This window comes from Neodiprion pinetum, chromosome 1 (assembly GCF_021155775.2).
Source record: "Neodiprion pinetum isolate iyNeoPine1 chromosome 1, iyNeoPine1.2, whole genome shotgun sequence".
In the NCBI taxonomy this organism is placed as follows: Eukaryota; Metazoa; Arthropoda; class Insecta; order Hymenoptera; family Diprionidae; genus Neodiprion; species Neodiprion pinetum.
In genome coordinates this window covers 2,756,004-2,896,635 of record NC_060232.1, presented here as the reverse complement: position 1 = coordinate 2,896,635, position 140,632 = coordinate 2,756,004, and the positions used below count along the sequence as shown (strand labels likewise).

The 140,632-nt window shown below is 45.3% G+C and overlaps 3 long non-coding RNA genes across 5 annotated transcripts; 2 read left to right on the top strand and 1 right to left on the bottom strand.

Annotated features, from left to right (window-relative positions):
- Window positions 1–42,634: 42,634 nt before the first annotated feature.
- Window positions 42,635–87,787, bottom strand: LOC124214024 (uncharacterized). Its single transcript, XR_006882049.2, has 3 exons — window positions 87,656–87,787; window positions 82,272–82,310; window positions 42,635–42,766 (listed from the first exon to the last, which is right to left on the bottom strand). It is a non-coding gene; the product is annotated as an uncharacterized lncRNA (long non-coding RNA).
- A 962-nt stretch (window positions 87,788–88,749) lies between these two features.
- LOC124222285 (uncharacterized) lies at window positions 88,750–93,101 on the top strand. 3 transcript variants are annotated; one of them, XR_006883992.2, is made up of 7 exons: window positions 88,750–89,321; window positions 89,474–89,689; window positions 89,885–90,259; window positions 90,692–90,890; window positions 91,108–91,969; window positions 92,187–92,510; window positions 92,891–93,101. It is a non-coding gene; the product is annotated as an uncharacterized lncRNA (long non-coding RNA). The 3 variants fall into 3 exon arrangements; XR_006883993.2 differs by having other exon boundaries at window positions 90,692–91,046; XR_011176582.1 differs by lacking the exon at window positions 92,187–92,510.
- An 8,596-nt stretch (window positions 93,102–101,697) lies between these two features.
- On the top strand, window positions 101,698–117,231 carry LOC124215524 (uncharacterized). Its single transcript, XR_006882379.2, has 3 exons — window positions 101,698–102,259; window positions 108,225–108,400; window positions 117,049–117,231. It is a non-coding gene; the product is annotated as an uncharacterized lncRNA (long non-coding RNA).
- The last annotated feature ends 23,401 nt before the right edge of the window (window positions 117,232–140,632 follow it).

The window sequence follows — 140,632 nt, the reverse complement described above, 5'->3', positions numbered from 1 at the left end:
TATACAAATCACTTTATGGTGTACGGAATATATTCAGGCGAGAGGATAATGCACGTATTAAATTATAATCTAACTACTCACCAACCGGGATCCGGAGGCTTATCGCACCTGAAACAGAGAAGATGCGTTAAGCTATGTGCCCCCTTTTAATTCTGTACATGCGTACGTGAAATTATCGCATTGCTAGTGTTTTTTATGTTTATAGTGTCAAATGAACGTGAAGAGCTCTCTTCGTCGCTATAACAGGCCGCGTGACGACGGTGATGACGATGATGATGATGATGATTCTCGATTCGACACCCCATCCCCCCTTTGCACCCGCTAGGCACCTGTTTCGGGCGGAGAGATACACGAGCCGCAAAGGGCAGGCGTGGCACAGGTAGATATATATAGAGACCCTGAACGCAAGGCTGAAGGACTCTGTCGAGTAGAAAACGGGCTGAAGGGTACCACACAAGTCTAATCTATGGAGATGAATGTCGGACCCTGCCATATCCCACCCACTTGAAACCACCTGATCTTTTTGAGAGGCCGCCCGTTAGATGATATTCAATATGGCCTCGGATGGAGGAGAGAACGAAACGGTGGAATAGATGATGGTAGGAATAAAGAAGAGAAAGAAAGAAAAGAAAAAAAAAATGATTGAAAAAAATAACGAGAGAAACAGAAAGCGAGAGAATGGAGAAAAATGTCTGCAGCCCTTTGTCGAGTCCGCGCGAGTTAATCTTTCTCTTGGACAGGAGGTCTCTCTCTCTCTCTCTCCTTATTTCTCTCTTGGAAAAGAGAGCAAGCGAGCGAGAGCGAGAGCGAGAGCGAGAGAGAGAGAGAGAGAGAGAGAGGCCCTATACAGCGGTAGGATGAAAAAAATTCAAATGATCTTTTTCTTCCTCTCCTTTTTATTTTACTTAAGATTTGTGACGAAGTAAATGGGACTCGATAAGAGTTAAGAGGGTCATTTTTCTCTTAAATATATGTATATCTACCTGTTATAACGCCTCTCCGGGTTATACATGGATTAACGAAGCTAGATGAGGATCCGTGATTTTGCGCTGGATTATGTATTACATGCATGTATATATATATATATATATATATATATATACATATATATGTATATGTATATATATATATATATATATATACATACATATTTATATTCCTTTAATTTATCGTCGTTGAATGACATATGTAACTATACGCGCGGATAAAAGGGGACCGGGATTCTCCCAGACTCATAAATTTACCCACTGGCTCGAATACTGTATTCGTCTATGGTAGTTTTGATTTTTCAGCAATATACTGTGTGAACTCGTTGGTAGAGAAATTTTCACGCTAGTTGCGTCGAGCCTGAGTAACGAAACACGCGACGCGATTTAATTGCCCATTTTTGTACGACCAACCACGGTATTTATGTCTAAATTTACGAAACATTATTACTCGCTTCCTTTATTCATCCATATTTCTGCGCAATGGTTGTTAAAATGAACGAGCGTAAAATTACGGGGAATAAACAATCGGGTACAACATCGATCTCTCGGATAGGTTCGAAGTTTCATCAGCTCTGATGTAAACCTATTATATTGTTTTTATTTTCACTTATTTTTTCCTTTATCGTTCCAGCAACAACCGCTCTGTAATACAAGTTGCGACACTGTTAAAATACTCGCTGCTTACAAGCATCCGTTCGCATATCGAAAAACGATAAAGGTTACCTCATTTTATACACACACGCGACTGGAAAAGAAGACGGAAACCCGTTTTGAACATGAAATATTTATGTATTTAAGCAGTTACGCTTCGGTAATAAACTTGCCGCGATTTTTCGATGATGCATGGAAGCAGAGAATGTAGCGAGAGGAACCTACAAGCCGATAGTCGAACAAAAATTACGTATTACTAACGTTAATTCTCGCCTTAGCAATTCAAATTGAAAAATGCAAACGCACCAATCGACTAGTTTTTATATTTTACCGCATTCCATCATTCAGGATTTAACAGAGCTGTCGCTATTTCTCTCTGACATTTGACCTTCCAGCAATAAGACTTTGTAACATGATAATTCGTAGCCACGAATACGCAAAACCATATAAAATACATCTAATCGAAACGTAAACGGTCAATCTCTGAACCGAAATTCCAGCCAATTCCGTAACTTAAATCCAAGTGTGTTGAAACTGTGGTCAGACAGCGAGTGCAGTGTCCCTTGATTATACGTTGACAGATACCTACCGAAAGCCTCGAGATCGAATAAAACGTCTCGGAACTATTGCGACAGCGAATGGTCGACGCTTCGCGAAGAAGCCACCCATGTCGGCTGTCACCAGGAATCGCTAACCTACGTGACACGTCGCCTCAAACTGATCAATGAGCCATTCGTCGTCTCACCGCAAATTCTCGACACGTATTAAGCTACGGCTATACTTAGACCCGATGCTGGTGTGAAAATGAACTGATATTAGCATACGGATTCCGTACTGAACAGGTAGGCAGATACTAGCGCCTCGTAAGGCGATCGATAGGGTATTCGGTTTCAAATCTACGAACAAGAGAAATTGCTCAGACGTAGTTCTGGTCATTTCGATGAGTACGGTTTAGACCTGAGAATGGAAAAGTACCCGCCACAGCTGACAGCTTCACATTTTTTGATTTTTCAGATCACATACAAATTTGAGAACATCGATACTAAGTATGAAAAAACTGGATTCCTGTTTACAAGCAGTCAACGGAGATGGTCGGTACATTGGTACGGTATTTATCTTAAAACGGTTTGTCATGAATACAGTGAAGAGAATACTGAGATGATGTGACTGATATTTCTATTTCACAACACGGATAGGTACGTACCTACTTGCGAGATAAGGAATCAAAGTTATCGTTGAAAAAAAATTTGAGTAACGACTCGCCGCGTGTTTCAAAAACTGTTGTCATTAATTCGTGAATGAAATTCAAGCACATACAAAGTATCCACCGGCTGTACATATCCATAAAAAGTAAGATTAAGCGTCGTAGAAGGTGTAAATTGTGACGGTGCGCGTTAACAAAGCGGACTGCGACTAGATACACGACGATAAGGACGATCTCGGACGTGTTCCATGTCCGAGGATTCCGATCCGAGGAAGGGCTGCCCAAAGTCCGTCTCTTTGTTCCATCTCCTTCTTTTCTCGGTCTTTCCTCCTCTTTCCACTTCGAACCGAAGGTGTACGCCGGTGAGACAGACGCATGGAAGGAGACGCAAGCAAGGAGTGAAAGGAAATGGGCGGCGTCATTGTCAGCCCAGCCGATGGTGGTTAGAGATTCGAATCCGATCGTTGGACCATCGCCGAGAGAAGACGCCCCAGAGATCGTACGTGGCACCTAGCGCACCATCTACGGGGAGATAAAGCTAAACCTAAGAACCGTAAGGCAACCCTTGACGCCTTACGGCCCGGACTGAACCTTCCGACAAAACTGAGAGTGGAAAAGCTCGAACGAAAAAAAACCGTGAACGCCGCTGTTCTTGATAGTCTGCAATAAATGAATGATCGGAGCTGGGGTCACAGGTGCAAAAGGGTCGTTTTCTCGTTCGAGAGACGAAACCACGCTCGTTCCATTTTCAATTGAGATGGTTTCCTCGGTAAACTGCACTTGTCAACTATGCATATACACTGCTGGTATTTCAACGTCCCGCATTTCAGAAACCTACTATCGTTTTGAGCTGTAGCGAAGCTACGCTTCTGTATGTGCGTGTGAAATGATTTCAAATTCTTATCTATTTTTGCTCTCACGTTTCATTCGAATAATATCGACACAAATATCGGTCTTGAACGTGATTTTCACCGCGGTAATACGGTATCTGCGCCATTAACAGTGTGTCAATCTCGCGATGAGCTAGAAAGATCATTTTTTTCAGCTAATCGGATTATTTCTACGTGCAATTCACCCACTTTCGTTGGACCGAAACGTTGTTTCAATCTATACCAATGTGGAAGTAATTTAGAACGATGAAATAAGAATCGATATCGTCGAAGGATTCACTGAACACTCGAGTCTATTCCTTTTGCTGTGGTCATTAAAAACTGGACACTTTATTTTCAAATTTTTCATGATCGTGAGGGGGCTACGATCGCTTTGGAAAAGGTAAAACAGAACCCCTCCCTTACCAACAGCCTTCGTGACGCTCAGACGAAACCTGGGCTTCGTGTACCTGAGGAGTTTTCCTAATTTTCTCAGCTAGTGGATGGATATCTTACCGACCGCGAAGCTGCTCGCAACTTGTGAAACGCGTCTGTACCTGGATCACAAAATGTATCAAAAATTCATACTCGACTGGCTTCATCCTTAGCCCCTAGAGATTTCTAGGCTGTCTGTGAAAAGTGTGACCATTGAATATTGCAAGAGAATTTCAACAAGCTGAAAAGTTAGTTTGCAAATTCATTTCATTAAAAGTGGCAGAGAATCTGTATAATTCAGTGGGACAACTTCGATATAAGATAATATCTTGAACAAATTTCAGTCGCAGCAAAGTAGCTGCGGAATGTTCAAACTTTCAATAAACGTACAAACTCTCGCGGGGCGATCGTAAAGCGGGGAAATTACCCTCGACATGTGCGGCGGACCAGATAAATTACCCCTTCATCCATATCCGCGATGAAGATTACTTGAAACGTTTTCCATCAAACTGGCACATTCTGGGTCGGATCATCGGCTGCTCATTCCTCTCTACAAATTATCCTGAAGTACGACTGCGGCTATAGAGGCGATATTTTCAATTAACCGTCCAATCAAGATGACATTCAATAACATCAACTGTAATCAACAACTTAATGAAACTTGTCTGTAAAAATAATTTCATCCCTCCACAGGGACAGGCTCCTCCTCTTCCATAACTCAATGATGTCTCCGAAAATTATCCAGCCAACCGTATCACCAAAATCGAACGCCAGCTTCGAATTAAGGGGTTCACCGTAGACCGCAGTTTGCATTTCCCTTATTTGAGTTACTCTGCGTACTGAGATAGTTAAAAAAAAAAAAAAAAAACTATTTCATGGGAGTTTCGTGAGGATGGAATGAGAATCGCAAGGTATCGGTGTGAGGGGCAAATCCAGCATGGCGGGGTGGTTCGTTGAAACGATTTTTCACCCCTTGCCAGTGAGTTGGAATTAAATCCGTATAGCTGATTAGTCGCGGGTCGTTAATTAACGATAGAAAAGAGAGCAGCACGCGGAATGAAAACGAAAATAAACGATAATGAAAACGGCCGCTTTTCAACGTTGGGTAAAAGCGATGCGGAATGGCAATAAAAATTGATTCCCTCGTCGACGGCTCGGGCAGAAACCAGTTGACATCACGCTCCCGGAGATGGCCTCTCGAGGACGCGGCGGTAGAAGGAGGGATGCGAAAAGCTGGGGTCGGTGTGTAGCAGTTCTCCCGATGTGGGCGATCCGTCGTCGGACGTCGACGTGGCACAGATAAGCTCTCATCTCTCGCGACGTGTCCCTCCGTCCTGCGTTTCCCTTCCAAAATTTCGTTTCCCTTTCGCGAATTCTCGCGTGCTGTTCGCTGTCCGTGACGTGCGATCTCTAAGCTCCGAATCCTTGACCCACGGTGTGCATCCCTCGCGTATGTGAAACGGAAGCGAAGGAGAAATAAGAAGAGGAAGAGAAAGAGAAAGAGAAAGAGAAAGAGAAAGAGAGGAGAAGACCCGACTTCCCGGGAAAGAAGAGTTTTCAGGTACGTGTCGCACCCTAAAACCCCTCAAGTTCTCCCTGCGGACGATTCGAGGTGAACCCTTGTCGCCCTACGTCATCGACGACCAACCGGCGCCGCAGTCGCCAACGAAATGCGCAGGAACTAGCTTGCGGTATCGAGTAAGTCCCTGCATCACACTGACTTTTCAAAACTACGTCACTCTCTTCGCTAGAAAAAATAACAGAATCGTCAGCCTATTTTTACAATCAATGAAATCTTATTCACGTTTACCATAAAAATGTTTCGCAAGCCACGTAATCGCCTGTACAATTGATATTTCGGTGTTATCGATTAGTACATTTTTTTTCTCATTTCATATATATATATACTTCAAGTTTCACTCAAAATTTTTTTGTTATCAGATACGAACACTCGTGACATTTGCAACCAACCAATAATCACCCCGGAAGTTTAGTCGTTCTGAAGTGAAAGTATTCTTCATTCTTCAAACATTATCTTAACAATAACTTCGAGATTCATACTGAATTATTATATTTATCTTTATCCCGTGAACTTTATACTTTCTACAGAAAAGCTTGACACAAAATTGTTAGAACGAGAATCATGAGTAGCACAAAATTATCCGTCCATAACTTGTACCGGTACCCCTAACAGGAATTTTATATCTACGGTATAGATCTGTGACTGGCAGAGCTGAATTCTACTATTTTTCACGTATTTCATGGTTTTATTGTTGTTGTTGTTGTTATTGTTATATATTTATTTTTTTAATTACAAGCGTGATACCGGCGTGCAACAGAAGCGCGTGTTACACGCCAGTGTTTGAACGCGCTCGTCTCCCTGCAGGTGAGAAAATTTTGACCGTAGGCGATGCGTGCGTAGAGAAACACGCTGTCGACGGGCACGTGACTGCACGATGTGTGACGTAAGCAAGCAACTGACAGTCCTGCGAACCACTTAACGACATCAGCTGAGCGGACTTGTGACTCAATGCGTTTTACTGCTACTTTACGACGCTTTACTGCGCCATCAAAACATAAAATACCGGCGGGAGCGCGCACGCGCTCTTCCTCTCCCGCTTCTCGCACCCTCGGTTCCTCCGTATCGCTCTCTCTCTCTCTCTCTTACTTCAACTTTCTTTCTTTCTTTCTTTCTTTCGGTATTTTTTGCCTCCTCGTTTCTCCGCTCTCCTTCCCTCTTTCGTGAATCGCCCCAAGAATCTGTTACGTGTCACTGTAAATGTTTTTGGAAAACCAGAAGTCGATGATAATATGGTGAACTGGCCAATTCCATTAGGCAGCATCCCGGCCGGGAGGAGCATCGAATAAAGCTTTTCAAGCGTCTCGCGTTCATTATTTTTATGGATTTTTTCCCCTTAACAGAAAAATGTAAAAGATCGAAATTGCTGAATATGAATTTCTATACAACCAGGAACAACGCATGATCGGACGATTTCCATGCTTTTCGAACACGTATGATTAAACTCGGATAAAATCAGGTACGAAAAGCTCGAGGAGAAAAGGACTGCTAGGAAATTCGGCGTGGCGTAAAAGGGGGTGGTTTTGTCGGGGGCGTGCTCGGGGGTGAAACCACCGAGGCAGAGTCAGAAGCATCGTGAGAAGGGAAGAGGAAAGGGGAATGAGGGAAGAGGGAAGAGGGAAGAGAGAGAGACGCGGCCAGGGGCGGGAAGCTGCGCTTTCCCGCGCGGAAATCAATAACCCCGTAGCCAGAAATGGTCCCTCGTTCGCCGCTACTTCCGAATATTCCGAACCAGTTTCTGAATTAAATAATTACGCCCAGCTCAGAAAGTAAATCTCACACCCCCTCACCCTCACCCTCACCTCCGATGGCCAGACCCTACTTTAATATTCCCGACTGTAGCTTCGCTTCCGACGGATCTCGCATAATTCAAACTACGACGTTCAGTATCCTCACTCTCAAACATTACGTACACGGCGGTGGCCGCTAGCTTCCATTACATGAACGAAAATCAAAAGCTGTTTAAGTTAACCACCCCTAAGTCTAAGTGATGTAATGTCGGGGTAATTATTAAATTTTATTAAATTAATTAAATTTTAGCACGATTGGTTTACGAACAAAGGAAGAAGAAAAAAAAAACTAATCAAAAACACGTGCCGGTAGTTTTGTATTAGCTGTAGCGGAGGGAGTCTAAATTTATTTCCTGGGTTTTTCAACTCGCTAAGGCTCGAGTGGTCGCGGTGAAATTAAGTTATTCGTCAAATGTATGGTCGGAGTTTACCAAGTTTTCAGACATTAACGGTAGGTGTAACTACGTAATCAGAGCTAGAATCGTCGCCGTGTAAATTACACGCACGATATCCCGACACGCAAAAGCTGGCAAACACACGGTGCTCCGTGTATAATTATATACCGGCTACACACGTAACTATATTGCGACCAAGTATAGATACCTGTTAATTAAGCTTGTCAAGTCAAGAGTTTGGTTACTGAGTTGATTCTTAAATGCTTTTATCTCAATTCCGAGGGAAAACAAAAAATAAAAAAAACCTTGAACTTCGAAGGTCAGTCTTCTTCACATCTCATTCGTCTTTTTTTTTTTTTTTGCACCTCGGAAATTCCCCTTGGAAGCCTATTTTACCTGAGGCAAAAATTCGCTCCGCAGAGTCGATCGACCGGGGTAGAAATTTTTGGCTAGGGTGTACAGTGGCGTCATCCCTCTCGGGGTGGGCCAACAACTTCCGTTGCGCTGTCGGGCACGTCGCGATCACATCCCTGCAAGACCGACCGACCGACGAAGGAGAGAGTAAAGGTTTCAGACGATTGGCAAGACCCTCCCTTACCTCGCACCCCGTAGCGACGCAAAGAGGGTAGCAAACCCAGGGAGCATCGTCCGCAAATGCAATCAGTTCCCAAAACCGACACCAGGGTCGTACCCTAACGGGAATTTAAAAAACCGGTGGGTTCGAAACCGCGAACCACAACAAGATCCCGCATTTCACAGGATTCGTCCCTGCGTATCTTTCTCAAGCCAAAGAAAATCGAAATGCCGTATTTCCGGATCGAACAACGATCGTTTAATTCGGTATTAACGGAAGATGACTGTTTTCGGATTGTCGGATATTTCCGCCAAATTTGGAGCTTTCTTGATCCAATCTACGAACGATGAGGGTTCGATCGACGGGGGTTGGAACGCGTATTTCATCCCCGTCTATGACGTGGGTTGAAAAATGAAAGGGTTATCGAAGTTCGGAGGGTTCGAGACACTCGCCGACATCTCCCGTTGGGTGGCCGAAACGCGGAGTCGGACACCTCTGCTTAGTCAACAATACAGAGCGCGTGCGGTAGCCGCCGACACAATCATAAAACTGTAATTGCCTAATAAAAACGTTATGACCCATTATCACACGGACGAGCACTACACCGCCGGGCCGAGAGTCTGAGGTGATATTTTATATACGTTCTTACATCTCGACCCGACAACCGAGAGCCGCTCTGTATATTCAAATTATTTCAGACAACTGGGTAATGGGAAATGACACAAAAGTAGGGGGTCCCGTTAATTTCCGTCTTCTCTTCTATCTTTCATTTTCAAACGCAATCCGCGGACTAATTAACTGACGGACATTTTTGCAAGCTCAAACGTAGTAAATCCGTTGCGCAAATATTTCTGCTTAATGTGTAGCGCAGAACAGCACGCGTTTTGTCCTTATTTCTGAAATTTTCTCATTTCAGTTCTCTGTACAAGAAGTCAAGTGATCGTCAGGAACTTCGAGCGGTCGGTCCGTTACTAAATATGCTCCGGGTGCGTGATGCTTTAGCAATACATATGTATGGTACTTAAATAAAGAAGATATACAACCACCAGTTTGTATTAGTCAGAGAAAGGTCGTAGACCTTTAATCTTCACTGAGTGCGTTTTGAATAACGTTTTGACCAACTTGTCGTTGGTGAGGAGTAACACAAGAAAAAAGAATAAATAAATAACAGATAAAGGATATCGTTCAAAAGTCGCTGAACGATAGCGAAGACTTTTATGGCTTGGCACTGCGATTGTTCTATGAACGACTACCAAGCGTCGGCTTCCTCTAGTTAAAATACTCTATCGCGGACTTTGCGTGGTCTCATCGCGTGTACGTACAATATAAGTATACCGGAAAGAGTGCTAGAAAACAATTTAATCCCAAGGTTTGAGAAAACGTTCCTTCAGCTTGCGAACCTTCGACAGTGATTCGTTCTTCCGATGTCCCACAGTCTCGAAGACGAAGAACCGAACCCGCATTTTGTTTTACGTCGGAAATAATACCCGATCTCAAGGAAAGCCGAACGACTTTGGAAAATCAACCGATCTTGTTGCCCGGAGTGAGCGACCCGAGACGACGTGACGGGTGGACTGATTGGTATGTGTTTGCTGTTGTTTATCTCCAGCTGGGCTAGACTTCTTATCTTCGAAACGAGCTGTTAAAAGGTCGTAAAGTCAGGAGATTTTGGACTAGGTTGAAAAAAAAAAAAAAAAAACGACCGAAACAGGAACAAAGGGGCTTCCGAGATTTAATTCCCTACTGAAATTTATTACAGCATACATAAAATCGATACGGCTTACCCGTAATTAAGCGTCGTTTCTCGGAATAAAAGACTTGCACTAAATTTCGATATTCAAAATTTCACGATACCTACAATGTATCCATAACTCTGTATGAATGTACCGCAATCGCAAAGCTCTTGAATTTCTTTGTACAAATTGCGTACCAGAGGTGACGAATCGTTCATCACGAGACTGTGACGAACAAATAACTGAACAAGAAGTGCCATTTATTATCCGCAACACTTCCACGAATTCAAAATCAGTTCTATGATTTGAAGAAGGGGCAAAAATCGTGCTGGAACGGAAAACCATCGGCACGAAATAGCGGTGACACGGCATATGCAACGACTCGTTTAGAAAAAGGCTGAATCTGCGGAGTAGGTAGGTAAACGGCAAACCGTCCTCTCGACGACGGAACGGTCAATACGGTGATCGCCAAGAAAAACCCCGTAGTTGCCAACACATACATATACCCATGCCTTAGACCTATCGTAGATGGAATCGCATCAAAGTATTCTGCGCTTTTTCGCTCGGCGACTCGAAGGCCGCGACGGTGATACTAAAAAGACAAGTTTAGCTGGGAGGACAAGCGTGCAGGAGAAGGGTTGGGGTCCGTTGGCCTTGGAGGGCCATTTGCACCAGAGCTCTGTGGTCGTTGGTTCGTTCCTTCCTCTCGCAGTCCTTCTGCGATCCCTCCTCCCTCGGCTGGATTCTCATTGTGGAATGCAGCCACCGGGACTCGGATAGGATATGGGTACCCGTACTGCACGCCAAGGTTTGACTTGACCCGAGTGTACGGAGGTGGCTTTACGGTGTACGAGCCAACGTGCGCTGATTCCGCACGGTGAGCTTTGCCGCTGCATCCTGTCCGCGTCAAATTCGGCTGATATTAAACGCGAACTGATTAGCATTGCTCCGTGACCACACTACAAAACGGCTGAACAACGCCCAGCAACAACCTTCGTCGAGGCTCTTCAGGGGCGCAACGTTCATCGGTGTAATCGAATCATCGCGTTTCGATCAGCTATTCAAAATCGATGACTGAATATCCAAAGACGACGAACACTCGTTGCCGGCTTCTTCAGACGACCTGACATCAACTTTTATTACTCCTAGACAAGGATCCATTAACGTGATGAGATTGCGAAGCGTTTCTTCCGGTTTGGAAGACAATTTTTCCGTCTACTCGATATTTCATGAAGTGGTAAAACTAATAACACACACGTCGCACGATTCGAGGTATAAATTATTTTTGAAAAGAGAGAGAAGAGAGTTGATTCACATGCCGCGATGTTTGTGCGAGAAACTTTTTCAGATCGTATAATTCACGCATCGAGCTTTTTTTCTGTGCTTACCAACAATAATAATAAAACCTCGATATCGTTTCGAGTTTGCGGCTGCAGTATATGAATAAACCAGTTCTCCACAAGGTCTCCTCAATCATCCGGAGGATGGCTTGCAGCAGCGAGTGAAGGCCCCGCGGTATCATGTTTCACTGAATTACATCCAACTCCATGATCGTTTCGATTGTTCGGATAACAATCGCCGGTCTGAGCCCGCAAAGCGTCCGCGTGACAGACGAAGTACCGGTGAACACACGACAGGAGTACACAAGCGGAGCTTGCAAGATCGGAGGGTTGAAAACGCGGGGCGGTTGAGAGCCACGGAAATTTACGAGGCAGGGTGGAGGATGATTGCTTGTGATTGGCGCATAATGGACGGCCTTGCCTCGTAAAGTCCGGATCCCAGTGACGTAGCGGAGACGGTTACGTCGCGGTTATGGTCCGATGTGTGTATGTACATAGGAGATGCGTGCGTAAGTCGTATACGCAGAGCGAGAGAGACGGATAGAGCACGTGCGTGTATCCACAAAGTTACAGAGGCGGAGAGGTGAAGAGGAGGAGGGTCTCAAGACGGGAAATTGTGCTCTCCGGGCCGTCTGCGACGCGACGTTGGCGGTACGTGGGGGGCGGGAAACAGATCCTTGTTTACAGTCCATCAAACCCCGAGGTGAAACGGCGAAGCTGCCGGGGCGACCCGCGGAGGATCCGTCGAGGTCCTTTGAAGGTTCGTCTACACCGCGTAACGGATGAGTTGATGCCATGCCGGCACCGTCGCAAGCCACCGTAGTCGACAATTTAAACCAACCACGGGTCCCATTATCACCACGTAATTCGCTGAGCTGCAGCTCTAGTTGTAGACGTCCGGGTTTATGGACATCGGGAATTATGAACATCCACTCGAGCATCGAAACTGTTTTGCAAAGGATGAGGCAGGTCAGCTACGCCGCGGTAAAAAAACCCATTCGGAAAGCTCAGAAGCCATTCCAGAGGCGCAACGAGCTCGCTCCGGGAATCAGATTTAGATGAAGACGGGTTTAGGTGTCGTTAGTGCACTTTGTTTCCACATTCGACTCTTGCTTAACTTTCGATAAAATCGTACCATCGCTCGCAGCGCAAGTCATTCGATGAATTTTCTCACCAAAGTGAGGCAATACTTGGACAAGGCTGAGCGAGCGTCAACTTGGGTTAATTTGTGGGCCTGAATAACGCGGATGCTAATTTCCAAAGGTCGTAAAACGACAAATTTGGACACTTCGAGGTTGAGGAATTTTCATTCCGAGTTCTGTAGTCGTGTCGTACGATGTAAAAGTGATCGTCTGATTAACGACTGTACGCGTACTTAATATTTTCTCCCCAGAAACAGCGAGCTGGTCAACGAAACTCGATGAGACAAACACATACGGTCCGAGGTACAGCTCTCGAAAATCGTTTTCCACTAAATCCTGACGGTGCGTGTACGAACACATGTACATACGTATACCGAAACGCGTAGGGTACATTAAATCGGGGGAAAACAAATTGAGCTCTCCCTCTATTCCCGTGTTTCCCTGAGAAGGAAAAAAATCCCGCGAAGCGTCCGTTTGATCGTATTAAGGAAGCGCGGCGAAACGGCGAATACGTACCATCGAGGTGGAGGGAAAGGAGGAAAAGAAGCCCCGAGATCGGGCATTGGCTTAATTCCTGCTAGATATTGCGGCCGTCGAGGAAAGAGATTCGACCTCCGGCTGGACGGCCCTGGACCAGATCCGACCCCCTTCCTTTCCGCCCCCCTTTCCCCCCTCCGCGAAGCCCCGTGCAGTTCTAAAAGGGGACGTAAAAACGTAATATATGATAATGTTTGGGGAAAATGGGGGTGGCTCTGTTCGGGGGTTGCGATCGCTAGCTGGGGGTTGGGCGTGGTAGGAACCCCAACCGTTGGTCGATATTCCGAGACCGCGTGCCTGACAGCGAGACGCGACGCTCTGCGACCGTCATGGCTGCCTCCTAGTCCTCCGCCACCCCGTGAACAAAAACTTTGCCGGCTGCATTTCCGTCGAATTTCGCCTGAGGTGAGTGGATATCGCTTCATTATTTTACCACCGACGTTTCGGTGGATCCGAGCTATGCGTCGAGGCCGCGTAATCGTTATTTTTAACGCTGATAACCTGTGAAATATTCCACGAGACTGCACGGATCGACTAATTGATCGACGGATCCAATTTTTTCGACGATAAATTTACATGCGGAGTAAAAAGGTACGTTGATGGTTTTTCTTTTTTTTTTTCTTTTTTGTTTATCGATTTCTCCCAAATTTTGATCCTCTTTTTCTTCCATCGATTATTTCGTGACGTTGGAGACGTGTTGTCCAAGTTTTGGGAGATTATTTATAGAGAGTTTAAGTGGTCAGGTCGAATACTGCATCAATTTTGTTTTACTTCATATTGCTTTTAACAATTCCTCTTTTTCTTCTTCTTTATTATTCCTTACAAAAAGTTGATATTTTAACTATGCGAGACGCCGGACTAATATTCAGACAGACAGGTAAGAATCTTGTCGAAACTTTTATCTCCAAAAACGCGGTAAATTGAATCTGACATTTTGATGAGCGAATCAGTATTTCAACCGATTCGCTAGAAACTCCAACAGCGATGGTAAACATTGTGTAATATAATAAGCAGCCAGTCAAACGAAACTTCATATTTTTTAAACCACCACAACCGTGACTTTAAGTGTCTAGCGAATAAATTAAATTACGAAATTTCATTTCATTCGTCCCACATGTTCGACGTATATGTACTACTTTGGCGTCTCAGATAGCGTGCGTACTTTGCCACCTTGGCCACGTGGCGGTAAAAATACTTTGAAGAGGAAAAAAAATATATGGACATTTATTTGCGGAGAGAGAAAAAAAAAGTGTTACCACGTGGAATTATCGTTCAAACACTCGTTATTGTATCATCGCACATGTCTCATCAATAACTGGAACACTCCAGAAGTTGATGCGAATTGCTTGGAAACGTGTGAATTGCCGTAACAATTATAATCGCGCGAGACATCGACTCGATGTATTCAACTAATTGTCTAGAATCCGCGAAGCGAATCAACGTCCGTGACATCAATTTCACTGAAGTTTCAATTGTACGAAGCGTAAAAGAGTTATATACGCCGGAGGGTTAATTAAGTCCGAGAAATTGGCACTGTGCTGCAGGGGTAAAATATTGGGTTTAATATTTGACTTTACGATATAAGAGGCAGCGAGTGAAGCGTGGTAGAAAATTCAATCTCAAGAATAAAAAAAAAAAAAAAAAAAACGAACGATTAGCTCAGGTGAGTTGTAATTGGCTCTAGGGTCACTCGCTAATTTACCTCACGATTTCCACGATGCGAACGAACATGACAAACAGCTTTTGCGTACGCATCAGCTGCTTTAAAGTCAGCCAGTCTAGCTCCTGGTGCTGTGGGCCGGTCGCGAAATACGCGAAGGAGTCAAGTTGTTTATTTGATGGGATCATAAAAGACCTGTTTATGTCTATCTCCCATTTAAAACGCTCACATAAAACTCGCGACTGCACACACAAACCATCAAACGAACGTAAATCATCCGGTGAAACGGACTTGGCTTGCGTCGGGTCGCGAGCGTCGCGACGCCGGCGATACACGGCGGCGTTCCTTCGCAGCCGGATTTGCAAGAATTTTATCAAGATTGCATTTCTTCTCTCCGTCTCCGCAGACGGGCACGATTGTTTTGGCGAAGAGAGACTGAACGAAAAAACTCGGCACTTGTACCGGCGGACGCAAAAAAACGCGATTAGTTGCGTGGTTTGCTCAGGTAGCACGACAGGACGAAAATCCAAACAGCCTTGTCCAAGCGACCTTGTCAAAATAACAACCCTTTGAAAGAAAGAATACAAGCCTATCCTTCCCGGGTCTCCGAGTAGCCAATAAAATTCTACTCACCCTACCGTAAAAAAACCATGGGTTCCACCTTCGAAGTCAGGGTTATAGGTAATATAGTTAGTTAGGTGCAGAGGGACGAGTCGTAATGTTTTTTGAACCTGCCCCACTGGAATAGAGGTGCCAATAATTCCTGCTTGTTGCGATTCGTTTTCGTCTTCTTTCCTTCTCGATTTTCGTCCAGGCGTTGACGGACAGCCGCAGCGGGATTTAAAAACTCGTAAAAATAATTTGAATAACCTGTTAATCACGTTTAGAGCCCCGGCACGGTTACGGGCAGCAGAAGTTAATTGCTATAACTAAGCTGAGCGATTCGAATTAGCCGACACTCGAAAGATCCCGTACCTACATAGCTACACGTACCGGAATGATCTACAGAGCACGACGTGTTAGACGGGCTGAAAAATTCTTCGATCTCCGACCGGCGGCACGGCGTAAGGTCAGAGCTCTGTTATCTCTACGAGACGGTCAGCATCACCGTGACGCGACAGTTTGAACCTCGAATTCCGCCGTGCCGTCCGAACCGCGGCAACCGCAGTTTAAAAAACGAAAAAGGCCGCGCCAAGGACGCGCAAGGATAGTAAAAAAGGGGACCGTGAGAAAAGGGTTGTTTTGTGCGGTTTATGGCAGGGCCCGAGCAACCCTTGCCAGTGTCGCTCCTTCCGATTCCGCAAAGAGTCAAGGCGCGTTGGCCTTGGACTAACCGCTGTCGCGAAGGGTTAACTGCCCGCCGGTGCGTTTTCGAATTATACGACATACTTGTCTCCGTCTTCGAGCTGCTCCCCTGCGCTTCGTATTTTCCCCGTTTTTACTGGGCCGAATCTTTTTTTCAGGTAGTAAAGAAACGGCCGAGAACGAGCGGGCTCTGACTTTTTATGGGGGATGGCGCACTGGGGCAACCAGCCATGGGGAATGCAGCGTAACAGGCTCTCGAGGCCTTCGCTGGCGGGTCGTAAAGGGGTAATCAGTGCCTCGCCTCCCCCGTTCCCCGAAAGCCGGAAGACCTTGGCTCTGCCCGCATTGTCACCCCTGCGTAAACTCTTTTTCTTTTTTATTATTTTTCAACTCTAGGTATATCCGTTACGACCGCGAGGTCCGTAACCTGCGGGGTGAGCGACGCTTCCGCCTCACTTTCGGACCAAATTTTGTGACCGATGCAAGTTCCCGCGCCGGAGTCTCGGAGCTGCCTGGAAGTCTTTCGATCGTTCGTTGATGCGGATGAGAGGGCGGAAGGTGAAAGAAAGTTTTCAAAAAGGAAAAAAAATCGTCCCGCCGGATATGTGACTGTGCGCGGGGTTTCTCTGCCTGTACTAAAAGACGAACGATACGTGATGCGCGAGTGTATGTGTTTTGTTTTTTTCAATATATAAATTTTACGTCCAATTTTATTACCCGTGTAATCAGTGCCTGTGTTCAAATCTATCCAATACGTACGTGCAACGCGTTTCAGATACAAAGTGGTGTAACATCGACGCGGTCGAAAGTCTGTTTCTCCTTCAATGTACCATGTGAAACTGGCCCGGTCCAAGATTATACGCGTCCCACAGTTGGTTAAAGGCGCGTGTATATACCGATTTTAATACCATTTTTACTGCCATTTTACGACTCTAACTATCTGTCCATTATGCATTTATACCCGAGTGTGATATCGGGAGTAAAAATAACGTGCATACGACTTCTAATTATAAACACATGCGTCGTTGTGTATTGTGGTGCTTTGACCTCGTCACCGCGACGCGTGCGACTGTCGGAATTTTTCGTTGATGAGTACCAGAGTCGTGCAGAGGGTGAAAATGGTTTGAAAAAAGTTCAACGTGTACGATACCTGGTGTAGGTAGGTATACAAAGTCGTCGAAACGTTTTCAGAGTTTCTTTAAATCGCCGATCAGCGATCTTGTCCGCTGACTTGTAAAATAAGAGACTCTCTCGCGATTCTAACTTAGGAGAAATAAGCGCCCGCGGGAAGTTGACGACATTTATGAATGCCCATCGATTGCCGATCGAAGGATAACAAGTATAGTTGCGGATGTACATCGGCTGGCAATTAGCGGGCCTGCGTTTCTTATAATTTACAATTATCAGCTGTCTCAGCCGATCACTCGAGGTAATTGGTGCTTCCGTCTGTGCGCTTATACTACGTGTATTCGAGCAGACGTATGCAGTCGATAATCTATTGGTATCCGAAGAAGCAATGTAGTTGCATAACGACACCGTTTACAAATGAATTATCGCTGCCCACTCGCTATTCCTCTCTCTCTCTCTTATACTCTCAGCTCATGGTTTAAGGCGGTGCTTATACACGCCGCAATACGGTACGAAGCTCTGTACTGTAGACCAGTCGAGTTCCATAACAATGGCCAATTTACAATAAGTGCGATCGTTTACAGGTTGGGCCTCGCGTCGCAGCAAACTTTGTTTATGACCGGCCGCGTACCTAGACTTGGACCACGTCTCAAAATAACTATTGTTAACCACCAGTTACGGCGTTCGTTATACGGAAGCGAAATTCTCCTCTCTTATCCAGCACGTGCAGCTGCCAGCCTGACCCAATAACTGGTAAGGTAAGCCCGGTATCAACGTGCCTACCAAAATTTCCCCGAGCACAGAAAAACATCAAACTTCCTTCCAGCGCGCGTTCTTGCGCAAAGCTTCATACGATCTGTCAGTCGTTAGAAATGAACGTACCACTATTTTCTTTCGATTCGAACCTCCGTCTGTGAGCGTAAACTGAAATTATCAAAGAGCCTAGATCACCCTTGATAAAAAAAAAAAAACCCTTCTCACCAATAAACTGAAACAAGCTTCGGTAGCTTGGAACCTTTTTCATGGAATCATTTCCCCTGTATTTATCAGACCAAGATTATATAATTCTAGTCCCCTTAACGACAAGGTCAACAGTTACCCGACGTCGATAATTCGCTGTTCATTGCTCGAGGGCGATTAGACTTAATTCCGTCTAACACAAGCCGGTTATATTTAACCCACATGAGTGTCTACGATAAAACAATATCTGTGACACGCTCGGCACTCGAATGTAATATACATGCGACGAACGCGATAGTTAAGTAGAGTTTTCATCCGATTCGGTTCGATCCAAACCCGGAGTTTAATCGATGCGAAAGAGACAGTCCTCGCGGTTATAAAACAGGCTAGATTTCGTTCCGGAAACGTCACTTGTTGGACGCCATGTTTCCGAGGCTGAACTCACCCACATGGCGCCCTAGACGGGGAGCGAAATGACCTGGGGCCGTGAAAATCTGAGGGATGAAAGACGGGGAGGTCCGTAATCCCGTTCACTCCCGTCGAGTCCAGGTGACAATCCATCCGTCTCCCCATTTGCGAGTCGACTAACCGGTCCTGCGAGCAGGCGTTAACCCAGGCTCTGTGGATCTTCACTTGTTGGACGCCATCTTCCCCTCTCTTCTCAACGCCGCGAGCCTCGAGGATACTCACATGGCGCCGATGGAATGCCGCACGTACGTTCCCCACACGCACAGTGGCCATGATAGTTTCACGCACACGCGTTGCTTGTGGCTCAGGTCCAGCTCGCAGTGCACAGAATGTTGATGAGGGTAAAGGCAACGGACGAAAGAGCGAAAGAACGGGTGGGCAAACCGTCGTGTAACTCAAATGCATCGTTGCGCCGCGATTCTACTCGTCTACATTTTTATTCGCTTCGTTCGCCTCGTTTTTCGTTTTTCCTTGTCTTTGCGGCGCGTGTTTCATTCGCCTCCTTTTTTTATCTCATTCATTTTTACCGCCGGTTTCAATATCATATCTACTCCGTGTATTTCATGCCACGGCCACGCGTATACACATATACGTGCATATGGCGACGTAGCTCTCTTCGAGTGAAATGGCCGTGCACCCTGATTCTGCGAGCCCGTTGGTCCCGATTAGTACCCCACAATTACCAGAACGATATCGTTCCACGAATATTTATCAAGCCTTATCTTCGACGTTCAGATCCCGCAATGATTGCACCCTTCGTCTACCCCCGTCATTTTTAGCTCCCTAGATCTAGGTATATACCTACTTCGCTACGTTTCTTCTTTTTTCTAGTCAAAATTTAGTTTACGCCTATCGATTCCATACAGAGCTGAGAGGCACAGATACCTATTGATTGGGTATAGCTAATTGTAGAATGAGAATTTAAATAAGACAAACTTCACTCAGAGTTGTGAGAGAATAAACGCTGCTCTCCTAATTCAAACGTAACTTGAACATTTACTTAAATTTTTTCGTTCGAGACTACAGCTCGAAAGTCGTCTTGTTTCGTCAGTCACAAACGTGAACATCGTTCGACAAATTTCAATAACGTCCGAATAACCCAATAAATAACCAATTTTCGTTACCGACATAAATACCGTTTGACGTCGACGTCTGTCGCGACGGAGGGTGGATAATGTGGATATAATTCGGCTAGAAATAGCTGGGCAAGGAGGCATTTCGCCGTTGGTGACAAAGGCACGCGTGTGCGCCAACTTGCACACCCGTACAGAGGTTAACCGCATCCCAGCTCTAGCTAGGCTGAGAAGGAGGCGTTCAGCGTCGCGACGGGCAAAACACGGCGGCGCACCGAAGCGTCGTAAATAACGGGGTAGCAATTAGCACTGGAAGGGTGTGTACGAAGCGAGGCTATGGCTGAGAGGCGAGGCGAGATGAGGCGAGGCGCAGCCGGCGATTTATCCCTTTCGCAAATCCTACATGCAAGGCTCAAGGATCAACGGAATCCTGTATATATATATATATATATATATATATATATATATATATATATATATATATATATTCTTGGTTCGTTGAGCCGAGCCAAGGATCCACTTACAGATCCTGCAAATGGCGATGATAGATTCTGCAGACTTGTCGACTCGTGCATACGTACATCGAGATTTGTAAAGAAATGTTCAACTTTTAGACGCGAATCTACTTCCGCCTTGCAGCTGCATTTTCTTGAGTCCTTACGCGTTACATTCCTCGGACCGAATCTGCCGTTCGCGTGCTTTGTAACGATGCTCGTCTCGTTATTGCGCAGGGTGTGAATATAAACTGTGCGGAAAGTACGTAACCTGTAATACGGTATAATACCCAGTATATTATACGTACAACACTGCTCAATTAAGTACGGCATAATTAGGGCACGCGAATTTAGCCTTCGTGCACGATACCTACACAGCATAGTCGTGTACAATAGGGGTAAGTTAGAATAGGTTAAGCTGTGTGGGGGTTGGGGGGAGGCTTCGTGCAGTGAGAAGGGGTGTTCGCCGCAATAAAAGCCGAAGGAGTTGAGAAGGATCATGTTCGGAATAGCCCTCAAAGTCATGCGCGTAAAACAGGGGCGTGATCAGCGATCGCTCAGCTGCGAGTCGTAAGTATGCGGAGTGTTGGACTGGATGTGATGAAAATTTATACATTGGTACCCCGTAGCTACGTATAGTCGGAGCGTAAACGCCGATTAGATAGCGTGAAAGAAAAAGAAATAGTAATAGAGAGACGAGGGAAGGAAGAAGGGTTGAGGAAGAAGGGGAGGATAAAAAATGAAAAATTAGTTTTGATCCGAGCGTTCGCATGCCGTTAAAATAATAATCAACTCTCCTCTGATTCGACCACTCGGCCCCGTTTCAACACACATATATAATATATATAGATATATTTACCTCAAGTTTATACTCTATGAGCTTACCAAATATTTAAAATTTCGATGGGCCGTACCTATTTTCGTTATCTCTATAATCGCCGTATCAACCGGGTATAGTATAGGTATACATATACGTATACCCAGGCATACGCTCGTAGCTCGCAACACGTCCCGATCTTACACGCGGCCGGCTAATGGAATCAGATCTTAACATTGGCCCCATCAAAATCGTCTACCGATCCCGGATGAAATGGATTCGAGATAGTAGAATTGAATATCGACAAGGAAACGAAAACATCGTCGGGAATTGATCGCGGTTAATGGAAATCGCACTTATCGGATATATTTCGTCAGTATCGTATTATACGTTTGACGTACCGCCGAATTCACTTAGCGCGGAACCGTTATATTAAACACCAAAGGCGTGCGTTTAAAACGGGAAACTGTTTTTCGAACTTTCAAAAATACCAAGATCTCAAAAATAGAAATGCAGCTGGTGAAATACCGGCCACAAGTTTAATTTGAAAGAGGAAATAAAGGAAAAAAAAAAGAAAAAAAACCAACGACGTACGGAATTCGTAACTTTTTCAAAGCGTGTATTACGCGTACGAAACACAAGTTGGGGCCAGAAACAGGTTAACGATAGGTGTATGTGGTACATCACAGAAATACATACATAACTATGGTACCTACGTCCTATAGGTTAAGGCGCGCGGGTGTCGCGTGGTTAAGTTGACTTATACAACCCTCTCAGGTAATGACGAGCCTAATTTAAATAAAGAACCCTAATCTCCACCTGAGATTACTTCCGGAACAAGCTCTTCGCTCTCTCTCTCTCTCTCACTCTCTCGTTCTCTCTCGCCGGGCTTCCAGCTCGGCCTCTGAAAGCCACGGCGCTTTTTCTTCGCGGATCTATTCACCCCCCTCCGGCCATCGCGTCGTCCCCCGCGGGGAAAACGTACCTACTCCTCGTTTCGCGTTCGCGAAAGGAAAATTGCCTTGAACGCGAAGGAGGCGACGGTGAACAACGGGTAAATTATCCCGATGTTATAGAGGCCGGATAACGGCCTCGGGTGTATATAAGGCAGGTATACAAGGCGTCTGCAGTCGAATAAAACTACGTCGGGCAAGTAAGAGCAAGACTAACAACAAACGGTGTATAGAGTCCGAATAACCGGTAATTTTGTTGTATACCGGGTAGATGTAGGTATACATATAATTAACGCATGACGGTACCTGCAGCAGCGAGGTGTTTCTCATCCGGTATAATTATATCCCGGATCGGGCTGCCTGTCTCTGCAAATAACGCTGCGCCTAGAGCCGGTGCAATATTAAAAGACCCCACATGTAGTAGACTGTGCAGTCGAGTCTGATTGTGAGATAGAAAATTTCGAGTTGAACGAAGCGTAAAATGGCATAAGATACGCGATATTCTCGTGCGAAAATGGCGCGGGGTGTACGACGAAAGCGTTCCTCCTCCTCCTCCTCCTCCTCCTCCTCTTCGTCGTCGTCGTCGTCGTCGCGGCAATGCGAAACAGAAAGAGAGAGGTCTGCCAGAGGGTTAGTCCGATACGGAGAGATGCGAGAGAGCAAAAGTTTGAGTCGTAAAGCGAATGGAAGCAAAAAAGGAAAATTACATTAAGAAACTCGGAAAGCAGAGAGGAGCGACGCCGGGTAAAGGGAAAAGGAGCAGGGGGGGGGGGGGGGGGGGGCTGAGTGAGCTTGGCACCGTTTTCTCCACGTACCTATATACCCGTATATGTATGCAAATACATATAATACACCTACATATATACACATGCACATGCATTATATACAGTCATATCCCTGGTACCGAGTGGTTTCAACGTGGAATATAGATATAATATATACCTGCGCAGTATCGCGATTATACATAAACGCAGGCTTCTCCTCCTCCTCCTCTTCGCTGTTATACGTAGGTACAGTGTTAAATGCGATAGGGTAGGTTAAACTCGCCCCTCGTCAAGGTACAAAACCGTCTAGTACGACTGCCGCGGCAAGGAAGCAAGGAAGGAAAGGGGCGGCGGGGGGTGGTGGCGGCGAAAACGAGCAGCCCGCGATCTCTGTGTGTGCGGAGACTCGCGAGATTAAACAAAGGAACAAAGTTCCGAAGGGCGGTGTGATGAAGGAGGGGATGGATAGGGGATGGAAAGGTGTGCTCGCGAGAAGCCTTCGGGCTGCACGCGGTGGAACAACACTCACCTTCTTGCTCGAGTAGGTATACACTTAGAAATACATATCCCGCTCGCCTCTTCCTTTTCGCCCTCCTCCGGGAGAATCAAGGAAGAAGAAGAGGAAGAAGAAAAAGGAGAAGGCAGACGGGGAGCTCGGGGCCATTGGGGTACGCGCTATATGTCTGTATAACATATAATATCTGGTGTACGTACACCGTGCTGCTGCTGTACACACGTACACGGGTGCATGTGCTTGCTGGTTCTGAAGGGGGAGGGGGGAGGGGGAGGGTGCGGAGGGTTGCAGACCGGCATATAAAGTGGATTCGAAATGAAGCCGTGGGGAGGCGAGGGGGATACCTGGTAAAAATTATGTCCACGCGGCTGGAGACAGGACGGAACAATGGAGCTGCATCAGCTACCTGATGTCTCCGGGGGCAGGAAAAGCGATCGATGAAAAAAGAAACAAAAAAAAAATAAAAAAAAAAAATCTCCAACTTCCGTTTGACTGGTACCTATATTCATTTATATGATCGGTGCCCGGACTCGTGTATATCTCGTTGTTCGATGCAGGGAAATTTCAGAAGGATTAACGTTGCACGATTTGCAGCGTAACTGCATGGCTTGACGGTACAAAGTGCAGTACGCGTGGAATACTCATCCACTGCTGCGAATCATGGGGTGCCATGTTGTTGCAACGATCGCGCTGCAGGAACAGGGTGCGAAAAACGGTTTCTATTAAACTCGAGATCCGCAAGCGGCGGCAGCGTCACGGATTAGTCGAGACGTGTGAAGTTGAAAAAAAAAAAAAGAAAAGATAAAATCTCCGTTGGATCGTAGTCGGATTAAAGTTTGAAAATGGAAGCAAAGCCGTGCGATGCCTCTCGACACTTTGCCCGCGTTTACCGATCTTATTGGAATTCCAATATCAGCTAGCTGCTAATTCGGGTTATAAGTTTGCCCTCGCGAAAATACGTTTCGTGCGTTGCACGGAAAGTTTTCTAAGACCCAGTTCTGCGGGGTATATTTACTACCGGTAAGAGAGAGAGAGAGAGAGAGAGAGAGAGAGAGAGAGAGAGAGAGAGAGAGAGAGAGAGAGAGAGAGAGAGAGAGAGAGAGAGAGAGAGAGAGAGAGAGAGAGAGAGAGAGAGAGAGAGAGAGAGAGAGAGAGAGAGAGAGAGAGAGAGAAGAGAGGTCGAGGAGCGAGAAAATTCGTAGTAACGGACGGAGTACGCCGACCATGTACGGCGGCGTTTCTTTGTACGAAAAAAATTTAATTAAAAACTGTGATCGAGAGAAGAACGACGCTGCGGAAAAAGGGAAGAGAATAGAATAGGGAATAAAAAAGTATGTTGTAAGAGATAAATAAAAATCCAGGCTTCCTTCCACGACTCGATTAGAGAAATTACGGACCAGCCTTACAGGCGTCGGCGATATTGGTTCCACCGAATGGCGTTGGATTCGAAGACGAACCGCGTCGAAGGCCCCGAATTCGATGAACTATAATCGATCCCGGTTCTCGAGAGCCGGGCTCGTTCGAGGCGAACTGTTCGAGAACTTTCAGGACACGCGATAATTTACGCACGCAAAATCGGAGAAATCTCAAGGAGGCGCGGTCCTTTCTGATCTATAAAGCTGGGCGAGGAGGAGTCGCTCGGAAAGGCACAAGGCGCCCGCACCTATCCCGAGCTGCTCCCACGGGAGGGACACATCCTGTGAAGGCAGGTAGCAAAGTCAAAGAGTTTATAAGGCGTTTCACAAATATATTATCCCGAGGTCGCACCTCGGGAGTTCCTAGCTGGCCGGATCACGTTATTCAGCAGCGAGTTGTGTTGGTACACGGACGGTTTATTTTTATTTCCGTGCAAGTCGGCGCGCCTCTCCTCTCCTCTCCTCTCCTCTCCTCTCCTTTCCTCTCCTCTCCTCTCTTCTCCGTTTTTCTTTCTTCCGTTGCAGCGACAAGCGCGGAATAGCAGACTGCAAGCGGGCAGATGCACCCGCAGGATAACGGGTAAGGGACACGGATACGAAAAATAGAGGAGGAAAGAGAGGCACGAGGGAATCTTACACGTGGTCCAGAGTCGGAGGAGCTCTGACGGACGCCGAGAGCTGATACAGCGAAGTGGTCGTAAAACGGCTATCAGAGGCAGCGATAACGGGCGATGTACGTCGACGCGACGGCGATCCGTCGAGGATTCGTCGAAAGGAAAATTGAATTCGTAAAACGCCGAGCTCTCTCGGCCCGCTACTACTTTCCGTTTCGCACGGAATAAACGCTCGCGGCAGCTGCAACTGGCCTTAAAATTATTCTAAAATAACTCGAGTGATCGCCCATGCAGCGTACGACTTATGCATGGTATAGAGAGCAAGCGCGGAGAACGGTCACGGAAGCTTCTGCTAGTCTGATAAAAAGCGATTTCAGGTATACACCTAAACCACTCATTGAATGTGTGAGAAATCATGCGCGCAGTAATGAGAAAACTTTTTCATTTTTAACGAACTGAATTTCCAGACAAACCAAACAATTTTTTCAAACAACACGGTATATTTCGTTGCAAATACATGTAAAAGTCGATTAAATAATTAATCTCAGATTGCAAAACACAACATTTTTTACTTGCGATCGATTTGTAGCTACTTTACGGAACTAATTAGCACCTTGGGAATTCGAAAAATACAGGCAAGACGGCGCAGAATCAACCGCTGCGAAAATTGAACGAATTGTCAAAAAATTTGAGCTATAATCTTCGATTTCATACGCTACATTCTTGAAATCATTTCGAAATTTTTACAACATATATTTTACTGTCCATATCTAATCTCGCAATCGAAACAGAATCTTTGGTATTATGCTGGTATACCAAAATTCTTCCCAAAATATACTAGAAAAAAATTTTATACCCGGTGCAAAATGTTTGAATAATTTTTTTCCAGTTGCGTCGATAGAACGTTCAGCGAGTTGTATAATATTGATGCTAAAACTTACTCAAGCGGTAACACAATCTTGGTTGTAAGGACCGAACATTCCTCCGAGTGCGGATAAAACGCCGGTTGAAAATTGCTCAATTGCTCAATTGCCGAACGATCGGAATTACAGTACAGATTTTGCCATAGCTTCGGGTGAAAATACCTAGGCTGCCGTTCGGTTCCGCCACGATTCTGTGTAATTTTTACGTCTTAAAAGTCCGGGCAAATTTACTCTATCTAGCTATATTTACTCGGTGGCCGCCCCCTTCGTGTGTTTAAACGCTTACGCGCAGGTATAAGGGAGTATATGTATAAGGTGTTCGGTCTGGATTAATTAAAGGAATGGTTAAGTGAAAACGTTACCTGTTAAAGCACCACACTGCTAATGAACTAACGATTCAAATGAAGTTTCAAACTTTATTATGCCACGGTTCGCGTCCTGCTTATTACATGTACGAAATGCTTAACCTCGTTTGTAAAATTCTTCCACACGCATGACGTTGGCATGTTTGGTTATCCTTCAAGCGTCAATCATGCGGCACGAATACAGGCTGTATCTGGAGCGATTTCGAAAACGATCTCCGCCGATAAATAACCAGAGAGATAAATAACTAGGAGAGAGAAGAGATGAAAAAAAAAAAATCGGCACAGCATTTCGCGGCTCGGAATATTCGTAATTCATCTATAATCCGAGAGTGAATATTTCGACGAAGGAATACGGTGTGATCTACGATAACCGGTGTATTATGACAAAAGTCGTAACTTAACCATCCGATCGTAAATAGTGAATTATGAATTCTTACGACCGTGTATTAATGCCGGTATATGTCCGGCGCGGTATGCATAAAACAGTCAAACCAAGGGGATCGAGGGGATTAAAATAACAGGTTAGAATTACACCGATATACTAACCAACAACGTATAAACGAGATCCGCGGAGTCGTTTAAAGTTCGCAAGCTCGTTGCCTCTCGAGTGAAACGGCGAACAGTTTAATTGGGGGGAAAAAAGGGGGGCGCAAACCGCCCACCCTGCGGAATACTACACCTTAATTGCAATTTAACGAAGTATATTTTTAGTATGCAAGTCTCGCGAACTCGTTCCCGCCGTGGATCACAGCGGTCTGGATACCTCGACTTCTTTGTTCTCTATTTTTCCACTCCGGTACAAGATTTTCCAAAACAAAATTACACTCGATTCATCTATCGTCCGCTGCAGGATAACGCGCAGCTTTCCGCAAGGACTGAGAAGATCCTGAATTGATAGCACAGGACGTGGAATTATTAACGAAAAAAGCTCACACGTCTTGCCGCAGCTCTTTTTGCTACGCGGAGCCTTGGCGAATCGAAGTGCAGAAGAAAACTTGCAGCAGGCATAGCGAATGGTATTTTTCCGTAACGCTCGTTATCTCTCTCGGGCGAACGGCTCTGAGTGTGCACTTACAGGCGCAAAATGAGAATTTTAAACAACGATCCTCCCAATTTGTAGAAAAAAGAAATTGCCTTTTCTTACCTACGTTTGTTGTAATTTTCTCAGCCTCGAGGGGTTTCGTAAATTTTCTTTCGCGGTTATTTCCTTTCCGCGGTATATACTTCGCTACCTCGGAACGTGTAGCTTAAAAGTAAAGGAAAAAGTTTGCGGATTGTTCAGACGGTAGCAGGGCGAGAAACGTGAGAAATATGTAAATTGGCTAAATTCGCGGGCCAATTTGCGGCCTGAAATGATCGGGGAGAACATATAAAAAAGGCTTTTCGCCGGGAAGTTACACAGGCACGATGCAGGTCTCTTAGCTGGTACTCGTACACAGGTGCGATTGTATACAACGCACACACACACACACACACACTCGGGCAAACCCGGAGAACAGAAGTTACGATAATATACAAGACGCAGTTACGACGAGACTTGTTGTTTGTTGGCCTAATGACGATGATGCGATTCGATCGATTATACTCACGTTGTCACGTATCGACTACCGCATAATAAACGGATTAATCAACCCCCCCGTTTCGAGCGTTTCTCCGTCGTCATTCCCAAGCCAAGCCAAGTCTTTCCTGTTCCCTTGTCGCCCCATCGAATCACCATCGCCATACCAAATCTGTCTACCCAGAAACATAACCACACGATAATAACGCTAGAATCAGCGTCCGTATCGTGCGGGAACAAAACCAGTGACTACGCTTCAGCAGCCGAAGTTCAGGCCCTAAACTACAGGCCGTTGTTCATTCATCAGGCGCAATTTGTCGGAGATCGAAACATGGAATACCTATAGCAAAGAAAATACCCCAACGCCCTGTTCGAATTCCGGCCGTCTTTCTTGTCCTCGTTTTAATTAAAACCGGAGGTCGAATCGCCCCGATCAGGTGAGGTGAGGCAGCTGAACTTCGGTAGAGCTAATCAGCCCATTAAACGGACTCTCGGAAACGTGAGAGGCTTGTCATCCAAGGAGTTGATTCGAATTAAATGTCACGCCTCGAAATAGGCACGGAGTAATACCGGCCGTAGTTTTTCCAAACGACCCTAAGTGCTTCCAGCATCGGCGGCCTCGCCAGATCTTGGTTCTAAACACAGCGCGACCAGTTTGTTTCCAAATTTTCATTTCTCCCGGCTCTCCCTCAATCTGGATACGATCAAGATCGGAAGGTACCGTGAACGATTGCTACGATTGTCGAGGAGTTATTATTAGAGCAATGCGAGACTTTCCTTGAGCGTGAAAACGGGAAATCGTTTCAGAGTACCTTGAAGTACTTCGTGAGTGGGTTGCACGCACGGAGAATTAATAGGTTCACCATGTTTCAGCATAAAACTCAATGAACCCGCGACTATAAAATTGTTTTTCTTCTTTGTAAGCGAGATACCGTAAAGCCAGTCGGTCTAATAAACCAGATCTAACGGTTACCCGAGCAATTTGAACAAACGTCTATTGTACAACATCACCGTCGGAAATCACGAAAGTTTCAACCAGTTTACTGTCGGCTCCCAGCTCTTACTTCTGAAAAGTTCACGAGTTGCAGCGGCGCGTGAGAATAGCCGGAAAACATCCCGATCGAAACGATCGGGTCGATGCATCGACCGTTGAAAAAGAGGCGGCTCGATCCGCATAGATTGCGACAATCCCCGAGGAACGAGCGGAGAGTATAAATACCACCCAACTTTCTGGCGTGAGAATTAAATGGGTCGGGCGAAACGATGCGGACGGACAGTCGGTCGACGTTGTATCGCGGATCGTTTGACCCTCGCATCCCGTGAAACGTAGTGCAGTCCAGGGGGTGTAGTATACACCGTCCGGGGGAAAATATCCGCGCCGCCAACTCTGGGGGTCAAAGTAAGTGAGTGGAGGGCGAGGCGGTGGTTTCCAAGGAATCGGCGAGGTCTCTAAGTGGAAGAGCGTGTGAAGATGGTAGAGACGCGGCGCCCGCAGGGATGGGGCGTAAAGTCAGGGGTGGAAAACGGAGCGTCGAGGGGGGCGCAGGCCCGGAGATTGGTTCGGGGATTAAAGGAGGAGCGCGGGGTGGTTGGGGGGGGAATAAAAATAAGGAGCTGCGGATAGGGCCGAGCTACCTGTATCGCGGTAGCCTATCTCCGACCCTACGTGATATCCCTACATGGTGTCTTAATAACCGTATATTGGTAGATAGACGCGGGCGTCGATGATTAGCTGCAGGCGAAATTAAAGGCTGCTTATTGCGTCGGGCGGTGGTCCATGGCTTTCCAATTAGCCATTGTACCGTTATTGTTGTATATTCCCGAGTAGGGACGTAATTTATACATATACACACACACACACACACACACTCACGTGGTACGTCAGTCGTAACCAGATAATTGATACCATTTAAAATTATTCCAGCTTCTCGTATTTACCGAATTGAAAAGAGGAAAGGAAATCGCGTGGGTCGTACAATGATCGCGAGTTTTTTACATCCGCCGAAGGGTGCAGCGAGAAGAAAAGGATATCTTAATGTCCCGCGTGTGCGATTCCGCGATGCGAAGTGAATAATTTGCGAATATCCTGTTACACCGTAATCCCTCTGATCCTCGGCCCACGCGCGTTTCATTTGCTCGATTGTAACGCGCGAAGGTAATTCGAGTCTCGAATCTGACGATAAATATTCGTAGGCGACGTCCGCGATTCACCGAGCTGTAAAATCATAGACACGTTGTGCGGTCGAATTTAACCCCTCGTCCTCGCCTCTCGGCTGTGCCTTTATGATATCCTTCTCGGAGCTAGGAGACTCCTAGACGCTATTTTACGCCGCATTTTCTCTAGCCCTGCGTCCCGCGGCGCCGCTCCGCGTGTCCCAACTCTTATCTTCGACTATAAATATTATGTTGATCTCCCGATTACGCTGGTCTAATTAAGGCATTACGCGATTAAGCTGCCGAGAGAGGGAACGAGGAAGGGAGAAGGAGGACCGTTACGTACGCGGAGAGAGATAACGAGATACACTCGTTTCACGTAGATTAATTCATTTTCCTCGTGTAACAAAAGCTCGACCCTGTAACTAGGTGGCGAATTAACAAAGTTGAAATTTTTCTTTCCTTTAATCTCCTTCCTTCCACTATCGATGTCCGTGCTGTTCCTAGCTCAGTCAAGGCATACAGCTTCGTCAATTTTCTAGACTTCAAATAAATCGTTGCAGTGCGACTATCGGCATTACACGCACCAAGAATTAATAACCGTATATGTATACGCAACATGTACACGGACTCAGCGAGTGAAGAAGGGGGAATTTTTGACGTGTAGCGTAAACCTCGATCGCGACAAGCGCTCTTATTTTATTCAGATATATCGCATCACGCACGCGGTAGTACAAAATTCCGCAAAGATATGCAATCGAGATGGAATCGAGACTCGACTGCACGTCTGCGCCCCGAGTAACAAACAATCTATATTCATATCGTCCCTGTATCCATATTCGCTGGTGTATGTATAATACACGATGTAACCAAGACCATCGCGTCCCGACTGCAGGTAGATACGTACATAAAGTGCCTGCGGGACGCGAAAGGGTGAAGAGGGTAAAAATAAAAAGGAGAGCTGATGAAAAAAGAATGCAGCGTATGAAAAATTCGGAATATGCACGTGCGTAGAGCTGCAGCAATGTCGGCATGTGCAAGCGGGAGGCGATCATCTCTATGCTACGTGTGCCGAGAGGAGTTCGATAGCAAATTTTTGCCTATCTCCCCGTGAAATGAAACTGCGGCTGGCCGGTTATCCGCCGGGATATTTTCCCCCTTCGACGCTCTTCCAGGGTCTCTCTCTCTCTCTTTCTCAGTCTTCCCGTTTCCCCTTCGCCCTCGGCATCGCCCTTTCTCTCTCCTTTCCTCTCAGGCATCAACCCCTCCCCACCATCCCGCTTCCACCTCGGGCAGAATACATATTTTACAGGCATTCATGATGGCCGCCGTTCCCTGCCGCCTGGTCGACCGACCGCGTGGGCCATGGTGCTCTGCTGGTGCCGGTGCTGCTGCGCTGGGTGGCGGCCATGCCCATGATGGTTGGGCCGGGAGCGGGTGGGAGGGAGAAAAAGAACAGAGGGAAAGGACAGTGAGAACGAGAGAGAGAGAGAGAGAGAGGCGGACGCTTATCCCAGCGTATAATGCGACCGAAATTACTCGAGTAATTGCGTAATAAGCCCTCTTCTTCTTGCGGCGCGCTCGCAACCTATCGGCGAAAAAGCTCCCCCATCGGATGCTCGAATCTTGCGGTTTCCTCGTCGCGGATAGATATACGTAGGTATACGTACGTATGTATGTACTCGTACGTATAACGTATACCTAATGCTCGTATTGCAAGGAAGTTACGCGCAGAGTGTGATATGCGTTATTGAGATGATATTCCGCAATTGCTGCGATTCGGTTTACTCCCTATCTCGTGCATTAAGAAACGCGTATGACAGTCTCGGCGCTGCCAAACCCATACGATCGTTTGATATCCGAGCTGCACCGTACGTATATCTCCGATCGGTTATTACACGCGGAATCCTCGAAACCTGTTATGCAAACTTATAACGCTCCGGCATGGACCACCTGAGATACCGCCTACTTTACGCGCTGCAGCATCCCGGATCTCGTGCAGCGTTTCGATCGCTCTGTGAAATCACTTTCTGCTGCATGTTGACTTCGAACCTATTTCCTCATCGTAGAAATCTGGTAAAACGATTGCCGAAGCACAGACTACAGTGTTTCCGTACGTTTCTCCTATTATTTGCATTTTCCTTTCCTTTTGTTATTGTTGTTTTTCTTTTTTGACCCACTCTCCAGGGATAGGTACAAAAATCCGGCTGTATCTATCTGTGCGAATCGCCCTTACTCGACCATGATGAAATTGAAGATATACGTAATATTATATGCCTCGTATGCATGATGGGTCAGACTCTGATCTCGTATTGATAGAATTTTCCTCGAGTATATACAGTTATGCATGTACTGTACACGTATATATATACTTATGCGTGTACATGCTGCTCCATCGATGATACTAACATCATCCCTCGTCGATGGGGCGAGGTTGACAATAATTCTCTAGGTAACGTCAAGGCTTAGCGGTGGGGGAAGGGGAATGATATCGATTAAGCCCGTGGTAAAGGCGGCGGATGGATTTAAGCAGACATGATACATCGACCCTCTGATATAATAATGCAAGGATGACTAATATACGGTATCGTGTACGGATTATTGCAGCGTATTAATACGAAGTATGTCCGACAACCTGAATCATAATACGACTGTCCGTTGTGAGTTAAGGTTATACCAGTTATCGATACGCTTAGACCCGATTATTGACCCTTTCATTTTACAAAATTATAAATTGACGACACAAACGTTGCATTTCTGGATGATTAAAAACAATTTCTAGAGGGTTATATATTACAAATTTATTAAACGGATATAAACGAAAAAGTTCAATAATTGGGACAAGACCGATTACCTTACAAAAACGGTGTGAATTGGACTCCGAAGACCGAGACTACTTAGTTGCAGCTGTAAAAAATAAGGTATAACATTTCTCAAACTTCCCCAAGACAGTTACGAAAATTCAACTATTCTTTCTCCTAAAAGATATTTATATACTGGAACATTTTCATCTCTTTCACAATTTTCAACTATCACGTCTGTCTAGATACATCTTCATATTTTTTTCCTCAGGATACCCGCTCGGCATGCAATAAGAAACCTACAAACGGACGGAGAGAAGGGTTTTACGGCTCGGCAAATTATTTTACAGTATTCTGAATCCACGCGTACAGTGCAAACTGTGAGGAATCGTTCGGTGACATCGTGGATATGTATCTACGTTCGTTAACAACGTGTATTACGGTAAGCCCTTGATTTTTACCAGCTATAGTTGTCTATTTATACCTCACCCTGATTATCCACCTAAGGCCAAAAACTTTTATCCCTGCTGTAATACTTAACAACATAAAATTCTATTACCAAACAATACGCACAGGTATACAGAGGCATGGAGTTATAAATGCTCGGTTTGAAATCTTCTTTAAAAAGTGGCAACAAACCGTTAAACCCTCTACTTAGGAGGGTTATAAAATACCCATCGAAGTTCACTGTCGCATTGCGGGTTAAAAGTATACGAGCCAAAGGTAAAACCGAACGTTTTCGTCTCATCTTTTTTCGTTTTTTTTTTTTTTTTTCTTCTTTTTCTCCTGAGATGTTTATTTTCTCGACAAGGTACATCTACTCCGAACGATTGGCAGTAGTATAAAAAATACGTCGGTCACGTTCAGTCGTAAAGAAACACCATTAGAAAATCGTTACCGAGTCAAGTTTAAGTGCATATATACATATATATACACACATGTGTAGTAACGCGTGTGTCTATACTTTTCTTACAGACAACAAGATTTCAGTAGCAAAAAAAAAAAAAAAAAATCAAAACTCTGACAACAAACATACCACTGACTGTTTCGCGCGAATTGTATCGATATAAATAGTCCAGCATTGGACTGAACGCATATTTGTCGTTTGAAAATAGAGGAGATATTGTTAATACAAAAGTTTCAAAGAAGAAAAAAAAATAAATAAAAAACCACACACACACACAATGCGCAAAGAAACAAGCTTTGCGAGTAGGGTGTAATGAACGATGAAAAAAAAAAAAAAGAGATAAGTGATAAAACGGTAACGTTTGATCAATCGTTGAGATAAAAAGTTTGACTGCACCTTAAATAGTAGCGGTCCGAGGGGTAACTATGTAATGTATTGGGTGAATGTATATCTCGACTGATTATTCAGCGATTGAAGAATTTCGGAAATTTCTGACCCGTAGAAGTACATCGGTAATAAAATAGCCGTTATAAGGCTATTGGCGGCGCACTTCTTTCGTTTGAAAACGATAACGACGGGCCGACGGACCGACGCACATACACGAACGAATTACAGTCGTCGTGATTTCAAGTTTTCATTGGCCATACGCGGAGCTGGAATGCGTCCACGTGCGTTACGCCCGTCGGCGACGGTAGCTGGAGGATAGGATATGTACGGAAATTTCTCCTTCGAAAATTACTCGGATAACGAGCGACAGGGGAGCGGCCAGTCGTTCGGGCAGACCGCAACACTTTAACACTATGTTTGTCCAGGGTGCCAGCCGACGCTCCTCGACTTCTCCAAGGTTCCGAGTTCCCTCGACAGATGGCAGCATGACACGAGACGAGCTTTTTCTACACGCCTTAAGACCGTCACGGACGGGAAGGCGGTGGAGGGATTGGAAAAAAATATTTAGGTGAGCCTCGGTCAGAGTGTTGATCTTACGGTCGGAGAAGCGAACGAGCTTTTCAGAGCTTGCGGTAATTTATTGGGCCTCTTGATACAATATTGATTTTTTTGTTTTTTAAATCTTTTAGCTAACCTCTCGTTTTTCCGAATTTAAAAATGGAAAAAAAAAAAAATTGTACTTTTCATTCAGAGTCGATATCATCCTTAGTCGATTCATCTTTCTTACCCGTCTTCTACGTAACTTGCTTCAGAATTAGTTCTGGGCAATTTATGAAAGCTCTTATCCACGCGACCCGTTTTAACTTAATACTGCACGATTTATCAGCCAATGCCTAAAAGTGTAATATCACGAGCCCCTTCGTACCTATGCCGCTATACTTTCACAGAAATCTATTATTAACGTCCGGAATCTCACTACTTCCGAAGGGGAGGGGATTCAGAGCCTCTTCTCAAAATCTGACGCATATATTACCTTACGTGGGGTGTTAAATATTCATTCCAATCTTGACGCCTGAATTTTTATACATACCACACCCCCGAATAATGCTCGTGGGCGTCGAATCGTCGGAAATTGTGCAGATGTAGGTATCCGGAAAACTGATAAGATTGACGAGGTTAAATTATTGAGATTCCGTATCGGTCTGAGAGAGGAAAAAAAAAAAAAACGGTCAAAAAAATTTCGCGATTATTTTCAAACGAGTATAATCACTCGCCCCGGATCGCGTATACACATACACACCTATACACCTGTATAAAATCGTGGAGCATAAGATTTTCCGTTTAATTTCCGCAGGTACCTGTAAAATTAACGTTACATCCGGGTTCGAAAAACGGAAATACGTAACGACGGCGTAAGCTTCCTGCGACTCGGGTGTTAAAAACGCCCCGAAGTCCGTGTCTTCGTACCCGAAGCAGTTTCGCGGATCGTGCACCCGATGGCGCCACGGACCGCCAAGAGAGCCGAATATCCTCAACGGGGTTGAAATCCGTCCCTTGTGCATGCAGTTCGGCGCGCGCATCGCACGCGTCCGTGAATCAAACCCTCCGCGCACGAAACCCCCGGATTCAGACACACGCGCGCACAAGGATGCGAAAGGAGACGACGAGGGCGTCGAGAAGGGTGGAAGGGAAGCTGGACGGACCGCCGGCCGGAGAAGGCTCGCGGTAGGGGCTGCGCGACCCTGCGCGTTGTTATCAGCCTTCCCCACCCCCACCCCCCGAAACGAACCGAGCCGCATCCCCCCGACGGCGGCGCCGAGTTCCCCGCACAATCCCTGCGTCCGCGCGCGAGTAACCCTGGCAGCCACCGCGGCAGCGATCGGAGAACCAGAAGCGATGTAACCGCGGCGGAGATCCGAGGGGCCGCATGGCGTCGGCGTCGGCGTCGACGTCCTTAGTAATCTTATACACAAACTCGTACCGTATACAACGAGCGTCCGTAGAAGTTTCCACCCGATAATATCGTACGTAGGGATACGCGTAACGACGAGTTCTCGGTTTGTTTTCTCTTGGAATAATTTTACTCTTTACTTTTTACGATTTGCTTTTCTTTGTTTCGCGTCGATTCTTTTCTTTATTTTTATTTATTTTTTTTTTTCACATTTATTCTCTGGATTATTTATTTATTTGTTTGTTTTATTTTGTTTTTTTTTTTCCTTCTTCTTCCTCTTTACCGCACTTGTTATTCCTCTTCTTCTTTTATCTACGCGACGTGGTGCGTCGAAGCAGCGCCGCGGCGGCGGACGTCGCCAGTTGGACGCGGGCCGCGAACCTGGAACGTTGCTCACAACCGACACACGAACCCGCGCTCAGTCACCCTTATAACCTCGAGGAAATTTGTAACCCGGCTGTCACCCGCTACGCGACACGAAACTACTACACGCACCTGTCACCCGGCAAGGTGGGGATGTCAGGGATAAACGATACGGAGCTACGCGGAGAGAAGTCGTCGAGTCGACGCAGCGACCCTCGATCGTCGGGTGTTTTCTATTATTTTTATTTTATTTTATTTGTTTCATTTATTTATTTATTTATTCTTATTTTTTTCCAAAAAGTGTCGCTAATTCGCATCTACTCACATCTTTCATCGAGCATCTACCTAATGAAAACGTAATATTTTCAGAACGTGTCGCCGACTCCGATGGATGACGTGATCGATATTACCGAGGTCCCAAAGCTCCGGCAGTGCACGAGGAAGTCGTAAAGGACCTCTACGTCCATTCGTCGAGGATCATCGTAAGGTCAGTAGTGGCAATATTAACTGGCAATGAAGAGGGGTAGAAAAAAAAAAATAAGAAAATCCTACGGACAACAAAAATCGGATAAAAAAATTTTGTACAATCTTCGTGTTACAGAGGTGTTTTTTTCTTCTTTTTTTTTTGTTTTTGGAATCACGGACCCGTTTACTCCGGGGGATAGGCAACTGGTCAAACCTGGGAGTACAGCGGATGCACAAGTCTCATGGGGCGCCAGGCGGAACTCCCGCAAGTGTGTTACAAGTCCCACGATGGCCGCACTTCGTAATCGGATTGTGTTGTTTTTTTTTATTTTTTTATTACTCGCGACGCGAAAGTTCGGCGGCAGCCCTCGCAGATCGCGAGTATCGTCATCCCCCGTCCGAAATTGTTAATCTCGATTTTTCCTCTACCGCCCGTTTCATCCCTCTCCCTCCCCCCCCCCCCCCCCCCCCCCCCCGACCACCGCCGTTTTATCGAGCCCGTTTCTCCCCTCGACGAACGCATGTTCACGGACCACACGTATCGCATGCACGTACCGATATCCGTACATATACGCGCACCGCGAAGAGCGCGCATAAACCGAGAGCCGTTGGTAATTCTAGTTTGATTTATGTTCACAGGGTGCAGATGCGGTTCTCCAGTTAACCAAGAAAGGCCAGACTCGAGAGAGAGAGAGAGAGAGAGAGAGAGAATGGCGTGGGCTTGCATAAATGAATATACGGAGAGCAAGGAAAACAGGACTGGGAAAATTTTTCTACTCAACGAGTCTCTCTGGTCGCGGAGGATAAGGAGGATAAGGACGATAAGGAGGAGGCATCGACTCGTTCGAGGTACCGAGGAATATCGAACCGGGAGGCTACTTGAATTTGGATAAGAGAGAGCGGGTCGTCGGGAGCACGGTGATAGGCAGTCCTTGGAAATTTATGCGTAAAGGACTTCTGCACGCAGTGCCGGACGACCTTTCGGTTTCTGCTTCTACGCCAGCTGCGATTCGTAAATTCGTGAAATAATTTCCACCCTGTTTCAACGCTTCGATGGTCTCGTTGAGGAATGTGAAACCCCCTGTACGTATACTGAATGTATCCTGAGTGTATTCCTGTCCGGTATACCTTCAGTATACGTAACAGGAGGCCACACCGATCTACGATGAAATCTCGTCTTCTTCGGTGGATCTCGTCTTCTCCGTCACGGTTAGGACCTCAACGACTACGATGTATCATCATTTTTATCAGTAGCTCGACTGGTACTGGTATTACCTTTAGGATGACTATTTGTAACGATCGGATATTTAAGTAGTGTGTGTATGGAGTATTTATATTATTATATACATATAGCCTTGGGGATAAAGTCGGATCAAGACACTAGAGATAGTGCATTTATAGTAAAGAAACAAGACTGAATAATTGTAACCGTATCATTCGATGTGAAAAGAAAATAAGACTCACGTACTTGCCAATGAATTGAATAAACGAATATTTCTTGAATAATATTAATTTCGAATTCTGTTGCTTTGTCACACGTTGTACGTTCTATTCGAATGAGGCAACTGCAGCACACAAATCGTTTCAAGAGAGCCTCCGATCGTGAATCACGATCCTTTCAACGTTATAGAGTTAAAATTAGACAGTAGAAAATTATGCCGCTAGGTAAAGCTTATGAATCTCTGATGAGGAAAGGAGCTGGAGCTGTGCTGATGGGAAATTTTTAGTGTAAGAACCAGCGCGATCGTAAAGTCTCGCTGGAAGACGGCCAGAAGGAATGTCCGTAAAACTTTCTTTTAGAGGGGGAGGGGGAGTTCTTGAAGGGAATGTTGACGTTCGTAAAAAAAAAAAAATAAAAAAAGGGTTAGAAAGAAAAAATCCGAGGTGAGGTGGAGGGCCAGGAAAGAGGGGGAGGCGGGGTGGCGATTGGTAAAAGGGTTTTCGAAAGTGCAGACGCGAACAATAAGAGTGTAATAAAAATTAGAAAGCGGTGAAAAGGGTTGCGTAAAGTCAACCCTTCGGCTCGTGGGGAAGGGGAAAGAAAAATTTCACTTTTTTCAAACCGTCCCGAGCGTAAATGGTTCAGTTTTTTTTCTACTCTCAAACGCGAACCAGCTCCAGCTCTCTTCGCCAAAGTTCGAATAGTGCTTCTCGAACACTCGTTACTCTCCGAGGTAAGAGATAAGTCGATTACTTTATAGCCGGTAGTAAAATATATTACGGTTAATCTCCGGGTTATCACAACGTTCCAACATTCCGGCTCGTAAATGAAAATTTATACACACCTTCTCGGGGCTTTCCTTGATACTTGGCATCCGCGTACTGTCGGTACATATCCTTAGAATCGTCTCCTCGAGATCCTCGATCTATGATACGTTGCCCTATTTTTATCCAAGACCTAGCTGGGAGCGTCCAGGTGACAGCTGATGGCTAATTTGAAAATATCAGTGTCCGATTAATTAATTAAAACAATTTTATCGTCCCATTGGATCTCTGTTATATTTTAATCTTCTCATCCTGTGAAAATATACGATAATATATTTGTGGCTTGAATTTGAATGGTGTATTATGAATTGGACGTTGTACAACCAGTTTATCGGTAACAGTGAATATCCATCAGCAGCACGCACTCGGTTCCTAAATATGTAATTCTCGCGGTATAATCATCGCCAAATTGACCGTGAAAATTAATTAAAAAGTAATTTGCATTAACTGTCGAGCTTACTGATTTAAGTAATCAATTGACAAGTCGTGTATAACTGTCGGATAATGATATACGTTTATTGTGGCAGAATCTGTATCCGTTAAAAAATATTACAAATCGATAAAAACCGTGGGTGAAATTATACCGAGAGAAATCGTAAATTATGTACACCTTTTACGCAGAAATTACTTCAGGTCCGATCGAATCGAGGTCGCTAAAATAAGCTGCGGGCGAAATCGTTCAATTTCGCGATTGCACTCTCAGGGCCGTAGCTCGTGCCTTGAATTAGGTACCATGCAAATTTCCATACGTGAGTTTAAGAAGACGTGCGTCGGTAAATATATTGCGAAAGGACGATCAAAGGGGATCGAGGAGCATCGTGAAGGGCCGATATCCAAATCAGCGCATAAAAAAATCCTTTCAAGAAAAAATCCCGCGAGTAATACCTGTTCGTTATCACGACGTTGGCCGGTCCCCTAGATGGCTCTGAGGCGGTGCGTCAATGACACGAGAGCGAGAGAGAGGCGGACAGAGAGCGAAGGAGAGGGAACGACGAGCTTGCGAGGTGAATCGAAAAAGGTCGTGGTGAAAAAGAAAGAGAAAAACGGAGAGCGAAAGAGATATATATGTAGAGAGAGAGAGAAAGAGAAAGAGAGAGTGAGGGAGCAGACATCCAGCCAATGACTGGCGAGATGCCTTCGGGTGGCCCAACCCTCGTCAAAGATGGCCGCGAGGTGGCAAAGGGAGCTTAAATATAGGGGTTAGACCGGGTGAGGCTAGGCTTACTCCCTGAGGAACGATGCTCCGGGCGTCCGAGAGAGAGAGAGAGAGAGAGAGAGAGGGAAGGACCGACGGAGAGAGAAAGCCGCGCAGGCGGCGGCGGCGGCCATCATGGGATGCTGCGGGAAGTGCAATCCGAGGAGAGAGAGAATGGCGTCTCCGTCGCGAGCGAGATAAGACTGCGGTGCGTATACATGCCGAGATTATCGCACCTTGCGCCTCCGAATCGTTAATAAGTATATACACGTATGTATGTGTATATAATGTAAAGTAACATCTCCGTCGTGATATAACGCTTACGCAGATTTTTCCACAACCGCGCACGCGTGACCGTAGATCGTAAAATAAATACGTATAAGGCCGGATGATGTGGAACGGGAGAGTGAACAGAGACGAATAGCGATCTTGAGCACAGGTAACTGGATATATATACATATATATATACATATACATATATATCTTTCCCATTTTTTACCCCCATTCTAAATACCCCTCGATTTATAAGCCCGTTAGATATTTCGAGAATTCACTCGTCTCGCACCCTCTAATTGCACGATTATTACCTACCGCTACGCTGGGAAATTCTTCGCGACTATTTTATATCACCGAACAGCTTGTCAGACACTTGGAATTTTGAATCGCCGCATTCTCGCGTTTCCACGATGGTTTCTACGACGCATACCGACGGTATCTCGCCTCTGCGGGTTTTCCTCTTGTGGGAAACTATCGACGGGACTAGACGTGGACCTCAAGCATCGCTTCCACGTTGCACCGAAGAGGTAAAAATTTGGAGAGTTTAAACCTAATCGTGGCATTATTCAATTGGAGGAGAAATTCGTTCTTACTGCAGATCCGTGTCCAAAAGAATCTCGATTCTCTTCGGCTTTCTCTATCTCTCCGTATGACAAAGTGCACGGAAAGAGTTGCGTTTCCGACTTGGAAGACCGTGTACCGGTGTTACGTTATATCGCAGGTTTAATACAAACTTTTTGAGAGTCGTAAGAAACCAGCAGGTTTTAATTAAACAAAGCCCCGGGTAATTAATTTGAAATTTAACGCCCAGGTGCGGATGAAAATGTATAATTAAATTATAATCCTAGTGTTTCTTATAGAATATTCAAGACGCGTGTAGGAAAAAAAAAGGGAGCGAAGGATGTATATATGTATACGTATATATATATATATATATATATGTATAAACGCCTACGATATAGATTTACACCTGCAAGCGGATGCTGGTTATAAATTTTTCTTCGTTTACGCTCTTCGACAATTTTCAATAAATCGCTCGAGTAAATTTAACTTGCACCACGTCAGGCCGCGATAAGATTTAACGGTTGAATCGATCGTCGATTTCTCGTTACATAAGTGATTCGAAACAAACCCTCGAAGTTTTCCAATGATGTAGATGAACGCGGAAAAAGAAATATTATATATTTTCATTGCGAGAATTTTACTTTGTGAGTTTAGTTTGTGCGTGTCAAGCGAAAGTTAGGCCGCTGGTGTTTTATACCTACGTGGCTTCCTCGATCGTCGGAAGTGTTAATCAACTAGGTATTTTTACTCTCTTCGGTAAACCCCGTCGTAAATTCTTCACAAAAATAAGCATTTCTTCCCCCAGCTAACGTCAACAATTTTTACTTCTTTCTCCCTAATGTATTGTACTTACCACCTGTTGCACGGTAAAAGAATTTCGCATACCAATACAACCGTGCTACCAGTTATTATAGGAGAAGTAATTTTTCGCTACTGTACGTAAATACGATCGTATAGATCGTACGCAATTATCCCAGAATATTCAAAGTCGGAATGAACGATTTTTTACGGATTTTGGATACGCGGGTGATGATCGGGTTGAAAAAACAAATCAAAGCATCTGAAAACCTCCACCATCGGAGTTAAAGCATCTGTATATGTATATACATTTTCATGTCATAATTATTTTTATATCGACTCACCTCTGCAAGGGATTGCGAAATCGGCGACCCGCGCTTGTGCTATTAATCTGAAACAGAGTGAAAAAAAAAAACATCAGAAATTAATACCGTGGTTTTTGACAGCGTTTATAAGAATTTCTACAGGTGAAAGTTTCTTTTTTGCGCAGGGTTTCCGAAAAAGAGAAAACGCAACGGTTGTACATCGCACAGCTAGCTGCAGCGAAATGCGATAAAAATGAAAGGGCTGAAGCGCCGGACAAGCTCGGAGAAATACAAATATATATATATATATATATCAAAACACGGTAAAAAGGATGGAAAGAAAAACGTCCGAACGGCACGCTGTACACTCGACGGGGCGGTTGTAAAAAGGGTTGGGAGAAAGTCTCTTATTTATTGCTCGCCGTAAAAGAAACTAGAAGAGGTTCGCCGAGTCGAAGCTTCTATAAACTCTTTCGAGATACGGATATGCAGGGTATCTATATATATGTATATATATATATATATATCTGAATCTGATCTCTTCGCCGAGGATTATTCGTCGTCAATTTCCTTCTTGGGGATTCTCATCCTCAGTTTGTACACTTATTTAAAGCTGCAAAAATATTCCCACCGTTACTTCCGATGAGTAAAAATTCTCAGGTCGCGTGAACTTTGAACATAATTGACGGCTTTGAGCTCGCGCATCGAACGAGAAATAATCAGCAAGTTTTCGGCTGCCAATTTTACCCTCGGCATATACATATATGTAAGCATGAGTTAGAAGACAGTCGGTAGACCTCGGTAACTTCCTGGCACTTACTGTCAATCGTACGAAGAGATGCTTGTCGGAGGCGTGCGAGTCGCTTAGTTATACACACATGACTGTTAACGATCATAATGCGCGTAACGCGCGGCCTCGCGTGGGGACATAAAACAGCTAGACAGCGACTAGACCGTAGGCATGATAGAGAAAATGACAAAGGTTTATATATTTTGTGAGCCATTCGGAGGGCGATGATTATGTCATCAGTCCGCGACGCGGCGTAAATAAGTCGGGGAAAAAGTGAGAGAGGAGCGTCGGAGAATTGCGGGTCGTGAAAAAGTTGGCGGTTGAAATTTTTTTTTACGTCTATTTTCCAATCTCGCGCGATCGTTTATTTTTTTCGTCTTTTTTACTAGACGAGGTCAAAGAAATTTGCATACTTATGCCGAGGCCAGAATACTTATGCTGGCGGGAAAAAGAAAATTACCAGGCTCAAGGAGAGAAAAGAAACGCTCCGTCGCTTGTCGTAACTACGACGTGTAAGTGCGCGGACACGTGTCAAGCTAAATTACGTCACGTCTCGCATCATGGGGGACAAATTTTTTTAACCGCGAAAAAAAAAAATATATATATATATATATATATATATATACATATTATCAGCGATTGTCAGAGCGGAGGGTGAAACTCCGCGGGCGTGATGAGTAATTGCTCGAGTCGTTTCGCTAAACTTTGCGACCCCCGGTATTATATCTGTACATTAACATATACCTACATCGAGGAAGAATAGAGTAGGGAAGAAAGGAGAGCAGCAGACTGTCACGAAGGGTATTTAAGCTTCTTCCCGCAGCGTCGGTTAGAAAAACGTACCGGAAATTATTTCGAGTCAATTACCCGAACGAAATGAACTCTTCGAGTAGAGCAGAGCAGGCCGAAACGGTTGGTCGGAGTGATCGGTGTAGGCAGAGCTTCTTATTTGCAGCAATAACAATTTAGGGGTGATGAAATTTAAGAAAGGTTAAGAAAAAAACGAAGAAAAAGAGAAACAGAGAGGAGCGAGGATAAGAAGAAGCAAAGAAAGAAAATAACGGAGAAGCATGAAGAGTAAGACAACACAGCAGCGTCAGCAGCAAGAGCTCACCTCAATCCCATCGAAATACTCAGGCTAATTGCGTAGGATCGAATCTAGCTTCGTCGACCCTGCTGCAGCGCAGCACTAAAAGAAGATCGTTCGAGGAGCGGATTTCCCCATAATTTATTACGCTCGTTCGGAGAGCACTTCGTTCCAACGAAAAAGTAACCAGCCAGAAATAAAATAAGGTGAAACAGGGAAGCACAACGGCAGCGTTGTTGACTATTTCGAACACTTCGTTATCGAAGTAAATTATCGCGAGTCCGCCGCCGCGGCGATGCGAAGGATTAATAAAAAGTGCGTAACCTGGATAATGGGCCGGAGTCTGAAGCTCGCGATTACCAAAAGTGCGCGGAATAAAGCCGGTGGAAAAAACCTAAGCCGAATAAATTACACCGGGTGGGGCTTTCGGCGGCAATTAGCCATAGAACGGAGGCTGCGAGGCCGGCTATGCTCCAGATTCGAATTATATCGGGGTGGTAAAAGGGCCCTCTTGCATATATCCGGGCGTGCAGTCGCGGACTCGGAACGCGCCTCGATCCTCTCGTACAAGATTGCGTAGGCTGAAGTATAAGGTACTCGTGAAAATTTATGCGGCCAGATTATACGAGGCAGTTAAAATAAATTAAACTCGTTTTATCGCGGTTCGTATAATTCATTTGAGTCCCTCCCAACCGTGTGTGTACATAAACACATATGGGGCCTGCGGTCTGTCCTCCGTCCACCCCGCGTATACCTCGGTTCCAACACACTCGCGTGCACGGCGATGATCCACCTTAGACCCAACTTCCTTGTCATCCTCAACAACAGGAGCTCAGACTTTGACAAATTCATGGGTAAAATTATACCCGCAGCGACGTTCAACGATACATGTGGCAGTTAATCCGTTTGTGGAGAAGAAGATTCTTCAGTCCCGTGACAAAGAATTACCCATTCGGTGTCGGTTCAGTGACCACCGGCAGTTACAAGCGTCAAAAGCACCATTACGTGCGTAAGTCAAATACGCATCGAACCATCCACGTGTAGTGATGCAGGTAAATTCCGTGTTCAGACAATGGTAAAGCATTCTCCTTTGAACCAAGTTTGATCGAATCATAACCATGGACTTGAAACCGCTGATCGTCTGTGAAAAACGTTAGGATAGCTCACTTTGGTGTGATCGAGTCTGGGTCCTTTCTTACATCAAGAGAAACTGGCGCATCAAGAGAAACTCTCGAAAACGAAATGGAAATCCAGTCTCACCCTAGGCTAACCCAATACTGGTTACCCAGACGTTGGTACCTACGTATGCCGCGTATGCGGTCGACGGTACAAGCGAAGCGAGTTGTGCGGGGGTAAGTGAAGGTAATGGGGCTTATCAGGGTGGGTTAGGTAACGTGGCGGTAAGCGGTGGTAAGCGGCCATTTCCTAGCCATTCGACCGCCTCGGGGTGCCGTACACGAACACGTGTATGCTTGGAACACCATGACGGAGGGCACCATACCATGGCGTATACGGGGTACGCATGGCTCGCCGTATCCTGCCTACCGCCTGGTACGTTCTCGAGACCCGATTTACGCGCCTACGGCATTGTTTACGTCTAGCCGAGAGTGACGGTAGGCGATGTACGAGGTCTATGTATCTGTGTATTATATGCCTCTGCTTACAACACTCCTTATCCCTCGTAATACCTAGGTCATGACCCGCTTCTGCTCCAATCACTGGGATACGTGTAACGCAGAGATCTTCGAGCGAACTTGCAGACTCCCTCAATCTATTTGCCCTTGCGTCGCAACGATTCGCGCATGTTCATCCAGCGTCCACGGACCATTTCACCTCGGCGATTATTCTACCCTAAAAACGATTCGGATGATAAAACTGTTCTTGTTTCGGTGAATTGAGTGAATTGGTACTGTGCACTTGCTTTAGTATAATCTGCAGGAAAGTGTTAATTCTAGACGCAAGACTAAATTGTCGTTTCTTGCTTTCGATACTGAATATTTATTGCAAAAACCGTTTTTCAAACTCAAGTTCTATCTTTGCAAGCGGGGTAGTAGTGTACAAAAATTCTTGTAAATATAAGCTGGGACCGTAACATTAATCCCAAATTTCCGGAATACTCTACCTTAGTTCACGATTAAGTAATTTCTCCGCGTAGGCTTTAAGATTTCAGTTTCTTACCAAGGTACCCATGCTGAAATTAATTCTGAGACGAGTAATTTTTCTCCTCAGCGAGTTACCTTGGCAGTGGAGAAAGAATTAGCTGTCTCAAAATCAATTTCCGCATGTCTACGTGCAGGACAAGAAGAATCATAAGTCATCTTGACTGTATAATATATTGCCTTTTTTTTCTATCCACTTCGCTTCTCTTGGGTTTTTAATATCGATACATATGCATGCGAGCATCACGGAAGCGAATAAATCGTCTCGGGATATCCTTAGGTTGGACAGAGAGAAAGTGAACCTCGGAAGGAAACGGAAATAAAAAAGAAGCACGATGCACCCCGCGTACCTCTCTGCACACAGATACGTTTTAATAAATTCTCGAACGGAACATGTCATTTTCATCTCTTTTTTTCTGACCAAAGCTTTTTTCTTTTATTTATTTATTTTTTTTTCTCTCTTTTTTCCTTCCCCGAGTAATCTATGCACAGGGTTCGTAAGCAAGTCTTCTCGAAGGTTTTTCCATTCGCTACTCTTTCGGCATTCCTCGATCAGTGAATATAGGTAAAAAAAAAATCGCGTATAAAGTTCAGTATAAATGTCGGAGAAAAAGAATTAGGGGTTGCTTTACGCACCGCAACAGTCCATTCATCCCCTCTGGCGTTATGTCAATAGCATCGACATTCACCCACTACGTTATGACGATTCTGACGAAGTACCCTAAAGGTCATCGCTAAATACCCGCGAGTGTCGAAGAACGAAAATAGCCGTGGGGACCAACCCTGCAGCAATTCAGAGGTGATCAGGGTAATGACGCAGGGCTACTCAGCCTCGACTTATAACGCGTCGTACAGGTGCGGAATGGCGGGTCGTACGCGCGGACCTGAAGAGACCCTGGCAATTTGGGGGACCATCTACGTGTTTACATAATCAGGACGGCGAGGGCGGCGGTCCCCGAAGAGGAGGACGAGGAGGGGGGCGGACGAGGAACGCGCGGAACGTAATATCGTGGGTTTAACCGAGGCCAAGGCGGCGGGCTGATCGGCCATGTTCCCTGCCCCCAACCCTCAGTCACCCCAGCCGCGCAACCCCCGGGACTCGGTATCCCTGGAATAATCCAGCGTATAAATTGGATTGTCGGAGGGACATGGCCGAGACCGAGGAGCTGAGGAGGGCGCAATAAAGGAGAATAAGAGAGAGGGGCGGGGGTGGGGGAAATGGATCGTTCCCGTCGCACATGTTCCTCGTCTGGAGCAGGATGTGCATCGAAATGCATGCTCATTTCAGACGCGGACCGTGCGCAACAATTCATAGCTAGTCTGGATCATTTCGATGAAAATTTGCACGGATTTTACCACTGAATTTCTTCAAGAATCCTGCGATCTCGTATGCGTTTGCAGAGGTATTTTTACACCGCTTTATCTGACATCGCGCGTCGCGGGTGCTTTCAGCCCTTGATACGTAATCGGTGTGGGTTAATCAATCTCGATTCTTTCCACACTTCCACGATAATTCTCACAGCTCTGGGAACCGGTCCAACAATCGTAGACGTGTTTTTGAATACCATGTAAACGGCTGCTGAAGGACTAGAATGTCGAACGAACGTTGCGGCTCAATCTTGAAACCCGTTTCTTTCCAGAAAGAATTTTTTCGACACTACCGTTAGACGGTGGTTAGACACGGAAGGATTTCAAACCTTTGGTATCCAGTCCGTACTTTTGTAGGACTCGTCTGATTTTTGTAGACTGTGATTCTAAACTCGGATAAAGATTGATATGTTGAAGAAGAGAAAAAAAAAAAATTAGAATCGATTACGCCGTAATTTTATTTGTAGGCAAAAGTTACTACATTACTGAAAAAGTTTCGTGTTTCCAAATCAACGGACGACCGAGCGTGTTTTCTCTCGATATAAATTAAGGAATAATGAAAATAGACACAGAGTCGGATACATCGAGCAAGAGGGTGCCCAGAGATCGTGTGGATTCTAGAGGCGAGAACGAGTTTGCGGGCGGAGTGTGGGGAGATCTGCAGGGTCTAGGGTACACAGAAATGGAAGGAGGGAAAAAGAGCCGAGTCGCTCCTGCGGGATATAAGACGGGCAAGACCCGCTCACTCAAATCTCATTACTACGGAACAAACATGCAATATGTGACAATCGTCGCGTAAACATGCCGGTCTATTGGCCCGGTATTCTCGCCAGGGTGCGAGATGAAGGAAGGAAAGAGGAGGAGTTCCGTGAGGAAAAAAACACGGCGGGTAACTCGCCGAGAATTTCCTCCTACACGGACACGCACGTCCTGGTATATATAGGTATTATTTTCTTGCCGGTCCTGCGGGATTAGGGGGACGGGGATCGGATCGGCTTCGCCCACGCCTGTGCAACTTGCTCTCTCAATTTTTTCTTCGCACTATCTTCCTTCTCTCTGTATCTCTCTCTCTCTCTCTCCCCCCCTTTCGGGTTACCAGTACCTTGTATCAAGACGGAGCCTCCTCGAAGCCACACCATCGACGAAGGTCCGCACACGGCTCACCTTTCGGGAATTCACCTTCTCCTCGTCGCGGCTCACGCATCCGCCTCAATTTCCCACTCGCGTTGTTTATTCACGAGCAAAATGTCAACTTCTTTTATTCATGCGTCAATTTCGACCCGGACCATCCACGTGCCTCCTCCGCGATACCTGCTATTTTTTTTTTTTTTTTTTCTCTCTTATAAAGTATGAGCAATTTCATACAGGGCTCAAGTTTCCGCCGGGTTACAAGGCGGCCATGGATGGTGGGTGTAGCCGTGTCACCATTACTGGGTGGAAAGCGGGGGTGAAATTGAACGATGGAGGATAAATCGCCAGCGTTTAAAATAATGCGGTAAATTTCACCGCGGTATAAATATTATACCCCTACCTCCCGATATACCTACAGGACCGAGGTGTGAGAATCGAGGAATTAAAGCACAAGGGTATAATATTCTTCCTGTAAAGAGAAACCCCGAGCCATACTTGTTCGATGAGATATTTTTAGTACAAGAAACCACGAACATCGATAATGTCGTTGTGAAACCCCGGTACTGCCTCTGCCGAATAAACGTAATATGCAAACGCAGAACGTCACGAGGAGAATGAGAGCCGCGATAAAAATGAAAGAAACTAATAAAAATATTTCTTTTATCTCCCCCCCCCCCCCCCCCCCCCCCCCACTTTCCGGCAGTTTCGCACTGATAAATTATTCCCGATTCGCTTCTCTCCCTTCGATACATCTTTGCTTATAGAGCAAAACAACGCTCGAGTTCAGCCGATATATGGGTCGAAGTGCCTTCCCCAGTTCGCGGGGTCCACAAATAGACACTAAACCGAGCGAGTTGTTCGTTCACCAAAATATCTTAGATTCCCGATAATATCGGAAAAGTTTACTGTTATCGTTATACCCGCAGACATCCGAATCGCCTAATTGCTACCCCGATCGATCTGTCGATCGATCGATCGAACCGAGCCCAAATAAGTTGCAAAGAAAGCAACACCGCAGCCAAAAATAAACCCGCTAAATAATACCCCTGCGCTTCCGGTTTCCGGCGAAATAAAATAAGCCCAACCTGCAGCAGCAGCAGCAGCAGCATCGGGACGGGGAACGAGGCGAGGTAACAAGATTGCCTCGCCAGACGGTGAAATGGTAAAAGTTCCTCCGAAGGGGTATAAGCGAGAAGCCCGAGGTCGAAGGCACAGGTCGCTGCGATCACCCCCGCCGGTTGATGCAGCCACAGCTGTGCCTCGCGTGCCCTTTCCCTCTCCCATTGCGAGACGCCTTTCATCCCCCTGCATTCCCATTTCGCCAGTCGTGTACGCGTGTCTGTGGATCCACACCCGCATGGGAAAATAAACGTCCACGTTTACCCGTGCGTATGGTGTTCGCGTCGTGTGCCTACCTACCTACCTTATACGTATTGGGCTGGGTAGAGAAATAAGGGAAGAGGTCTCGACGGCACCGAAATGGCATCGAAACTTTTCAGGGCTGTGTTCGAGCGGTCTGTGAGGGCCAGCTTGGCCTGTGTTTGTGAAACCGTGCGCTGCCCGATTCGATGCTGAAATTCGCCGACCGCCTGGTTCGCTCCGTGGCATCCCCATGGATCGATACTGCTGCCTCCGAGCTCGCACCCTCTGTGGTCGAGACACTCCCTTCGTTCTATTCTGCCTGCACTCGCGCCATCGATGCTGCAACCCCCGACTCTACGTGTCTGCTCGCCAGTGTTTTTCATAATTTTTTTCTTTGTCTGAGGTTTTTTTTTGTTTTTTTGTCTTCTACTTTTCGAAAAATCACGCTAACTATCGAGCAGCTCGATAGCATATATATCTTATACGCGATGCGTCTGTGTCTAGCAGTAGCGAAATTGGAACTAAGATTGAAGCAAACGAACTTATCTCGAGACTTTCTTCGTCTAACTAGAAATGAAGAAGTTAAAAAAAAAAAAATTGCGAACACAGCAAGGATTTCGGATAAGTTTCGTTGCACGGTCTTTGACTAAATGACTGAAACAAAAAAATTATAGCTCCATAAGAGAATTGTACGTTATTAAATCTCTCATTCAGTGGCAGAGAAATCAACGTATGATGTTATCTGCAGCAGAGCATGAAGAACTCTCAAGTCCGTTTTGTTTTTTCTTATTTTTCTGTCAGATGAAATAACCATTCGAGAAGAAGAAGAATGAAAATAGTCAGAACATCAAGACGATAAGAAGAAGGGAGCAGGAAAATTTTTGGGGTGAAACAATATCGTTGTTTTAATTAGTTCGACGTTCAATTCGTCGGCAATTTACGTCTAGCCGAAGGGACCGCGAAGCGAGCTTTCCCTGCGAACTGAGATAGGTGCGTAAGACATTCCGGAATATAGTGAGCCTGGTGTATAGGTGTATAGGTGTAGGCGGCGCGTGTTCTCAACTAATTAGACTTCCTGAGAGTACCACCACCACCACCATCCAGCCGCCACAGTTATAAGGTCTTGTTCCATCCCTTATACACGTTGCGCTGCTGCCGGTGAATGAACGAAGAAGAAGGGTTGCGAGAATACCGAAAGCCCGACGCTCTCTGATAGGCGCAGGGATTTTGCGAGGCACCGGCGATATCCGGCAGCCAATTTTCTCGGCTCTCTTATACGATGACAAAGAGACAACCCCTAACCTTCTTCCGGGTTTCGGCGATAAAAATATGCCCCTCGTGCCGCCGCGAGTTTTTACTTCTTTTAGTCATGTTGCTTCTACGGGGGTTGTTAAAGTATACGGCATACAATTGCGCTAGACTTCATCTTTTTCTTACTTCAGTTATATTATATCAATGAAAGATAGTATTATCATCTAACCTTGATTCGCAACGCATGGATCGTAATTAAATATTTCGATTTTGTTCTATGTCGCAGGTGAAATTCGGATGCTGTGCCAGTACAGGGTGACTCAGAGGAAGGGTTAAGAGGAAGAGGGAATGAAATAGAGCCGTACTAGGAGGACTCGAAGTGAGCGAGCGAGTGAGTGAGTGGGCGCGTGCGAGAGAAAGAACGAAAGAACTTCCAAATCGACTCGTTTGTTTACCTGAATATACGAGGGCTCGCTTTTCCCTCTCTGTGGGGGACATGCCAAGCAAACATCGCCTGTAACGCTCCACCGCCTATGGATACCAAGGCCCGAGTACGCGTATCCACGTGCGAACCACAGCTTATCTACCAGATGAAGGTTCCCGGAGTGTATTTCTTCCTCATGCAGTTTTGATCCTTTACTCACTCAGCCGACATTGCGTACCCCCGTCGTTTTGTCTCGGTGAAAATGTAATGAGTGACTGGATGCAAAGGAGAGAAAACGAGGACAGGATTTAAGCTACATGAAAACCGCCGTAAGAACCTATGAAAAATATTATCCCAGCCCTATTTATGTCTGCATTATAACCAAACTACGTTAACAATTAGACTTGGACGATGCTTAAGGGACTCGGTAATGCGACGACATTTTCCACCCAATAATCCTAAACGGTCATTCAACAATTACCTACATATGGACGGGTTAAAACCCACTGGGCAGGACTCGGTCAACCGTCCAAAGATCAGGCCAGAGATATGTCGTTAGGAAAAGCAGAGACCCCGGTATTTCCTGCGTCGGGTAACCCAGCGTGAGTAGCGTACCTCGTAGGTGGTAGGTACATGCGTAAATTATACACGTACGTTGTCGGGTGGAATTAAACGCGATGCAGAGTGGCTAATAAAGTCATCAAAACGAAGCGTCAACACCGCTTGCGACAAAATTGAATCCCCAAATGTCGATGGTCAGGAACCACGCGTTACGCCGAGGAACTTCTCGTCGTACGCATAAGCATTCGTATCGAGCATCGCCGTTTTGCGTTACTAAACGACCCCACATCGATGTCGGATTACTTGGAAGTGCAGCGGTTAATATTCGCGACGCAAGATCAGAACAGACGAAGTCATTGTGCATGCTGCTCAAACTTTGTTCAACTCGCGAATTATAAACGCTCCCGGGTGGCCGAGCGACTCTCTGCGGGACTCGGCTTCACCTCCAACGATGCATTCACTCGCCCCTAGAATTCTCTCGCGGGATTATATATCTGGGTGTAGGTAGCGTATACACCTACACTGCCATCCAACTACGCGGGGCTTTTGTAAATTAGCTCTTTTCTCAGACATGGCGGGGAACTGGAGGTACGAGAAAATTCAGAGCGCGACCCAGAAAGCAAATTCGACGTTTTCCAACTGGATATATCAAATCCAAGCAATTCATTCTCTTCTTCGTATCAAAATTTCTATGGCAGATTGTCGAAAACTCGGTGGATAACAATTTCTTATTAAAGTTACTGTAATTCATTCGACGCAAGTTTGAACGCTTCTGCAGACACACATTTGAAATGCCAGAATGTAGAATTCATTCGGTCCAGCTTCTCGCTCAGCTCAAATGAACGAACAGGTATTATGAGTTACTTGTAAGTTTCTGTTATGTGTAAAGTGTTTGCGGGGGGGGGGGGGGGGGGGGGGGGGGGGGGATTGATTGGGTAACACTTACCAAGCTTTCGAGGCGTTCCCAAGATCGTTGTGCAATGGACGACGGCTGAACGTCAACGGTTTGTAAATGCGCTCCCGAGAGTACCGATCCGATATCGTTATCTGAACCACTGGAAGTAAGTGCTCGAGTTGGGCAACGCATTCCACCAATCACGAATAGAGAATTTTCATTGCACACTCACGCGTCTCATGCCCGGAAATCAATTAACCCGAATAGTAATCAACGCGGCAGTTCCAACGCCGGCTGCATTCACCGATTAGAATATACGAGTGAGAAAAAAATTTTAATCGTGTTTAACGTCTCTTTCTTTCTACTTCTTTCAATTGATCTCGATCAGCATCATAGGGCGGCTCCTTTCGTTGATATGTTTATTTATTTTTTTTTTTGTTTTTTTATGCTCTTTCTTTTTCATCCTATTTAAAAATTGTGTTTCCTAATTGATAGTAACGAAAACGCAGATTGCCCGGCGTAGTAAGTCCACTTGAGATGCGATCGGTTAAAAGGATCTATGAGTCGAGTGTTGTTGAGTGGCTTACGACTGGTTGAGCGCGGGCGTTTGATTTATGACGGTTTAATGCATCGGCTAGGTGTCTTTACAGCCTCGTAAATAGGATCAGTCGTTCGTTGTCCGACGGAATTTCGCGAGGATTCGCGATGCGTGCAATGCTGGGGGTCCGTAAGTAGGATCGTTAATCCGCGTATACCTGCTTAATCGTGTATAACCGCAGATGTAGAACAGGAATACAGCGAGTCCCTGATCGAATGTCAATTTTTAACGACCCGATCCGATCACCGGATGATCGTTCGATTACGTCAAGCTTACACGAATGAACAAGCGGTAATTCCGAATGAGTAAATAATAATTAATTACAGAGAAACGAACTAAACATCATTCCGTGTTTTCGACAGGCGATTGAGCGACTCCCCGGAGGATCGACGACCTTAATATCCTTGGGTTGTCACTAACGAGGAGATAAACGGAGGAGCATCGTTGAACCGAGCGTTTTGGAGGGACGACAACTCGTTTGACAAATTTATTAGTCCCTACCCCGTAATACCGATGCAGTCAACCCGTCGTCTGGTCGTCAGAGTCGACCCGAAAGCCGCCGCCTCGTTTCGTCACTTTGGCAATCCCGTTGGAAAACGATGAAACGAACGTACAAGAGAGAATTTTCTCGCCCTCCTCCTCGTCGCGTCTATTTCCCTCGCCAATAAGAAGAGTAAAATAAACATCGACGATAATTTCCGCCAACTTATTCACCGCGGAGTTGAATATTTTTCGTGCGAAAAAAAAAAAACAAAAAAAAGGAAGAATAAGGGATTAATTGTGTAACTCGTTAATTAGACAATTGATGATATTGACGTTGAAAAATAATTACGCACGTAGCTGCACCCTGTCATTGGTAATAAGATAAAAATTCTATATGCACCTTACAACCAGCTTCGGGATCAAAGTGCGCTGCGGTGCTGCGTGTTTTCGGTCGACAGTTTTACAGTTAATTCATTAAAACGTTATATTACGCGCGAGGCTTGGAGAGTTTACCCTGCGTGGAAAAATATTTTTGTAATATGGTCAGTGCGTATATGCTCATGGCGAGAGGGAAAGAGATAAGGAGAGGATAAAATACGGGGTAAGGTGGCGTGTACGGTGTGCAAAAGGAACGGCCTGCTTGCGGACAGTAAACATTCGTTTTTACGGTCAATTAAGTACCTACGTACATACTCTCTGAAACCCGGTGAAAAGAGACGAAGCAGAATTTCGTTTTTTATTTATTCATTTTATTTATTTATTTGTTTATTTATTTATTTTTTTAATGTTTTTTGACAATATAGCCAATGAGGATCAGAGCCATTCCAATTCGAGGCCGAAAATATCACGTTACGCGACCATCGAGATTCTCCATAATCGCACACAATTTTCAGCAAGAACGCGCGAACACGATTTTTACTGGTAAAAAAATCACATTCAATTACCGTGAAAACTGAAACTATACCCGCATCGGGATATACTTGTAAAATCCGTGTGGATTAATGCCGGTAATATTTTTAACTTTATCGCTACGCTGGCGCCGCGATTACGCCTAAAAATTACTCCAAGGTTTGCATAATTCAGACCCGATTAGGCGGCCACTTATTGTTCTCGACCTTGTCATCACGTATGATGTATAATCGCGTGGGTTTGGTATTCAGCTTGTTTCATTTATACCTACGTTATAGGTGAAACGGGCGCGCGTAATTCTCAACGCCAAACAAAACGAGAAATTACATCTTTAGCACTGTAATCATCAATTTAGAAGCAATAGCGTAACATATTACGACGCGGCAAAACGACAACGTGGCGTTCGTGTCTGGCATAAATATGTATACTGCAATTTGCCTGGAGAGTCTTGTGTCGCTCTAATCACAGCATAACGTTGCGATTACACAATACAGATGTATACTTTACGTCTGTATGAAAATGCAGGAAATACCGTTTCGAAATGTCGGTAATTCGATCACGAAACAAGGCAACAGAAATTGTAAATATGTATAGTATAAGTCTATAAATACTGTGAATTGTAAATTAATAAAGATAAGTATGTGTGTTTGTCTTTTCCTGTGGTACTGATCATTCATTGACATTCCTCCGGGTTAATGATAGTCGGATAAAAATCAAAATCAGTTTATCTCACATGTAAATTGCTGGTGTAATTCTACCCAACCAACGATGTAAATGCAGCATCGAAGCCAGTGAAACTTTGCCAACGCAAAGATCTGTGAGTAAGGTCAGTACTTGTAGATGATATATCAGCTGGTGCAGAAGCATAACCGTCACGTGCAGACCGAGTCAATCACCGTTGAACTGTATGTGTGTCAGAATAACTGTATGTCAGATTTATAAGTTATAATGTGAGTTTGAACCGAATCGCGGTTGATATAAAAATTTTATTACATGTAATATATCACGTCGTAATATTTCTATTCGTACATTTATCATGCTCCAAAGGTTAAACGAAGTTTAACAACATCCGCCTCGCTCCAAGATAATGACTCAATGCACACACCAACGTCTAATATCATGCTCATGACGAACCGCTCGAGCTAAAACGTATATAACATATATAGATTTTGTCTCAGGGTTTTAATAGATCAGTTTAATTCGAAACAAGTGTGAAAGAACAGAGAGAATCTGAATATTTCATCGATTTATCGTACAAGCATATTTTTCCATTTTTCGTCTAGAACGATGAGAAATAGAAGCTTCAGTCTTGGAATAAAAGTTCTGATATCGAAATTCAGCTGTGCATATAATCTGTTCGACGAGTATTAAGCTCGAGTCTCTAAAAGTAGACGAGAAAAAAATGACATCATGTATGGCAGGGTTTTCTTGGGGGATCGAGAATTCCGTGTAAACGACTTGGTCGTTGGCCTCCTCCAGGGACTTTCTGACCCGTCGGTCAGAGGGCAAAATGAGATGTGAATTAGAAGTGGAGAAAGGGGTGGGCATCGCGAATTCCTAGGCCCCGGAAGACCGCCTGTCGACATCAGCGTGATACTTGCGTTGCAAAATTTTCAGGTAGGTACTCTTACCGTACAAGTGTTTCATTCGTGGCGGTGGAAATAAAATCGAGGAACGCGTTTCGGCGTCGTAAAGCCACGGAAGTAATTACCGTTGGGAGCATTTTAAGCCAAGTCCAGACCACCCCTGGCATCACCGAGTATCCCAGGCCACGCGGTTAGTCTAGTCGTCGTGTTTTTAAGGGGGTTCGACCGCGTTTGGATCACCCGCAGCATCTAGCGGGCAGCCGGTGAGTCGCAGAGTTCGTCAATCCGCCACGAGATGGCGCCCCGAGTCACGACAAAGATGGCCGACCCTTCGGCCTTCCCGATTGGCCAGGAGAGAGGCGGCCATTATGGATTCCTAGAATAGTTTGCATAATGATCGCCACCATGGCTGGCGCTGCGACCAATTACGTCACTCCGAGGAGGAGTTCGACCCTACGGCCAACGGCCCCGAGATACGCCCCTTTCCAACCAGACTCCACATCGCCATGCTTCGCTCCGAAATGTAGTAATATGAGCTTTCAGTTGTATGCTGCTTGTACATCGAGCTTTTGTAATCCCGATACGAAAAAGAAATATTGAATAATTGATGTTGTAAAATGAACCGATCGATCTACGCATGTATTTTTATTGCTGTTCATTTCCAATTTCTGTGCGATGACTTCTGAAAAAATGTTACGTGATACGTATTGCAGATTCGACAAAAGTAAAATAAATAAAAAATAAATAAAACTGCAATTCCGGTTTCGGATCCTGTTTTGCAATTATTCGCGTCGCTCGTCACACGCGATCGTCTCACGATACCTACTTCCATTTGTATGTATCTCGAATTGATCTGTGAAGGAATGTGTAGACGATGACGAATCGTGAAAAAAATCACTAACTATCCCTTACGTCCGGAAACGATACCTTTAACGGGTTGCAATATAATCGAATAACTTGATCGGTACGTGCGAAACAAGAAAAGGGTACATCGGAGTTGACTGACTGGAGGACAGTGAACGGTACCGGGGAATAATATCTCCTCGTAAAAGATTTTATGATGAAAGCGGTAATAAAATTGCGTCATTTAAGTGGACCGTAAGGTTGAGCGAGTCGACGTGTGAGGCAACTTGACGGCACGAGGCGGAAGTCTCGGTCACTCTCACTCTCCGTTGCTTCTCTTTTTTACCTCCAGACTGGACTAGGTATCACAACTGCCCCGCGAACGGGCCGAACTGATATATGTGTACAGGAGACCTTGAAAAGGTGGAAGAGGATGAACGATGAACGATGGTTTACGAGACTCTTGATGGTCCGTTCGGTCTTACAGGTAACGTGCGGTTGTAGTCTTCGGTAGCTGAACGGATGTGGATATAGGCGCAGAAAACAACCGGCCAACACCACCGCCCATCCACCCACGCTCGCATACCCACAACAAACCGCTTCACCGCCAAGACACCAGTCGCGGCATCGACTCTCCACGTGTAAAAAAGACACTCTAACCACCAGCTACGCGTACGCCGGTTAGGTATAGGTGCGGCAGTGCCGTTGCGCTCATAAAAATGTAACGAGCCTGTAAACGGTCGTTTATATTGCCTCGCTTTTACACCCGCTTTTGCTCGCATTGAGACAGGTCGTGGTCCCCTTGGATCCGCTCGCACGTCACGTCATCACCGGTAGCCAATTTCTTCGCGGTCCTTGTTCGACGTTTCCAACATTCACACCTAAACGTCGTCCTGAAGAGTAACGTTGTGCACTGTACATGTAGCAATTATTGTAGCATCGATCGACAACTGAAATAACGACGTAATTTCTCAGTACGATCGAATCTTCACACGACGATCGTGGACCGCGGTCAACGGTCCAAATTATAAGACGCAATCTCTGGGTCCACTCGTCGTTGATGAAAAGGTCCGAATGGTGGACCTGAAGCTAATATGATCACCTACGCGGTAAAGCGTTCCCGATTCGTTGTCGAAGGGTAGACCCTAGCTGGCCTTGACACTGACCTACAATAACCTGTACGGTGGCTTGACCCACTGCCGTAATACGTATGTGCAGAGCGTGTACATAAACGTGAGAGGGACTATCCTACTCGTGTTTTATGTACATCGCGTAACCCGAACGACCAACCGCTACTATACCTACCTCGTTTCATTCACTCTAAAAAGTTTATTGGCGGTCATAAAAGGCGAGAGAGCGTTTAGCTTTACTTAAAGAGAGTCAGCCGGGTGTATACGCGTTGGTATTATATATCCTCGCGCCGTAGGTATATAACAACCCACAACAACTAGGTATCGTCGTCTTCGGTGTGCTCATTCATCCCTGTCTTCATCCCCTGCAGCATCCGGAATGAATTTAAAGTGGATCACGACGGTTGTGAATTCCCCATTTTTACATTCCGCCCACTTGATGATCCGTCAAGGTTGGAAAGGGACCGTGTCACTTTGTTTTTTTTTTTTTATTTTTCTTTCAGAAATAGATCACATAAAGGGAACTGGCCTGTACTATTTTCAATGGTCAGTCACCTTCGAATTGTTAGAGCAGATTAATCGATCGCGATAAGTCCCAAGCACCGAATGTTCAGACTTCTCGACACGATGTAAAAATTGGCGATCCCTCTGAAAAAATTACAACAATATCACTGTTGTTCGGGGTGTAGGAGCGAAGCCGGAATGAAATTGCGAGGCAGCATGGCCAACGAATTCCGAGTAACCGATCAGCGGCGGTCCCGAGTCAAGATCGGTAAAGATAACGTGTAGACTGCAGCGCATGATCCGGGGCAAGTAATGTGAAACGGAAGATTGCCACTTACTCCGAAATCCCGATGAATATCGGAGCCGGTGGGGAAGAAGGCGAGCTAAAAAGGGAATCGAGTGAGACGAACAAATGGAAAAGTTAGGTAAGTACGTGGGGGACGCTTTTGTCGGTCGGGGAATATAAGGTGTTAAAATCGGCGCGGTCCCTCGACTCTCGGCATTGTGATTCCAAGACGCGTTTATTTTTCCCGATAAACTGGATTTGAAAAACCCGGAGCCAGCTACGGCTTTGATCAAGCCTTAAAATACCCGGGTTTAAAAAACAGATATCGCCTTTTTAGCCGTCTGAAAAGTTTCATCCGAAAGTCACGGTAACGAAGAAGAATCGGAGACGTATATTCGTTTCGACTGGAAAACGTGTCTCTCGATGCCAGCGTTTCAAAGCGTCTGATTCCTTCCTCCTCCTCCTCCCCTTAAATTCCCGTCCGCAAGAGTCACGTTCGCGGTAAATCTCGCTCTTGCACGTATACACGCACAACGAAGGACTGGTTTAAATATTTACTCGCTTTACTCGTTTAAACAAACATCTCGAGCTTGGCCGAAGGGTAGGTGTGCCTGGTGAACAACGCCAAGGATCACGATTCGAGCCACTTGCAGCGCTCGCTCAAGCTTACTTCGTACTCGAGTATAAGTGTTTGATGGAGTCCAATATGGCCGCCAGTCGAGAAACCCGTTCCCGTGTCTAAAGTTTAATTACACAGGCACAGGCACGCGTGACTGTGCGGGTAGATATACGATCGCTGCTAGAGAGAGAGAGAGAGAGGGAGAGAGATAAAGAGAGATAGCGAGAAAGAGAATTTTTTTTTGTTGTTTTTATTCATATTTTTACCGCTCGATCGTAAATAATAGATTTATTATAATTCCTCACGCGTCTCTAGCGGTATATACATATGCTAAACGGAGGAACGATCGAACCGATTATTATACACCGAGCGGAAGCCGCGGTTATATAGCTTGCTGAAAATAATTACCGCGCAATTATAATCTAATAAAATATTCCTCCGACGTACAACTCTGACCGCGTGTTTGTTAAACTGTAGACGTTATACCAGTCAAAGATCAATAGCGTAAGAACCAATTTGCTGCAACTTTGTACTGTTACGTGTAAAGATATCATTGAAGATTGATGAAAAAATGTATACGTACATCGTAATTACCGACCATGAAAAACATCGCAAGAAACTTCAAGGCAAGAGACGATAGGTACTAGGTTAGTTGTTATTTGCTTCGGTACTTCAGTGTGTAAGCGTTGCGTGAACAGGCCAAGAAGCGAACATACAAAACGAGCAAATTACAACTTCTGGCTGATTAGTCACCAGAGTTGTCTGGTTGCACCCAAAGCTCAAAACTCTTCAGGCGCTTCTATTATAACCGAACTGCGGCCAGACGCTGGAAGGCTCAGCACGGTCTGAGTCGTCTGTTCATAAATATTCCTCGAAGTTAAACCCATAAAGAATAGCCGCAGGCAGGACCGAAGGGTTAATTTTTTGTTCAAGACATGCATATATATATACATATATATATATAAAAGGAGAAAAAGAAGAAATGGTAGAAGACAGAACAGAATAAAGCTGCATGCTCGACTCCGCGTCAGAGTCCGAAAAAAACATGAACCAAAAAGATAAAACACCGCAGTCACGTATAAGTTCGAAGAGATAAGCTGATATGCAACTTCCACAGAGACTGGAAATCGATAACTTCCACGGTTAGATTTCACTCGACGCCAAATAGTTCAGGCTATAACATCACGTATCCAGTGTTTAGTATGATGTTGCGCCACCTTATGGAGTGTCCAGTTTTACGCGAATAGCTATAATGACACCGTGCACGGCGGTGAGACAGACCGCGATAGAAGGACGCGAAGCGCAAGATGGAAAGGGTTGAGCCGACCTGCAGCTCCCGTCGGTTTTACGAGCGTTTAAACGAGACTTTACGGTCGCTCAGGGGTTGTGCTCGCTTTTCTACTCACTGGGAGTTGCTTGTGTAAAGGGCACGTGACTGCAAAACAGGACCACAGCGATTCTTCGTTGACCAACACATTCGAAACACTTTTCTCGTCCCTGTTGTACCGAACGACCAGAGTTGCCAACGAAATGCCGCGAAGTTCGTTCGTTCGAGTTGCTCACGTGCAAATGAACTTCTGCACTTAAAGCTTGTACCGTGTCTGAATCGCGGAGGGATGGATTCGGAGCAGGTATCAGTGATGGTGTACGAATGCAAGAGAGGTGGTGGGCGTCTTTTCTTCTTTTCAAAAATAAAAAAAACACTTGACGCGCATCGCGTACAAGCCAAGCGAAGTGAGGAGTAAGCCCGAAGAAGGCAATCGATGCGAGGAATTCCGGAAGGACGTTTTGGTATGCGACACGAAGGCTACAGGACCTGATGGGTAAGACGCGGGTGTCCGTGAGGTAAATGACATTTTTCAGGAGTTTGCCTGCCGAAAGAAAGAAAAAAAGTGAGCGTAGAAGAGGAGTTGAAATAAAATAAAAACAAGGGAAAAAACGGGAGACATGGGACTAAAGGGTTGAAAGGAATACGACCGCTGGTAGGCCAGGTACGCGGACCGACCAGTGACAAAAATTGAAGGGTTAGACTATCCACGTGTAAAAAATCTGCGACCTTCGAGGATACTTCCCGCAACAAAACTCATTTCGAAAATTAGTACGAAGGTTGAGGAAACGCGCGACGATTCTCATTCGAAAATTGTCACGCTCGGCGTTTTTCTTTTCATATTTCTCTCGGTTTCATAGCTACACTGAACTGCGGTAATATGGAGGAACCGTTTCGATTGATCGGAGACTTTTGATAAGCAATATCAACGCGGTGTATTTCGGATGCTATGAAATTGATTTAAACCGTTCGTCATACCGGAACTCCGTGCAGGTCACCGTGAGTCACGAGCTCCCGTAATATCTACGAGGAAACCAAAATAGGTATTTCGAACGTGGAAGTAACCTCGAATTGGGGCATTAATCCAAAATTGATGATATGCGATTTTCCACCAGTTTGTTAAACAACTTTTACCTGTATTACAATTCACAAGGACATTTCGGAAATATCATTGTAATATCGGTCAAAGTACTTTGTGAAAATTTGGAAAGATCGGGTACCAATGTATGCCACGTTTTTTTCCCACTTTTAGAATCTACTTGGTAAGAAGAATAAAAAAAAAAATAAATAAAAATAAAACGAGCTTTCTCGACTTTACGCAAACATCGATAAATCGCGAAGGCGATTAAACGCCGATTCCAACGATGAAATAAATTATTCTTCTTCGATTCCGCCGCCCTCGCATCGAGAGAATCAATACGCCTCCTCGAATTCGATACAAGCCGTAACCGATAGGAAACGATGAGAGATTTTTCAATGCATGTATAACGTAACGAATTTCGGTCGATGTTGTAACGACGCCTCACAGCTCCGGAGGCCAACGTACTCGACGTCAAGAGTGCCGGCGATGGCGGTTGGCGTCGGGAACCGCCTAATTATACCGTCGGGATGCCGAGACGATGAGACGGGGAAGAGAGTAAGATCGAGATGCTGGCCGAAGCCGGAGGCGCGGCTCTTTGTTACTGTGCGGCCATTCCAAGCCGGGCTCGAGTTAAAAGTCGGAGTCCCGAGTCCCGACAGAAGTTGGCTTCGGCCACTTCCTTTCGTTCCACATAGTCTTTGTCGCAAAATTCTGATACAACTCGCCGTTTCCGTGCCAATTTTGCACGTCGCGCCGATGTCAGCGACATAATTGGATATTTCTTCTTTTTTTTTCTTCTGCCCGCACGATCCGCGATTAGGAGGATCGAACAAACACGTGCTCTGTAAGGCTGCCGGCCATTTAGCATCACAAGTGTGACGATATTTATTTGCAAAATGTATCCAGATATAATACGTCTGTTTTGTTTCCTGCGTATTCACGAGCGCTTTTTTCCCCACCCTGTTTCAATTCGACGAGAATGATAATGATCGCGATGCTGCAGCGACAGCGTTTGCCAGCATGGGTATAACGTGTAATCCGGCTTTGCACTAAAGAGCAGGAATTATCATGACCAAGAGGTATTAAGATGGGTAATTGACTGACCGCGGTATTCAAGTTTTGCAGTGCGCTAACCGGCGGTTATTTCGTTATCGCTACCGAGGTTTATCGAACTTTTTGATCGGCAGCTCGTATACGTTCTCGGTAATCTAATTAATGACTTGATTCCTACCTGCAGCTGCCGCTCGTTTGTACCTTATTGCAGTGGCGGTATGATAATAACCTTAAATTAAGCATCCACGACTGTCCGTACATCTAGATATATGCATATATAACTATATATATATATATATATATGTATATGTATGCAGCGAACATTTGTTGCGAGAAATTTTAAAAGCTTTTTTATCTTCGTATGTTTCTCCTTATTATCGACGCAGCAGTAATGCATTCTTATCTTATTGATATACCTTTCACCTTTTCAATAATACATAATTCGATTCTATGAATCGTTATACATACAAAGCGTTTTAAATTCAACTACGGTTGGACAGATGTGTGGTATATACGTGTACGGAAACCGGGAGTAAAAAAAAAAAATCTATTTTTTCCCCCAAGTGCTACCGAGCGAGAATCATGAGGCATGCGGACAAATATTTTGATACGATGAATAAACGTAGGTGTGAAATGTTTATTTATAAACGTTCATCATCGCCCCCCGTCATTATACGAACGCTTAAAGAATTTCCTTAATGCCTTCGAAACGACCTGAGCACTTGAGACTGGCTGTGATATCTCAATGATTAGATGATTCTACAATATAAATATTAACATTTCTCGGCCATTTTTATGTCGAGTTGTTTCACGCTGCCGTTTATCCGATCCTCGTGGATCGGTGACGGGAAGGTTATACCTATACCTACTCCTCCTTCAAATTATCCAACCACGATCAAAGGACATTTTTTATTTTCAATTCAGAAATCAAGATTAAACTCTCTGTCGTGTGAGAATGAAAAGAAAAAATGATAATAATTTCCACGGAAAATAGCTACAAATTTTATACCGGAAATATTTCAAACCCTCCGGTTTTTTCTTTGCCAGAAATACACACGTGTACAGATACATGTAAAAACAGGTCTTACACGTGTAAGAACACCCTCTGAAACAAAATTGCTTGAAAATTGGTCAAACGGCGCGACAGGACCGGAGCTTCCTGCGTGAACGCATGAATTCCTAGCGTTCTTTTCGTTTGTTTTTTTTTTTTTTTGTTTTTTTTTTACAGAGGAGCTAGAAGCCCACGAGCATAAATATGCCCGTATTCAAGCTGGATAAATGGATAGGGTGAGGAAAAAAGTTTCGTGTTAAATCCATTCACACCGTATTTCTACACCGTTCGTCTACTCGTCGTGGACGGATAAACTTCTCACCCACCTGGAGGGTTGGAAATATTCGAGGCTTGGGTGTATGTACGTACAGATGCGAATAGCATGACGCAAAGCCCCTAGGCAGGAGTTGAAAATTCAATTACCCTGAGTCGCATATCAAAGTCGACTCGAAAATGGCGATACCGGAAGATACGACATCGAAAATTTCCGTGTCTTGACATTGAGGTACAATCCCCGTGAATTAATTCCCTGTAATTAGACGGGCTACGATTAAAGTGATCCGGAGATTCCTCCGGTAAGCAAAATGATTCCTCACCTTTTTCATCCCCAGTTCATCTTTCTTCGACATACGATTCGCGAAATGCTTAATTATTCGACGGTTGTAGAAAATATCAGAATTGAAGGGCAACGCGGTATTCGAAGAAGCGAGAGAAGTGAATAACCGCGAATCAAAGTGTGCTAATATAAGTAAGACAGACGCTTCTGTACGCGACTCCCGTTTGGAAGTATAAAAGGGTGCTTGTAAAACGGGGCGTCTGTTCCCAGGATTCTAATTCGCTCCTGACGTGCTTTCACGGTTTGTGGGGGCGAGGAAATTTAATTAGAAAAAAATATATATAGTCCGACGATTACCAACCAATTTGCTAAGTTTTCCCCGCACTATTAGGGTTACGTTATATACCTACCAAGGCAACGGAGGTTGGTTAAACAGAGAGACAGAAACGAGCGCCAACTACGCCGTGGAAAAGAAGGAGGAGAACGAGAGCTGCTGGCTCAGATGCTGCTATTCCTGCGAGGTGGTTCGTTTCACCTTCGCACACACACACATTCCCACGCTGCGAGACTCCCCCTCTGAACCTGCAGGACCATTTTCAAACGGAGTTGGCCGCAGCCCGCAGGTATGCTTAAGTGCGGCAGTCGGGCTGGCAAATTTCAGCGTCGAGCCCCGCAGCTCGGCTAATTAGAGCTTGATTGGCCCTTCCTCTCTCGTTGCAGAGCTAGGGCCGTTTTCGCGAACGCGTTACGGTCCGCCGCCGTTACCACCGCAGCTTCCGTTCGCGCTGCGCTAACCTCACCTCGATGTAAAGGAGCAGGTATATAATTCTCAATCCTCCAAGCTCCACCGCGAATTCATTTTACACCGTTAATTCGTCCCATTTCATCTGACCTCTACGTTTCTCGGCAAGAAAATTTCTTCAACCGTTTCAACCACGCGAAATTATATGTAAGGCCGGTGGATTTTCTCCTCTCTCAAGTCCCGAAAATCCTGCGGCAAAGAACGATTGAATAAAACAGATACATGTACAGCCAATTTTCATGAGAGTCGACGTCGCTGAAACACTTTGCAAATTGCAAGTATTCGTTACACGGTTAGAATTCTCCTGATTCTTATTCACGAGTGTCTGCTGCACAGACGTATTTTGCACAAGTTGAACGTTGTTTTCCCCGACTAGAATATACAGAACATACTGTATGAGACGATTTGCGAAATTTCGTCGCAGGCCGTTGTCACGTAATCGGTTAGAGCACGTTGACGAGGAATTAGGGCAATTATCGTTGTGGATAAACAGGGACAGAGTGCTCCTGTATTTCCATCTAAAGACGTCAAATGTGGTAAAATTGGGGGATGAACTCTCACCCCGGTGACGGAAGTATCCTCAGAGACGTCGGTGTACACAGCTTGTTATTACTGCGGGGTCGATGACGCCGAGTTGTAATATTTTGAGTAACGGACCGAGCCGTCGTCCAGGATCCCCGAGATCCCAAGTTTAACTACACGCTGCTGACATCCGACATATGTGCGGCGGACACGACACCTTCGACAAGCGCACACGAGACAGTTCACTACGTATAATCATTATTGTTGTCCCGATTACCATCGTCGTTGTTATTGCTGTTACCGTTGGTGTCAACATTCCGCATGCAACCACGGGTATAACGAAATACCGTAACGAGTTACTGGAATCCCGCAGGTAAGCTCCCCACAGAAGCTAGTATGTGTACCTTGAATCATCTCGCGTCTAAATCGGTAGACAAAAAAAAATCCTCGTAAATATCGACGATGTAACTGTGGTATAATTTTTCAATTCAATACTAACGCCCTTCGAGCCGATCGATCGTTGAATTAGGTGCACGAGTTTGAAAGTGCAATTGAAAATTTTGTCCAATCTGTAATCTAGCGAGTGCAGGATTGCTCGAGATTAATAACTGATCCGAAAATCGGATGCATCGTGTTCGTTATTAAATAACGTAAATAACCGTACATCAAATAATGCCACTTGACCGATTCTCGAGTTATACAGACACGATGTTCTCGAGTCACGGTGGATTTGGTGGAGCGGTGCGGGGGCGAGAATTATGGATGAATAAAGCATGTGCTCAAAACAGTATATACGAACGTTTACCGTGCTTCGCGGCGAAGCAGGACAAGATTTACGAGGCTACTCTCGAACACACGTGATATAAACAGCTAGGTTAAATATGTCGAGACGTGTATGTATAGGTTTACAGGCAGTATAAACGGCGAGCGAAGCAAACCCCTGTCTGCGGCTTCCGAGACGAGACGAATGTCTGGCCCGATGCACCCGGGAAGCTTTTGTCTACCCACTGACCCATCGCCGAGTTATCTTCGACCCAGGATATTTAGCGACGAACAAACGACCGCGACCGCGACGATTGCGCAAAGGTACGCACTCCTCGTAATCGGGTTCGCGAAACTTGACATGTTGTCAAGTGCTTCATGTATCCGGGATACGCGAGGAGCGGGTAAAGCTGTTTAACCGCGTCGTCTCAAACACTTTGCAAGATCCCTGCACGTGCAAGCACGTGATGATGTAAGTTTCGCAAGACGTCGAAAAGTGTTTTCAGGCAAATAGTACCCGAGCACGAATTTGATATCTTCATCGTGCGGAGAGACGTTTGGAAATTGTTTTTGTCCGGTGATCGTTGCGAATTAATTACGGGCAAGACACTTGAAATTACCCCTTCATGAACGATGAATTTAAATGAGGAATATAAAACTGAATTCAATGATCGTTCAAGACGAGTGAAAATCCCCTGGTGGTTTATGGTGAGATCGAATGTTGCGTAAGGCGTGCAGTGATATACTGCCCAAAATCATGTAAAGAGTATACCTGCGCATGGAAGAGTGAACGTATGGGAATACGGTATGGCGAAGGTGAATAAGGTATATTACGTACCTAGTAACATCGTGCAATAGGTACGAGGAATCGCGACAGCGGCGGCGACGGCGGCCCCTTTATCGCGATTGCATTAAAACTTTTCTCATCTCTCGCTAATCTTGAAAAATGGTCTCATCCGCGAAGGTATATGGAGAAGACGGAGGGCGTTGAGTGGGTATAGTCGGTAGATATATGTGCGCTAGTCACGGTCTGGCACGTGGAAAAAAGAAAAAAGTTACAACAGAAAAAAAAAAAATCAAACGACAGAGAGAAAAGAATATGATAAAAGGAAAGAAAAGAAAAACTCTCAGAGCCACGCGGCGCTGGGATAAATGGAAGGGGTAATTACCCTCCCGGGTGTTCCTCGGTGTTCCCATGAGTTCTCTGGAAGAATCTCGATTTCTCCTTATCCCACACACGGAATGATTCTCCTCCCCATCGCGCCCTCTCCGGACTCGTATATTATACGTTTCGTCGAAACGGAAAGTTGGCTCCAGAAATCAAGAAAACGTGAACAAATCATCGGGGTGACTAAAACTTGTTATCCCAGATCTGGAAAAGTTGGCGTAATTTTATCCGCACCTGGGATTTTTTTCTAATGAAAGCCTGCAGCGAGAGGCGAGTACCGAGTGTAATCAGCCATTTGTAACTCGGAGCGTTCCCGACAAAGTGCATTTCGCCCGACGAAGGGGGTCTCCCATGCACCCCCGTGGCCGGGTCGGCGAGGCCAAGAGGTCCCCACATAGGCTGGGTCGTATGGACCGGAGTCTGGAGCGAGTATTGAACAGATGCGCGCGCATCCCCGTCTCACCATCCGTCGGAAGGATCGCCATGGATGCATTAAGTTTCCATGGTGACACGCAGGGAGGCTGCATTCGGATGCAATTTCTCCCCAAGGTCATCTTCGGTTTTTCTTTCTCGTCCCCCTGACCTCAGCCGGCGAATTTCACCCTCTTCGAAAAAAATTCCCAACCCGATCGCGGGCGGGAGATAATTCCGGAGACTGCGTTCACGATTGAAACACTTCACGCTCCCCCTTTTTTCCCATTGTCATTTTCCGACGATGTGTAGGCATGTATAAAAACAACGGAAACACCGACGTTTTTTTTTTATACACAGAGAGATTTTATCGAGGGCAGTGGCGTGCCGGGTGACCAGCAGGTGGAACGGCTCACTTTTTCCCTTCCCGATTTTCACCTCCCTGCGGTGGTATAATATTTTTACCACCCGATACATAATACCGGAATTGAATACCTGTACGAATTGAATTATTAATTATTTGCTTCGTTTTTTTAATTTTGTATATTCAAAGTCGGATAAATTATCGTTAAATTTTATCGTTCGATTGTGTAGAAAAGGTTTGATCCAAGTGTTTGAAAAAATCTTGTGAAGCGAACCCTGGACGATAATTTACGGCAAACATTTTACATATACGCGTGCAATTTATACATGAAACGTGTATGCGCGGATGAAAAATCTTACTTTTATCGCAATAGATGTTATAAACATAAGATCTAGTTGTAGAGAGGATACGTGTTTCTGCAACACTTGTTCGAGAGTCCTTCGATACATTGTTTGAAAAACGTTGGAGTATTTATCGCTGTTCTTGTGCGTTGCGGAATATATAAACAGAAGCACAAAGAGCATCGCGTGAAGACTGTTTTATTTTCTAATTCACCGATCCTTACGTGAAATCGGCTGACCTGATCCGTATAACCAAAAGGCAATCTTCCGCAGCGCAGAATGCAACCCCGTATAATTTTCGTTGTACCGAGTCGTTACGATCAACTTGAATGAACGAACGTATACAGGACGAAACGTAGGTTTATGAAGATACGGGGCGTTTGCAGCGGTGGCCATCCGGCGAAGCCGGTAACTCTTGGGGCTAAGGATATGCAAATTGAAAATGCGGAGGTTGTCCAGCGAGGCGAGTTGGATATTTGCATTTGCAGATTTCTTCCAGCAAGATCCCGCGAGTCTGCGATTCACTTGTTATTGGCTCGCGTGCGGAAGGGAAGGTTCGCAATATGCTCCGGTGTTCCAGTCGAATTTCAGGGATTCAAACAACGGACGCAAAGTCACCGGAACAACAAATTGATATTCGTTGTTTACCCACCCGTCGAGGCCAGCCCCTCTGATTATTCCCGTTTAACCGGCACGAGAGAAGGGAGTTGCGTTGTTTACAAGAAAATGATTCGAAAGAACGGGGGAGGAAAAAAAAATTGAAAGTAAAAAAACATATAACAGTGAAACCCGAGTCACGTCTGAGCGCGCGAAAATGAGAGAACGTAAGAAATGATTGTATACGATATACGTGAATAAACTGGTAGGTGGTTTGTGTCAAAGTTATACTGAATTTCACCGCGTTTCGACTCCCCTGCAACAGACTGCGGACGAGCTTGACTGCAGGACGACTGTTTCTGCAGGGCGTAGGGTAAAAAAAAAAAAAAGACAAGGAAGAGGAGACAAGAAAAAATGTGAAACGGTCAAGAAATCCGGGGTCCTCATAACCTCGCCATATATAACCCCCAAAGATCGTGAACCCTTTTTTTATAACCCTTTTCCGAAGTCGTAGCTCCGTCGGTAATTGTGTTTACCTGTCGTCTGAGTCCTGTAAAAGGACACATCTCGTCATGCACCTTGGTATAATAAAACATGCGAAAAAAGGCTTAAGGTCTTGCCGAGTCCCCGGCGGTGTCATAAACCGATTGAAACGCTCAAAAGGTGAAAGAATCAACGTCCAAGGTACCGTCCAGGGCGTTAAAAAGGGTTTACAGAATCCGTGGAAAGGGGTAAGTAAAGAGTTGGAGACCGTTTTACCGTTATCGTCTCAGCAAATAGGAAATGTCCTCGAGGTAAACGAGAGGGAGAGAAAAGAAGATAGAGACTAAAGGGGAAAAAAAAAACCGCAGGAGAACCTGCGGCAGGTGAGAAGACCTCGGACTTAGTCGAGGTCAGCCGTCCTAGCTGAAAACGATCCTCCGCGAGTGTCTAGAAAATTCAAGGTTGCAGGATGTGTTTTTCTCGTTCAACGACACGATCTTCCAAGGCCGCAAAATTCTCAGCCAAGCTGCGCGTTCCACGTGTGTCCTCATCTCATGTCAGACAAGGTAAGGTTAAAATTGCTTCCAACCCACGTACCGATCCTCTTCCGCTGTGCCGTGCTTTCGAACTATAGCCGCTCGTGCGGGTGGGTGGAATGAAACTCGATATGTATACACGCGAGACAGGGAGATGAAAACGATGTCATTGATACCCGCGTGCACACGCCGTCAACCCCCGTCTCCTCTCCCGTCCACTTTCGAACCGTCCTCTTGGCTCCACCGGATAGTATATTGAAATTGTACCGAACGGGTGGTAAGTGCGAACTCACGTAGAACCCGCTGGTACTACATGTCCACCCACGATCTGATCACGTCCAGACGGCGTCCGTACCTTGGGGAGAGTAACTTATGCTCGAGTTATACGTGGGTGTCACCGTCCTGCAGGCTAAGAACCCGCGTCCCGGCGTGACTGTCACACTTTAGTGTTTGCGCTCGATCGTAGTACTTGTATACTTGCAAAACAGTAATGAGACCGGAGGATTGATTCGTTGATGGGTTTATCAAGTCGTTCTTTTACCGATCATTGTACCTAATCACGTTGACCGGTCATCTTACGATCGGAGCTACGATTTGAAAATAGCCCCGGTAGTATCGGAAGATAAATGTTCGAATGTTTCTAACTTTCGGTTGGTTCCGACCCAGCATCTGTAGGTGGATATAAACGCCGTTTTTGGGAGGGACGATTTTAACGCGAGCGGTAGACTGAGCGCTCGGTATTTGGTGAATTTGCGAACCATACAAAGTTGGAAAGAATTTTGTGCGAGGGAGTTCGTACGTGCAGGGGCGTATATAACAGAGTTCTACACGGACCTTATAGCCGTACGTAATACACACAGCCAGGTGAGGGGGGTTCCTATTATCCGCGACAGACAAAAATTGCGAAAACTCCGAAGCATGGGGCGTATCAGACAAGATATTTCCACGGCAGAGAGATGAAATAAAATAACAGAAGGTACTACGGAGAATATACGGCATAGAGACAGAGAGGGAGAGACAGAGAGGGAGAAAGAGAGAACGATAGGGAGGGGAGTGGAAGAGGCTGGAACAACAAAAGTTCAATTTCGAGGAATGACGAGGAAAATCTTTGCCCCATATGGGTAGGAGGAGGGTAGAATGATCCGTGCCCACACCTCCGAACCAGCTTAGTTTTTCGCCGGTCGGTTATTCGCGCGTAGTTGGGTGAGATGGGCACACCTTTATGTATATTAGTTTTTCGCTCATACGATGCTGCACAGGATCTACATCCGAGATTCACGAGGTTGCATGAATAGGCGTAGAATATTCCACGCAGCATACGGAACAAGAAGCCGCATCTGCACCAGCTTATATTCAGAGGTCAAACCGGGGTCGAAAGAGGTTTCAGATCCAGCCAGTGTCTGCTCTACCTACTCGATCCATGGTGCATGTACATACGCTCGCTGATGCATGCATACACTTGTACATGCCGGCTCTGGGAATGAGAGAGAAGAGGCGATCCCCAGAGTCTCGGTATGTGGCGGTAGAGGTTAGAGTACGGATGCAGAGAGCATGGTACTACCACTGACGGGACGGTGCAACGGCAAAAATACCCTGGAGACTAATTCGGCGTCCTGGCATCCGAGCCAAGATAGGAGAAGCTCAGACGTCTTTTCATCCCGACGCAAACTACACGACACGACTGTAATACAAGGTATAAGGTACATCGTAGGTAGAATACCTGCATAGGTGTGTATAGAACCCGGACATGTATACTTCCTTTTCCAACGTAAAGATGGATGGATGTTGCCGGGAAGTCGAGCGTTCGTGATTTTAGCGCTAGTTGGAATAAGAAGGGTTGTAGGGGGGCAGGTAGGGGGGAGGAGCGAGGTGGATGCCTCATCGCACGGTGAAACTTACCTCCTGATATATTCCCGGAAATCCCCTCAACGAACGCTATATGCGTTGGCTTGTCGGATATCCATGACTTGGGTGAAAATCGTCGACTTAAAATTGTTCCCCAAATTTTTTCTTCCTTTCTTTCTCCCTCCCTTCTTCCTCGATTTCAGCCTCTTAGTTCAAACGGAGAACAAAATTGTTAGCCTCGACACTTTCTGGCCCGGTATCGATAGCAATTTTTTCAACCACATTCATCCGCCTATATATATATATATATATATATATATACGTGTATATATATATGTACACGTTTGACCAGAAACACCAAAATGAAACAGGGTTACGAAATATCGGAGATCGCGGCCGCAGATGCGATCAAAGTATTCCTCGGCCCACCGAATGGCTGTATCGTGTATATGTTTGAGCGGCGAAAATTTTGTTGGAAAATCTTTTGGCTCGCCTAGCTGCTCGATGAAGTACCTATATCTGCGGAGTAATGTACACGAGTATACTCAACCAGCAGCTGGGGCAGAGCCAAGGAACATCAGTTATGCGCAACTCGTTTTCAGCCAAGAGGCTTTGGAGGTTCATGTTTCTTTTTCTTTGCATTTTTCATTTATTTTTAGTTCCTCGTGTTTTTTTTTTCTTCCCCTCACTCCTTCCCCTCCCCCTGTCTCTCTCTTAGCTACTCTCTAGATTTCTTTCCTACTTTTTTACCAGAAATAGACGAGTTTCGCAAACTTTTTCGCAACCAAGGTTTCCTACCAGGTATTCCAGCAGCTTCAACCCATGATCCTCAGCCTGAATTCGTAACGCTATGGGTGAACTTTTTAATTCAAAACGAATGACTCCTTTTCCGGCGGCATTCCGCGTTACCTGCGGTATCATTTGCACGGTGTTTTTCAAAATTGATACGGTACGATTTTTATCGAGGGATCGACCCCGTCCATTGACTTTTGGATACGCGATGCAGTCGGGTAAAAGAAACGATTATCAACGGTGTGCTGACAGCCGATTAGTTTATCGTTCTTACCCGTTGTCCTATAGTCGTAAATATGATGCTGCAGAGTTGAAGTGAGTCTAATTTATGCGCATCGTCCTCTTACACACCGTCGTATCGTATCTTTCCGTTTGAACCGAGACAGGCCACGATACACAGGTTCCTCCTCCTCCTCCTCCTCCTCCTCCGTCTTCTTCTTCTTCTTCTCATTATTATCGCGTGAGTCGTTCCGATATCTTCGAGTATACCCACATCTTTTATCGACGTTCTGTACTGCGGCTTGGCGTGTGACAAGAAAACTTATTCCTAAAAAAGGAGGAAGAGAAAAAAGAGAGAGGACAACCATACTTGAGAGGCTGCCAGCCACTTCTTCCCAACACTCGTTTAACCTAATCAGCAGAAACTTTTTTCAACAATATTCATCATCATCATAATCTCTGAGAAAATTGTCAACCTCTTCCGAACCCAACGGTTATCCGCAGCATACGAGTTTCGATTCCGTGTGTTTTGAGCAGAGTATAAATTTGAAGCTTGCCTCGTGGCGTCGCCGAGTGTGGAAGGACGTTGTTTTTGAGAGTACTCTTAGGTACCCAAGGTATAAATACATCTCCTCACTCTCTCTCTCTCTCCGCTTCTCCCCCACGTCCCCAGTTAAAATAAACGAGAAATACGTTTTTGGTGAGAGAGGAGAGTGGCCGGTGGATGGATGGCAGTGCCCGGGCATTGGTGTACACGCAAAGTCCGTGGCCATACTGGACGATGCGATGTTTGCCGACGGCAAGTGAGCGGCGAGAGTTGGCTGTACGGTTGATTCGATGAGAACAGAGCCATTCACGAGGCCGGTCTGTCGATGGCGCCATCTCTGGTACGTGGCCAAAGCTCTTGGATGTAAAGTCCATGCCACATGATGTTGGACGCGTTAAGTACGCCCACTCCACATCTCCGTCGTCGGACCCCGACACGGTCCTATCAACAATTATTATTACACCTCACGCAAGCTTTACGACGTCCTTGCTCCGCTTTTTGACCACGCATTTACTTAGTGCCGGCCAAGCCAATCGACCAACATTATACGCACCATCGTATTTTTGTTTTATTTCATTCTCTCGCCATTACCGCGTTAGCTTTTTATGCGAGAAACAGTTTCAAGGCAACATCGCGGTCTTCGCGGTTCACACTTGCTCACTTATGCAATCAAACTTCCGTCAACATTTAGCAACATTGGTTTTAAAACTCGGTTTCTTCGCTTTCGCTCAAGTCCTGATGACAGAATTAATTTTCCAGTGGCTTGTACGGTATGGATATAAATTTTGAACATCTCTCTGTCCGGTACAGGCAAAATTCAGTTTTTAAATATCACTAAGTCAAATAGTTTCATACAGCCGTCGTCATTTTTCGTCACCAGGTATTGCAGCCGAGATTCGACATCTCAAATTATTTAACAGAAAAGACGAATAGATACAAAACAATAGAGAAAAACCAAAATGTCAAATTTTTCAACTTGTAAATACATCTGATACGACAGAAGTTCGTCTTTGGTAATCAAATTTATTCACCTATACTCACACACGTCACACAAGCACGAGACGTTAACCTTCCTCTCAGTCTTCATTATTCATCGTCAATTCAATCAGCATATCGATTCGCGTTGCAATTAATCCTGATCTTTGAACGTAGAATAAATTTATACTAACTGGTTAAAAAAGAAGAACCATACACGGTATCGCAGGTCGATTTATCTCAACGAAATACGACCGAGCACAAAAAAAAAAGAAAACTAAAAATCGCAATACACGTACATGATATGTTATTTACAAAATTCTCGTCCGACAAAAATCGACGTGACTCGTAAAATCAACGCGTCGCTGGAGCGGAGTAAAATATTTTCACGGTCAGGGTATCGAGCCGCAGAAATATTCCTTGGTCAGTTCGTACAGTCCAAGATAAAAAGGAACGTTCGGGTCCGTTTCGGCGGTCCGAACATTACGGAGTGTATCTACTTGCCCGAGTACATAGGATCTGTTGTGTACGAAACGAAGGAACGCCTATATATCCCACGATACGGATAAATGGCCAGGTAGTGGAGGAGTCGCCTAAAGCAGAGGCTAAAAGTCCGCTGCGGTCCCTCAGGTAGAACCTCGCCACCTGCATGGGCGAAGGTATCCGTGCCCTTTTGCCTCTGTGTCTGTGAAAGAGAGAGCCCCGGCATCGTGTAACGTTTCCTTTGGGTCGATACGCCGAAACGACCCCCAATGGACAACCCCTACCTCTCGAGTCTCGGCTCGGCTCCGACGTTGGTGGGTGGAGGGGTTGGGCAAAGACGACTCGTCCTCTCCCTCACCCCCTGGACCACCCACGACTGCCCTCGATCCCGACCCCCGCCACCGCCCCCGCCCTCCGGCAACTCGGAGCGAGTAAATCGAGTTGAACCTTTACTCAGAGATGGCGCCACCGAATCCTCGCATCTTCAACCACGACCAATCAATAGAATTCCTCCGCTGCTTTTTATTTTTCATCTGCCGCACCGTATCTCCTCCATCTTTTACCCACCACGATTAGGCAACCTAAGCTTAGGTGCTTTTATTTATTATTTGTACAATCAAATTTTATGTGCCATAATATACACATACATGGGAATTGAACGTAATGTAAGGGGATAGCTACTGAAAAAAAAAAAAATACTCTCACTATCGTTGACGATTTATTTCTGCTGTTGAATCACCGGGCGGTGCATCGAATTGCTCGTGGAATCCGGTACATCGATGCCTGTTTTTAATTGTTCTGAAAATTTAAAGGACTTTCGAAATTCTTCGTATACCGAAAAGAATATTTTTCTTCTTCATATAATTTCTCGGCATATTTTCCTCGCGTGTATTATATCCTCTTATTCATCTTCGGTAGTGTGAGGTTTCGAATTGTATATGGGAAAGAAGACCTCGGATACACGTAGGGTTAACGACCCGGGAATGATCGCTCCTGTATCGGAGCTTCTTCGTATCGTTACGAAGTGTATATTTCCATTAGACCGGAAGAGCCTTGCTCTTACCTTTGGTGATTCGTGAAGTATGGGGGAGGGGAGAGAAGTGCATGCGCCAGCACGGTAGCTCCAAGGTACGGAGAATTTTTAAACGTGTGTAATAAAATATGCGTGACATCACAGTAGTGACAATCGTTGAACGATCTCTTTTTTATGATCTAAATCGAGATGTACAGAAACGATTGCACTCTTCGCTATTTCTCGTCAACTGTAGTGTCGAATTGATTAATTAATTATGTCGAGTAATTCTATCCTATAACGCGTAATGCAGACACGCGTTTTCCATTACTCACAACGTGCAGCGTACAAGTAGCCACTCCGAGTAACTTGAGTGTATACATATAACGAGGAATATAAAGTTCGGTCTGGTTAATTCGAGTACCTCTTCACTGGCGCGCACTAAATCACATGAGATTAGGAATAACCATAATTTCTTAAAACGCAAGTTTCCTGTAACTACTTGAAAAATTCTTCAAATATCATCACCATAAAAGCTACGTGTGCACAAGTACCGATCTCGTTACTCTCGGGTAAAAGAAGCAGCGAGTAATTAGCGTGAGAAAAATTGCATGTTAAAATCAAAGATTAACCACAATCGTCACAATACTTACGATATTATGTGAGCATATTTTAATCGCGGAAAAATCAATGAGGAATTTTTTTTCCACTCAGACTACGGCTAATGATAAACTACTCTATACACTATCGATATAGTTTCAGCTGAGTGCCCGAAGGAGAAAAAAAAGATAAAAAAACTCGCCATTATCCGTATAACCGGTACCGAGTTACCAATAACCGTATAAAATACGCGGAAGATAGTGATCGATACTTATCACAAGTCTCGGCTAAAGAGAAGAAATAGTAAATTGGGGTGGCGGAGCCAGGCATGCATAACGACGAGATAAAATAAGCCGATTACAGAAGAAACAAAGAGCGCCGACGAGCAGTCTTCCTGATTAGCATACCTACGCCTTAGGTAATACTTAAAATACACGTAAACGTCGGTAATGCGAATAACCGTCGATGTGCACAGGTATATGTATACCTTTACACACCAACGCACACTGTACAACGTACATGTATTCGCGACGAAGCCACGACTCGAGGAAATTGCCAGAGCTTCGAGCTAGACGAAGATGTTCAACCAGTTAATCGTGCCTCGCTATTATACCCGATCCGCCTGTTTCTCTTCCAGGCAAACGAACACTAGAACCTACGTATATATACGTAAAGAAAATAAATCGTTGGATGTACAGAGTCACGGAATTAAAGAGACCGCGCTGAAGCAAGAAAAAGGAGAAGATCTGCGCGAAATTTGCTGAAAGACGCTGAGATACGCCCAATAAAAAACCGCAGGAAACTCGTCGACTAATTCCGCGTCGAGGAAAATTAACCAATATATATATATACGCGATACTGGTTACACGAGGGAAGGAAAGAAACCGTGACGTTTGAAAGGGTTCGTTCCAAGGTACGAGTGATTGGGGGATGATGTGCGCGTCTCTTCTCACCCCCGACAAAATCAGTGGCGCGCGACGATCCGTCGAAACAAGATTTTGTCTCGTTGTACGGATTTCGCGTAAGTTGCAAAGAGATACGACATTTTTCTTTGCATCCGTCTCTATCCGGTGCACCGTACGTATACCAACCTCTGTTTCGGCCGTCCGATCTTTCGGAGAGTCTGTGCAGGATACGGGGAAACGGGGCGAAGTAAGGGATGAAGAAAAAAAAAATGAGAACCCAGAATCGCGAGGGCCAATCGGAGCCCAGCTTTTCTCCGACGCGGTCGATCAATGCGGAGCTCTCTGTACCGACATGCACCGCATACGGAAGTTCCGACCCAACCCAACCCAACCCAACCATCGTGATCCACGAGTCGCACCCGACGGAAGAAGAACGCGCGCCTGTCTTTTACCGACTCCATCAAGTCTCACGCGTTTTGATTGAGCTTGGATCTTTTTAAAATTGTCCAAGTCTCATCTACACTGAGTAAAATTTCATTTGTTAGAGTAACTAGAAAAATTCAGTAAAACAGATATCGTTAAAAACACTGTTCGAATATTGTTGGAATTGCGAAAAACGAGGTACACCGCAACCATTTTCTGCTATTGTCGATCCTTTTTTGTTAATTGCAACGCAAAATAAGTTTGTGAGGTTTACTCTACATTTTTAGTTAAACAAGGCTTTAACGTCAATTTATCATTGCACGAGCATTAAATTTTCGCAAGAGTTACAAGAAAATATAGTAACCGTGATCGTAATGAGAAAGAATAGTAACGGATACTAGACTTTCTGGTAACAGCTAGAAAACTAATTTTCATTCTCTACCTAGAACTATATTTTTCGGTTGTGGTAAAAACTGAATATAGTTAAGGAACGAGCGGTAACCGAAACTAAAAATTTCTCTGAGTGTAGTTCCGTCGTTGAAATATTTTTGTGCATCTATACCCAAGTTTTAACTAAACAATCGAGGCAAATTTTGATCCAATGAGACGACTGAAAATCACGAGAAAAATCTAAAAATTTTCTACAATCCTGCGATCCAATTGCAGCTAACGATTGATCATGGATAGAATGATATTTCTTTAATTTCAATTCTTCGTGCATGGATAATAAACTGATACCGATACTTTCGGGCAAAAAGCCCAAGTCGGATCGCACGTAGGCGAGTCGAGAGGTTCGAGAGTAATGGATTTTCATTAAGGTTAAATTAATCCTACAGGCAGGTAACCATCAAGGTCGAATTTCGGGCGGAGAGTGGCACGTTTTATAAAGGGCGGGTTATATAGAGGCCGAGAGGGCCTGAGGGGTTGGGAATTACCGGTAGGTATAAGATGTCTCTGGAGTTTCATTCTTCATTTTGTGAACTCCATCGAGAAGAGTGGCTCCTTCCATTCGGGCTTCCGAAGGGTTCTTCGCTTCCCTTTGATTGTCCCTTAGGTCGGGTGGGCCGAACCCCAAGACACGAACCGTGAGAGTCGGGGTTGGGTTTCAGCCGAGCTTTTCGGTATGCCTTTACGGATACAGAGAACGATTCGTCGTCCGCACGTCGCGTCGAGCCGATCACGATAATCGGATTAATTAATCCGAAAGGAGACTATCGCCCGTAAGTCGCGTCTCCTCCTCGTCGGGCTCATCTCCATTTTCCTTTCGTCTGTACTCTTCCTTAATTCGCCCCTTCGTCTTCTTACCTTCGAGTACGGTATAAAAGCGTCCACGAACCAGAGTGCGAAGAAGCGATGTTCAAAATTTACTCCCGCCGCGTTCCCGTTTCAGCCTCGAAAGAGAGCGAGAGAATAGCGAGCGTTAAAAGCAAATTAAATTAAGATACGGATCTGTGTCGGTCGTCTCTTCCAGACGTTTTAGAGCAGAGGCAGTGTTTCTCCGCTCATCCCCCGTATCTTTCCTCACCCCTCCCTCCCCCCCCCCCCCTCCCTACTATTCATCCTCTCTTCCGTCCAATTACTCCGCGCGTACACTCGAACCTCTCTCTTTCGTTGTTTCGACCCTGTACCAAAGTCCCCGACGATTTTGGCGGCGGCCACCTTACATGCGAAGGGTATAAATCCACCTGCCGGAAACCCTCAGCACGAACCACCCCAAAACTATGGGAAATATCATGGCGTACCGCGGTTAAGGCGTCGAAAAATCAAGACTGAGACGAACTCTTTCCTCCTCAATTGGTAGCTCCAATTTACCACAACTTCCAATCGTCGAACGGGAGAAGTCAGTTCCACTTAATTACAATCGCGTAGTATAAAATATTCGTCCCGCGGTATTTTGAATCTCTTAAAAACGAAGTGAATCGTAAGGAAAAACATTTTCCTCCGGCACGATTATAGTCACAACGAATAGATGTTGTATGGATTTTCACCGTCAATATGTTATACGGTGACGTCCGGTGTACGGGTTCATCTCGGAGTCCCGTAAAAATTTTGCAGCTTCGGAAACTTGTTAGCAGTTTGAAAGAAGGGGATACGGTACGCACACACCGATGTATCGATGTACACACGGAAAGTTAAAAGCGTCGGAAGTTTTACGCGTATCGGATGAAACTCGACTGCAGTATAGGTACATACATATATACCCACCCGTACAGTTTGCAGTTTGAAGTTTTCACTCAATTTCTTTAGCAGCCCTTGCCCCCCTCCCCCAGCTTCTTTGTCCTACTTTCATAAACTTTGATGTCCATTTGTCATACGTGTGTGTCTGCTTGTCAGTTTCTGTCGTGCGATTGGCGAGAAATGAAGGTAGGCAGGAAGATGATTCGCAGAAGAATTTTGTCACGGCGTTAAGTTACCGTGGGAATTGGTAAAGCTTCATTCGCAATACATTGACTGCATGTAATATTTTTGATTGGTACAATTAGACCGCGGCCTAGACTTCTGGCAATTAATAAGACTAGAGATAGACGGTTTTAATTACATCGACGCCAAGAGCGTACCAATTAACGCTCAAATTTTCACACACTACTAGGGCCAAGTAATTTCGGCAAATTTCGGCCCAATATAGAAGGTACCATCGGCTCCTCCGGAGCGCAGAAAATCTCGAGACAAATACGAATGGTAGACAAAAGTGAGGCGAAACAGTGGAGGAATTGAAGTAATTGAAGTAGCTGTAAGGAATTGTCACTCACCCAAGGAGCGACGGGCCGCCGTTGCGCCTTCTTCCGCATCTGTAAAACAAGAAGATAAATTAAAACAGGTAAAACAATCTGCGGTGTGTGGTACATAAGAAAAGTATAACGATAAATGAACAGCAAAGAAATGAGGTACATCAAAGGGGCCAAGATTCGATAAAGACTCTGAAAAAGGCTGAAGGAGAAGCTTCGCTCGGTTGTTCTCAGCACAGCCGATAAGGCTTATCGGCTCTTGGCCGCCTCGAGCAATGAAACTGCCGTGCTGAATAAAAGGAGACCGTGACTGCAGAGGGATAAATTATGATTTTATGAAATACGGAACGAATTCATGGTGCGCGTGACGGATTCGAAGCATGAGCGACGCTGCACGGTCATTTTCTCTCTCTCTCTCTCTCTCTTTCTCTCTTAACGGAGATTGGATGATTGGCGGAACTTTTAATCGCAAAATCTACTCGCTTCACACGCATACGCAAGAACGTGAATTAAGAACGTTAGACACTGCATAACGGGTGGACAAAATTGTACCCCTTGTTCGGCTCTGATACGAGCCCATTAATTTTCTCATTACCTGGAGAGATAATCGCTCGACGCAAAAGTAACACTCAAGACTTCCCTCGCCTTTTCTTGACGATTTTACCAGTGAAAATCCAACGAAAACCGGATTGCACTGATCAAGAGAACGTCGACAAATGGAAAAGGATCGTACAGTTCCCCGAAGCGTTACACGTTACGTATTTAGAATCGTGAATCATGGTCATACAGTCGATAAAAACATTTTCAAACGATTAGTTATTCCTCAAGTTTCTTGTTTAGAATGTAACTAATGTAAATCACGCGTTAAGTGACCGACCAATTCAGATTCGTTTAATTAGAAAACGATCTGATTAAGTCAACCCAGAAAAAGTCGTCCCCGTTTCCAGCTGTGGAAGGTGAAGAAACTTGACGGGGTAACCGGGTGACCTAACCGCGCTTGCGAAATATCAGCAGGTTGATGCAACGCATTGGTTACAGAAAAATTTCGCTGCGATACATGCGGAGATAGTTCCGATGGGTACAATATGTGGCATCGGCACCGAGTGAAGAGGTATTATGGGTACAGAGGTATATACGAATGCCGGATATATACGAGCAAGGCAAGCAGGATTTTATGCGGTTCTTTGCCTAGGGCAGTGGATACACACGATACCTCATAGGTACATATCGGTATGTGTATGTATGTACACAACGGTGAGCATACAGATCCATGTGCGTATATTGCTGGCGGAAGAGCGCCCGAACGTATTTACCGGAACGATTTGATTTTCGCGATTTGCAATCTAACCCGACTATTTCCATCCCTCGAATTTAGCCGAGGGTCGAGCTCGGAATTTTGGATGAACGGAAGGATGGATGGATGCGTGTAGGTTGTAGATCAGCGGCGAGAGGCCTCGAACGACTTTTTCACCGGATTAGGGATATTCCGTGATTTTCATCTATTCGATTTTCATCCAAGGCAAATGACTTCGGACTGGCTCGACGAATACTCGGGGTTGATGGTGTAAGTATAGGTCGTCTTCACTCGCGATCCCGTTTCCCGTTAGAAAAACTCAAGAGGGAATCTCTGGAAAACGGTTCACGACACTTTACCGAACGGTATCAGTTACGGCTAGTTTTTTCAACACTCTATGCTTTCGAGCATCCTGACGATTCATTCACAAAGCAACGGTAACACGGTACGAAAAACTTTACGGCGGATTTAAATCCGTCGCATTTTCAAAAACTGAAAATAATTTGCGCAGTGAAAAGTACTTGGTATCCTTTAATTACTGATATGAAATATACTGATGAGGGAAAAAAAATTCACGACATCGTATTGCTGCTAAGAGTTTTAGGAAAATCAAAACTGACATTGGGTTTCCCGAGCTGCGACGCGGCGTAAAAATACCAGCGTATAACCGAGGAAAATACACACGGTTTATACAAGCGGTCTGCAGCTCGACGCCCTGTTTTCCTTATTTTCCAGGCGCCGCCCAGTTCCAATCGGCTCTACCTGCTGCACTCGCCTTAAAAATCTGGTCGTCGATACTACACTGAGAGAAATTTTTAGTTCCGGTTACCGCTCGGTACCCTAAACTATTTTCATTTTTTACCGCAACCGAAGAATATAGTTCTAGGTAGAGAATGAAAATTAGTTTTGTCCCTGTTACCAGAAAGTCTAGTATCCGTTACTATTCTTTCTCATTACGATCACTGTTACTTTATTATCTTGTAACTGTTGCGAAAATTTAATGCTTGTGCAACGATAAATTGACGTTAAAGCCTGTTTCACTGAATTTTTTTAGTTACTGCAACAAATGAAATTTTTCTCAGTGTTCATGCGTACAAATAGACGAATCACGTTACCCCGAAAGTGTGAATAAGTAAAAATTTTCACATATTTCGCACGAATACTAGTAAGAAAAATATTTGTAAGTATAAGAAAATTCCTGAGTTGAAATTGTGCAGTGTACAGGATCGAAGAGGCAGAGAGAAAGTCTCGGATGGCGTGTCGCGCTTCTATTTCGCAACTTATTGCACAAATATAATGCCTCCCTGTATCTTTATTCCAATGTGTAATAATTTCGCAATTTGTAGACACACTAATTGCAGCCCGTTGAATTGCCTAAGTGTGCACAAATTCACCTCGATGGACAAAAATTAATAGAGATTTTTCTCTGTAAGCATGATTTTACGTTCAAATAACTTGTCATCGTGCATTCTCTGCACAATATATGTACACCTTTATACTTCTTCGATTACTGTCAAGGTCCGGTTATCAACGTATCGATTTATTCCAAAAATATCGTGGAATATATTCAAATAATACCAAGATTTACGTCCAGGTTACGTGGCTCTGCGATGTCTAGAACCTTCATAGGATCGGTTAAGCGCACATATGTAGGTAAATAAAGATAATATTACACACGCACGGTTTGAACTTCTTCCCGCGGCTTTCTGCAGACAGCAAAAATATGCAGTTTCGATTTACGATCTGTCGTCGGTAAACATCACGATATACGTGGCGAATGCATAAATGTGTAAATGACGAGGTAGATCAAAGATCCCGCAAAGATCGGTTACTCCAAAATAGCGAAAGGCCAACATCGCCTGTTGAGGTTTATTACGCTGAGCGATATTAAACACATTCGTAGAAAATAATCCGTTGTACGCAACAGACGATGATGCGGGTGTAAAACACGAATGACGAAACGTACCTGAAATTACACTCGACATAACCTTCAGACAGTATTGCGATTGCTTTGTTAAGAATTGATGACCACGGAGGCGATAATTATATCGATAATTATGGTCAATCATTCGAGAGGAAGCGAAGAAGAAGAGACTGAAAAAAATATGGAACAATTTTCTTCCCCGGAAGATAACGAACATCGTTCGAGTTCCTTAGGCTGGATAAAGGGCGAGGGGGAAGAGAAAATTTGTACAAGAAAATGGAGGGAAAGATAGAGACGCGTGTCTGGTCCACGGTGTGGTTTTATGTGGACACCGGCACCGACCCAGCAGCTGGCTGTGCGTCTCTCGCAGACGATGGGAAGAAGCGTATTATACGTGTATGGCAATGCCGCGTAAGACGGGTGTTGTCTGCCGAGATGAAATCACATCCCGTGAGATGAACGGCCTACCTAGGATCAAATCCCGACCTCCTGGAGCCGTGACTCTAACCCAGTGTCGGTGAGATGGGAGAGCCGTTCTCGCTCTGCGGCCGTGTCATCCCCTGCAGTATCACCTTCATTACACACCTTATGGCGCCACCGCAAGCCTCCTCGTACACTCCCCCAAGTATAGAAAATGGAATAGACCCTACCTACACGTGTTTCATCTCGGGCAAAGAACGATCCCCCAATCCGGTCGTATATACCGCGAAAAAATGAAATAAAACCAAAGACACGAGAGAGCTTGCAGTGGTGCAACATCGATGGTAAAACGTCTCTCTGATTCGATCCACGCTCAAAATACGACGAAAGAGAAGAATCCTCAGAGCGAACGATATATTCTCGAAATTAAGTTCCTTGATTTTCAACACGCCCCGGAAGCTTGCCTTCGAGAAGCTCTTTGTACCTCTTCGTGGGAGAGCCGTAAAATCCAACCTCTGCTCGATTTTCGTGCATGTAGAATCTGGCACACATCAAAGTAACGCGAAACTACCGATAATTCAGATATCGAAATTCCATCGAAATTACACGGCACTCGGTGAATTGTGCAAAGATGGATGAAATATTCCTATTGTGAAATGCGAAAAAACTGCAGACATACAGCGCTTGTATCAAACGTGTATGGCAATTTATTCTCGAGCAGATAAATAAGGGTCCGCGGTCTCATGTTCGTCGTTATTCGTATGGGCGGTACCGAAACGAATATACCCACCCGCATTCGGTATTTCTCTTTATCCGTACCCCGTTCTCATTCTTCGTAAGGTATATGTAGCAAAGCTTCGGCCGTGGTTTCTGTCTTTACACTGATCACTCTCGACCTCTCTATCGGACTAGTAGAGGTTCCTTTATTCGCCTTTTAGCTTACCGCAGTGGCTCCTAAGTATATAATAAGACTTGAAAACGTATCCTCAGCTACTTTTACGAGCAAATCCTACGGGCTGAGCAGCTGGTTGATAAAGAGAAACAGGGGGAAAAAAAAAATTATCGATCGTTGATTTTGAGGTATACGAGTAGAAAAAATAAAAACAAAAAAAAACAGAGTTTCAAATTTACAATTCAATGTGAGATGGGAAATTGAACGAATGGAAAATAGTCCCTTCGATTTCCCAAGAATATTGCGATACCTATATAGAGCCAAACGGGTTTCCAACACTTGGTCGAAATGTAAGATCCGCAGCTGCGCGAACAATTTCGGAAAAATACCTTCGGAGAGAACCGAGCGGCATAACCAACCCCGTTCGAAAAGGTGCAGTTGACCGTTCGGAAAAAGGATCAGCGTCGAAAATGGAGCAAAAAATCGTCAGAGGCGTAGAACCGCATCGTCAGAGGTCCGTAAGCCACAATGCGTCCGGTAGCATCCCTTTCTTTTTTTCTTTTTTTTTTTTTATGCCCATAAACCATCGGGCAAGTCTCGATGCGTGTACCGTTAGGTCACGAAGGACTGGACACGACTGAGTCGACTGACCAGTCTAATTGTCGAAAGGCTCTAACTGGGACAAAAGAGAGCAAGGTAGAGAGATGGAAAAAAAAGGTGAAAATATATATGCCGCCAGCACGCACCTCCAGAGCCGAGCTCAAGAGAGAAGAAGATAAGATTCCAGGCAAATATAGGAGATGTATATATATATATATATATATGGTCGGTGTAATAGTATAATACAACAGTTCGGAGCTGATCTTCGTTCGACTTACCCCTGCAGAGGTGAGACGATTTATAAGGTCTGGGAATCCGGGAAAATAGACGATTCCCGGTATAGTCGAGAGCGGACGGAAGTTCAGAACTAACTGCGAGAACTCAGGGTCGAGTTGGAGTTCTTATATGCAGTTATGGTGGCAGGTAAACTAATCGAGTAACGTGTGTGCCTAAGTCTTATTGGTAACGCATACGCCGTTTACAAACTCGTATAGGTTCTTATCGTACAAAGAGGAGAGAGAGAAAGAGAGAGAGAGAGAGAGAGAGAGTTACCCTACAACCGCTTTGTTTCCTTGGCCTGTTCTTATTTTCATTTCCTCTTCCCCCTATTCCCTTGCCTTCTTACCTCCCAAGAAACGTCCGACTCGATAAACCGTTTGCAAGTAAACCGTGGAAAGTATCCATTGTGAGCAGAGATTGAATTAAAATAAACAATCGAATGAGGGGCCGCCGATATCTGCCCGGGATAATTAATCCATGCCCCCTTATTGGTCCCCGCTCGTTACGTTACTCCGATCGCGATCCGGAGCCAGGCAGTCGCAAGTATGAACATCGTGTTCGAAGGGAGTTGGAAAGGAATTAGGGTATTGATAAAACTTTTTCACCTTATCTAATCTGTCGTAGAAAAATGTTATACGCGAAGGTATAAGTATACATAGCGTTTCTGAGATGAGAGAAAGTTTCGCGCGAATACAGGGAAAAACAAAAACAGCAGAAACATCATCGGGACTTTATGCGACGGGGAATGAATTCTTATTATTATTTTATTTTCTTCCATTTTTCCATGATTGTTTTCACGGACAGGCGAAAACTCCGATAGTCGGAGACCGAAGCCTGTAGCCAAGGCACCGATATCGAACCGATAACGGGATCGGGTGGACCATGGAATGACACGCGGTGTGTAAGTCCAATATCGATTGCTGATCGGCGCGAAGGCTAGTGCTAATACCTGTAAAACCACCTCGAGCGGCACGAGCGATGATTGAAAAGTAATTTCTTGCCGCATCGAAAAGGCAATTTAATTAGATTCGACTTAAGTACACCGCGGCAAGAGCTGCGCACCGTAAACCTAGTTTCAGATTTTTCTCGCACTGCGTAGTGACCGTTATTGCACCGCACGTTATTCGTTCGTTTCTTCGATTCCCCGTTCGGGTTTATACCAATGACCCATTGACCTAAGTCGAATATTGGCCCGACGCGACGGTGCGCAATGTCGTCCAAAAGGGTTGTAACACCGGCGCTGATTAACTGTCGCCGTTTACTTTGCGGCTCGAAGTGGATTCGATCACCTGCCGACAAAAATAAGCTCACGTTGATCGATGGAGAGGAGTGACTTTTTATTGCCACTTCTTTTTAATCCTCTTCCTCCGATGAAGCGATAAATCAACAACGAATAAAACCCGTCCGCATTCGTCGTCGCGGACAGCTGACTGGGAGGATCAACTGACCTACGCCAACCAGCGACCGTATCTACTTCATTTTTCCTCTCTAAATCTCAAAATTTTTCAACGATCACTGTTTCATCGCAGAGCTGAAAGTGGTTTGATATATACGTCGTCAGATGTGAATAACGAGAAATCCGACGGTTTAGGTGTCGAATAGTAGTTTCGATGAAATTCTATGCCCCAGATTACGATGAACCTACACATTTAATAACAAATCGCGGTAATTATAATTAAATTAAAGTGGAATCGTTTGTTTGGTAAAAAAATAAACAGCGATGACATCAGAATGTGGATAACACACTTTTCTGCATATATTAATACGTCGAAACTTGTATTGTCGTAGAACTTGTATTTGAATAAAACTGATTACAGATCTCTGATAGAAGAAACGAGAGTATCCGTGCAGGACTAAAAGACAAACAGAAGCAGCCTGGCAACCAATCGAGTCGGGAAGGGAGAAAAGTGGGCGGAGAGTGAGGGAGAGACCCGAAAACGTGTCGAGCTAATCTTGGACCAGTGTGTACGAAGGAAAACACAGAGTGCATGAGATCAGCGGTTCCAATACGCCGGACTACCAGCTAAGACTCGGTACTTCGATAACACCTTGGTTCTAAAATTCACCGATCATTACCGCGAAGCAACAAAAATGGAAAAACTTGTAACGCTGACATAATTCATATACACGATGCGAAGGAATCTGTATTCCGAGAAGTTAGCGAATACATAGAAATACGTAATTAATGTTGTTCCACGCTAATGTTCCGCTGCTCGTAATTATCGCAGGTGATAACGGAAGCCGTGGAGAAATTCTGTGCCGAGTCCATTCGGAGGCAGAATATAACAAGTACGTTCATTCCGCGGAGAGAATGCTGGTTGACGATGGCTATTCGTCTCCGCAAACCTCCACCTCATCCTCCACGTTTCACCGATGCGTAATGCCGGCGCAGGTTTCCGGCTCCTGGACGTTACGCCGTCGAGCCACGCTTGCAACGTATCCTCATCTGCACCGTATCAGCTCGGCAGCTTTTGTCCCTCGGGAAATACGGAGTGATATGATATTGGCGGAGGAGGAAGAGGAGGATGTTGCCTGCACGTTGGTTCGCCCGTATAAATTGTACCTCTGCAGTCAGTATACTGCGCAACGCGACTTGGGTACATGTACGTCGTACACCTTTTCATCCACCTAGGTACCATCGTAGGGTGAAATGTACCAACCAGCGTGGATTTCCGTAACGTTTGCCGCGACACGAGGAACGTTGAAGCTCAATTTTTTATAACTATGCTTCTGCACCTGTGCTCGGTGAAGAAAAGATGCGTCTATCGACACGCGCATGAATTCTTCATCCATTTTCTCCGTCTTCTTTTTCTCTCTTTTTTTTTCTTCTTCCTGAAAACCTTACGGAGAACTGGAATTTTTTCAGCCTCACAGGCTCAATGCATAAAGCATGACGTAAGAGCGAGTGAACCTAAATTTCTTTTTTTTTTTTTTTCTTTCATACTCCTTCACCGTTTTTGCAAAAGTAGGCCTAGGCAAACCGAATATATATGAGGGGTGCAGATGCGTACGTATAGCTGAAACAAATTTCGCAGACAAGTCGTGGTCGTTTTCGGCACGGAAAGGAGGGTGGATCCGGGCAGGATGGAGACGAGTAAAAACGGCGTGCACACATCGCGCCAGGATATACAGTGTGGACGTATCTCGTCTCGGTTAAGACCGAGACCCTGGCGCCGAGCGAAGGCCGCGACAAAAAAGATAGGAAGACGCCGTTCAGCCTCTACTTTGTAAGAGGTAAGCGCACTTGGTTGCATATCTGGACTCCGAAAAATACCGAGGAAACTTGTCCTCTCCTTCCCGCGGGAATTTTCCATGATACGCGTTTAGGACTATCCTGGATCCACGATAACCAAGCGGTGGAAAAATCTCACGGACAGTACGTCCGGGCAGGTAAACGACCGAATCGTTAGTGGAACACACAACGATACGTAGGCTGATCCCCTCGGCGCAGCACCTTCGTGTGCTACCTTTCCTTTTAGGTCTTCAGACCCGGCGAGACGTGACCGAAGGAAGGAAGGAAGGAAGGAAGGAAGGAAGAAAGAACGTAAGGAACGGGGCCGAGGGACCGAATAGAAGGGCTCGAGGTGGTGGTTTCTGGTCTTTCGTTGCTCGGGGAGGATATCGGAGTCAGCAGGGTTTTCGTGACGCCATTTTATCCATACGTGATCTCTACCAAATACGAAAATTTCTACGTGACTACTGACGCGAGGGTGAATCCAGGATGAATCCGGGATGGGTGGGTACCTACGCCGAGGCAACCGTGTAGGTACTACCCATTTACCTTATTTTCTACTACTACATAAGGAGTTCTCGCGCAAGAAGCATGCGGACATGAAGACGATGGTATCTGCGCCAAGGACACCGAAATGTGGCTGGTGGTGCGCCTCAAGGTGGGACTCATATAAAGTTCGAGTCACGCGTCGCGTTGCCTACCAACTACTTTTCAACTCAAGTCAATCGATAGTACAGACGCAGCTGCCGCTTGATGCACCGCGGCTACGCTTTGTTCCTCTCTCTATTTTTCACAGTTTCTTTTACTCCCTTGTAACTATTTTCCATTTTTTTTGATACGTGAAAATCATGCCGAGAGGAAATCGAGGCGGGACCGTAAGAATTTCGACTCTGAATATCGTCGCAACGGCGCTTCGGCAGCATTTTGAATGTCGGGAACGAGACTGAGGATATAATTATTACCGCGCTAATAGCACCGGCCGAATGTTACGCCCGGGTTACAGCCTTGACTGCCGTAAAAACACTAACCGTCGTAATTTCAGTAGCCGCACTTAAATACGTGCTAAAGCTACCGCAGTTAGGTATGTACATATATTTATACAATACAGTAGTTGATTTCATTCGGATAACTAATTTAATGTGATAGAAAAAAAAAGAATAAAAATTTACGTTACTCTAAAAACCTACTCGACTAAATTGTGACACAAATTGGTTCCAAGATGTAGAAAAAAAAAAAAGAGTAAATTTGTCGTCGAGAATATCGTTAGAGCGAGATCGACAATGAGACATTCTTTATAGACTTCGAAGGAAACGCGTTGCGGTGTCTGAAAACTAATGAATGGGCGTCCGGTTTCAAAGAGGCAAATAACGTATTAACGCAGTGCGGTTTGTAGAATGCCGCGGACAAATTTTTCCATTTTTTTTCCGTTCGTTCTTCATTAGTTTTGGGAAAAAGAAACAAATTAGTCGTCAACACGGAGCGGAAACCAACAAATAATACGATGTCACCGTCGCTCGCGGAAGCAACAGCCGATTTGTGAGTCCGAACTCAGCCTTTTCCTGACGCGTAGCACAAGCTAGAGCTTCAAGCTGGGAATAAGTTATGGGATTTTCTTTCGCACGGTAGGTGTACAAAGTTCACGCATCGTGCTTTTTTCCACGAGGTTTCAAATTAATGCATCGAACTTTCCCGAGCTGTAAGACGACGGTTCGTAAAATCTGGCAAGAATTCAACCGTTTAAACTTCGTTACGCTCTGAAATTAGAATATCTCGCCATATTTCTCGCTGAGAGGATTAGTAGCAAACAGAGAGAAAGAGAGACAGAGAGAGAGAAAAAAAAAACAAGCCAAAAGAATCGATAAATATATCGCATCTCGTACATTAACAGGGAATAAAATCTTTACGCACGTGTATAACAGCTGCCGTAAACTAATCGACAACGCTGCACGAGCTGCAACTATAGGTACACAAATTAATCTTTTTCTATCCACATTTTTTACAGATCCAGAATATTTTGTGAGAAACGAAAAATCTTCCAGAGATGTTCGAACACCTGATAACGAAAGCAGCATGTTTGAAAATACCAGACTGTTAAATGGTAGTAAACATTTGTAATACGAAATAAATCATCATCTATCTCTGATCAAAATCCATATTTTTGAATCCTTGGTACCGAGCACTTGTCGCCCAAGAATAATCGGTGGTGAAAATCATGCGAGAGATGGATAAATTTTTTAGTAGTTAATACACGATGGTATAAAATTGTTGGAGTGTAATTAAAATGGTGTAAATTGTTAAACAACGAATAAAACGTGTAGTTATAGCACCTGGCAAAATCTGACAATTAAAACGTCGTATGTAGGAAGGACGAGCAAAGTGGTAGATAAGCGTTTTCGTGCCCAACAATCAGCGCATGACAGACAACCGGCAGTAAACCAATGATCGTGTTTTACGACCCGCTATATATCACCGACGTGCGGGGCAGCCGCAAATCGGCCAATCGCTGACATCGGTCTGATCCTGGTTACAAACCATCGTACAGCTACAGCCGATGCGGTACGTCCTGAAACTTATCGTCCAAGGATCTGCCGCGTGGTGTTCTTAACTCTATCGTAAAAATAATGCCTGCCTAATTCTGATGATCCGCAGATCGGAGCTTTCAATCATCTCGACTGACTGGCGTATTCGTTGAAATTCTGTCGAGAATTGGAAACCCTATCGGAATAACTTTACCGTTTTTTCGTTGACTTTTTTCGCGACATTCGAAACGAGTAACGAACCCGGTTCACCCGCTCGTTTTATACATATATATATATATATACATATGTATACCAAGTCTGCAGTTTAGAGTTTGTTTGGGGCGGTAATGGCCTCCGGCGTTTAGATTAGCCCCGGCGGCCAATGGTGTTTGACACCTGACACTCTTTCTTTCTCTCTAGGTATCGGACAAAAAACCTCCCAAAGCCCTGCCCAACGACAGTCATGGCCACCGCTGGCTAGCCGGCTGGCTATGGCTCCGAGAGGAAATCGGACAACGAACCCCCCTGGGTCCTGTAACGCCCCCCTCCCCCCTCCCGGCCCCATCGACGAAATCCCGTGCTAAGCCATGGTGCGGGAGCCATTTCGATCCCTGCCTCACAATTTCATATACCGGTTCAGACGTCAGGAAAAAAAAAGGGGAAAGAAAGAAAGAGAGGAGGCGAGAAAAAGGTTGGATCGAAAGGAAGAAGACGTAAAAAGGAGAAAGGAATTCTATCCGTGATGAAAATTTAAATATCTTAATCAACGCGTCGTCGCTGATAGATGAGCGGACGTAGCTACGTCTTCGAAGATTCACTTCTGAAATCAATCCTTCAATCTTCGTCTTTCAAAATTGAATCACTGATTATCTATTTACCTTTACTTGTTTCACAGAATCAATTATTATTCGTCACAGTACGAATTGTTCACTTTATAATAAATACGATAGAAATTAATGAACAGATAATATATATTCTGTCGTCTATCATATTATGGTCCGTGTATTGAAGTCAATTTGTTTTAAATTGGGGAATGAGAAAAAAAAAAAAAACGGCTTAATTAGTCAAGGTCTTGTAACAGTGTGAAATAACGTATGATAAATATAATTACATTTTACACTATTATTATACGCTTATTTTTCTTCTCCACGTGTTATGTTCTTCAATGTAAAATGTGACTCGAGCCTTCTGGTGTATAATATTCGTTGAATCGTGCTCCCCTCGAAAATAACGCGGTCTCGCAAACAATGTACTTGATTTTTATGCCAATTTTAGCACGACCCAGATCCTTATTATTTCGCAATTCCGCACGCTTCAATTCTGGCGTTGGACGGAATTGTTGGAACTAGTATTCGTCGACTCATTATGGCATAATAAAAAATACTTCTAGGCCTAAAAATTTTTTAATACCTCCTCTTCCCCCTCCCAAGGCTCAAAATTAAAAAAAAAAAAACAATGTTACAGTCAGCGAGTAAAGATATTCCGAGTGTCGAGATTAGCGTTCAACTGTAATTATAGCGCAGGTCAAGTTTGTCAGGAAATAATGTTTCCAGACTACGAGCTACACGATAAAAAAATGTACTATTTATCGGAAAGACGCAAGCCGCCGTTATAACCAATAGAGACACCGCCTTCCGGTTGATCGCTACGCGACAGGACTGCAAAAGCAAAGGACCCGAGGCTGCAGCCGGAGATAAGATAAAAATGAATAAATACATGTCGGTATGTATAACTGAGTAGAAAATCCACTCACGGAGGAGACGAAAGGAAAGCGCCGGTAAGTCTTACGACGAAAGGTGGGCGCGTATAGGCGAGTACCCGGCGTCGTGACATCCATGAAACATTTTCAGGGCGAAATGTATCGGGAGCAGAGATCGTGCAGGTTTTAGTGATAACGTACACCCGGAGAACGGTGCGGAAGGTCTGTGTAAGTCGCCATTTTAGGAGCAACAGCGGAGGTGATGCGCCCTCGTCTTCTTCCCCAAGGCGCAATGTCGTTCCCGGCGTTCCCGACCGTTTGGAAATCAGGAACAGTTCCGCGTATCGAGATCCTCCCTACGCGAGAAGAAAGCCTTCGAGGCGATGCCAAGTGTATACGGTAAATTCCTGCCGACATCAGAGGCTCTGCATTGCAACGCAAAAATGCAAATGCAATTGAAATTAATGGCAAAAACACACGAATCCATTTTTGCGTTCGTGATCCGTGGACTTGGATACTTGAAGATATCTACCCTTACGTCAAATTCGAGTATAGCATCCCCTTGATAAACGTGGAGGAGCCTCAAGCTAAAGTCGAAAGGAAAGGGAAAGGAGACGGAATGTTCTAGACTCCAGACTCTGTACTTGGGGACCTGAGTACACATCGGCGCAAACATGACTCGGAGTAATACCCGTTCCCATACCACTCCAACCTCCCCCTGTTCCCCCTAGAAAATAATAAAACTCAGTGATATTTATGGAATTGGAAGAGCACGGAGGACGACCGCGTCGCGACGCCTCCTCATATATACCCGGGAGCCGGTGCTCAGGTTCGAAAACTTTGTGGCCACATTGTGATCTGTAATAATATAAATTCCCACTCTACCGCAGAAAATTCATTCCCAACTCGCGGCGAAAGCTTTCCGTCTCCCTCAAATCTAGTCTCTCTCTCTCTCTTTCTCTCTCTTACCTTATTTAATCAATTTCACCGTAACGTATATTTCCATTTAGACTTTTGCGTTACGGTTAGAACGTCTTCGATCCATCTGTATCAGCGAAAATTCACAGCAGTCTTACAATCGTAACAATTTTCTAGAATCAATGCAAGCTCAAAGCTCTTCGGTCCAAGCTTAATCTGCCAGTAGATTACCGAGCCATTGAATTTTATTTATTCATTTAATTCGGACCAAAAAGTCCAGGTTGTTTTTTTTGCATCAAATGGAACCAAGAAGCTCATCCGTTGCGGTAAAATGTTACTGCATTTCTGGGCATACAAACGCGTTAAGCTTTTACACGTTATACAACAGAATTAATTCGTTGCCTGCAAAGATGCCGCGTTGTACAAAAAGTGATTAGAAACTGCTCACAGTGTGAAGCTGACTGCCGATGCGAGTAATTCGACTTGGTTACTCAGGTTTTTCTCTTCAGGAGTTTCCTCTTCCTCGCGTCCTGTTTTTCTCTTCCTGTATTTTGCGATTCGATTGTTCGAACAAGCTCTTTTCGACGCATCCCGGAGTTACGGATAAGTATATAATCACTGAATTTTTACGGGCGGTACAATTGCACACACTAGTTCCGGAGAGTAAGGCCGTAAGGTGGGGTCGTCTTCGTATTAGATACGTGGAAAAAAATGTAATTCCTTCGAGAAACAGCCCCCGGTTCAATCATTATCGCAGCGGCATCTGTATGCCGGTCATGGAAATAGGTAGTGTCGAAGGTATGGCCGGTTGACTGGTCCATTCTGCTAACGGTAACGGCAGCCCTCGGGGTTTGAGTCTCTGCTAAACCTGAAAATGACTCAGGCGTGGCTGCTGAGCCTTTCTAAGGCCGGAGCATGCGTGTAAAGGCCCCCTTTTCTCCCCAGCAAGTTTCGGTTATTCTCCATCGCGTTTCGTCGCCTGCGGAGTCGGACCGACGCACACCGACGTACTATGATTCGATGTTGTAACAGACCGTTTCTGGCATTCCGCGAACGCTGTAATTTATGATTAATCGTTGCACGTATATCTCGTTTTTTCCTTCCAGCGTGAGTTGATTTTCGTTATTCATCGCTGCAGAGTTTATTGAATTAAAAGCAAAGGTCGCCGAATAATTATTTCACATCCAAATATATACCAACGACTGTGTAAATAAAAAAGGCGATAATTCTTATCAACTTAATGCTAGCTGCTTCTGGTCCAACTTTCCACGACTGTAACAAAACGACTTATCTAGCCGTTCCGTAGGCCGATAAATGTCTAATGAATCTAAGGAAAATCGGCATTTATCACAGGGCTAACCCGCGGTCCGTCACCGAGCAATAAGGCGCGTGGTCGACAGCGTCCTTTCCAAGGGGGTCGTTTCTTGCAGAAGCTATTCAAAGACTCCTCCGCAGCCTCGTCGGTAAGTTCCACTTCCACGAACAGGGAACCGAGGCTGCTAGCATTATTACCGACATACCGATCGATTTTCCATTTCCTACTCTCCAGGACCAGGGACTAGGGAACCCACCCCGTCTGACCGGAATCGTAGTACCACCAGGGCCGAAACGAGCCGAGGGCGCAGAGAGGATCTCGGTTCGAAAATGAGAAAGAGCGACTTCCAGGACTTCGCAACAAGCTAGAGCTTAACGAACTCTAAGCTCATCAGGCTCGATGATCGGGCACCTTAGTCATCCGGAGCATCGCACAGGGTAGAATTCGAATACGGAGGTGCAATTCGACGTGCCCGGTTACTCGGCTGGGCGACCACCTTGCTTTTCCTCGTATCTCACGTGAGAGACAAGTGGAAAGGATGCAGGCGGACGACTTGCAAGCGAAGCAAGAAGAATCCTGCACCTGGGTGGTCGAACGTTTAACGCAGAGTATACAAGATGGGTTGGATAATTACCTTGGATCGACGTTGAGCGAGCGTTCACCTCGAGCTGAATATAAAAAGACGGGCACCTTTGCACAGCAGGATCGGTATTCGGTGTCGATATTCTCGCGGACTGATCTAACCTCGCGAATAATTTGATAAATTGAAACAACGAAACTCGATGAAGATCCTTGCGATCTCGCGTCGGAACGGAGTATGGCACCCTTGCTGTCCGCCGAGAGTCGATACGACGTACTGCTACATAGTTGAAATTAGAGACAGCATCAACGAGCCGAACATGCACCACGTCGGTTAACAAGCCGCCACACCTCTCCTCTTCCTCCCCCTCTACCGTTGTGACAGACACTCCGTCTCGGCAACATAATTTATATAAATTGTATGCAAGATTGTCGTCGGACTCGTGCAGCCAATGGTGAGACATCGTAAACTCGGGGCTCCGTAATGATGCCAGAGGACGAGTAAAGCGGTCGTCGCTTATGGCCGCTATATGACTTCGCTACTGTAGGGGTATTACGTTGCATACGTATAAACAACCCGAGGAATTTTTTACAGTCGCAAATTGCCGGGATTACGCTAACGGTGTTTCGATTTTTAAGCCACGCGCTTGTTTTAAACATAATTATGACGAAGCACTTCTTTGATCCATCGATTTACCGACATGTTATTTTCTCCGTGATTCTCGTTGTTGTGTTTTTACTCTTATTTATTTATTTTTTTAAATAGTTCTTTCAAGATAAGCGTGATTTCGGTATTTTAGCAATACGTTCATTGATTTGCTGCAATTATTTTAATTATAAGTCAGTGAAATATTCAGGATCAATCGCGACTGGTGTTGATACCAAAAAATGAGCTTTATTGGGCATAAATTTGTCCGACGTGTTTAAATTCTTCGCATTAGTTGAACCGAATCCCATAAATTTCATCGGAGAAGGTGAAGGAATTATTCATACGTACCATTGAATTTCAAACCTCTCTACGAACCAGGAGACGAAATACCGATTTTCGACTCACGGCAGCCAAGAACTTTTGTAATGGTACATTTTAATGAAAATTTATCAATTCATAAGCGTTCGTTGATAATGAAGAAAAATTTTTTTGGTCAGTTTCAAGAAAGGAATCAAAGGTTGCGATACTCGAGGATGTCAGACCGTGACTTTGGAACGAAAGAGAGGGTAACAAAACGAATTAAAGAAAAGTTTCGAGCAATACCTGTGCTGAGCACCAATCTAAACTCAGGACACTAAAGAGATACGTTTTCATTAACTTGGGTGTCATTAACCTGTCAAGGGTGACTCGAGTTGGATACAAAAGCATTCTTTTTTCTCAGTATCGTCGCTCCTTTCTGGTACAGCGAGACTTGTTTTAACGATAAGTTTAGCCTGACATATTACCTTATTCGTGAACAAGGAAACGCATCAGATCAGGAGGCCATATTGCCTATTAAATTTTCCAAAACATAAAACACTTGTTTATATTCCACCGTTTATCAAGCGAGAATGAGGGTGGAATGATCAGCGTCAAAAGTTACAGATCGGACAAAGTATCACGAAAAAAGGCACTTGACCCAATGACTTCATTTTTCATGTAATAAAACAACTATCCGTTAAACCATCGGAGACCATGCGTATCAAACACGTGGTTCCATAACATATTGAGAGGCTGAGTAGACGTGAGCGATAGACCCTGAACGAAAACGTTGAGAAAACTCTTTCGTTACGGTTGGTTTACCGAACCCAAAGACACAGCGTTTTCGGTAAATTTCTCAGCCCAGAGACCAACAACCATTTTTTTTACTCAAACATTGCACCATTCAACCCGACACCAATTTTTTTCTTCTTTTTATTTCTATCGAAGCATTGTGTCGGACTCTGCAGCGCAGCTCAAGTTTCAGTAGGTATAACGAAAAACCCAAGAAGGGAGAAAAAAAAAAAAACTCAAGGAAAATCGTTCAAAGGCCGGTCGTGGAAATATTTTGAGGATTTACAATGGTCGAAATTCACGCTTCTCACAGGCACGAATTTTTGTTTATCAGTTTTGGCTACCTCAGAGGGTCTCTCGCTGATAAGACGATATCCTCTCCGTGTATCTACACGTGCAAGTAAACAGTTCACCGTACTCAAAGACGATAGGACCACCCTCTCGTCTCTCCAAAGTGTCTGTAGAGAGGCTCCAGATTGTTTTGTGAATTATGTCACGCGTTAACTAGGTAATGGTGGATATAAATTAGCTCGGGTAACAGGGACCATTATGTTAAGATAATATCGCTCTCCCTATCCCGCAATATTCCACATACATATGATGTACATTGCCTATAATTATCTGAATTTTCTTCTGGATATTATATTCCGTATTCCGACTAATTGAATACAGTTTGACTTTGATTATTAAAAATTTTCAATAACGGGTTTGAATCATGACGGTAAAAAATGTTTCAAAGTATAAATATTAAAGCATAGAAAAAGCGTAAAGCAATGAATATAAAACTGCGAGAAAGCGAGTATCGTTTGCGTGCGGTAAAAAGCTGAGTATCACCTGTTGCTGGCAAAGACAGGGTGGTCGATCGGTAGTAGAGCGTAATATAAACGAGGTGTACGAGACGCGGTCCGGTAGCTCGAAATTATCATCATGTGACAAGGTCAAGTCGTCATATAACAATATTAGAGTATATATAATATAGGAGCGTAAGGCGCTGTCTAAGATCGCGATCAGCGATTGCCGGCTGACCTTTGGCTCTCTGACGGGCCACGCGGTGTTGCAGGCGAGCTTTTATTACCCTGAGAGTATATAAGCTGGTGTTTGAAAACGCGTTTGCGTTGCGTCCGAGTTGCTACAACGTCTGTGTTTCCGTGTATTCAAAGTGGGCAGGTAAGGAAGTTTAAAAGTGACAGCGATTAAGTTCTAAATTCTGGAATGTAATTTCAAACCGTAACCACCAACGAAGCCGCGGATAAATTATTAGACTTAGGTAACATTGAACCTTCCAAGTATGCGGAGGGGTGAGACATACGTGCGTTTATGAATTAAATCTACACACGCTATAATACAAAAACGTTCTAAAGTAACGCGGTTACGGAGCAATAAACGACAGTTTAGTTAATTATAATTATAATAGGAACAGCTTTTAACCCGACTTTAGTACAATTTAAGCGTGCCGCGGTAATTTTTACGCCGTAAAGATAAATTTCGGTTTAAGGTGAAGAAAAAAAAAAAAAAAAAAATGTATATATTCCTCTTGTTTAATGAGCTAACAAAAACAGAAGACCTCAAATTTACTAAAACGTTACAACCGTAAAGCGTTTACCTGTACTATTATAAAGTGTTATAGGTGTGGGAATAATTAAATGTGATGTCGTTTCGGCACCATTTATTTCCTCTCTCGGTTCAGCTCCAGACTCGACCATGTTTCAAACCGTTTTTGTTAATATCGTGAGGGAAATAGAGATACTTTGTAAGCGCGGTAAAAATAGTCTGAGTAAGAAGAAAAGAAAAAAAAAAGAAAGAAAAAAGAAAATAAAAGAAAAGTCAAAAAGTTGTAAATTAGATCGTAAAAAGTAATTCCTCCGACGTTCGCACCCCCGAAAAATCTTCTCTTCTTTGTATCATCATCATACGCACGTATGCCGAATAGCTACTGGAATATTATTCCTCTCCGTGCATATCCTCAAAGGACCCCGCATCGTCTACCGCAACCCGTTACATTGTTTTTTTTCTATCATTTTCCGCTTAGGCCCGAAGCAAAAACAGCCCTCGGTTATTTTATTGTCCCCCTGCAGGTCCTTACTTTACGAGGACAGCCTCCACCTTCTTGGCAAAAGGATTACTTTCTTTGGACACAAAGTGCCGTTAGCCGGCTCTCTGTCCGCGTGCTTCTTCGTCGTCCTCTCTTCCCGAAGCTCTCTCACACACGCATGTTCGTACGGGTATTGCACTCACACCTCTGGGTGCACGAGGCGTCCGCAGTGCTTGGTAGTACAAAACGCGACCACCGGCACTTTTACGATTGCCGTATGCCGTATGGTAGGAAGAAAAAAAAAGAAGAGTTAAGCCGAGGTACGAAACGAGGAGAAAAAACACTGGAAAAAAAGGGTTGAGCCTTTGCCTCCGTTCGTTCATCTCCTCTGGCTGCCCATCGCGTCAGGCAATGAGGTACGACCCGGGATACCGTTACAAGTCGATGGTAGGTAAGATCGGCTCTCCTAAGGACGTCGTCCTCCTGCGGATGCCCATCATTTCTCAGTCAACGCTCGACGCCTCGATTCTCCCAGACTCCGTGACTTCCGATCAGCGAGTGTCTCAAGGTACGATAAATCAGTGATAGATATATTTACTTACTCGAGGAAAATCTTCCGGTAATCGTTACGCGATTCTCGTTCAACGCCCGGGACGTGATTGGTGCAAGTTTTCGGTGTCCTTAACGCGCATAAGTACTTCTTAATCCTTACGATACCGCGGAAAGTTTAAACTTCGGATCGATACGACGCCTACCGGTTGATTAAAAGTCTTAGCTCGACTTAACCGCATCCTATTCGGCATCGGGTTGATTAAATTGGCGACTATTTTCTCCCTTCTTCCTCTACCTACGGTCTGTGTGCTCGTTCGTTTCGAGTGCCAAAAAAAAAAAAGTGAGTTCTGTAGTCGAAGACTCAAAAAAACAACGCGGGTAGGTACATCGCGTGATGCGAAACGGAAGAACGTGATCGGTGAAGAAGAAAAAAACCTCGTTGGAAGCGGATCAAAAAAAAAAAAATCTAAACGATCATACTAACCTTAAGATCGCTCAACTTCGGTGTCTTATGAACCCCAAATTCGTGTTAAATCAAGCCTGTGATGCGACGCGTCGTAATTTCGAGTCGAACGCGGGGTTGAAGAAGAGTTTAGCGGAAAATATAGAGGAGTAAAAAATCTTCGGGAAATTTATCCCCTCCCCGCTCGTCGAGGGTTAAATTTACGTAGCATCGAGTGTGGTATACGTGTAATGTTTACAGGTATTAGTCATGTACGCGCGTCGTTATAACGACGGTAAACGCGCGGTGATCCGACCCAGTTAAGATTCTGGGGCCTTTAGCTACGAATGGCGACAATATTGCAAGCAGAAGCTGGTGTTGAAGGGTCCTCGTTATATTTTCATAATTCCCCGATAGAATACAAAGCTTTGTCACCCTCCCCGCGTCCGGCATCGCACCCCAAACGCCATACACCACCCCGATGATGGCGACCATAACCGCGGAAGTACGGAGTCAGATATGCGTACAAGCTACACCCACACCGAGACATTTCTGTGCGGTAGGTAGAGGGCCACGATAACGCCCTTCTCTTCGTCAGTTAGGCGTATACAGGAAAAGTTTTCCCGATCCCCGCGTTAAATCCCGCGCGTAAATGCAAACACGAGTATCGGTGTCTACGCGGTTGGAAAAAAAATGTCCCGGCAGGTCGACTAAAATTTTTGGATAGACTCAACCACTTTTCAACGTATTACTAATTGTAAGTGACAAAAAAAACAAAGTACAGAGTACGAATTAAACGTTAATATGACAATTTAAATGTTAAAATTACAATAATTTGTTTGAGATTTACTAAGAGAAATGTAAAAAATCACTTAATCATGAAGTAGATCTGCTGGAACATTGTGTTTAGTTAAATTTTGATTAATTTTTCTAACGGTGTAATATACTTGGGGTACGTTTGCCACGCCCTCGTATTTGTCCGCTTTCTCGAAAATGGAACTGAAAGTAAAGAAAGAACCTGACAAGCCGAACAGTTGGGTGTACGAATCTGGTGACTAAGGTGAGTACCAATTATTGACCATTTTTTGTTGCATCCGTTTGCTCGGTACTTCTAAAATTTCCAAAAAATACATTTGTTTCGCCTAACTCTCGAGCAATTGGTCTCAGTCGTTCAGAAGTCCACAGTTTGAAAAGTAAAGGGGTCAATAATTGGGTCTGAGCGTATGGTCAATAACCGGTAGACTTGCCTTATTCGAAACGTGACCAGCGCGACACGAATCTAGACTAAATATATGGGCCAAGGTCTTGGAAAGCAACTATAACAACAATTCGTCCAATTTCCAACGCGAAGTATAATTAACCTTGCATTTAGGCGGCGACTCGGCACTCCGCGGTTATACACGCGGGGGTGGCTTCAATAACGCGAATCCCATGACGACTGTATTTCAGGGGTTACACGCAAATTAGGGGTATATATACCACTTTGGAGAAACGGGCTGAGCTCGCAGTTTGTACAAAGTGTGCCTACCCCCAGCGGCGGAACTTCGGCTGGTTCACCATTTCGTTCGCGTCGGGTCGGGTTGGATTCGCAGGTTTTGCTGTCAAAGCGTCCGTGGATGTGAAGCGTACATCGCACGCATACGCGCGACTCCGCACATAAACTTCGCCGCATCGAGTGTCCCACGCGCGTGTCAAATCCGTGTCAGAAATTTGTAGTTGAGTAAAAGCTCGCCAAGGTATACATGTATAGCGATCTTAACGAAACTTCAACTTTCCCATCACTATCCACACGTCTCAGAGGAACGTTGAACGAGCCCTCTTAACTCACCAACTTACCCTCTTAGGCTATATTACGTCCCATTTCACCGCAGTAGGAAATTCCTCCGAGGACATTCTCACTTCCTGATTAAACGCGCGTTATACGATACACCTTTGGACGGTGTCAAAAAATAATTTCGTTGCAGCGTCACTCGATAAACGAGCTTCGTTCATTTCTCCGGTACCGTACAAGAGAATGAAAAAAAAACAGTCAACAACGATTTTATTTTCGATGAAAAAAGAAAGAAACAAACTCGAAGGGTTCAAAGAGTAAGGGTGGTTAATGGTCGCTCGGGTTTTTTTCTTTCTTTTTAATTCATACGTGTGTGAATGCAAATGTAGGTGAAGAGAGAGGTGTGGGCGGCAGGTTTCGAGGGCAGGTCACGGGGGATCGTTGGTTGAGGGTATATACGCGGTAGTATAGCAGGGTGGTAATATCTTCATTTGCATTGATGGGGTTCTTCGCCGATTTCCCGCGAACCAGGCTCGCCGGAGGAGCGAAGCACCCGCTCGATCCTGCACCCGGGCAACTCCCAGGGTAGATAGAGGAGAAGGTCGGGGTGGTGGTGGTGGTGGTGGTGAGACTGGCAAAACGGGTAAAACGGGCTAAGCGAGCTGGGATCGTGACGCGTCGTATACGTGTAAGGTACCGTGCACATCGTGCCAAGTCATACGAACCAAAGACGCGCGCGAAAAATCCGGATTTAAATTCCGCCTCGTGCAAGGCGAGTCCCGATTCGATAAAACTTTCGCCTCGTTTATTCCTCTGGTATTTTCAAGCCGATCGAGTATAAGTATTTAAATAATCGACAGCGCCGAAGAAGGATTAATTTCATCGTTTGCATGCCGGTGTGCGAAACAAAGCTGATCAATCAGGCAAATGGTGACAATAATCGAGCGAGTTAACGAACGAATGAAAATAAGATCGAGAAACAAAAACGGCTAACGAATATATTTAACGAATATTTGACTTGGCGATAAAAATTCCATCGACGACGGTGATGCGAGTGCTCTTTAAAGGCGATGCGGATAATCTCGTCCGCCTTGAGACTCGTGCGATTTTCGGACCCGGACCTTTTTTTTAATACCCGCGGTGTGAACGCGGCTTAAAAATCCCGGGGGAAGAGGGCGCGGGCTTCTCGACCGTCGAAGGGCGGCACCTTGTTCAAACCTTATAGGTCTATCCTACGGGGTCTATACTTACTCCACCTCCGCCTCGGCATCCCGTGTCGTGTAATGCGTAGCCGGAGCTAGACCCGGTAGGTATACCTAGACCGAGGGACCCGTCCCATCTCGTTCCATCCCATCCTCAACCATTCCCAGCCCATCCTCCGACTCGCTCGCTCGCCCGCCATGGTTATTACAAGCCATACCGTAAAAAGGGGTAAGCCTAAAATTAGTTGGAAACTTATATCAGCCGGCTAGCTAACGCGAGCGGCTCGGGTCGCCTTTTCCCCGCAAGTTTTAGGACCGACTCGCATCCAAAACTCTCGCGAATTAAAAGCTTTCCTCTCTCCTCAATTGCGGCAACCCTCTTGATCACAAGGACGAAGGATATAGGACCTAACTTGCTGCCCACGGCTGATCTCCTCGACTTTCCTTAGCCGCGTCTGCCGTACGTGTAATATTAACTGCGGTTTCGCTAATTTTAACTTAATTTTAGAGTTTTTTTTTTTTTTCTCGTCTTTTTTGTCTCCTTCGCGCTTGCGTCAAGTAGCGTTCAAGTACCTACAACTATGCGTGAATTGCACTTCTTTTATCTCGACAGGAACCGTACGCATATTTATTTTTTTTTCCTTCTTATAATATGACGGATGCGAACGAGTTTTACAAATTGTATGTTTAAAATAAAAATTTTCATTTCCCGCCGCTTCGCTCTATGGTTGGAGAGTTGGCTAGTAAAAGCTGCGTATATAACGTTATACACACGTATAACTTACCTAAGAACAATAGCGGAAACAACGCGATGAAAAGCCTCCCCTTTAATGCTATTTTCTCTTTCCTCCATTACCTTATACTGCACTGCGAAAGGGTCGACTCCTTGAATATACAATTCTCATACTTTTTTACGTATAGACATGAAATGAAATGCGTAGGGTGTAAGGTACGAGAGGCATAAACGTGTACCAAACCACCTGAGCGCGACGAATGTATCCATAGAGGTGAAGGTGCGATTGAGAAAGGTTTAGAATTCGGGTAACACACGCGCGCAGATTTCATCCGAAATCCGTTCGACCCCATTGTCGAATTTTCCACTCACCCTGAGACAGCCGCGTACGTAATATAATGCGTAAAATACGAGAAAATTAAAATTCCGAAGCATTACACGGCATATCTATGTAGGTATATAATATCCGAGTGTTTCTCTGTTCGTAACCTAAAATGGAAAAAGAGGCGGGGGGGGGGGGGGGGGGGGGGGGGGCGAGAATCCCGTCGCGACGTAAAATGGAACAAGCGTCATATTTGTTTGATTGGCAGCAATTCGTCGGACGAATTGATCCCTCGAGAAGCGTACAGGAAAAATGAATCGTCCGGACGTTTTAGAAGATGAAGTGCACCTCTTTGCGATATGTCTCATCCACTCGAGACTGAGACTCGATGAAAAAGACACACGCCCGGCAAAGGGACATTCGTATAATACCTTCTGCATTGCGGATAATACCCAACCAATTGGGAATCGCGCAGTGACTCGTCAAACGGAGAGTAAAGTAAGTGATTTCGGTGCCTTGAAGGTAGATAAAAGAAGTTTCGTCCAAGCTTCGGAATCGCTGGCTTTCCGAAAACCAAACCGCACCCAGAAAAAATAAAACAAAAAACAACGTAACGAAAGAGAAGAAAAGAATCACGGAGAGAAATGACTAAAGTCCATAAATACTTCAACATATTTTGTGTTATACAAACTCGAATTCGCTAATCAAGACAAAATCGAAGAGAGAGTGATAATTGACAGTTTCAAATTCCTGGTCAACGGTGAAGATAAGTTGAAGCCAAAGCTGAGCGTCGGATAAGATTGTTTGAAAAAGGGTCTCAGATCGATATGTGCAGGTTCCACGGAAGTTGAAAATTCTTTTCGAATATTCTTCGTCGGTCTCATTACCAGGAAAAAAACCCTTCGGGATAAACGAATTCCAAAGAAGACGCCGACGCTTTGGGGTGTGGAGTGTGTGTATCAGCAGCGGCGCGTCACAAAAAAAGAAAGGAACGATATGAAAAGAAGTAGAAAACGTCGCGGGACGTGATGAGAAAAGGAGAAACTTGAAACTCGAAAGTGGAAACTGGAAACTGGAAACTGGAAACGGGGGCGGAGTGGCTATCGATCGGATTCTGCGCCCGCGCGTTTCGCGTTTATCCTTGTGCCGGAGCTCCGACCGACGGACATCATGGCGTCGGCAAGCGTAAACGACGCGAGCGTCGGGACGCCCAGCCGTCGGATCGGAGCGCAAAATTCACAGTGAAAACTTTCGTGGTGAGGCAAAATTTAAGTTAATGCACGAAATTTTTTTCCCGGTACCCGTGAGAGGAGAGTCTAAATTTTTAACGAATAGCTAGGCCCTAGAAAATTAACGAATTTTTCAACGAATTCTTGATGCAAACCAGCTGTCGTGCGATTTTTATACGGCCAGTATTGTGCGAAAATAAAGAGAATGTTTCTATCCTCTGATTTCTCTACAAATAAGCTGGCTTTCAATATTACAGGTATCGCTTCGTTTTTACGTTCCAGATATAAATCCTCCGTGGATGAAAACGCGAAAGTCTCTGATTCGATGGATCGGGAAAGAGGAAAAGTTTTTTTTGCCAAATGGCCGGGAACTGCGATGACAAAAGTTGACTACACATCAAGCCTAGCCGTTCCTGCAGCGTATCTCAATTGGATTGGATCAAGTCGCTGTTTCAACGGTAAAATAACGATGCAAATCGATAGATTTTCATTAACTTCGTAACAAGCTGCAGGATTTTATCTCCAGTTATTGAAAGACCAGAACCCTCCGAGAATTTTTTCCCCATAAAAATTATACCGGCGTAGAAATTTTATTTCTTACCCTCGGGGGCGCGCGAATGGGTTGAAATTATTCAAACTGCCGAGTCAGGGAAATAGGTGAGAATTAAACGTTGATGAGAATCAGCTAACTAAAAGGGGTGCAGGCGTAGCCGAGGACAGCACAGCTAGGTTATAGACCGACGCAAGGAGCTGCCATGGCTCGCAATACCATCGAGGAAAGGCACATAAACAGCCGACCCAAGATGCTCGAGGCTAGTTAGGAAAGGAAAAATACTGCTGCTCCGAATATCTCGAATTCCGCGATGTTTGACTCGGTGCCAAGATTGAACCCTTAAAACCATCCCTTGGCGAAAGCGCGGTACGATACAAAATATAGCTGGTGAAAAAACCGTGGCACCCTTTACGTCGCAATCCCCATTCAGGCTCAAATAAAGAGTCCTTGAGCTCTGTCTCTCTCTCTCTCTCTCTTTCTCTTCCTCCGTAATAAGTAAGACAAAAAGTTAATTGGTCGGGAAAAATACTTTTTAAATGCTGATTAGCCCCGGGAAATAATTGGGTCCCGGTTAGTCGGCGCCACCGGCTTTATAAGGGGAACGGAAGGATACGATCCGCACGTTTATGTATATATACATACATACATATATATATATATATATATATTTATATATTTATATAGGGCAGGAAATAGGCGCGCATATTCACCCCGCGAAATCGCGAAAGCCACTTCGGCTTCCGCGTTTACACACGGACATTACTCCGCTCGCGGAGAGATGGCGGGAGACTTTTTCCGAGATTAAATTTGTCGGGAAGGAGGGACGGAAACACCGCGTCACGCGTCGCGAAGGACGAAGGATGCAGGATACGGTGTACCGCGGAACTTTATGAAGTTTCATCCTTTGTACGGTTGTTGTTGTTGTTTTTCCTCCACCCTGAGGCAGGTATACCAGATACTTTCCGCCCCTCCTCTTCTCCTTCTCTCTCTCCGCGGTTATTTTATTATTATACGACGGTTTCTATTAGAGGCCAACGATCCACAAAATTGCAGCATATCTTCATCCGAGGCTCGCGTCGTGCCCCGGGTATCAAACTCCAAATCCTCCTCTTCCCATACGGGAGAGAATCCTGACCACCGGCCTAAACGCGCCACCCTCCTGTTCTTCAATTTCTCCCGAGTCGGGTTTTCCTTCCTTTTAGGGATTTCCTCGCTTCCTTTATCCTTTTCTTTTTTATTTTCCCCGATGCGCGTGCCACTCCCCCCCGTGAAAAGTGTATTAAATTGACCCCGAGGCACGTGACCTTGCTGAAGATTCTAGCCTCACAAGACAACGTATCCCAGCGCGCGTTGTATTCGGTGTTTTTTTTTTTTTTTTTTTTATATATCATAATACCGCCTTCACTTCTTCTTCCATTTCCTTCGTATATTTCCGCAATTTTTCCCTCTCTCAAAATAACCTCCTAGGCAGAAATTCAGGCACGTGTTCTCCGGCAAGGTGAATTCCTATAAATCGTTCAAAACCCGCCCACCGCGTCTTGTATCCGGCATTTCATCGAACATTATATTCAGTTGATAATATCGACGACCGCGAGTCTGAGTCGAAGACGCCGAGTCCTCGTGACGTATGTATATCCGGTATAAAAAGCAATTCGTATTCCAACGACAATCCGTAAAGCTTTCGGTTGTAAATAATAGATAAATACCGTATATCATCGATGCGATTGTACATTTTCAAATTTATTATAAACTGTCTTTGACACTGCACAAACCTCGCGCACCTGCGGTATACAAACATCGTGTAAGACTTTCGAATGCAACAATAGACATACGTATACATATTCATATCACCACGCTGATAGATTATCTCAAGAAGAAATTGACAATAGAAAAGTCGCTTGGCAACCCTTTTTTCCGTCATCCCCCTATCGAGGATGGATAAACCATTCATTGTCTTGCAAAGAAAGAAACCGCATCCACAAATATTAACAAGTATATTATATTATACCTAGACGACGGAAGTATTTTCTTTTTCCTCTCTCTCTCTTTCTTTCTCTCTCTGTCTCGTTTCACTTCCTGCTGTTCTATTCTCTGAACGATCGTTTGTAATCTCGAATTTATCCCGCATTTGCATACAGGCAAATAACCAACAAGCAGACGCGTCACTCGTACTGCATCGGTAGTATTTCACCATAAAATATGGAGAGATTATAACAAGAGTTAATATACGAGTATGGCGTATCGGTTTAAGCCTGATCATCCATGCCGCGTGAGAAACCTAGACTGACGTAGGAATTTACCGAGCGAGTAAAATTGATTAGAGAAAATCGTGCGGCATTAGAAAAACAGTTGCGTCATCTAGCTATGATGCCTTGCAATCGAGGGAAAGATGCTTCGTTCGCTACATGAGCGTAAAAGTTCCAAACGTTATCAGAACATCTAAATATTCTAAACGAAGAAATAGAAGAAAAGAAATTCGGAATTCCCGTTTAGACAAAAGGCACAGGTTATAAAGGAGTTCGTAGAACTCTAAAACTTTTCCCATATCCATTTGAAACTTTGTCTAATGTCGGCGAAGATCGTCCTCGTCGTCGCAGATGCAACATTTCTGTAGGCGACAGCTGAATTCCGAAAGCACATCGTCAGCTCTGAAAACTGGTATATTTACCGATGCCGCAAAACTGCAACTCCGCCACCATTTTTATCGCAAAAATTTTACTCCCAGGTTAAAACGATCGTTATCCTTATACGAAAGCTCGGTTGAACGGATCCTCTGCGAGAATAATCGCCTCAACGTTTCCGTTTCTCTTTCTCAGTACGAAACTTCGGAAGACAATAAAATACGCAAAAGGGACATGCGGTTAAGAAAAAAAAAAAAAAAAAATGGACTTAAAAAATGGCATTACGTACGAGGTGGACAGTGCAAAAATGCGTGCAGGCGCTATTGAGCAAAGCTTATAAGGATCACGGAGTACATGTATAGTATAATGTATGCAAAATGTCATCCCATCAACTTTTTTGCGATTGGTGCAGAGAGGAGGGCCGAGGATGGAGGAAGAGGTGGAGGACGGGGGACCGGCGTAAATATATTTGTTTACGATTTTGAGTGGGCTCGAAGCGAAAAGAGCGACGCGGCATCCTCGTCCTTTTTTTTTCTTCTTCCTCTCTCGCGCAGGATTTCAGGCTAATTAAGAACTCCGTTCCGAGTGGCGTTCGGTTATGGATGTAAGCTTCAAACTCAACCGCCGCGCTTCGATACGCGCAGTTGGTGCATTTGCTGCACGTCAAATTCTGTTGGTGCAATCTCGACATTCGCAGTATTTACGTTATTATTATACGCACGGATGTTGGACACGTCGTACACGCGAAATAATTTTTATTTTATTTTTTTTCACAGTCTCCTCTCCGCATCGTCCGCGCATATTACAAACCGTATTATACATGAAGTATTGAAGTAGAAATGTGGAAAAAAGGAACAAAATCATACGTATAAAATAATAATTTGGAAACTTTGTACGAGAGAGAATGGTTTTAACGGTTAACGCAGGGTTATATACGAGACGTTTCATACTACGTGTATACACACACATGTGGCAATTTTTGCGGTGATTTTAGTAAACGGGGCGATAATTAAGCCTCCTCGTAGCGTAACAAGGTATTCCTGAACAAGTACAAGCGTTGATTACACACGTCGAATAGCGTTGGCACGTAACCAAAACCCGAGCAAACAAGCACCGATGATCGTGCATGTGTGTCATGCGCTATATTATATCCGAGACGAAATCCCGACCATGTATATCCCGGAGGGCGTAGGAGGGAGGAGGATGTGAGGCGAGGACCCCGGGTATACAATATCGGGTGAAATACGTGTTCTCCACCCTGTTGATTGGTGTTTTTCTACATACGACGAGAGCCGTCCGCGTTATTAGCGCGATTTGCGATCGGTACACAGCGAATGGTTGTTTGGGTACGTGATATTTTCCGCCGTCCACACACGTGACACCCGCCCCTTGATACGCACGGTGGATCAGGAATGGGTGAGGAAAATGGGGCATCTCCGCAGACTCTGTCGCGTCCGAATGGTATCTCGAGTCGGGGAAAATGAAGAATATGATCACCGACCCTTGCTCACCCGGGCACCGAGCCAAACGGGTAGGAAGAAAACTGCCGGCGGCGAGATCGGAGATCCTTGTAGGTACAGGCCCGAAGAAAATGTTGTAATTATGATGATAATAATAGTAGTAATAGTTACGGTCCGAGGAGTGGACGGATTGAAATAATTTTTTATTTTTTTTTTTTTTTGCTTTTTCTATCACGTTTATTAATTCGTCGTCGATTTTTTATGCGGATGAAAAAGAAGAGAGTTTAAGAAACAAATAAAATAAAAAAAAAAAAAACGAAAAACCCGAACCAAGAACTTTTGTGCGGATATTTTGAATGTGATGTAAAAGCGGGTTGCACGATTTATTAGGATTGTAGATAACGCGTGAATCCAGTTTTCCACGCTAGTGACAAATACGGATGGAGAACGAAGAAAGAAGGATAATGAAAAAAAAAGACGTCAAAGAAAAGAACAACGCAACTGCAAAAATTGATTGTAGGCGTAAAAGTAGGAGGGATAGATACACGTTCGTGCGGGAACAACCACCTCTCCCTCCTTCTCTTCATCCCTTCATCTGGAAGGGGGTAGGGGGAAGAGGTGTAAAGAAACTGTTTGAAATAGGTACGGCTTTCAAACGGCATACGAAGCTACTCGGCCGACTCGCCCCTCGCCGTTCTAAAATTCAATTTTCCGAAAGAGTTTCGTCGCTCTCTGGAGGCGATATATCTACAAGGGTAGGCGAGGAACGAGAAATGAGAGGGAAAAACTTCTTAAGTGAGTGGCGGGTACGCCGGCGGCATACGTAAACACGAGGGGGGAGGGAGGGGGAGGGAGAAAGATTATGTATTCGCAAGTGGATCGGGTTTATCGCGAAAGGGTAACGCGAATCGACGGAGCTTAAACTAAAATATATACAATTACAAATTGACCGCATGCGGCGCCTTACGCAAGACGTAATTACGCGGGTAATTAATTGGACAATTAATACGAGTTGTTGGGTACAAAACAAATTTCCCTGCGGCTACGATATCCGGTAAATTTTTTTTTACTACCGACACTCTTTGATACCCGAAGGTTTTAACCCAGTTGTCCAATTAGTCCATGGCTTCTTCTTACACCTGCTTTCACGTACGTAACATACGTGTGTATAATTAACGTGGATATAAATCTTGAACTTTTGAATTCTCCGTTGCATCCACGAACGTTTCTGTTCACCGTGGGACGATTTTTTTTCACCCCCAAACCCGATAGCTCCGGACAGTATATACCTACTGCACGCAACAAGAAAACGAGAGAGAGAGAGAGAGAGAGAGAGAACATTTATTTGACTCTGGAGCGATGCTCTCTAAGGGCCACAGGCAAATTACAGAGCATACATGTATATCATAAAATAAAATCATATAAATGTAAAGTATAAATATAAAAATAAAAATAAAAATACAAAAATATAAAATCTTAGTATAAAATGTATCCGTAAGTAAGAGAGAGAGAGAGAGAGAGAGAGAGAGAGATAGATAGAGATAGAGACAGAATAGAAAAAATGGTCGGGTTATATACCTAGCACCCACACGCACGAATTTTTTTTTCCTCCATCTTCGTTGTCTTGTTCTTGTTGCCCTTTTCTTTTTTTTTGCTTCGCTTGTCGCAAAACCCGTTTTTCGATTTCACGACAATAGCCGAGAGTCGTAGGGAGAGAGAGAAAAAAAAGGGGGTAAAAGCGGAATATCCGGTGCGAGGTCCAACCGACCGAGAAGAAGGCACGCAGTTTTTTATCCCCTTTCTTTGCTCACTTCACTTCTTCTCGATCCGCGCGCCTCCTTTGCATCGATATACCGCGTTTCAAACCCGTCGATATCGTTCCACGTATAACATGTACGTACCTGCAGTATATCGGCGCACCAAGACACACCCGGAAGAAAATGGACCCGATTGGATGACCCAAGGGAACGAGGGAGAGGGAGATAAATAGGTTCACCGGAAGACTAGGGGACCAAACGGGGGTTGGGGGGTTAAATGGAAAGTTTACTCAATCTCCGGTCCGGCCGCCTGCACGCCCGTCGCGTTTCGGCCGCTGCCGCGCTGGTTTGGGGTAGTCCGGAAAAAGTTGAGGCTGTTTTTTTCCTCCCCCTCCCCGAACGGCCGTATAAATAGAAGGGGTGAAAGGGTGAGGTGGGAGGCGGGCGGAGAGAGAGAGTTTGTTGTTACCGCTGATGGAGCCGATCGCTGGACCCGCTGAGGCCGCGGGCATTACCACAGATTGGATTTTTCTTCCCCGTGAAAATAGCAGCTATCTGCCTGCGCCCTGCGCGCCCCAAAAACACCCCCGTGGGCGGGGGTGTGTATCGGTAGGCGAAACCCGATACAGGCCGGTTAACCCACGCGAAATGCGGAGTCGGTCTCATTCGTGATGGACACTTGGCACAGAGAGAGAGAGAGAGAGAGAGAGAGAAAGAGAGGAAACGGTGAACCCTCGAGTGGACATTGTTCTCAGGGTTGTTGAAGCCGTACTTAACACGAGATACTTGGGAATCTCAACGGCCTGTTTACCCCCCGCTGATTACGTACACTGGGTAATTTTTTCCAGATTAGGGACCAAGAGCAGGACGGTTTATGTCCATACCTTACACACCCGTGGCACGAACGTATTCGGCACGTGTTGTGCGATCTGCTTCTTCGGCGGATAGTTGCGGAGCTAATTTGCGAGGCTTGATTGAGTCGGAATCTAACGTCGGGAAGAATTTGGGAGAAATGGAGTAAAGAAAGAAAAAAAACATCGCACGACTCAGGCTGGGTTGAAGGTTCTTTTAGAATAATCGGTTGTCGGTAGTCGGAAAACGCTACTTTTGTTGCCGCGTTATGAATTCTACGAGTGCAGGTGAAGCGTGATTACCGCGGTGAGGAAAAAATATGTCGAGATAAAAAGGGAATTGAAATTGAGAAATTGGCGCGTTGGTTCTAAAATGAGAATACGCGTACTTGCTAGAGGAATGCAAAGAGAATATAAACGCAGGTATTAATTTCGTTTGAGTAAAATTTACGTTAAACAATAAATATCCGTGTCTTATGAACGCTTTCTGCAAAAGCGCGTGGCGAGCTGGTTAAATTAGGAGAAAAGTAGGAGGTAGCGGTAGAAGAAGAAGAAGAAGAAGAAGAAGAAGAAGAAGAAGAAGCAGCAGCAGCAACGACGAGAGGTTTAACGTAACAGAAAATCGCCTCGTTTCATTGGTCGTGTCTCGCGGTTTAACTCAAGCGTAAGGAATGCAATATCTTTCCCAGTGACTGGAATTGCAACTACACTGCAGCAGCAGCAGCAGCGGCAGCAACGAGTAAGCGCATTTCTTCAAGGCGGTTTGCTAAAATGTATGTAATACCACCGGAGGCGGGGAACGCGTCTTGATCCCACAAAGTAAAGTGTAAGGCTACGGGAGGATGGCAACCGTCTGCGCCGTTTTACGTGCGGCCACAGCGTCATATGCGAGTGCAAAACCGCCTCCAGCATCGCTCTTTGTACAAGCGAACTGCATTGCATGTGGGTGCAGGGTGACTTCTTCCAGAAAACGAGAAAAGGAAGAAGAAGAAGAAGAAGAAGAAGGAAAAGAAAAAAAAGAGACAAACCATCCTTAGAAAGAGAGAGAGAGAGAGAGTCGAAAAGCTAGCTCCAGCTTTTGCAATAAAATGAAAGCTTCGACCGTCTCTCTGCGAACTGCTGCACACCGCACAGGATCAGTTCAGACGAAGGCACCGAAAATGCAGAAGACTGTGGGACGGGGAGGAGGAGGAGAAAGAAGAGGAGGAGGGAGGCGCATGCATTTTTCAGGGCAGAGAGACATGTCCGTCTGTGTGTTTTTGTTTGTCTGTGAGGTCCGCGGTTTCACGCGGTATGCAAGGGGATTTATTCATGCCGACGAAATATTTTACGCAAGCCAGTGCGCTTTACGGTGGATTATCGTCATCCCGTTTCTGATCCTGTCGCGACGACATTGTAGTCTGTTCGTCTAAAATTCTTCTCTCTCCTCTCCGCATCAAGATTCAGCTGCTGAGATATAATCTTTGCCAGAATTAAGTACCTACGTATATATATATATATATATATAAAGTATAAGGGCCACCGAATTTGAACGGCAATCGCGGCGCGACGTTAACTTTTAGATATTTTAAGCCTCTCGAATATGTTTATCGTTTTGGCGTATTACACAATTTGGCTGTATACTTGATATTATTCTCGCAAAACAACGCTAATTAAGTTATAAGGATTTGATTCGTCCAGTTTGATAATCCTCTGATTCAAACGACGATTTGAGCGTAACTTTTTTCGCATTATAATTGAACCGAAAGATTTTTTCACCGAATCAGAGTTGAATAATTAATCACAAGTTTCTTTGTATATAATTAATTGCGTATACGATAATTGCATGGAATTAACAATGAACGAATATTTCCATCTGTTACAGGAGCGATGATAATATCTGCATGTGACGATGAAAAGAAGATTAATGAAACTCTTGCTTCTCAATTATTCTGACACAAACTTGGCAAGATGGTCTACTTGGATTCTTGCAGGAATTTCGTTACTCCGTTCAATATATTTTATACTACGACAATCACGTGTAATAACATTTAAGACTCAATATAATTTTTAACTGCAAATAGACAAGTATCGTAAGCAACGTTATTATATGTTCAATTTTATCCAAGTCATAGATCGTGGATCGAAATAATTCTTGTTCGTTACGAAATGGATAAAAAATAAATAAACAACCTAAATTCACAAAACCCTTCGGTATACAGTATTACAAAAATCTATAACATGCGACACACGGTATAAGAACAACTCCGAACAGCAGCAGCTGACGTTCCAACGATCGAATCTATGTAAGTATATGAAAAAACGTGAAGACATTTAGTTGAGAATTATAACCCTTTTAGCGTAAAGTTCATATCACCCACTCGAGATTTTTTGTTCCAAATATAAACGGTCGTTACGTACGTACAGTGGCGTAAGAATATTGTTATTATTATTACTATTATTATTATACATCTGATTGAATAATCTCAAACGTCTCTATAAATCACGACGATACTTTCGTAATTGTAACGGAGCAAATGGTTAGTTTTTTCATTCAATTGAGAGACACGAAAAGCGAGAAGGTACGTATTAAAAGTCATAATTCATAGCTATACGGGGGGGGGGGGGGGGGGGGGGGGGGGTGGCGAGGGGGAGGGGTCAGGCCTAAAATAACCCCAAGAGTATAATTTCTACTCTCACACTCTACGATCAATCTCCGGTTCAGCCAAGTAAGCGGCGCGATATTGTTGCACGTCCATACGCGGCAGCATCTCCGACGAAGTGTACGGTAGTTTCGTCCGTGGCTCAATGCCAGTCGGCGAAACCAGCGACTCGCTAATAACCCTCAACGAGTACGAAGACGAGGCTGCAGAGCGTAGGGGGGGTCCTCGTTTAGGTGGAGAGAGCCTCTGCAAAGAGGCGAGTTTCGGACGTCTGCGCTGTTCGTCGTGATGTTTTCCATCTCGGTTCCTCGCTGGCTGGGTGACTTTTTTGGATAAGTAGGAGGGAGGCGAGTGACGAGCAACAAGAAGAAGACGAAGAAGAAGAAGAAGAACGAGAGGCGACAAACCAGTTCGGAAGCCTCCCCCCCCCGCCCTGCCGACAAGGAGGAGAGAACGGAGCTGCGAAGGCTGCGGAGAGAAGGAAGGAAAAAGAGCGACGAACCTGAAGTCGATGGGGGGAGAACGACCCGGATGATGGCTGCTGCACGCCGTCGAGTCACGGGACACGCACTTTCCTACACACGGCACGGCTCACTCACGCGTTCGCTCACTCGCTCACGCACGGAGAAGCCGGTGGCGACGATAGCGGCGAAGGCGCGAACCTCGATAACAGGGTTGAAGAGGCGTCGGCTGTGAGGGTAGGTCGCGACGAGGATCCTTCGAGGCTCGTCCTGCGGCCCGCAGGAGTTGCCGAATCGCAAGGACGGCTGCGTGACGTGCGGGAGAGCGAGTACCTGGCGGCGGAAGCGACTGCGGTTCGCAGTGCCCGGTGGCTTCTGCATCATCGTTGGAATAAAGTGGGGGCCCGCGGTTTATGGGTTTGCATCCTATGTGCTCCTGCATTCGCCCGTATCCTTCTCGGTTATGGTCTCCTCGACGAGACCTCCTCCCTACCCCCGATACACGGGGTGGGTAGAACCAACCCTCGAACATCGAATCGACCAGGTGTATCGATGTGTTTCTCGGCCAGGTTTCTCCCCCTGCATTTTTACGAGTTTGAATCAAGTAACGTTGTACCAACGATACGTTGAGAAAATGTTCCCTGCGGTTTTCTTATTTTTACAACGATTCTGAAAGAACTAGGACAGCAAAATATGATTAATTATTTCTTGTCGTTACGATTTACCGAATTTAAAAACAGTTCAAAAATTTCTAATTCCACAATAACGATTTTCCCTCATCGTAAATCGTCGCGATAATCTTGCCAACTTCGACACGATGCATTTTTCACTCTTTCCATCCACCCCACCCCCGAGCTTCATCCCTCTGATGTCCGCAGTCGATGCGCGATATGGTCCGCTATTTTTTCCAAGAGGATATTCGGGGCGTGCCAACTTTCGTCAACCGTTTCATGCGTGGATTGGAAAAACTAGTGGAAAGTTACCCTGATCGTCGCTCTATCTACGCAACCCACTGCGGTTCTATATGGGCGACATTCCATCGTCCCCGAGTGGTTGTGGCGGCCATAACCCAACAGAGAGAGAGAGAGGGGGAGAGAAAGATGGAGAGAGCGTAAAGGACGGAAGAGAAGTTGCGTCACTCCTCGTCAGCCGTAATGGTGTCCCGTCCAGTGACGCAGTCAGAGGAGGAGTGACGTCAGGAAGACAGCTGTGCACAAACCTCAGGCATTCCGTAGCTCCCTACCCTCAAACTCTACAACGTTATAAACTCGCACTAAATTCTGATCGGCGTTATTTTACAGGATCTCGAAATTTTCCATAACACAAAAATTCCATTGCTTGGTGCAGATTTATTGATAAAATTGTTTTTTTTCTGAAGAATGCGATACACAGATATTGGTAATTTTAACACAGCTTCTTGGGCATGCTGCAAAATGACAAAATAGACGTTGCTAATGATAAATTCTGCTCCTTTGAATAAGATGATTTACCGCACGGCTTATATGCGGAGATTCGAAATGAGGTACACACTGCATCGTGTATATTGAATACCATCGCGAAAGCGTAACTAATTACGCGTTGTTTGATGTTCGGAAAACTGACATACAGGCATTTATCTTCGTGCATAAAGTTGCGCATCGCTGCAGTAGCGTGAATTGTTATCATGTTAGGTGGGTAGACAGGTGTCGATAATAACCATCCTTGCCACGCTTATTAGAGATTGCAGTACAAAGTTGCAACGAATGACAGCAAGTTATTACAGGAAGCGTTGGAACAACTCGCGAGTCGCAATGCGCATTCTTTTTTTTTTCTTTTTTTTATTATGTGCATGTTTTTTCACGTCGTCACTCACGTATTTCTATGCTAGACCTCATGACCGTGAGAAAAAAAATATCGGCAAAAAACTTGAAGAGACAATGTGTTGTACACTAAGAAATGTGTAATTACGCAATGTTGTAATTACAGATTATCAATATTGACAATACAGCGGTACGCTTATGCAGACAGGGCGGGATCTTTGACCTTTGAGAAATTCAAATCAATCAATTACGCGATAAACGTGAGCAGTAAATACATGATGCAAATTTTCATTTCCAATCTTGATTACACTTCAAACATACCGACCACGTGTAAGGTATTACCGGTGTAAATCACCTCGGGTATGTCAATAAACTTGTGCAAACAACATTTTTTCCTTGCCAAAAAAGTAAAGAAAAACCCAGCAGTGGCAGCCATGATAGGCAAAAGGTGATCAAGAGCGTATTGCGAGTTGGGTGACTCGCCGCGCGTTAGGCGCTGCTGTTGCTGCTAGTAAACGTCTATTTCTAGGACACCTGGAGAAGACTGACCTTAAAATCCGAACCTACAAAATACAAGCAATACGTGTGTCTAAAAACTCGTTGAAATTCGAAAACGATAAAGTATATTCGTTGCGACTTGCAATTTGGTCCAGTTCCTGCAACAACTGACCTGCTATTCCCATACACGCAAAATCGACCGATTTTATACTTACTCAAGGTTTCGATGCAATTGCAAAATAGTCGTCCCATGATTTCATTCGTTTCACGGATGACTAGGTGTACTGTAATTAACGCAAAGTTGCAGGTACAACCTGTTGCACTATCGAATCGCCGTGAACGTGTGTGGCTGGGTAAGGTGGAATAAATTTATTGTCAAGTGGCTATATATTGATTGCAATTAACGTCGATCCGTAAGGGTAATTAGAGAAAGGTAAGTCGGGTGATAATTACACTTGTATCGCGAAATGAACGTACCGTGATCTGCCAGCAGCGAGTTCCCAGCATACGAATAGTGCGTGATGCGTTATTACGCTAGGACAAGGTTTCACCGGAAGCACTGCAGTCTGAAGAACCATCGATACGCAGTTTAAATATCAGAGCATCGGATGCACTTTCCGGCACTGCGGATGCATCGACGAGAACGAACGGATCTTGTAATCCAAGATCAGCGACGAGGATGATAAGAAATGAAATTGCACAACATCACGGGCTCGATTGTAATTGCGACAAAGTACAAGTCTGCATTCACGCGTGATTCTGTCACGACGTAACATCATGCTTCACGTATGAACACAGAGTCTAGACTAGCGCTCGAGGCCGCACGGGTGAAATTGTTGCCGGGGTCGGTCGGCCGTGTTACATGTACGGAGCTTTTATGTCTATAATAAAGACTATTCAGCATTTTAATGGATTCGTAACCAACCAACATTTTACAGCTTCGCCGTGGTGCTGCAGGATATTATGTACACAGTGCGTCGAGGGGCAGCAGCTGGGGCTGCCGACTCTCTCAGAGTTGAACTTTGGTGCACCGGTGCAGGTAGGTAGGTGAATTACGCACACATCCGAGCGAGTCGAGACCACATACGTGTCATCGTACAGGAGGATCGTGCACGGCTGTGCGCATAGGTGTAAAAGGAGAGAGAAAGAAGCTGCCCGGGCAGGGTTGGAGATGTGCGAGGGTCGAGTCGAGTCGTCAAGAGAGGCTGGTAATCATTGAGCTCGAACGACGTTTATTGCCGCACGATAAACAAGCCAATAAGACTTCCAACCACGAGTCGAAAGCCACGTGGACCCCGTTGCTAGGGACGCCTGGGAGTCCTTGCGCTCCTTGGCAACCGACCCTTCCCTCCGTGCTCCGTCGGTAACCCTGCAACGCGCGTCCGCGTACCGGTTACCGACCGGTGCGAAACACCATTATTTCGATCTTCAAAGCTAGCCCTGTTAATAATTTCTACAGTACAAATTCGTTCCAAGTCCTTACGGATCTTCCGGATTACAATATAGGATCCCATCGGGGATTGGAAGGAATCTGTCGGATTCTATGGGACAATTCATTTCTTATTTGGTTCTATCGTTCAAAAAGACGTTTAATACTTGCAACGTCAGGCGATACGAGAGGTGAATTTAGAATAGAATCGGTACATGGAAAAAAACGGATCATTCTATAAATACATTAGTCGAAACTCGAATGGTAAGCCAGAGCGAATTGCCGCCTCGTTTAGAAATACGAATCTCGCTCCGACTGCACCTGAATGCAGGCAAGCCCGCCTCACTCCAAGGACCCGAAGGACCTGTCCTGCACCCTCGGAGGGATGACCTGTTGGCGGGTCGAAGGGCGCCGCGGAGTGGGGGTCTGGGTTCGAGGTCGGCCATATTGGCCGTAGGACCAATGGGACGCGCCCCTGGCTCGTTACGGAATAATGGCCGCGGGACGCCGCCCTGTATAAAGCTCGAAGGACGTCACGCTTATTGGACGCAAAGACGTTAAAAGTTTTATCGCCGAAGCGGCAGTTACACCCGCCGCCGTGCCGCATGCATACCTCCCCCCTTCCACCTCCGCCGCCACCTCCACCACCACCGAGATGCGCTTAGCTACACACTCTCGTTCTATTCCGTGCCCGAAGTCGCTCGTTCACTGCCGTGGCTCAATCGTAAAACGAATAACCGCGGTGGGTTCGTTCCTGCAGCCGACGCCCTTGCTCCCTCGACTCCCACAGGAGTCGGGTAGGTGGGTATCCGATCGGGTGCCCCGGTGGCTGCGCGCCTCTCTCGTCTTTCCAAAAAGGTCGGAACCACCCCGTTACCCTTTGACCCTTTCACCCGATTCACCCCCTTCCACGCGATGAGGATCCCGGAGCGAGAGATATCCGGGAGATTGATCGGGGATCAGGTGTCGTTGATGGATCGCATTGATCATCGAGAAATCGGAAGAGTCGTCGGTTCACAGCGAATTAAAATATTCGTAAAGCTCACTTGACGTTACGTTTCTCCGCAGAGTCAACGATACGATCCTTCGATTAGGGTACCTACAACAGGTTTAATCGCTGCAAGCTCAGTTTTTTTTTTTTTCTTTGAATCCATAAATGTAGGGTTGAACGTAGACTTCGGTTGCGTTCGTCTTATCTTCCATCCGCGTCCAACTTTGGACGTGTAATTGCGGGATGTACCTAGAACGGTGAGGTGTCTTTTCGATTCCCTCATTAGCTCGTCCCTTAGTGACGCGTGACAAACGTCTAAACGACTTTTACAACCCCCCGTAACAAGCGCAATAATTAATCCACTAACCAACGATGTTTACACGGCAAAATATGCCACCGGCTATTATTAAATTTACAACGATAATATTCACCCTTGACAAAATTTATTCACCTCCAGCAATTTGGGACTGCTTTATATTTTATCACATAATTGAATATTTCGCGAGTTCGTGAATAATGGATGAGCTTTCGAACAAAATTATACGCTATGTCGTCGGGGTAACCATGTTTTTTCAACTTTCCAAAAAACGGATTTTGCTATAAATGTTTTCACGACGCTTGCAAGTCTAAACAAATTTTTCGCAGCTCAAAATTGACGAAAATCGACTTCGGGAATATATATATATGTATAAACTGAGGTAAGCAAGGCACGCGCGACGAGCAAGTAATTAGGGGTTGACCCTCGCACGTGGCGTCTAGCTCCTGTTAATTACGACGACTAGTGGGACAATTACAACTGGCAGAAATTCCGCGACAGAGACTAAGAACGAGAAAAAATCCTCTGTAAAGTCGTCGGGACGTTCAAGAATCTCATCGTCAAATTCTGGACAACTTTTAACGACACACGTAACTATCGGCACCTTGCACACATCGCGCATACCTGGGGTTACACATACTCAGGATGCTTGGTTCTTGAGAAACGATACGAGGGTTCAAGTCGAAGAAGGAGATACCGACGACAGACGATAAGGGCCAAGGAATGGTGCAGAGTCCGCAGGCTGCTTAACGTCAGTGACTAATGAGCGCCTCTCACGGTAGCTTGCATGTGGATATACAATATATACATAAACGTGTAGGTATGTTAATATATGTATATATATGTATCATACACCGTGTGCCCCACACGTGTAATTGGGGATGGTAATAGACGCGTGTGGTGGTCCCTGATCGAAGATCCGGTACCAAGTAAAAAAAAGTAATATCCTCTCGGAGAGGGGATGGAGGATTGTCGCGGAGCAAATTGGAGTCGAGTACGCGGAGACATCGAGATGTGGAAAAACACTCACGAGACGCAAAGACAGAGTTGCTATCGTTGCTCGGTGAGACTCGTATTAGTTACGTAAAAATGGGCTTCAGAAAATAATTATATAGACACAGACTCACCGTTCCGTTTGAAGAGGGAGGTACTCGAGCCGGAACACGCGACGTCACAAATCACAGGTTAAAGCTGCGCACACAATTCCCGCATCACGAACGGGACACTCCAAGTCGATGCTCGCAGTTTTCAACCCCCGCGATGCACGCGTCGCGCCTTGTCAGTTTGACAGGAGCAGGGCGAGGAACTCGGAAAGGGTAACGGGGGCAGGGACGGGGTGGGGGTGGAGGTGGGAGGGTGACAAAAATTCGTGTCGAAAGGATCGACGACCGCATTGTACGCGCAGGAATAGAAATCGCAGTGAGGTTCCCCGCGGTCCTTGGCTGGTGGGTATATCCGATCCTAGTATCGCTTCGGGATAGACTCGAGGCGAACCATGTGCTTCCATCGTTTCCTCGCAAAGAGGTTCCTCTCTGCGCCTGCGCAGCCGAGTATCTCAATCCGCACCCACACACGTCGCCGTGCACAAACTTACTTCCGATTCTCCGTCGCCCTTCGCTTCTGGATCAGCTTGCATTTCGCGATTATTCTATATTTCCTGGATGATACGGGCATCTTCGCGAACCCGATGGACCGAGACGCCGTCGGGATCGAGTCGAATTGATTCGCTACTCCGATGCACTCCGCGACTTTGCGTCGAGGTACCGTGGTCATAAACGCCGAGATGCACTTGGTGCCATGCCGGTTCGACTGCAGTACGCCGCTGTCATGTCCCTCGTTCACTCTGCTTCTGTGTCTGAATATTGGCAAACATGCGCATGACCGACGATGCCCGCAAAGACGTCCCCTCGCTGCCTCCCTTTGCCGCGTGAATCGTTCACCTCGCGCCTCTTTTCACCTCATTCGTCTTCTCTTGCCTTCGCAATCTTCGGATAATTAACGCCGATCGGATGGACCCGAAAATATCAACGACGATGTCGTTAATGTCGCGAGCTGATTTCAACGCCGGTTACTAATTGGACCTGTACCCGTAATCGAGTCGATTATCCCGCGTCTCTAATCGTCTCGTGATCTGGTCTCAATTACTTGTGCGTATAATATTTATTTTAGTGATCTCGGAGTTTTAATTGCGCCGCTGTTGTACCAATTTTTCGCTTTCTGTTCTTTTTTTACGTTTATATGGATTACGTATGTAAGCGGGTTTTGTTGGAAACTAGATTTATGGATCGAATGTTCCGGAATTTATTGTTATCGAGATTGAATCGAGAAGATAAATATCAACATTCTAGCTTGAAGTTTGAAGGCAAATTTAAGAAGCGATAAAAATGTGTTGCAAAATCAAGTCAAGTATCCAAACAAATTTACTCTCGGAAGAAAAACGTATGTATCCGAAAGTGAAGCTATTAAAGACATTTTGAACGAATCGAACTGCCGCAGGAAAGTGAAAAGAGTGAAAGACTTTCATTGATGCATCTACAAGTACATAGAATGATCGATTGAATATTCATGCGTTCAATGAAAGTAAAATCAAGTGATTCGAAAGGATGAAAGAAACTGGTTTGACATTTTACACTGCCGGGAATATTTTTCTCTCGCCGGAAGAATGAGATGAAAAATTGACTCTAGGCTAAAAGCACACGTGTATCGATACAAAACATCGAACGCATTGAAATCTGAGGGGATTTACCAGACTAGACGCGTTAATCGAGTCGATTAAAACAACAAAATTTGCCGGAAATTCTCCCACCCCTGTTTCGAACAACACCGATGCAAGTTTGGAGGTTTAATTAAATTTTCACAGCCCGACAACGGGTTCGGGGTTCAGTGTACTCTCCGCTCTGTAATAACCCGGAGGCCAGACTCATTACGTGGAAATATTAATTGGAATACCGGTTCATTTCAAGCGAACCGTACATACCGGTGCGCACACATATATCGTACCCGTATATGCACCGAAACGCATAAATACCCGATACGTGCAGATAATATTCACCTCCGACCGTACGGAACTGATATGGCGTTTGTACCAACCACTGGATCCGACAAACGCGAACATCAACATCACCGGCTCGACACCTTCGAACACACCGTTGACCCTGCGGCGTTATTATCCCTGCGTGCAACACCCAAACTCGACGCAACAACGCAACTCCCACCGCAGACGTAAACCATTTCCCCTCGAATTGCGTATCAACAAAGAGTGTTCTGTCTCTTTTCGTCGTTGCAAACGAAATTAATCGAACTAGAGGGCCTCGCTTCGTGACGTAATTATTTAACACTTCTCAGCATGAAATATGGTAAAATTAGTTACGAGTGTAACTGTAAGCTGTGAGATAAGATAATGTTGTTCTATTTAAGGAAATTAAGAATGCCTCGTGGTGCTTTAGCCACAGGCCAAGGATGACAAAATGTCGCAAAACGAACGTCGATCGATCCTCCGATTTCGATCGAATAAATAATTCGCTTCCCAATGAGCTTTCGTGAATACTCGCGTTTATTTGCCGCGTGCGATAATCAGGCGGATTCGATGCACGGCGTGTACTTGTTCCCGCGTTGTATACACGTGTAAAATAAATCTTTCACGAGTCCCGATCTTAAAGAGGATTTTTCCACTGTAAGCCGGTACGGGTATAAAATATAGGTACGTATCCAACATCCAACATCATCCGAAATAAATCATTCGGAATTCTTCTAGCCTGTGCGTAAATATTTTCGTAAATTTGAAACGAGAGTTGAATTATTATCGTCGTCATTCGCCTGGGGGGCAATCAATTACTAAAAGTCGGGCTTCCCGCCTCGTCAAGATCGCTTTTGTGGAATCTATTGTCGGTGGAAGAATCAATGCAATGTGTACGTTTCGAAATTCCATCCAAGTCGAGTGGTGGCTCCGAAGTTTTATTCCTCGATGTTTTTTTTTCCCCTCTCTCTCTCCCTCTTTCGACCATCTCATGCAGTCTATATTCGTAAGGAGGTCAAGCGATAACTTGATCACAAAATTCGAAGCTTACGAGCGACCGATGTAATAGCTTCCCTCCCGAAATCAGGAATATTACAGGGACAAGGGAGGGGGGGACCAGGGCGAAAACTAAACGCAACCGAGGCTCGTCCGTGTCTTCTGGCTATACACCGAAATTTGTCCATCATCGTGGCTGGAATTGCTTCCTCGAGCTCTAAATAATAGCAACTGGCAAACCGAATCATAATAACGAGATAAAGAGAGAGAAAGACAGAGAGAGGGAGAAAAAGAACGATCAGTGATCGTCGAACGCTGAATTCACGCGTATTTTTGTGACGCAACGCCATCTTAGAATGACAGGAAAAAGGCTTGCGGATCAGCTTTCAGCGGTGAAAAAGAACGTCGCAGAGTCGAGAAAACGGCAACTAGTTTAGAGGTTAAACTCACCAGGGATGAAATCTGCGACGAGACGAGCCGAAGGGTGTCCTGGTCCGATGCACGATCAACGATCCACTGGCACACTGCACTGCAACCTTCACCGAAACAATTACAAACACACACTTTTTTCGCACGCGACAAATAAGGGCCGAAAAGGTAAGCACGAATGATCTCACCGGGCGAACGAAGCGCAAATGGCGACGAGCGACGAGCTCGACGCGCTGATCGAAGATGAAAAACTTCTCGACTAATCGCGTAGCGTCGAAATCTGTCGCTTCGCCGGCAAATCCGAAGCTCGGAATGAATCGGTGCCGGCTATTTCCGATCGCGGAAACGAATCGTTTGATCGTAATTGCAGAAGCCGAAACGCCCGGATCCTTGACTATAATATCGATTTATAACAGCTCGTGTTTACGCGCTTACGTGCCATGTTTACGACTGATTCGACTTGCGTCTGAGGCTTGCCTCTTGTTCGACTCGTCAATGTACCTCGATGTAAACAAACTTCACGACAATCTACTCGTCGCAATGAATTCTCGTTGAATGGTATGAGTTATATTTATATGGTTACGCACTGATCGTACGGAAAACGTATTCCCAGCGACAGGTATAAACTGTTTGTCGCATACGTACGATGATTGTGGATCACGATACCGTGCGAGGAATCTCTCAAAACGTCCGCCATATTGTTTGCTTTTATTCTTCATTTCGTAAACACGTTTTACTTCCGATATTTATTTACTTTTTCTATTTTATTTGACTTGGATTTCGTTCAACACCGACAGCTGCGCAGCGTCGATCGATGAGACAGAAATTTTGACCCAAGACATCCCGACGTCGGTCCGACGGCTCCGGTTGACTTGGGTTACGTAACATTCTTCTCTTTTTTTATAACGAAGAAAAATAAATATTGAAAAAATTTTTTCCGACGTTGCTTAAACTGGCTAATTAAAAGCTTTTAAGTCGACGTTTTTTTTTTCACAACTTTCAGCAGCGGGGTTATTACAGAACAGAGGTCAATGTCGATTTGAAATTTTTATAGTACGATTATCACACGTTATTGTAAATATTATCATCAGCTGTACAAGGAATAAACAAACTAAACGATTATTTCACTGGATTTCATTGGAATCTTCCCTTCTCTCACAAAAACAACCGTACGTGTAAACCTCACTGAAAATTTTCCCCTCATTATAATTTTTCTGCGAAATCATTCGACAGGCTTGTGCCTGTATAAGATTACCAATACGAGAATAGAACTGGATCGATTGATCAGAACTGAAAATAAAACTAGCACATGCGTAAAGATTTTCGAGACCCGGTTTCGCAACGTGTACATAATGTTATATATAATATCTCATCCGACTATTAATAAAGAAATTTACGATTACGAGACGTTCTATTATATAAAAGACCCATTGAATGGAATGAGATAAATGAACGGAAAATTTCCTCACCTCCTCCTCGCTTCGTTATCTAGCTACGCAGGAGTTTTGGTCCTCCGATTTCTATTGCGGCTCCAAGTTCAACGGTAAATTCTTCGGCAATGCGGCACTGGGCCAATCGCCGTGATTATGCATAATTTACACGCGCACCTTCTTGTTTCTCAAGGCACCGGTCGCCACTAAAGAACCAAGGGATGCAAATCAAACTGATAAATCTTAACGACGCGGAGATTTCTCCGTCGAACGATACGTCACCGGGTTCGGTACGGCTGGAATTAGATAAATGCCGAGAATTCAACGTGTGATACAAACACGCCGTATTCTACACGTGTGAAGTAAGCCGTCGAACTGGGAAAAAATCCTCCTACAATTATCGAAAATTGCAGCTGAAACGGAAACGAAGCAAAACTGGTTTTCACGTATAATACGCTAGTTTTAAACTAGAGCTTTCGAACTACCGCGGAGTATAATCGGGTCTACTTTCACTTCGGGGAGAAAACGGCCTCACGTTTGAACAAAGTCCCGAGCAGCGATCCGTTGAAGGCTACCGTACTCGAGAGAAGCGTACCGGTGGTGGAAAAAAAAAATCAACCCTACGGTTGAGGGATGAGTTGACCGGGAATTGTTACATCAAAGAGAAAGCTGACCCTGCTGCAAATGTTTCTATATACAGCGATTTTAAAACCCAGTTTGAACTTAAAATTTAGGCTTACAGACCTCGCAGCTCATATTGTTATACGCATTGAGAGCCAGAAAAATCCCAGGGGGTTGTTAATATTCGGAGCAGGAACGCGTTGGAAGTATGTATATATATACATATATATATATATATATGTATGTATATGAAACGGATAAAATCACTGGTCATGCGTCCAATTTCCTGCCCCCCCTCCGCCCCTGCTACTCGTTTCTAGGCGACGCCTGCAGTCGTCGGTGGGTTCACTAAAATAATTACGCGAGTGAATTACCGATCTCGAATGCTGCGCAGGCCTGAGAGAAAACGTAAAATACTTGACGTTTTTTTAAGTCGAAGGCTGAGATCACGTATGGATCAGATTGGAATCGACGACGTCTCCGACTTGGTCTCGGACTCGAGAGGTGAGGGGAACGATTGTAATCGCTTTATTTAAACACGCCCGGGCTGCTAGAGCCGCGCTTATCAAAGGGTCTGCCGCGAAGAGCTTTTGCGCAGCTTTTCCCTGCCTACATAATTCACCGGAGACAAACGCGAGACTAAATAGTAAATAAATTGTTGGAACCGGAAGAGCCGTGTTTATTTCTAGGCACGACTACTTTGCCTAAACACACGTCGCGCGTATGCTTGATTTTATTATTGCTGTACACGTGGGTGTGTGTAAACACACTTGAAATCGTTCGCTTGTCACGTTCACGGAAATTTTTCATAGCGATGAGATAGATCCTGCAAGCGCATCCGCGCCCTTCGCATTCCGCCTATAAGCGTGCTTAGCATCCGATTGGTGAACGCTGTCGAATTCGAGGGAGAGTAATATGAAGAATGCTCAATTACTTGTAGGCCGATGGCGTTTGTAACTCCGAACACGGAGAAATCCCCCTTCTCTCTCTCTCTCTCTCTCTTTGGAATTGAGAAAACAACGAACAAGTGTTGGTTTTTTTTTTCTTTTTTTTTTATTTCTCGTTTGTCTAGAGAAAAATTTCTTCTAGGTGCGTTTCGAGTCCCTGCTGCTTGGGCAAACGGTGCGATCAACGTCGAGATGAACGAATGTATGAAATTATATAAAAGTGGAAGAGTGAGACAATCGGAGGAGAAGACGCTGGACTCCGTGACCCGAAAAGGCGAGGGAGAGACTGGTCCGCTGGCCTCTATAAGCCTAAATAGTTGAATCTTGTTAACACCGTACGACAATCTCACGGACAATCGCATTCCCGTCTCGGTTTCACGCGCCGCGTATAGCAGCCATTTCCCCCTTCAGCTTAGATAAGCCTCTACGCGGCTGAAAAACGCTGATTTATATGGAAGAAACTCTCCCCTTTATTCCTGCTCCTTAACTCGCTCCCTTACACGTTAAGACTAGATCGGCCCACACGGAGTCTCGAGATTAAAATTATAAGGAGAAAAAACCCGGACGACTAACCAAAAGCGCTCGTGATTATGCACGTGACGTACGATTTTTTTTTTTTAAATTTTATCTTATCCCTTTCCATCGTTCCTTGTGGAAATAATTATGTGTTGCTCGTACGATAAGAAGCTGAAAAAATTTCATTTACATTCGCAATCAATATCAAAATTACAGTCTCCGATATAAAGAATGTAACGAAAAATTCTTATAATATTGTTTGAAGATACAAGCTGCGTGTCGAAAAAGATAGATGCAATAATAATTTTTTTGAAAAAAAATTACAGCTACGCGTCTGTTCCGAGGCGCAGAATCGAGTCCCTAATTGAACGATCCTTTGGCTGAGACCCTGAAGGTGGGGGGGGGGGGGGGGGGGGGGGCGGAGGGGGGGGAGGAGGAGGGAGGGTGAAAATATTTATCGCGTTGAAACAAGGAAGGGGAAAAAAAAAATATTCTGAAATAAAAATATAAAATCAGCAGTCTCCGATAATCCGGCAGTGCAGTCAGGGATGCTCGGCCGCGGCGGGAGAGATTCGTGGCACAATAATAATTCGGATGCAGCGGAGTCAAATGGCGGTATGTATAGAGATATACGGAACGCTCCGAGGAGCCGAGACTTTACTCGCTGCAGCGCTGTTAGGTAAAAGTAGGCGTCGCCCCCGAGAGTTTTACGAGCGTTGCTCCAATCGATCCCGGTTTTCTCCCACGCGACTGACGCCCGGCATCGCGACGCTGCAGCGTGCAGTTTATACACGCTATACGACTCACGGGTCAATCCAAATCCCTCGGGCAGCCTAATCCTGAGAAGGAATTTTCGATAACCCCGTCCTCCACCTCCCCCCCCCCCCCCCCCCCCCCCCCCCACCTTGTTCGCAGTCTGCGAAATCGCGGGCAAAAAATAATCGCGAGCCGCGTGGACGCGGTTAAATTATAGGGGAAAATTCACAGCTTCGTGTCAAGCGAGAGAGAGAGAGAGAGAGAGAGAGAGAGAGAGAGGAGAGAGAGAGAGAGAGAGAGGAGAGAGAGAGAGAGAGAGAGAGAGAGAGAGAGAGAGAGAGAGGAGAGAGAGAGAGAGAGAGAGAGAGAGGAGAGGAGAGAGAGAGAGGAGAGAGAGAGAGAGAGAGAGAGTGCGTGGCAAGGGATTCGTTTTTTCGCTCTCGCGTAATCGACGACGTTTTTGAGGAGTCGATTTCTGGCTTCAAGCTCGAACCTTTGCCGACTTCGATCCTTGGGTGAATGCGAAACTGCCGGGTATCACGAAGACGCCGCATGCGGGTTACGGTTTTCGAGCGCGACGCAGAGATGCGCGCTTTCTGATACCGTTCCGGGCAAAGCTCCTCGATAGGGTGGAAAAGCCCAAGACATGTATGACGCCCTCTGTAACCGGGTGATTTTCGCGAGGGCCAGACCTCCGGCGTTTTAGAATATCGGAACTCGATCTGGCTTACCACTTGTAGATTCCGGTCGACGCTCTCCTCAGGATCTCGACTCCCAGCGACGGCCGTGGATCCGAAACAGACTCACTGACGTGCGGACCGACGTGCGCTGCCCGAAAACGTGGAAGAAACACGCGATCCGACCGTGCGAATCGGGAAGAGGAAGCCGCGTCCCGGTGTTTCGAAAATCCGACAGGACGACGGGCGTGATTACGGAGGGAGTAATCGGTACCCGGACACGTTGCACACATCACTGACGACGATAACTCGGAAACGAACGATTCGGTCACGTGCGAAGATGTAACGCGGATCGTCGGGCGTTGCGCGAAATGCAAACGAACGATAATTCGCGTTAAGCGGGAGCTGCTCTCGCGTGATGTTGGAATATTAGAGAAGAATCGGATGCGTCGTGTGCAGCGGACGCGATGCTACGGATCGGCGTTTGGCACTATACGAGCCGGGCCTTTTGCTATACTATAAGGTAGTAAGAGAGCGAGGAGAGCCCCTGCCGGCGCAGCCGTACATCTTAGTGTTATGGGCAACTCACATTGGAAGATACGCCATCAAGCATAGCCCTAGCGGAGCGCGAGCGAGCGATTGTAAAAGTTTTAGGGACACTTTGCGAACACCCTCCACGCCGGCCTCCTCCTCCTCCTCCTTCTCCCTTCCGCCCCTCCTCGACGTCGACGTCGACCGTCGTCCCTTCCCGCCGTCGGCGCCCCTAGCTCCCCTCGCCCGGAGGGGAGAAGGAAGGGGCGACGGTGCACCCCCAGACCCCTGCATCCCCCAACCCTCCTCCCCCGGACTCGCGGCCATTACTCGCCTCCTCGTGTGCCTCGTGCGTTCGCGATACATGGACCGACGACCATCGGCAAGGATCTCGCTCCGACGGATCGACGAAGAGGAGGATAAACCACCCGCAGATTCCTGGGCGCGGCGCCTTCGACGACCGTCACGTGGCGCCGCCGCCGCCATCGCGGCCGATCCTCGCGTCAATCTCAATCCCATTTCTCACCCCGAGGGAATATTCGGGGGTGCGAAGAGGCGGTGGGATTCACCTTCGCTCCGTCCCTCCGGGCTGATTATCTCCTCCCGGAACGCGCGTCTTGAGCGTAATAATTAAGGACGACACCGGACGGCACGAGGATCGGAGATCCTCTTCCTTTGTCGCAAGAGGAACCCCCGGGAACGGAAATACGCCCGATTGAGACGCGAGTCGGACGCTCTTATCGAGACGATTGCTTCCCGGACGCACCTGACCCCGCGGGATAGTAACCGGGGTCAATTCTCTCCGACGGGGATGATCGGGGAGTACGAGCATTGACGAGCACGGTTCATGCATTGTCGCCAAAATTCCAGCTCGCATTGCCGTCAGTTATCGGCTCTTGTACGAGGAATTCCGATCGCAGGCTGACTTTGCGGTCGTCTCGCGTTGCTTTGCCGGATGTTTCGAGGTGTTCGAGAGCGTGCGTGAGACGGTGCGTAGAGGCGTTAGACGAGGGGCGGTAAGGGGAGGAAGGCCTTCGAGGAGGACTAAGACGCGAGTGGAATTTGCCGGTGAAATAAATAAATTCGAGGCCATCTTCCCAGAAGAATATAGCCGGTATATATACCTGAAATACAAGTGACGCCTGCTGCGCTTCGAGTGTCATGCATACGTACGTGTGCATGTATTTGTATATTATGTATATATATACATACATACATCTTTGTATCCGTGTACGCGTTGCGACCGAAGAGAGATATCGACAGGGCGGGAGGGAGACGGCGAGATCCACCTCTCGAGACACGAACTCCGCAAACGGAACCCGAGGGCCGGCCACCCACCCACCCCTTATTGCCCCGTATACTCGCCAATTTATGCGCGAAAACGTATTAAACACCCGGGGCACACACGCACGCGTTTCGCCGCCTGCGAGGAGCTGGTAGGTAATTTTGAACCGGCGATGACGATGGCGAGGAGGTGGCGGAGGGGGAGGAGAAGAAGCAGAAGAAGCGGAATAAGGCCCCCCTTACGGACTCCGGCGTGTGTGTATCGCCACCGTGTTATATGGTTAATATTTTAAATGCGGTACACCTACATTGTAAATACCGGGTTATACTTTGTGCCGATCTCTTTTCTAAGAATAGCGTCGAGGCTCGGCGATATTCCGCTCTGTCCTCCGACCGATCTTTGGGCGATTTCTTAAAGGCCAAAAACGACGGGACCGATCCTCCTCCGCCCCTCGAATCTCCCTCGCCCGGCACAAAGGAAGATATCAACTTCCCAGGTGGAGGAGGATCGCCGGGTACGGGAATATCCATTAGCGAGAGACTCGCCGCGCTCCCTCCTCCCTTTCCCCCGGGATTTAACCCTCCGTTAGTGCAACCCTTTGTACACACCCACGCACACTCGCTTTCGAGTAGATTTCCGCGAATCACCCGACGCGATATCCGTTTTCCTGGAATTATCGGTCGACCGGGCGCGATTTTCCGGCCTCGTCTGGACTAACCTTAAGATTCACGATGCCTGCCGGCTAGTGGAGACCTTTCGGAGTGTTACGATTAAAATTAAATCCATGCAGCGTGATAAGCGAGGGGCGAGGAGGATCCGCAAGCTTGGGTACCTTACGTACTCCGTGCCGTTATCGGGGATGATTCAACCACTCCGCGTCAAGACATATACAGCAGCATTCGGTCTGCGACTACATCGCGATTGCGGATTACGGATTTCGTTCAACTTCCTTTCTTCTTACCAAAAATTTCTCCATTTTCTCCCATCAATCTTTTACTGTGCGTAAGACACGCTCACATGCCGTGTTTGATCCCCATGAGAATGGAGTTGAAACAAGAAAGAAGAAACGTTATTTTTCAGAAACAGAGTATCGATAAGTACGTCGCAGTAAAACGGGGGGTGACTTTCTTTGGCAACCAGGGCGGTTTCGAGGTATGAAGAGGGGGAAAAAAAATTTCCTTTCTCCCGAATCGTATAGCTAATTCATCGTATTCCTACTCAGGCATATATACATATATACATATACACATAATACCTGCACGACACGGACACGCGTGCGTTATTACTGTGTCTGTGTATACGTACACATATAAATAAATACATACATATATATAATCTTCGGATAGACAGCCCCGCGCGTGTACGAATCGCCTGGCGTCTGTCTCTTAATGGAATTGCTGGGCTATATCTGCAGCGACGAGGATGGGGCAACTTAAATAAAAGCAAACGAGCTGCCCTCCGCTCTCTCCTCTCCTCTCCTCTCCTCTCCTCTCCTCTCTCATCCCCCTCGGCACTCCGTTCGGTGCGGCGTAATCCTCCGCAGAAACTCGCTGCTCTACTCTATCCCAACAATCCGTATAACCTCTGCCCCTCGTCCCCTCGATCCCTCCTCAGACCGCCCGTCGACTCGGAGCTCCGGCTCGCGGGATTCCCGGGTCAGAGCTCCGCGCCCCGAGGACTCTCCGAGGAGGCACCGATCCTTCGCCCGAGATGAAATTCAATCCCGATGAAATAACTCGGGTCGATCGAATCGGCGGATGAGATTATGAGACGCGCGGACCGCGTCGCGTTCCTTTTACTCCCTTGGAGATAAAAGCACGCGAGCTTCAGTTGCCCAAACGAGATTGCGGAAGTTTTGCCGGAGGAGCCGTAATCGCGCTGTTTTTTCGCGGAAATAGGTGTAGCTAATTATTATTATCCATCACCTGACTCCCGTTTCAGGTGCAACAACGCTGCTACAGCCACGAGACAAAAGGAGAAGCGGCAACGCGTGAAGAAACCCGCCGCGGCCGCAAAGCGGTCGGCGTCTCGTTTTCATTAGCGAATCGGGGTGTCGATCTTTCATTTTCTCCAGGATCACGAGCCGCGACGGCCAACCGGGTACCCTTGTCGGTTAGTTGAATCGTAATGGAGGTGAGACGGCAACCGGTTATCTGCATAAAGGCGGACGAACCGCTGCAGCCGCCGTCGAGAATCCGTACCTACATTCGAGGAGTCGGCGGGCTGCGTTTTACAGGTGTATAAGCGGTATGGAAATAGGAGCAATTGCCGAGGGAGGCGCGTTCGTATAAACCGCACAAAGTTAAACGCCGCGCGGTAGCGGCTAGCGCGTAATTAAGAGCGTTCATTATTCAAACTACATGCGATTCGCTCGCGTGCATGCGTGTATGTATGCTTATGCGGCCTTTGCAACAAGCTGACGTTGTATTCGCGAGTATGAAAAGTATCCCTCGTTCCGCGTTTCATTTATCACAATAATAACAATCATATCTCCAATTACCCGTTGTGTCTACTTTAATACTCTGTCGTGAGTGTATATATTGTACACCATGTAGGCGTAAAATAGAAAAAAAAATAAAAAAAAAAAAAAATGTAAATCCGACGCGCCAAGGTTTCTAGATCGAACGCCTTTTCACGATCGTATTGCACGCAACGCGTTTAACGCCGAAGAGGGAATTACTAGTTTCGTGAAAATTCTTCGCCACGATTTGTACGGAAACGGCGAGAATCTGCCGTGTTATTTTCGCGCTCTGATTCTCAGGATCGAGGTGTGGGGATGAGGACAGGAAGTCGGATCGACGAGGCGTGTATACTCGATGCGAAGGAGTTAGATTTGCTCGCAAAATGTAAAGAATGAAGAGCGAATACGAGTCACGGTCGTACGAGAATCGATTAGTCGCGGCTTACCGATACGCGTACGTGTTATTAATATTTTACGTTTACGTTCTCCAATGCGACAGGGCCAGTCGTACCACTTTCAAATATATCGATCAATGTATCCGGCAATTACACCGGCTCGAACAATCGCTCCGTTGCAGCTGAACGCGTATAAGAAACCGGCGAGATTACAATATTGTGAAACGGTGCAACGTTAATTATCGGAAAGCTGCGGTAGTTGATAATTATTGAGAACAATCGTAAAGCTGTACGATCGAATTTCTCGCCTGGTAGGCGAGCTCGATCACCGATTTACTCCGTCGCGCACTTAAAATCTTAACAATCTTTCACACCCGATCCAGATTCCACTTCGGTTGTCGCTTCTTACGCGTTACAGCTTCGACAAAACGCGAGGCGACATTTCTCTCAGGATTTCCGCGGCAGACTGCCGATCCAACCGAGTCAAAATTCGGATTAGAAAGTTTGAGGGAAACCCGTGCTCTCCTTTTTTTTCTGGCTGCCACGGGGCTCGAAACCCTCGGAAGGGTTGCGCTTCGCTTCCTTCAGGGAATCCCTAATATACCATACCCACCGCCGTAAAACCATTGTCCCGGTCTAAGGTCGAGGCTCAATTTTTTTTCCTACGAAAATGGAAAGTTCGACTGCCGATCCAGAGCGACGTCGAATCGCCGGAATAAATATTCGCCAATACGAGTAGGTATGATCTAAGCGAGAGGAATTATTGAGTCGAGCGTACAGAGTGCGAAAAATTGAAGAGAAGAATTGAAATTTGACAGATGAATCCAAGCGTCGAATAAGTATTCATAGAATACAGAGAAAAGAAAAACAGTTTTCCTCGATATTCTGTGCTCAAATTTTTGATTTGTTGTTTTTCAATTCTTTTCTTAGAATTTTGTTTCATCGTGGCCAAGATGCGGAAGAATTTGACGGTAAATGCGCGTGCGCAGCGCTGCGCACACGTGGGTCCAGCCTGCCACTCCCCTAGATATTTGTCTAGCCAGTACCGCCGAGTCTATGTGGCCACAAAAGCGAGTTCTCTGCCGAATTCCACCTTCCCTGGTCCTTGTGAATTTTTCTCTTATTTTATTTCTTTTTTTTTTTTTGTTTTTTTGTTTTTTTCATTTGTACTCTCTGTTCCGCATTTACCTCACATCCAAATCGAACCGCGGCTCGCTGATTGACTCGGATAAGTACGGTAGCGAGTTAGAATAATCGATGATGCGTAAACACGCGGTAGAACATTTCGAGGGATACAATTCGACTGGTAAAACGGTTGAATAATTTTAAAATTAGCATCAAGCCGGACTTCTGGAGAGGCGGTTAACGTCAAGCCTGGACTTTTAATCCGCGCGGTATTATAATATCACCCCGAGGTTTAAATTTCGAAGCGTAGATGTCCGCGTCGTCGTAAAATAACCGAGGCTTTCGTATTCCTCGGTGTATGCGTAAGCTTATAAAGTATTTTCAGAAATTCCCGTGCTGTTTTTCAAACGTTATCACGTTTGCGAGACCGAGGCTGACGCGATGCTTCCAAAGTTCCGCTGCAATAATCAAGCTCAGCTCACTCGAATGCACGAAGACCACCGCGGAGAGTTCTCGGGTGAAAAATCCGGTGCAGAGAATATCCCACGGGGGAGGGGCTGATGGAGGGTGGGGAGGAGGGGGGGGGGGGGGAAGATACCTGCTGTGGATGGAATTAAAACGTTTCGAACGAAGAACTCGGCGGGTTGGTCATTACAATCTTCGACTAATCCCACGCTTTATCCACCGGATTTGTGAAAAAAAGAAAAGGAAAAAATGGAGAGAAGAGAAAAAAAACCATCAAGAGATAGAAGAGAAAGGAGAAAAAAGAAAAACCACAAGTCGAGGAAGGGAAGTGAAAAATAAAGTCAAGGACCAAGGATTTCGTTGGTCTTTCGATAAGCCTAAATTCGTGGAAAATAATTATAACGTCGGAAAAGTATTTGCAAATAAATAATACAGCGCTATAAATAATTGCGGATGTTGTCCGACTTAAGGAGATGAGAAAAGCGTGAGCAAACAGAATTATCGGTTGGTAATGAATAATCGCAATGAAATTCGATCGAAGGATTGAATTCCGCGTCGAAAGTCCCGTACGAGTAAAGAAATTATCCAACAGGCACAAATGAATTAAACAAAAAAAAAAAAAAAAGAAAAAAAATGCTTTTATTAGCGATCCGTGCTCCTTGATAGGAATCAGAAACAAGACTGTTTTTGCAATAATGTTGGTTAACGCACCAACCTCATTTATCTTTTGACATATGAAAGCTTCTATAATGCCACTCTGTTAAAAACTTCCCTACGAAACTTCCTACACTGTATCGGAAGTTTTATTCGGATACGGTTCAATGAATTCACCATACATTTACCGTTCATTCAATTTAAAAACACAATAAATTTACTGCACAATATTAGTAAAATAAATTATTTTCGTTTCAAATATAAGGACAAATACGCCGAAATTATAAATCATCGACTCATTTTTCGTGTAGTAAACGGGTATTAAATTAATAATAAATTTTAACAGTGGCGTCTTTTGTCTGTAACGACCGAGTACTAGATCAGAAAGGGAGACCCCAAAATGGTGATTTCAACATTTGTCACAATACACGTATATACGTATTTACGTATGCAGGGTAAAACAGGAAGGACGAAAATACATCACGCCGATGCTTGCAAAAATGAAACCCCATGGCCGCAGTGGCCGTCGCGTTTCTTTATTCCCGGCGCATCCGCGAACTCGAGGGAACGGTAGATGCGCCGATTATCTCTACGAGCGGGTATATCGTAGACATACCTACAAGCTGTTCCGTGCTGCCGAGCAGGCGTCTGTAATTACATTTTCTTATAGCGGAATATACAGCGAATGCCCGCTCCTCTATTGACACTCATAGACGATTATCCACTCAGTTTTAATACCGTTATAATCACCGACTCGCACCACAGTTGCAGCAATTATCTATTATTCCCTGTAACGCCCGAGAGACGACGTCGTCCCACATTTCGAGCATCGATCGGTTTTCTCGCGCCAAAAAAACCTTCCCGTCAAACACCGTAAACGTGTATGTACGAGAGAAAATATCACGGTGAGAAGAAAAATCAAATCCCCTTGTTACACACGAATTTCTATGCCGATTTTCAAAGTATTCGTGATTGCTTCGCTTCCTGGTGTCGAATTTGCAAACAATT